The sequence below is a fragment of the Symphalangus syndactylus genome, chromosome 10 (genome assembly GCF_028878055.3).
Source record: "Symphalangus syndactylus isolate Jambi chromosome 10, NHGRI_mSymSyn1-v2.1_pri, whole genome shotgun sequence".
Classification (NCBI taxonomy): Eukaryota; Metazoa; Chordata; class Mammalia; order Primates; family Hylobatidae; genus Symphalangus; species Symphalangus syndactylus.
Window position 1 is genome coordinate 71,654,998 of NC_072432.2, and position 144,179 is coordinate 71,799,176.

The 144,179-nt window shown below is 41.0% G+C and overlaps 1 protein-coding gene and 2 pseudogenes across 8 annotated transcripts; 2 read left to right on the plus strand and 1 right to left on the minus strand.

Moving 5' to 3' along the window:
• Window positions 1-42,797: 42,797 nt before the first annotated feature.
• On the plus strand, window positions 42,798-42,952 carry LOC129492461 (uncharacterized; annotated as a pseudogene).
• Window positions 42,953-44,050: 1,098 nt separating this feature from the next.
• Window positions 44,051-44,393, minus strand: LOC129492301 (metallothionein-2-like; annotated as a pseudogene).
• Window positions 44,394-80,468: 36,075 nt separating this feature from the next.
• YTHDC1 (YTH N6-methyladenosine RNA binding protein C1) lies at window positions 80,469-117,670 on the plus strand. Of its 8 annotated transcripts, none has more exons than XM_063611199.1 (18): window positions 80,469-80,882; window positions 92,532-92,633; window positions 93,012-93,340; window positions 93,462-93,885; window positions 94,371-94,463; window positions 97,326-97,415; window positions 97,869-97,922; window positions 98,541-98,635; window positions 100,438-100,546; window positions 100,629-100,746; window positions 106,516-106,600; window positions 107,808-107,974; window positions 110,512-110,594; window positions 111,852-111,888; window positions 111,961-112,024; window positions 112,133-112,195; window positions 114,538-114,672; window positions 116,675-117,670. In XM_063611199.1, the coding sequence occupies exons 1-18, from the start codon at window positions 80,855-80,857 to the stop codon at window positions 116,897-116,899; spliced, it is 2,301 nt and encodes a 766-aa protein (XP_063467269.1). In that variant the 5' UTR covers window positions 80,469-80,854; the 3' UTR covers window positions 116,900-117,670. The 8 variants fall into 8 exon arrangements, with proteins under 8 accessions (XP_063467269.1, XP_063467270.1, XP_063467271.1 ...); XM_063611200.1 differs by having other exon boundaries at window positions 111,985-112,024; XM_063611201.1 differs by lacking the exon at window positions 97,869-97,922.
• Window positions 117,671-144,179: the final 26,509 nt, after the last annotated feature.

Sequence of the window (144,179 nt, forward strand, 5' to 3'; positions counted from 1 at the left end):
TGGTGCTGAAAAGAATGTATATTCTGTTGATTTGGGGTGTAGAGTTCTGTAGATGTCTATTAGGTCCACTTGGTGCAGAGCTGAGTTCAATTCCTAGATATCCTTGTTAACTTTCTGTCTCGTTGATCTAATGTTGACAGTGGGGTGTTAAAGTCACACATTATTATTGTGTGGAAGTCTAAGTCTCTTTGTAGGTCACTAACGACTTGCTTTATGAATCTGGGTGCTCCTGTATTGGGTGCATATATATTTAGGATAGTTAGCTCTTCTTGTTGAATTGATCCCTTTACCATTATGTAATGGCCTTCTTTGTCACTTTTGATCTTTGTTGGTTTAAAGTCTGTTTTATCAGAGACTAGGATTGCAACCCCTGCTTTTTTGCAACCCCTGTTTTCTATTTGCTTGGTAGATCTTCCTGCATCCCTTTATTTTGAGCCTATGTGTGTCTCTGCATGTAAGACAGGTCTCCTAAATACAGCACACTGTTGGGTCTTGACTCTTTATCCATTTTGCCAGTCTATGACTTTTAATTGGAGCATTTAGCCCATTTACATTTAAGGTTAATATTGTTATGTGTGAATATGATCCTGTCATTATGATGTTAGCTAGTTATTTTGCTTGTTAGTTGATGCAGTTTCTTCCTAGCCTCAATGGTCTTTACAATTTGGCATGTTTTTGCAGTGGCTGATACCAGTTGTTCCTTTCCATGTTTAGTGCTTCCTTCAGGAGCTCTTTTAGGGCAGGCCTGGTGGTGACAAAATCTTTCAGCATTTGTTTGGCGCATGAGATTGCGCCATTGCACTTATGAAGCTTAGTTTGGCTGGATATGAAATTCTAGGCTGAAAATTCTTTTCTTTAAGAATGTTGAATATTGGTCCCCACTCTCTTCTAGCTTGTAGAGTTTCTGCCAAGGATCTGCTGTTAGTCTGATGGGCTTCCCTTTGTGGGTAACCCGATCTTTCTCCCTGGCTGCCCTTAACTTTTTTCCTTCATTTCAACTTTGGTGAATCTGACAATTATGTCTTGGAGTTGCTCTTCTCAAGGAGTATCTTTGTGGCATTCTCTGTATTTCCTGAATCTGAATGTTGGCCTGCCTTGCTAGGTTGGGGAAGCTCTCCTGGATAACATCCTGAAGAGTGTTTTCCAACTTGGTTCCATTCTCCCCGTCACTTTCAGGTACACCAATCAGATGTAGATTTGGTCTTTTCACATAGTCCCATATTTCTTGGAGGCTTTGTTCATTTCTTTTTACTCTTTTTTCTCTAAACTTCTGTTCTCACTGCATTTCATTCATTTGCTCTTCAATCACTGATACCCCTTCTTCCAGTTGATCGAATTGGCTACTGAAGCTTGTGCATGCGTCACGTAGTTCTCATGCCATGCTTTTCAGCTCCATCAGGTCCTTTAAGCACTTCTCTACACTCTTTATTCTAGTCATTTGTCTAATCTTTTTTCAAGGTTTTTAGCTTCTTTGCGATGGGTTCGAACATCCTCCTTTAGCTCAGAGAAGTTTGTTATTATCGATCATCTGAAGCCATCATCTCTCAACTCTTCAAAGTCATTCTCCATCCAGCTTTATTCCATTGCTGGTGAGGAGCTGCGTTCCTTTGGGGGAGAAGAGGTGCTCTGTTTTTTAGAATTTTCAGCTTTTCTGCTCTGGTTTCTCCCCATCTTTGTGGCTTTATCTTCCTTTGGTCTTTGATGACAGTGACCTACAGATGGGGTTTTGGTGTGGATGTCCTTTCTCTTTGTTAGTTTTCCTTCTAACAGTCAGGACCCTCAGCTGCAGGTCTGTTGGAATTTGCTGGAGGTCCATTCCAGACCGTTTCCTGGGTATCACCAGCAGAGGCTGCAGAACAGCAAATATTGCAGAACAGCAAATGTTGCTGCCTGATCCTTCCTCTGGAAGCTTTGTCTCAGAGGGATACCTGGCTGTATGAGGTGTCAGTCGGCCCATACTGGGAGGTGTCTCCCAGTTAGGCTACTTGGGGGTCAGGGACCCATTTGAGGAGGCAGTCTGTCCATTCTCAGATCTCAAACTCCGTTATGGGAGCAGCACTACTCTCTCCAAAGCTGTCAGACAGAGACGTTTAAGTCTGCAGAAGTTTCTGCTGCCTTTTGTTCAGCTATGCCCTGTCCCCAGAGGTAGAGTCTACAGAGGCAGGCAGGCCTCCTTGAGCTGTAGTGGGCTCCACCCAGTTCGGGCTTCCCCGACGCTTTGTTTACCTACTCAAGTCTCAGCAATGGCGGATGCCCCTCCCCCAGCCTCGCTGCCACCTTGCAGTTCAATCTCAGACTGTTGTGCTGGCAATGAGCAAGGCTCCGTGAGTGTGGGACCCTCGGAGCCAGGCGCAGGATATAAGCTCCTGGTGTGCTGTTTGCCAAGGCTGTTGGAAAAGCACAGTATTAGGGTGGGAGTGTCCCAATTTTCCAGGTACCATCTGTCATGGCTTCCCTTGGCTAGGAAAGGGAATTCCCCAACCCCTTGCGCTTCCTGGGTGAGGCGATGCCCCGCCCTGCTCCGTGGGCTGCACCCACTGTCTGACAAGCCCCAGTGAGATGAACCCGGTACCTCAGTTGGAAATGCAGAAATCACCCGTCTTCTGGGTACTGCAGACTGGAGCTCTTCCTATTTGGCCATCTTGGAACCTCCTCTATTAATGATTAATTAATGAATTATTAACTATTAATTATTATTTGTCCATGGTGACATTTCAGAAAATATTGAAAAGAAGTCTGAAGAAAATAGAGTTAGCCAATCTGCCAATATCCAAAAATATTTATTTTGTGCCCACAAATGTACATGTTTCAGTGCACATCCTCCTCCCTATGTGCATTTGTGCACCCTCTGCCCCCAACGTATTTCCCATAATGAAGGCAGAGTGACTTTTTGAAACTATAGACTAATCATGCCATTCCCCTCCTTAAAGTTATTTTAAAATTCCTTATTGACTTGATAAAAAGATTGAAGATCCTTATTATAACCTATAAGGCCAGGAAAGATCTGGTTCCTACCTACCTTTCCACACTTACTGCATACCACCTCCGCACTACCACATTGAATTTCCCACCTCTATGTATACCAACCTTTTTATTACTACAAAGGGAACTTTCTGTGTGTTCTCCATTATACTACATTGTCAGTTTTAATTATACATCTGTAAAAACTTTGCTGTCTTTATCAGTAGTAGGCATTTTGCCTAAAGTGTAATATATTTAAAGACTTAAAACAGTCAATCAAATGATAGAAGTTTTCACTTTTCATTATTTCGAGAGACTAAAGAAAAGGAACTAGGCCAGACTCGGTGGCTCACACTTGTAATCCCAGCACTCTGGGAGGCCGAGGCGGGTGGATCATGAGGTCAGGAGATCGAGACCACGGTGAAACCCCGTCTCTACTAAAAATACAAAAAAATTAGCCGGGCGTGGTGGCAGGCGCCTGTAGTCCCAGCTACTCGGAGAGGCTGAGTCAGGAGAATGGCGTGAACCCGTGAGGCGGAGCTTGCAGAGAGCCGAGATTGCGCCACTGCACTCCAGCCTGGGTGTCAGAGCGAGACTCCGTCTCAAAAAAAAAAAAAAAAAAAAAGAAAGAAAAGGAACTAAACAAAATGCCTACCTGGATGTAGGCAATAGCTATGAGAATAGGTACAATGATACAAACACTACTTATTAAAAACTCAAAAACATGCAAAAACAGAGTTAATATTTGATTTGCTATGGATATTTAAGAACTGAAGGACACTTATGATTGCACAAAATGTAAAAGCAAATCAACAGAGTTAAACACAGTTAAACCCACTATGCCAAGTACCTTCAGTTAAAAAATACATATTTCAATAAGTCCATTCTATTAATAACTTAAAAATAATATTTTTAGGCCGGGCGCGGTGGCTCACGCTTGTAATCCCAGCACTTTGGGAGGCCGAGGCGGGCGGATCACGAGGTCAGGAGATCGAGACCACGGTGAAACCCCGTCTCTACTAAAAATACAAAAAAAAAAAAAATTAGCCAGGCGTGGTGGCGGGCGCCTGTAGTCCCAGCTATTTGGAGAGGCTGAGGCAGGAGAATGGCATGAACCCGGGAGGCGGAGCTTGCAGTGAGCCGAGATTGCGCCACTGCACTCCAGCCTGGGCGACAGAATGAGACTCCGTCTCAAAAAAATAAATAAATAAATAAAATAATAATAATAATATTTTTAAAAGCAGGCTGGGTGTGGTGGCTCATGCCTGTAATCCCAGCACTTTGGGAGGCTGAGGCAGGTGGATCACGAGGTCAAGAGATTGAGACCATCCTGGCCAACATGGTGAAACCCTATCTCTGCTAAAAATACAAAAATTAGCTGGGTGTGGTGACAAATGCGTGTAATCCTGGATACTCGGGAGGCTGAGGTAAGATAATCACTTGAACCAGGGAGGCAGAGGTTGCAGTGAGCCGAGATTGCGCCATTGCACTCCAGCCTGGGTGACAAGAGTGAAACTCTGTCTCAAAAAAAAAAAAAAAATCTAAATGAAAGATTCACCCATCTCTGTTCCATAATCAAGACCAATCAAGTTAAAAGTCAATTGTTTTAATACGGTCTCTCAACTACACCCTCTAAGTTTACCTTTATTTTTTTCTCCATCATCATTTAATGAAGGGTTATATCTTCAAACTGTGTTAAAGATACCTGTGATATATGCATGCTTATCTTGACTGTATGATGTATATGTATATGTTTTGGATGAAAATGGACAGAGCAGGAAAAAATGAGGACTGAGGTAAGTTTGTAAGGAATACATGTAAATACGATGGGGAAATCTAGTTAATTTTTTGTTTGCTTTTTCAGATAATTTTATGTACAAGTATTTGACCATATGACTAAGTACAAAACATGCACATTAGTGAAGGAAAGATAGAAGACACTCTTCTAATTTTAAAATGGTGAGCATTTAATATAATCCCTCCTCTTACACTAAATTCATAAAAATTAAGGAAAATTTATTTTTTAAATAAATAAAAATATCTGTGGTGAAAACTACAGAAATAATAATTAGTCTTTGAAAAATATAAGCAGAAAGAAAGAGGTCACAGCCCATGATTCCCTCAGGAAAGTTCTAACCCAGGAGGTGAGACAAACAAAATAAATGCTCTATGCCTGGAAGGAATGAAACCCAGGAGCAGGAGGGGTACCCAAAAGCCACTGGCAGTATGATTAGTTGGAGCCCCACAAAGGGAGAACCCAGACAGGTCAGCCCGAGTATCTCTCTCCTTTGCCTCCTATAAGACAAATAGCAATATCTATCTCCACAAAGGAAAGATGAATACAGCTCTTATTGCAGAGAAATAGGGCAGTGTATTAGAGAGCTGGTGACACCAAAAGGAATGAGATGCTCTCATACCAAGACAGCAGTCACCAAGTTACCTCACCACTCGTAACACTCTTCAATAGATTTAGACAGAATGTAGGGAAAAAATATTTCAGGAGGTCATAGCCTAAAATTTTCCAGAACTTTATAAAGACATGAAGTTACAAAATGGGTCAGTGAAAGCCATGCGAAATTAAAAAGACAGGTACAAGATGGTGAAATCTTAGAATACTAAGTATAAAAAGGAAATTCCTGACACTACTAGAGAGAAAAGAAAGATTCCTTACAGGAAAATAAGAAGAAGATTAACAACAGAATTTTCATCAGCATGCTACTTGCAATTAAACACTTGAGCAAAATATTGAGTTGGAAAAAAAAAAATATATATATATATGGCATATATATATGTATATATTTGAACCTGTAATTCTAACCCTAGTCAAATTATCAACTAAACAAAGCCACTTTCAGAAATAACAATAACTGAGAATTTGATGGTCTTGTTTCCCAGTTCTATGAGTTTAGTTTAATATTAAATATTTAATTACACTTTAGCCATATTTCAGATACAATATATGGCTGATCTTATTCCTTGGTCTTCTGTCAATGGCCTACTATGTATGAATATATTCATTATTTTTTCTGTTACTGAAGAGATTCTTTCGAAGCTGCACTCGTTAATGCAGCTGCACAGGTTAATATGCTTATTTTAGACCTATGTCCTTTGCCTCTCCTCTACCCTACAAAGAATAATCTCCTAGATTTTAGATTTACTTGAAGCCTTATGTCTCTGGCCTAATGCCCATCTCAGAAACCCATCTTTCCAAACAACACTGCAAGTCTGACAGTCTGACTCTGACTGAGTCATGGCCTCTCCCAATCTGGCTCATTCAAATACTACTTAAACCTTGGTTAGAGCATATTAAAATTTTTAGTACCACACAAGATTATATATTCTTTTAGAATTTTAGGCTACAATGTGCCAATAAAAAAATCATAAAGAATAAAAGGGTCATCTTAGCCCACAATTTACTAGCTGTGTGACTTAGGGCATGTTTTACTAAACATGCCTAAACCTATTTTTATTACATAGGGAGAATACCTTTTTTCTCCAGGGTTATTGTGCAAAACAAATGACATAATACATATAAGAGGCCAAACAATGCTGTCAAATAAATATGAATGTTCTCTTCTTCCTCCTTCTTAATGACAGGGCAAGTTCTGCAGGTAGAAAAAAATGAATTCATTTAACCTTAAAAAATAATTTGAGAAGTAAAAATAAAAATTCATGTTTCCAGTGCATGAATAAAGAAAAGTTAAAACTGAGTTGACTGTATAAGGTGATATTTTAATTTACTCATGTTGCCATCTGTAAATGCCTGTTTAAAATCAAATTATCTAATATTTCTTAAGTATATAAAATATTTAGACCCTCTCAATGTAATCATATCATACAATTATACAATATATTTGTGTAACTAAAGTATATAACCAGAAAACTTATTTGTTAATTTATAATGGGAAGTATTGTCAATCTGGTAAAATAGACCATATTTTTCAGGTTGACCAGCAAACTTTTTCTTAATGGGAAAATTAAATTATCAGAATATTTCTTAGCACAAATTCAGCACCATAGACGTTAGTTCTGTAATTCCAAGGTACCTGATACATCTTCCTGCACAGTAGATATCTACATGCTAGGTTACTCAAAAACGAGGTAGCCTGATCTCTCACCTCTTCTTCAGCACAGTGTTCATTTCTTACAGCTGGTGTTAGATTTCAAGACTCTACTTCTGGCTGAATTGTTCTTCAAATTTGTTTTGCCTTCAAGCAGGGTTACTGTTTAATTTTATTGCTCTGAGAGTCACCTTTAAGATGACTTTGGATGTGGGCTTAGTTAACAGGTTAGCCCTCGGAAGCTGTTTTCTTTTTTTTTTTTTTTCCTAATAAACAATTTTTTTTTATTAATTTTTTTTGCATACAAAAACAATAAACATTTTCTAAAAATACATACAAACAAAAAGATGCGTATCAAACATATTAGGAAGGTTGCACATGGGAAGTCGGGGAATAGAAATGGGGTGGGAGTTAAAATAAATGAGAGAGGGACTTTATATGAATCAGTGATAATAACTCAATCCTCTATTTGACAAAGAAGAGGGAGAAGGAAGAGGAAGAAAAAGAAAGTGGGATAAAGGATCAGAAAGGGAGGAAAATAGAAAAAATTAGAGTATGACTCCAGGGTAGACCTGTTTTGTTGTCACTGAGTTGGTTGGTTGGTTTGTCTGTTGTATTCTTCATGTTTCGCCAAGTTGGCCAGACTGGTCTTGAACTCCTAGCCCGAAGTGATCAACCCGCCTCGCCCCCCAGAGTGCCGGGACCACAGGCGTGAGCCACCACGTCCAGCGCCCACATTGCTTCTGGCCTCCGTGGTAGACCTCCCAGACGGAGCGGCCAGGCAGAGGAGCCCCTCACTTCTACTCAGACACGGGGCGGCCGGGCAGAGGAGCTCCTCACTTCCCAGACGGGGCGGCCAGGCAGAGACGCTCCTCACTTCTTCCCAGACGATAGGTGGCCGGGCAGAGGCGCTCCTCACTTCCCAGACGGTGGGCGGCCGGGCAGAGGCGCTCCTCACTTCCCAGACGGGGCGGCCGGGCAGAGGCGCTCCTCACTTCCCAGATGGGGCAGCCGGGCAGAGGCTCTCCTCACTTTCCAGACGATGGGTGGCCGGGCAGAGGCGCTCCTCACCCCCAGACGATGGGTGGCCGGGCAGAGGCGCTCCTCACCTCCCAGACGATGGGTGGCCGGGCAGAGGCGCTCCTCACCTCCCAGACGATGGGTGGCCGGGCAGAGGCGCTCCTCACCTCCCAGACGATGGGTAGCCGGGCAGAGGCGCTCCTCACCTCCCAGACGGGGCGGCCGGGCAGAGGCGCTCCTCACTTCTTCCCGGACGGGGCGGCCGGGCAGAGGCGCTCCTCACTTCTTCCCGACGGGGCGGCCGGGCAGAGGCGCTCCTCACTTCTTCCCGGACCAGGCGGCCGGGCAGAGGCGCTCCTCACTTCTTCCCGGACGGGGCGGCCGGGCAGAGGCGCTCCTCACTTCTTCCCGGACGGGGCGGCCGGGCAGAGGCGCTCCTCACTTCTTCCCGGACGGGGCGGCCGGGCAGAGGCGCTCCTCACTTCCCAGACGGGGCGGCCGGGCAGAGGCGCTCCTCACTTCCCAGACGGGGCGGCTGGGCAGAGGCGCTCCTCACTTCCCAGACGGTGGGTGGCCGGGCAGAGGCGCTCCTCACTTCCCAGATGATGGGTGGCCGGGCAGAGGCGCTCCTCACTTCTTCCCGGATGGGGCGGCCGGGTAGAGGCGCTCCTCACTTCTTCCCGGACGGGGCGGCCGGGCAGAAGCGCTCCTCATTTCTTCCCGGACGGGGCAGCCGGGCAGAGGCACTCCTCACTTCCCAGACGGGGCGGCCGGGCAGAGGCGCTCCTCACTTCTTCCCAGACGGGGCGGCCGGGCAGAGGCGCTCCTCACTTCTTCCCGGACGGGGCGGCCGGGCAGAGGTGCTCCTCACTTCTTCCCGGACGTGGCGGCCGGGCAGAGGCGCTCCTCACCTCCCAGACGATGGGAGGCCGGGCAGAGGCGCTCCTCACTTCCCAGACGATGGGTGGCCGGGCAGAGGCGCTCCTCACTTCCCAGACGGTGGGTGGCCGGGCAGAGGCGCTCCTCACTTCCCAGACGGTGGGTGGCCGGGCAGAGGCGCTCCTCACTTCTCAGACGGGGTGGCCGGGCAGAGGTGCTCCTCACTTCCCAGACGATGGGTGGCCGGGCAGAGGTGCTCCTCACTTCTCAGACGGGGCGGCCGGGCAGAGGCGCTCCTCACTTCCCAGACGGTGGGTGGCCGGGCAGAGGCGCTCCTCACTTCCCAGACGGTGGGTGGCCGGGCAGAGGCGCTCCTCACTTCCCAGACAGGGCGGCCGGGCAGAGGCGCTCCCCACCTCCCAGATGGGGCGGCGGCCGGGCAGGGGCTGCAATCCCAGCACCCTGGTAGGCCAAGGCAGGCAGCTGGGGGGCAGAGGCTGCCGCGAGGCCAGACCACGCCACCGCACTCCAGCCCGGGCAACACCGAGCACTGGGTGAGCGAGACTCCGTCTGTAGTCCCAGTACCTCGGGAGGCTGAGGCGGGCAGAACACTCGGCGTCAGGAGCTGGCGACCAGCGTGGCCAAGATGGCGAACGCGTGCCTGCAGTGAAAGGAGAAAAGGCAGGGAGTGGTCGCGCGCGCCGGCAGTCCCAGGCAGTCCGCCGCGCGGGCAGCAGCAAGCGGAGTAGATTGTAGCCTGGGCCAGAGAGGGAAAGAGAGAAAGAAGAAAGAAAGAAAGGAAGGAAGGAAGGAAGGAAGGAAGGAAGGAAGGAAGGAAGGAAGGAAGGAAGGGAAGGAAAATTTTTGTATTTTTAGTAGAGATGGGGTTTTGGAAGGAAGGAAGGAAGGAAGGAAAATTTTTGTATTTTTAGTAGAGATGGGGTTTTGGCAAATTGGCCAAGTGATCCACCTGCCTCAGTTTCCCAAAGAGCTGGGATTACAGGCGTGAGCCACCGTGCCTGGCCTTTCTTTTTTTTTTTTTTTTGAGAGGGAGTTTCACTCTGTCGTCCAGGCTAGAGTGCAGTGGCACAATCTTGGCTCACTGCAACCTCCGCCTCCTGGGCTCAAGCGATTCTCCTGCCTCAGCCTCCCGAGTAGCTGGAATTACAGGCATGCTCCACCACACCTGGTTATTTTTGTATTTTTAGTTAGTAGAGATGGGGTTTTAGCATGTTGGCCAGGCTAGTCACGAACCCCTGACCTCAGGTGATCTGCCCACCTAGGCCTCCCAAAGTACCGGGACTACAGGCGTGAGCCACCATGCGCCTGACCACGTATAACTTTTGACTCCCCAAAAACCTAGCTACTAATAGCCTACTGTTGACCTGAAGCCTTACCAATAAATAATATAAACAGCCAATTAATACATATTGCATAATATGTATGATATTCTATATCCTTACAATAAAGTAAACTAGAGAAAAGAACATATATATATATATATATATATATATATATATATATTTTTTTTTTTTTTTTTTTTTTTTTGAGACGGAGTCTTGCTGTCACCCAGGCTGGAGTGCAGTGGTGTGATCTCGGCTCACTGCAACCTCCGCCTCCCAGGTTCAAGCAATTCTCCTGCCTCAGCCTCCCGAGTAGCTGGGACCACAGGTGCCCACCACCAAGCCCAGCTAATTTTTGTATTTTTAGTAGAGATGGGTTTCACCATGTTGGCCAGGCTGGTCTCGAACTCCTAACCTCGTGATCCATCCACCTCGGCCTCCCAACATGCTGGGATTACAGGCGTGAGCCACTGCACCTGGCCAAGAACATGTTATTAAGAAAATCATATGCCAGGCAAGGTGGCTCACGCCTGTAATCCCAGCTCTTTGGGAGGCCAAGGTGAGCGGATCACTCAAGGGCAGGAGTTCGAGACTGGCCAACATGACAAAACTCCGTCTCTACAAAAAATTCCAAAAAAATCAGCTGGGCATGGTGGCTGACGCCTGCAATCCCAACTACTTGGGAGGCCGAGGCAGCCAAATTGCTTGAGCCCAGGAGGCAGAGGTTACAGTGTGCCGAGATCGTGTGTGCCACTGCCCTCGAGCCTGGAAAAAAGAGTGAGACTCTGTCTCAAAAAAGAAAAAAGAAAATCATAAAGACTCTTTTTTTTTTTTTTTTTTTTTTTGAGACGGAGTCTCGCTCTCTCACCCAGGCTGGAGTGCAGTGGCGCGATCTCCGCTGTTTTCTTTTAATCAAATGGATTATCTAGTGCAGAATGAACTTTAAATTTTGAAGCAGGAGAAGTTTCCAATGAGAAGATAGCATGTGGTTTTCCTGCATTCTGATGTGGAAATTGAGTGGGCCCTTTTACGCTTGTACTCAAGTAGCTTTCCATTATTCTCAAAGACACTCCTGAATATAAGGGAATAGTCCCACTAGAGCCCTGACCTTAATGTAAATTTGATTTATTAGCCAGGCTGAACCTCCACAGAGTTAGAGATAGTTTATCTTAAATCTGAATTCAGCCTACTTGCTACTGAAATTACTATTTTGTTCTTGGAAGTTGTGTTGGTAATTTTTGTTTAACCATTTGCTTCCAGGAGGATAGGAGATGAGATTATGCCATATATACAGCAGCAACTTTTTTTTACCTCATCCTGAAGGCAAGATTGAATGCAAAGTGCATTGGATTTGACGCAGTGGCATGTGGACTGTAATGTAACATTTCTCTTCCACATAAAGTGTTATTTGAGACTAAATGGGCAAACCACAGTGATGGCTTTGAGTAGTCTGTGGAGCCCAACATCAATATTGGGGAGGATGTGGGTTTTTCTCCTGATATAAATGGGATTTTCATTCATATGCACTCTGTAAATGTGCATGTGCATGTGTGTGTGTATGTCTGTATGTCTGTCTGTGTCAGCTCATGCTACATGGAGGTCTGCCCGTTGCCATGCAGAGTATCTAAAAGATAGTTGGACTGTGAGTTCTAGGAGTAGTAAGTAGCTACTTCTGGTAGCAGTTGTTAGTCAATGGTCATAGATTAGAGTTTCATAGTTCTATGGAAGCCCACAGAAATATTTGGTTTGGCCACAGCACTTTCTTTAAAAAAAAAAAGAATCAGTTGCCAGTATTGAAAAATAAGAATATTTCACTTAAAAAATATAAATTGCAGAGTTGTTTTGCAAAATCATAACTGGAAAAACTAAGCCCTTGTTTCCATATATCAACAATCAGTTGGCTTTGAATAGCAGCTTATTCCTTTAAATGCAGTATGTGGTCGTCAGTTCACTCATACTGACTGTTATTTCTTTTCTTTTCTTTTTTTTTTTTGAGACGGAGTCTCGCTCTGTCGCCCAGGCTGGACTGCAGTGGCCTGATCTCGGCTCACTGCAGGCTCAACCTCCTGGGTTCACACCATTCTCCTACCTCAGCCTCCCAAGTGGCTGGGACTACAGGCGCCCGCCACCACGCCCAGCTAATTTTTTGTATTTTTAGTAAAGACGGGGTTTCACCGTGTTAGCCAGGATGGTCTCGATCTCCTGACCTCATGACCCACCCGCCTTGGCCTCCCAAAGTGCTGGGATTACAGGCGTGAGCACCGCGCCCGGCCACTGGCTGTTATTTCTTAACATTAAAGCCAAATGGCATGGCCACATTTCTTAAACTATACAGCCTTCACGCTTCCATTACCAGCCAGGCTTCTGTTGACATTTGAGTTTGCAAACCCTATGACTCCCAAGCCTGGCCAAGGTCCTGGCCAGGCCTCAACTGTATTATGAAAAATCACAAGAACAATTTCCCCTCCTGTGAGCTGGAGAGGCAATGCCAGTTGCAATTAGAAGCAGAGTATCAGTCTGATAAACATCAGCAGCAATAAAGATAGCAGCATCCTGTCAGTCAGCAGGATGGGAAGGCTGCAAGGAAGGACCCAGCTGCAGCAAGGCTCCTGAACAAAAGCCAAGCAGTACCCTAGGAAACGCTCCAAACGATGTGGTAGAAAAATACGTGCTAACATCTGGGAAGCAAATAGACAGAGTCTGTTTTCATACTTACATACATATAAAAATGAAGCATAATCTCATTATGTAGTGACAGGTGTGGGATATGATGCGGTTTCTCTTCAAATAATCTGATCAATCTTTTATTCTTTAATTCATAGTATCCCCCTGTTTTTCCATTTTTCTCCTTTTTTCCTTGGTTAAATGCCCAGGCACATCACAGTACCAGGCATTATCAGTACCACCTCGCACTCCTTTCCTTATTTAAAAAAAAAAAAAAAAAAAAAAAAAGACTAACTTTTTAGCTCATTGCAGACAACCCTTCCCCTTCCTCTCCACTTCCTTTTTTTTTTTAGACGGAGTCTTGCTCTGTCGCCCAGGCTGGAGTGCGGTGGTGCGATCTCGGCTCACTGCAGCCTCTACCTCCTAGGTTCAAGTGATTCTCGTGCCTCAGCCTCCCTAGTAGCTGGAATTACAGGCACCTGCCACCATGCCTGGCTAGCATTTTTGTATTTTTAGTAGAGATGGGGTTTCACCATGTTGTCCAGGCTGGTCTTGAACTCCTGACCTCAGGTGATCCACCCGCCTCAGCCTCCCAAGGTGCTGGGATTACAGGCGTGAGTCACCGTACCTGGTCAATGGTGTGTTTTTTAAAGATTATAAAGTATCCCTGATTGAAATGTGGGTTACACCTTTTCATAAAGAGCACATCTTTAACCTTACTTTCTTTTGTTGTCATCCATATGAATATTTTGAAACTCTATTAAATAGAATCATACAGAATGAAATTCTGTATATTACAGAATTGTCAGTATATAAGTTTATGCTATTGTATTTACATTTGAAAGGATCTGCTGCACCATAATTGGAAACTGGGAATTTTGACAGAAGTTGAAATACTGTGATTGGATATAAAATGGAAGTGGGGTGAGTATCTTTGGTGTGAAAGGAACTTCACTAACACAAGTGGCTGAGCCCCAGCTGCACATCATTATCTAAAGAGGTGTGGTGTTTCGGTTTTTCTAGAGTCATTTCTGAACCCAAGCTGTGCAATGTCATGGAGACTACAAAGACTGCCATAGAACTAGGGAAGGATATCAAGGTTTCCATGTTGGGTTATTTTGAAAAAGCCCATATATTTATGTGACTGATTTTTAATTCATTTTATAATTATGAAACATGCCTATAAACAATGTCTACTGATTATAAATTTTGCATGCTCAGCCAGGCACGGTGACTCATGCCTGTAATCTCAGCACTTTGGGAGGCCGAGGTGGGTGGATCATCTGAGGTCAGGATCACCTGAAGTCACGTACCCGAGCCGGTCTTGGTGGCATGTGCCTATAATCCCAGCTACTCAGAAGGCTGAGGCAGGAGGATCTGGGCTCACTGCAACCTCCACCTTGCTTGAGCTCAGAGGGTGGCAGTTACAGTAAGCCCAGATTGCGCCACTGCACTCCAGCCTGAGGGACAGAGAGAGAGTCCATCTCAAAAAAAAAAAAAAAAAGGATGTCCCACATAATATGTTGTATATGAAAGAAAAGCAAGTAGCCGGGCGCGGTGGCTCACGCTTGTAATCCCAGCACTTTGGGAGGCTGAGGCGGGCGGATCACGAGGTCAGGAGATCGAGACCACAGTGAAACCCCGTCTCTACTAAAAATACAAAAAAAAGTAGCCGGGCGTGGTGGCGGGCGCCTGTAGTCCCAGCTGGGAGGCTGAGGCAGGAGAATGGCGTGAACCTGGGAGGCGGAGCTTGCAGTGAGCCGAGATCGCGCCACTGCACTAGAGCCTGGGAGACAGAGCGAGACTCCATCTCAAAAAAAAAAAAAAAAAAAAAAAAAAAAAAAGACAAGCAAGTGAAGTGAATGAGGAGAAACGAGAGCCTTTATAGGTAGATACCGAGATGTCAATTAGCTGCAGAGTAGGGCATGCACATGTTCAACTTTACAATATACTGCCAAACTGCAGCAACGTACGAGAGCTCCTGTGTCCCCCACGGTTCTCTCTCTCATTATATCTCAAGTGCCTAGCACAATGCTTTATACGTGGTAGAGCATAATGATATCTAACAGATGAATGAATGAACGACAGTCAAGGTTTATTTACCATTGGGACTATCCAAAATACAAGCCTAGCATCAACTCCTGCTAGAGGCATATAGGGGCTGACCCAGGATTACGCAAGGGTCTGCTCAGAGAAGCAAAGCAGAGCACACCACAAGGGAGGAATAGTGACAAGGAAACGATCAAACTCCAGGTGAGAAAAGTGTGGCAGGATGGGTGGGATATGGCAGCAAGGCAATCTGAGCATAGGAAATATGCAGAGATCCAGGCCGTGAATTCTCAGCTAGTGGGAATCCTAACTATGAAGGGAAGACCCCAGGTTCTGAAGGCAGGTAACAGCAAGGCAGAGACCTAGTGTTAGAGAACAATTGGCTTTTATGAAAGGAAAGAGACTTGGAGGTGTAGAGTATTTTAAGGAGGACTGGGGCACTGAGTGGTAACTAAAGAAAATCCCAGAGTTAACATCAGAGTGGATCTGTCAGACTTCATCTGTGCCTTTAAATTTCAGTCCTAGACCCCCAATCGCTAATGAATGTTGTGAACCCCAAAAATCTAAGACAGGTCTCAGTTAATTTAGTAAGTTTATTTTGCCAGTGTTGAGGACGTGCTCCTGTGACAGTCTCAGGAGGTCCTGATGACATGTGCCCAAGGTGGTCAGAGCACAGTTTGGTTTTATACATTTCAGGGAGACATGAGACATCAATCAACATAGGTAAGATGAACATTGTTTTGCTCTGGAAAGGCAGGACAACTGGAAGCCTGGAGGGGACTTCCAGGTCATAGGTAGATAAGAGACAAATGGTTGCATTCTTTTGAGTTTCTAATTAGCCTCTCCAAAGGAGACAATCTGATTTGCATTTATCTCAGGCCGGCGGGCGCGGTGGCTCAAGCCTGTAATCCCAGCACTTTGGGAGGCCGAGGCGGGCGGATCACGAGGTCAGGAGATCGAGACCATCCTGATTTGCATTTATCTCAATGAGCAAGGGGTGACTTTGAATAGAATGGGAGGCAAGTTTGCCCCAATCAGTTCCCAGCTTGACTTTTCCCTTTAGTTTAGTAATCTGGGGTGGGGGGCGTAGCGTGGGCAGGATATTTTTCTTTCACATTTCCCCCCTTTTCTTTTTTAAAATCTTTGGAGAAAACATGTTAAAAGAAAACGAGTTTCTGATCTCAGATTTCCTCTAATTTCTCATGGCTACGATGGGTTATTCCTAGGCAGATAGGTCCTGAGTTATTACGAAAGCTCATTTTTTAGAAGGTTGTGAAGCTTCATATCCTTTAAAGATAAAATAGGGGGAGGAAGGGAGAAAAACAACAATGAACAAAAGAACAATCCTGGAAAATTGATGTCGACCACGTTACTCTGAAATCCTTACATTGGAGGCAGGTAGGAAAGTGGCTTATGTATGTAAACAGGTTGCTGTTATTTTCTTCTGAAGTTTGAGTTGTCTAGCTTCAGTGCACAGGGCTTTACGAAAGCACAGATTAGTTTTCAGTGACTCCAATTAGGAAAAATAGGAGAAAAAAGAAGAAAAAAATGAGAACATTATTTTGAAGACTTGTAGCCAAGAAAAATTAGAATTTGGTCCAAACTGTAGAAAATAATAAAAATTGAAAAACATTAGGCAAGACCTAGAATCTAACAACAGGTATAGTATAGGTTTTGAAACACAGTTATTCTCTCTCCAGTTTTTAATTTTTACTAAAGACAAATCATGATAGGATTGGTTTGCTTTATGATACTTGGCCAGATTATTTGTATACAGTTCAGCAAGAATAATTATTTTTTACATAGGCTTTTAAATTGGCTTTGATAAAAGTTTGTTCCATAGAAGGAATCTCAGATAAGACTTTTTTAAAGCTGAGCCCAGCCATAGATTTGTACCATCAAATACCTATGAGCTGGGGGAATTCCTGTCCTCTTGAGGCACAAAATATTAACACTCCCCATCAACTCATTTTTAGCTCATATAATTTTTTTTTTCCTCCTCAGATTCTGTTTTTTGTGGCCTGATGCTAACAATGATTTCTTAAAGGTCTAAGGCAATGTTTTCTTCCAACATTATATTTTGTGTACCACAGAAGGTCTTTTCTTTTGTCTTTTGGTAACTGGCCTAACAGATTTTGTTTTATTGAAATAATTCCTATGTTATTGTTATTAACTCTGGTTTGCTTAGGAAAAAGTGAGATTAAAAAAATTTAATTAAGGTTATTATATCCTTATATCCTCCTGTATGTGCCTGTATGTGTTTTTTTTTTTTTTTGAGACAGTGTCTCACTGTGTTGCCCAGGCTGGAGTGCAGTGGTACAATCTCAGCTCACTGCAACCTGGGTTACAGTGATTCTTCTGCCTCAGTCTTCCTAGTAGCTAGGATTACGGGTGTGCCCCACCACACCTGGCTAATTTCTGTATTTTTAGTAGAAATGGGGTTTCACCATGTTGGCCAGGCTGGTCTCAAACTCCTGACCTCAAGTGATCCACCTGCCTCGGCCTCCCAAAGTGCTGGGATTAAAGGTGTGAACCACTGCGCCCGGTCCTGTATGTGCTTTTAAAGTCTTTGTGACATTGAGTTACAGGGCTTTGACTCCTGGGTCTAAAAAGAACATCACGTCCTGCTAAATCTATTATTTAATTTAATATAACTTTAGATTCTAAATTATGATGAGTTTGTCTACAAGTATTTATCCCATTACATTTACCTAATTATTTTAGTCATTTATCTAGATTATTTATAAAACTGCAGTTGTCATCATTTAAAGTTGTGGAACCGCCATTGCAAAATTATAACTAAGACAATGAAAAAGATTTGACCAAACTGACTCCTTCTTGCTTCCAACCACCAAGCTGTCCTTGTTCATTCCTGGGTTTAGGCTGAACTAACTTTGGGAAGAACTTAGTTTATAGTTTAGCTTTGAAAGAAAGATGATAACAGTCCTTTCCCAAAACAAACCTTACTGCCTGTGGACTAGACCGCCAAAAGCCACAAGATTAGAAGTCACAGTAATCTAGGCCGGGCACGGTGGCTCACGCCTGTAATCCCAGCACTTTGGGAGGCCGAGGCAGGCGGATCACGAGGTCAGGAGATCTGAGACCATCCTGGCCAACATGGTGAAACCCCGTCTCTACTAAAAATACAAAAATTAGCCGGGCGTGGTGGCGGGCGCCTGTGGTCCCAGCTACTCAGAAGGCTGAGGCAGGAGAATGGCTGGAACCCCGGGAGGTGGAAGTTGCAGTGAGCCGAGATCACACCACCGTACTCCAGCCTGGGTGACAGAGCCAGACTCCATCTAAAAAAAAAGAAAAAAAAAGAAGTCACAGTAATCTTAATAAATTGAAGATGTTGGCAGGGCTTGGTGGCTCGTGCTTATAATCCCAGCACTTTGGGAGGCTGAAGCGGGAAAATCACATGACCCCAGGAGTTCGAGTCCAGCCTGGCTAACGTGGTGAAACCCCGTCTATACAAAAATACAAAAATTATCTGGGAAAGGCGGCACATGCCTGTAATCCCAGCTACTTGGGAGGCTGAGGCATGAGAATCACTTGAACCCAAGAGGCAGAGAGGTTGCAGTGAGCCAAGATCATGCCATTGCACTACAGCCTGGGTGACAGAGTGAGACTGGGTCTCAAAAAAACAAAGTCAGGGCGTGGTGGTTCATACCTGTAATCCCAGCACTTCGGGAGGCCGAGGTGGGCAGATCAGGAGATAAGGATATTGAGATCACCCTGGCTAGCAAGGTGAAACCCTGTCTCTACTAAAAATACAAAAAATTAGCTGCGTGTGGTGGCGGGCGCCTGTGGTCCCAGCTACTCTGGACTGAGGCAGGAGAATCATTTGAACTTAGGAGGTGGAGGTTGCAGTGAGCCGAGATCGTGCCACTGCACTCCAGCCTCGGTGACAGAGGAAGACTCTGTCTCAAAAAAACACAAATAAATAAATAAATAAAATAAACTGATGTAGCTTATTACACCAGTATCAATCTCTTATTTATTTAAAGATTACACAAGCAAAGATCATTCTGTCTTGGGCTGGTTTTAGTTTTGTAACCCTTATGCCAAATTTTGACACCTTATAGCATTTGACAGGGATAAGTAAGAAATTGCTTGATTAATAAATACAAAACAAAAATGTATGCTGGTAATTCTTAAGGCATTTCTAATATTACTTTACCAATAATTTTAAAGCTAGCTTGTTTATTAAAGATTTTACTTAAGTTCCATAAACTTGAATAAGCATTTGACTAGTCTTTTTTCCCAATAAAGTATTTGATTCAAGCACTTTTATTTTCTCAAGCCAATTAATTAGAGCTCTTTTATCTATTTTGAGTAGTGAAACATTGTGTACATAACATAAATACATAGACATATTAGGCATGCTGATAAATTACATCTTATAGATTTATAAAAACTTTTTCTCCCTATCTTAGACTTTCAGATTTTTGATAATCTGTTTCACAACCCTAGGCATTTATCAGGTAAACACCCTTAAATTTGCAAATTAAAGGAAACCACTCAGGTGAAAAGCAAATAGCAAAATTTACATCACAAGCTACTCAGAGAAAAAGTCTGGTGGTGCTAGAGGGAGATTAAAGATACCAAATCAAACATAAAATTACAGAAATCTATCGTAAGATTGGATAAGGACCAGCTTTATTTAGATAGGAACTACCTATCTTTTAACTGGATCTCTGAGCTGTGGGCAGAGCCCACACTGATTCCTGGGTCTCCAAAATGGGAGAATTATAATAAGTTTAGACCACATGATACTTAAAGTTTTTTTAAGTGCACTTAAAAAAAATTTTAAGTAAAGACATTTCTAAGTGTCTAAAACACACTCTTCCTTAAAAACCCAAGAGCAAACTCTGTTGCAATAACTATGTTAGCCAAAAACAAAAACAAAAACCAGGTAACACAATACAAAAGTGTCAGGCCCCTGAGCCCAAGCTAAGCCATCATATCCCCTGTGACCTGCACATACACATCCAGATGGCTGGTTCCTGCCTTAACTGATGACATTCCACCACAAAAGAAGTGAAAATGGCCTGTTCCTGCCTTAACTGATGACATTATCTTTTGAAATTCCTTCTCCTCGCTCATCCTGGCTCAAAAGCTACCCCGCTGAGCACTTTGTGACCCCCCCACCCCCGCCCGCCAGAGAACACCCCCCTTTTTCCTTTACCTACCCAAATCCTATAAAATGGCCCCACCCCATCTCCCTTCAGGGACTCTTTTCGGACTCAGCCCACCTGCACTCAGGTGAAATAAACTGCCTTGTTGCTCACACAAAGCCTATTTGGTGGTCTCTTCACACGGACGTGCGTGAAAAAAAGTAAGCAGTTTAAGAGCTGAGAGGACCTTGTCTGTTTGCATTCTTGGGCTTCCATAAGGAAAAACAGGTTTCTCCTCCAAAGGGAGTCTGGTGCCTTCTCTGTTTTCTTTAAGGAACCGCAGGCTATTACGAACTATTTTAGGTTCCCCATGCAGCAGAGGGTGCAAGAGAAAGGAGAGAGAGCAGAAACCAATAAGTGAAGAAAGCAGAATTCAGTCAACTGAGAAGAAAAAAACTTTTGGTCAAAAAAAAGAGACAAAGTCCTAGGATAAAAGCAAAAACAAAACCATGAGGGTCTTTTAAATACAAACACACACATATGCACACATACACACACACATCTTGGATGTTAGCTTTTAATTAAGCTGACTTTTAGCCACTGAGCCCCTTTAAAAGATATGTTTTTAAATATCATTACATATTTCAGCTAGGACAAATGGCTGCTGTTACAGAAGTAATAGCCCAAATTGCTCTTTCAGTTTGCCCTGATCAGCAAAAAAGGCCACCTTGCTGTGTAGTTAAAGCCTATTACTAGTCAAAATCAAAGCTTTTCCTCTTTTTTTTCCTTTTGCTGGTATATTTCTCTGCTACTGCGTCACCGTCTTTGTTGTTGTTGTTTTTGTTGTTGTTGTCGTCGTCGTTGTTTTTCTGGGAATTTAGCCACTTCAGAGGCCTTGTTCCATAATTTGGAACTTCCTTTGGATTTGATCTAGTTGGATAGAGTTGATCAAACCCAATGGGAAAAAGACTGAAACAACAACAAAAACAGAAACAAAAAACAACAACAAAACAAAAGTTATGCAAAATGAACCATTGCACAACTTACATGATTACCAAGCACTCTAATGGTAAGGAGAAATTAAGACCAGGCAGTTGGAAATCTTAACTTTAACCAAGACAAACCCCACTTCATTTACTTGCCTAGGGATGGGTTTCAGGCTGAAGGCTGCTCTCTACCATCCTAGAAGTGGGGAGCAGCGGGGGGGATCTCATCTGGCTGGGTGCGGTGGCTCACACCTGTAACCCTAGCATTTTGGGAGGCCAGGGCAGGCAGATCACTTGAGGTTAGTAGTTCAAAACCAGCCTAACCAACATGTTGAAACACTGTCTCTACTAAAAATAAAAAATTAGCCGGGCATGGTGGTGAACGCCTATAGTCCCAGCTACTCAGGAGGCTGAGGTAGGAGAATCACTTGAACCCAGGAGGCAGAGATTGCAGTGAGCTGAGATCGTGCCACCGCACTCCAGCCTGGGTGACAGAGCAAGACTCTGTCTCAAAACAAACAAACAAACAACAACAAAAACTCATCTTCCCTGTTGGAAGTGAGCTCAAACTCCATAAAGGAGTTACCTGCCTTCCATCATTATGGAAGCAGGGAAAACTTGCCTTCCTTGTGTTGGAAGCAAGTAAAATTCAAAAAAAGGAGTTATGTACCAAAATAAACTGCAGATCTCAACCAAATTTTGGAAGATCAGGGATTCTCTGGAGAGGGTGCTTCCAGACCTCAGCAAATTATCCTATTGGTTTGAGCCATAAAGATAGCTCAAGCTGATACCAAACACCAATAGGAGATTTGTCAAAGGTCAGGGGCACCTCTACTTAGAATCCCTCCGTGGTTACCAAAACGTGAACCCCCAAATTATGAGACAGGTCTCAGTTAATTCAGAAAGCTTATTTTGCCATGTTTGAGGATGTGAGCCCATGACAGCCTCAGGAGGTTCTGATGACATGTCCCAAGGCAGTCAGGGCAGTTTGGTTTCATACGTTTCAGGGAGACATGAGACATCAATCAACATATATAAGATGAACATTGTTTCGGTCTCGAAAGGCAGGACAACTGGAAGCTTGGAGGGGGCTTCCAGGTCATAAGTAGATAAGAGACAAATGGATGCATTCTTCTGAGTTTGTGATCATCCTCTCCGAAGGAGGCAATCAGATATGTACTTATCTCAGTGAGAAGAGGGGTGACTGAATACAGTGGGAGGCAGGTTTCCCTAAGAGGTTCCCAACCCTAACTTTTCCCTTTAGCTTAGTGATTTTGGGGACCCAAGATATTTTCTCTTCACAATGTCAATGATTTTCTGGCTGTAGTTCAGGGAGTAAGTAACCCAAAGGGTATTTGAGACAGTTCCCAAACAATTGAGAAGTTTATTTTGCCAAGGTCAAAAACATACCCGTGACACAGCCTTAGGAGTCCTGAGAACATGTGCCGAAGGTGGTCAGCTACAGCTTGGTTTTATACATTCTAAGGAATCATAAAACATCAATCAGTACATGTAAGATGTACGTTGGTTTGGTCTGGAAAGGTGGGACAACTCGGTTGGGAGGGCTTGTGGGGAGTGGGATTTCAGGTCATAGGTGATTCACGTTGAAGAGTTTATCTAAAGGCGTGGAATCAGTAGAAGGGAGTGTCTGGGTTAAGAACAGGGTTGTGGAGACCAAGGCTTTTATTATGCAGATAAAGCCTCCAGGTGGGAGGCTTCAGAGAGAATATTTCTCATCAGACTTGAAAAGGTGCCAACTTCTTAGTTAATTCTCTCCTGGATCAGGAAAAAGACTTGGAAAAGGAAGGGAATTCTTTACAGAATATGGATTTTCCCCACAACAGACACCATTGCAGGGCCATTTCAAAATATGTCAAAGAAATAGATCTTGGGGTAAAATACTTCAGTTTTCTTCAGGGCCTGCTGTCTGCCATGCTGCTCTCTTATTGCTACAGTGTCTCCCTTTGTTGTCTTAAGGTCTCTGTTTTAATGTTAATGCTGGTCAGTAGTGACTGAATTCCAACAGGACGAGGGTATAATGAGGCATGTCTGACCACTCATTCCCATCATGGCTTGAACTAGTGTTTCAGGTTAACTTTGGAAAACCCTTGGCCAAGATGAGTGTTCCATTCAGTTCACTGAAGGCCTTAGAATTTTATTTTTCATTTACAAGCATTTATAGTGTCAGCCTGTAGAGTTCTTTCTGTTCACAACTCATTTTCCTTGACCACCTCCTCCCTACTGACAATTTGTATTTCATTCCTTTCTCTGTCTGGTGTTTCCTGCTCTATTAGTCAGTCATTTACCCCTGGTGCCCATAATTTAATACCAAATGGTGGCTTCCCAATTTCAGCTCAGTCCACTTACTGAATGATTCCAAGTTAATCTGTTAGGATTAACTATTATCCTCCTCACATACATACATATATATTTATATACACATATATATACATAATGTCTCACTCTGTTACCCAAGCTGGAGTGTAATGGCACAATCTTGGCTCACTGCAACTTCCACCTCCCAAATTCAAGTGATTCTCCTGCCTCAGCCTCCCAAGTAGCTGGGATTACAGGCACAAGCTACCACACCCAGCTAATTTTTGTATTTTTAGTAGAGACAGGGTTTCACCATGTTGGTCAGGATGGTCTTGAACTCCTGACCTCAGGTGATCTACCGGCCTCAGCCTCCCAAAGTGCTGAGATTTCAGGTGTGACCCACTGCACCCAGCCTTCCTCACGTACTTTATTGTCTATTGTCTATTTCTATACTATTGCTTATAGTACTCACTTCAGGAAAGACCTTATTCCAACACAATGATAGGAAGGGTAAAACCAATGATTAAGACAATAATTACTGCATCAAGTTTAAATTCTGAGATACAAAATATCTATAGTAGTAGTTTGACATTCACAATCCCAGCAATGCTTAGGACTATGTATTCCAAAGAAGTAGCCACATAGTGTAGAGAAGTCTGTACACAACATGGCACATTATGATGATGGAACGATGAAAATAATAAACATTGTCCTTACTCTTCCATTTTTGTCCAGTGTTTCCTGTTGTAAAGATACAGCGACACTGTTCCTTTGTGATGCCATTGTCTCCCTACACATGGAAGAGATACGGTTAAGTTTTATTCAGTAATTTATTCACTAATTTGATGGTCAAAAATTTCAAAGTATGGGCCAGGTGTGATGGCTCATGCCTGCAATCCCAGCACTTTAGGAGGCCGAGGTGGGCAGATCACCTGAAGTTGGGAGTTTGAGACCAGCCTGGCCTACACAGTGAAACCCCATCTCTACTAAAAATACAAAACTTAGCTGGGTGTGGTGGCATGTGCCTGTAAGCCCAGCTGTTCTGGAGGCTGAGGCATGAGAATTGCTTGAACCTCGGAGGCAGAGGTTGCAGTGAGCCTAGGTTGCCTGGGTGACAGAGCAAGACATTGTCTCTAAAAAAGAAAAAAAAATTTCAAAGTATGTGCAATGAAGAACCATATTTAGTAGACACGTAAATATTAATTAAGAAATAAATCTACTTATCTCTGAAAATACTGCTGATTGATCTGAGGGACTTGAATTTCAGCTATAATCAGATATATATTTTTTTATTTTTTTATTTATTATTATTATTATTATTTTTGAGACAGAGTCTCACTCTGTCGCCCAGGCTGGAGTGCAGTGGTGCAATCTCGGCTCACTGCAAGCTCCCCCTCCCGGGTTCACGCCATTCTCCTGCCTCAGCCTCTCCGAGTAGCTGGGACTACAGGCGCCCGCCACCACGCCCGGCTAATTTTTTTGTATTTTTAGTAGAGACGGGGTTTCACCGTGGTCTCGATCTCCTGACCTCGTGATCTGCCCGCCTCGGCCTCCCAAAGTGCTGGGATTATAAGCGTGAGCCACCGCGCCCGGCATAATCAGATATATATATTTAATTAATCCATTGTAGAATTTTAAACTGTAAGCTCTTTCATGAATTTCCCTAAATCAGTAGTTTCATGGAATATTGACAAATGAAATATTCTCTACCTTCACTCCATTTCTGGCACTCATAGGGAATTAATAAAATATTAGACACCAATACAATGTAACAAATCTCAAATAAGTGCATAGAATGTACAATTAAACTGAAGATTTCTGATGAGCTTTATTCTACAAAATCTGAGTGCCCACTACTATAGCAGTAGGTACTACTTCAAAATTCAGGCCACACAGCCTCTCTTAAGTCTGTAAAATGTGTAACTTGTATCCTGCCATAAAGTCAACAAGTATCTTTTTATCATGCTATGATCCCCATTCTTTTCACAGTGAAGATTCAACAAGATCATCTATTTAAAGGACAGCAAAGAATCTGACACATAGTAAGCTGCTGGTTCATTTATTTATTCATGCAATATATATTCCTAGAAGTATTTCCTAATGTGGGGCATAACTCTATGACTTTGTGCCTTAACACAATCTAACTGATGTACATATTCTAAAAACTCACATGCAAGTCTGTGTATATACAGATCCATCTATCCTTTCTATTCACAGACAGAGAATATTTTTTCTTATTAGTTAGGGCTAGAATGTTTTGTAAATGCATATCTTCATTCCTGGGCCATCTTGGAAATTACTTGACATGGGGAAAAGAAGAAAGATGAGGAGGAAAATGTAAGAAGGAAGGGGAAGAAGGCAAGAATAGAAAACATTAATCCAATGAAATTTTGAAATGATTATTTCCTGTTTTTACTTTTTATACAGGCTAGAGTTTGTTTGGTATTTTTTAACTAATTAATACACAATTCTCATTCTCTCTAATTTTCTTTTTTATCTTCTCGAATTTTTCCAATTACCATATATTATTTTAGTATGCAAAAAATATAGCAGGAAAGCTGAAATAAGAAGAAACAAGATAACTTTAAGACTATTAGTTACCACCACACTTCGCTTGTGCCCTTGCATGGACTTGGCATATGACCCTGGAAGGGTCATCTCCTGTAGCAAACTGCTGACCTTGGCAGGTGAAGGATGTTCTGTCACTTCAGGGAAAGGCATTATGAAGAAATAATAACAGGCAAAATTAAATGAGGACAGTGACAACCAATACATAGGTGGAGCTAGAAAACCAGCCCAAGAGAGTTTCAACCTTCTAAAAAAGGAACGGGATGACTGGGAATAATTAAAATCAATGGCAGGAGTCCTTTCCTCTCAAATTGACTGCAGCAAGAGCCAGGCAAGGGCTAAATAATTCTTGTTAAAAGGAAAGAAATAAGTAACCCAAGCATTACTCATATGAAAACTCTCACACACCTGTCCTCTTGCTATTTATTAATTTTATTCTTACTCAAATCTCAAAATAATTTGATATCTCCTTTTTGCCACTGGAAAGGGATGAGCATTAGTAATTTATACCTATAGACTTAAGCTCTGATGAAGGGCTATGTTTTTTAAAATAATAAAAACAATAATTTATGCCTTGCCTTTTTTCTGAGAAGTAGGATAGCAATATTTTAAATGGAATAATTGCCATATGGTCCTGAAACATTCACATGTATATATACAACCTCTCATTAGACATAACAAATACTGGATGATGTGTAGAAACTAATCTTGACCAAAAAACAACAACAAAAAAATCCCGACTTATGGCATATGCCTTTACAGAAAATTTACCTCGTGTGGTAAGTACGCAGCTAGAGATGGCCTTAGAAAAAATACTGTAGGTTGGCCAGGCATGGTGGCTCACGCCTGTAATCCCAGCACTTTGGGAGGCCGAGGCAGATGGATCATGAGGTCAAGAGATGAGACCATCCTGGCTAACATGCTGAAACCCCGTCTCTACTAAAAATACAAAAAAATTAGCTGGGCATGGTGGTACGTGCCTATAGTCACAGCTACTTGGGAGGCTGAGGCAGGAGAATCGCTTGAACCCAAGAGGTGGAAGTTGCAGTGAGCCAAGATCATGCCACTGCACTCCAGCCTGGTGACAGTGCAAGACTTTGTCGAAAGAAAGAAAGAAAGAAAGAAAGAAAGAAAGAAAGAAAGAAAGAAAGAAAGAAAGAAAGAAAGAAAGATGGAAGGAAGGAAGGAAGGAAGGAAGGAAGGAAGGAAGGAAGGAAGGAAGGAAGGAAGGAAAGAGAAAGAAAGAAAGAAAGAAAGAAAGAAAGAAAGAAAGAAAGAAAGAAAGAAAGAAAAAAAAGAAAGAAAGAAAGAAAGAAAGAAGGAAGGAAGGAAGGAAGGAAGAAGGAAAAGAAAGAAAGAAAGAAAGAAAGAAAGAAAGAAAGAAAGGAGAAAGAAAGAAAGAAGAAAGAAAGAAAGAAGAAAAGAAAGAAAGAAAGAAAGAAAGAAAGAAGAAAGAAAGAAAGAAAGAAAGAAAGAGAGGAAGGAAGGAAGGAAGGAAGGAGGGAGGGAGGGAAGGAAGGAAGGAAACTGTAGGTACATTTTTTTTTTTTTCACATGTACTGGTTTATTATAAAGGATATCTCAAAGGATCCAGAGGAAGAGAACCACAGGGGAAGGTATGAAGGAAGGGGCCTGCAGCTTCCGTGCTCTCCCTGGGTGCGCCACCCTCCAGGAAGTGCCACATGTTCGGCTATCCGAAGCTCACGGAACCCTGTCCTCTTGAGTTTTTGTGAAAGCTTCATGACATCAGCATTCCTTCCCTCAGGATATAGGAGGGAACCCTCTCCTGCGAGAGTCTTAAGACTCACAATTAGAAAAGTGGGGAAACACTAGAGTGAAAGGAAGGCAGGAGAAGGTCAGAGGCTTGCTCCTGAGGCCTAACGTACCCAACATTGTAACAAAAAAAGAAAATACTGTAACAAGGGATATAGGAGTTGTAAGCCAGGAGCTGTGGACTGAAACCAGTGTACATCATAGCAGCACAGGCCACTCCCTGGTTTTCCACCATGTTGCCTTTACTTCAAAAATATATATATTATGCACAATCACTAACAATTAATCCAATCCTTCATACTGTTTGAATGTCTTCCAGGATGAGGCCACTCAGGTTTGCAGGTTTCCTTTCGATCTTGTCAGGTCTCGGAAGCAGGCGTGGCTTCGGTAAATACGCAGCTTCACCCTTTAAGGCATCTGGGATAATTAAGCTAAGAGACAGTGTCATCTCTTGCTCTGAGACTCTTTTGAGTTGTTAATGTAATACTGAATTTTTCTCAATTAATAACTCATGTATTCATTTATTTACTCTCAGCTACCATTTCTCCTTCTCTCCATTAATACCCAAACCTTTTCACCTTTGGAAGAGAAATTAGAACCACCACAGTGCGGGTCTATGTTGCAGGCAGTAATACAAGTCCAGCAAGTAGCTCCTCCTCAGTCCACGCCCATCCAGACCGGGTAAGGTTACACAGGTGCAGAACTAGTGAGCTAGTTTTACCACCAGTCAATATAGCTGCATTCACTGACAGCCCCAATTTTTCTAGATAGCATGAAGACACAACCCACTCCCATCATGCCTTTGGGAATTTTGATATAAGGTTTCAAAACACAGTTACAGTTTTTTGCTTAGAAATCTTCCCTGCTGTTCCAGCAGTTATAATTGCAGTCCTGGTCCTAGGACCACTGCATCAGCCAGGGGAGAAAAAAAATAAATTTCTTTTAGGTGATTTGGGGAAGAAAGAAAACTTACGTTTGTTATACCAGTGTACTCCTCCCTTGGCAAGAATGGCATAGTCATACCAGCATCCTCCCAACTCCCTGTTCCCCAGATCAACCAGAAAAACAGAAAAAAAGTCCAGCAGAAACACTCTAGCGCTGCTCATGTTGCATGTGAGAAGACAGGAAGGCAAGTGAGCCGGCCCTTCGTGCTTTTATCTCCCCGTTTTACGCAATCAGTGTTTCAATTGCCTGCTCTACTTCCCTATCAAACTATTACTCTAGATGGATATCTCTTTGCCCAATGTTAGACTATTGTTATGGGCTGTGCAGCGTGTTCCTTGGTCTGAAAAAAATGACGGTTAGCCATCTATATCCATGTAATATCTTCTGTTCCGGTTTTTTATGGCACTCAGAGAATTTTCATCTTCTTCTGGGCAAGCAACATCCACTGCATAGCCAGTGTCTGTTCCTGTCAAGACCCATTTGTAGCCCTCCAGGCCTACCAGCATTTGTCACACTTGCCAGCTATGTTCAGGGCCTTCCCACCAGGGAATCTGTCCCAAAGCCATCAGCAGTCTCTGACTTTCTTATTGAGAAACACAACAGTTCTTTCTGGCATTTTGTGCCTGAGAAGGTGCAAAAGAAACATCTCTACATTCAGCCCATCTCTGCCCTGTTACAATACCCCCATATCCACGCAGTTCAACGGCCCAGGTGGCACTTCAAGGGAGTACGTGGGGATATCTCCTCGTCAGTTCCAGTCACTTTCTGAACCTGGAAGGGAGTTCTTCTGATGGGCGTTGACTCGTTCTTCTTTAATGCACCCCTCAAATCTCCATAGAACAGTGCTCCTATGTGCATCCGTTTAATAGGCCAAATTTCCATGGCCCTCTTGCCGGAGTGTATGGCCAGGCCATGGGTCAGACTGCCCAGGGGTCAGTAAACACCCAAACTCAGGGGCTTTTACCATTGGTCAATTCTTCCATCACTGTTAGAAAACCAGCGTGCAATTCAGCCCACCAAGCAGATCTGGTTTTACCTTGTTTTATCAAAGTAGCTGCCTTCCAAACATGATGGTGTCCATTTACCTTGGAATTACTGTCCACAAACCAAGTAGCTCTTTCTCATCAGTTGAGAGCCATTTATCAGGCACTGTAGAACCCAGCAGTTTCTCACACAGTTCCAGAGTCAGTCTTAGGAGAAAGGAAACTCCCTGCTCAAGACTATCCCCTCCTTGCATTTCTTAGGTGGCATGGTCCTCTATAAACCATGTCCGTTTTATTACGGAAGTCTCCTGGGCACAGCCAACCCTGTTAGAATGTTTCTCTGACATCGCTGGGACAACATGGGTATTTCAGGTGTTATGGGCAGCTTCACCTAACATTTCATAGCAAAGCAGTAAATTCCCCTCAAATGGAAATTCCATAGTCCCAAGTCCCAGTAGATGTTGCTGGGAGGTGCTCAGAGGCTTTTGCCACAAGCTCCAGGAAATACATCACAGAGGCTTATCAAGTGGAGAATTTATCCATAACAGCATTCTAGCTTCTACTCTGCACTGTGTGGACTTGGGCAATCTCACTGGTTCCCATTTAGCATGTCCAATTAATATTGCTTGAGGGCAGATATACATGCCTTCTGTTTTACAGTACCAGGGAGGAGAAGTATTTCTCAGTGAGATACTGTGTTCATTCCCACAAAAAAAAATCAGGTAAAAGAGTTGCAATCACTTCACATAAAGTGTTTTCAAATATACCAACCTTCATAGTCCTATCAACCCTTACATTTTTATGTTCTAGTTTCAGGATCTTCTCTTCTTTACCCCCAGGTCATTTTACCCTCTCTTGTGTAAAAAGCTTTGGGTCCCCAGCCAAGGATTGAGCCAAAGGACCCTGGCCCTTTTATTAATCTTTATCTTGATTAATCTGCCTGACTGTTGCCCCAGGCAATTTTAGATCTGATTTTTCATTGTAGTCTCTGCCTTCCAGCTTTTTAAATTTCTCCAAACTGGCAGAAATACAGCAGACTGGTTTGCGGTCTTTTAATGTTAGGGGACAAGATGGGGCCCCCTCTGGTCCATCCAACCTTCAATAGTGTTGTATTAAGACCTTTGCTTAACCCCATCAATTTCTATTTTATTTATTCTGTTTCTTTTTTTTTTTTTTTTTTGAGACGGAGTCTCGCTCTGTCGCCCAGGCTGGAGTGCAGTGGCGCAATCTCGGCTCACTGCAAGCTCTGCCTCCCGGGTTCACGCCATTCTCCTGCCTCAGCCTCTCCGAGTAGCTGGGACTACAGGCGCCTGCCACCACGTCCGGCTAATTTTTTGTATTTTTTAGTAGAGACGGGGTTTCACCGTGGTCTCGATCTCCTGACCTCGTGATCTGCCCGCCTCGGCCTCCCAAAGTGCTGGGATTACAAGCGTGAGCCACCGCGCCTGGCCTTATTTATTCTATTTATTAATAAGCATCTAAAGTTTTCCATTCTGCTGGGACGAGTCCCATGACTCTCCCCTTTCTTTTTCTTCTTAGTTTCACCCCATCAATGTTTTCTTCATTCACCTTATTTTTTAATAACCATTTTAAAATTTCTATCTTCCCGGGATGAGTCTTTGACTCTCTCTTTTGCCTTTCACTGTTCTCTGATTAATTAACCTAATGTTTTTATTAGCATCTGTGAGATCCATGAGGGGAAACTGAGACCACAAATTTGATAAGGCTTCTTGAACTATTGTTTGAGTCTGCAGGAGTAATGTCACATGGCGTGCCCATATAGAAGGGGCCCCCTTAAACAGAGTATTTACCATGACCTGAGTAATGGACATATTCACTGAGTGAATATTCATGTCCTCATAAAGCCAGTCACACATGGCTTGCATATGAATTGTATCAGCTGCCTTATGTAAGGTGTTCCACTTGGCATTTATAGGTGGAGTTCAACAGTCCACCTTCTCAAATAGATCTTATAATGGCTTTTATCCAATCTATCAGACTGGCTGTTCCTTGAGGAATAACCTACGTATCTGGATCATATATACCCATCTGTGATTGTTCAAACGGTCAGCTGTGGGTCCTATATCAACCCAAACATGCTCTTCACTCTGCAAGATTTAAAACCAAAGACACTGCCCCTACATTTGTATTCTTACAATCCATTTTAGCAATAGTTCCTCAAGAAGCTGATAACACCATTCTACAAAAATGAAACAATTCCTTCACACTATACTCTCTGGTTTTGTTACCAGCTGTGAATCCGACAGGTCTGCAGCAAACGATTCTTGCCTGCGAGGAGGAAAGAATACATTGGCATGGTTCCAAGGTTTGCATTTCTTCTCCCGCTTCTTCCCTTGGGATGGGCTGTCTGCATGCACCCTGGTCCGCCAGCACTTGGGGAGGGGCAGCATGCACACTGTGTTTACCGAAGTTGTACACACGCTCATTTGAGGCATTTTCCCTTACCAGTCAAGTGTTCCTAGAGGAAGATCATACACCAGCTAATCTCTGCCATTTTGCTTCTTAGTGGGCATGCTTGAGCCTGTTCGCCCAACTCCTGAAATCTTATCAGGAAGCTGCTGATCACCAGTTTCAGGTGTTGTCTATTTACTGGAAGACTGTTTTTCCCTGGCACTGGCTGTGACCAATTATTATTTTAGAGCAACAGTTTAACAACCAACTGACCATCACCTGATGGTTGCCTGGCATTTCCGGATGGGGCCTGGCTCCTGTCCTGCTCATGCCTACTTAACTACCTACTCTAATAGTTTAAACAGTTACTTGGTTTTGCCTTTCCTTCACATTGACTGTCTTCCACAGGTTTCAGAGGTACTTTCTACTGTCGCTGCATAATTTTCTCCTTTGTGAGTGACTTTGAGACTAGTGGCCTAAGCTCAGACATGTCCCCATCTGAACTTGGTCCAACTTAAGTCCTGACGCAGCACCCTATTTTACTTTCATTTTAGCAATTATAAGTAACAATAACCAAAGGACTGAATATTTTGCTTTTTTCTTATTAGTTTGCATTCCCTTTTGCATCCAGTGAACCAATTCCTGGGGAGTTCTATCCATCTCTAAATTCTACTGGTAACTTTCACCTGTAGAAACTGATCTCAACACAACTGCAACTTCATATCATGGGTGACCACGATGGTCACCCAGGAATCAAAGATTCCTCATCCCTCCACCCTTTTAGCCTTTCTCTTCCTAAACCACATGTTTCTGTGAGTTTCCCATTTCACTGACATCAATTGTGTAGGCGAACTCTCCCTGCGTTTTCTCTCTCCTCTGACAGCACAACAATCATCAACACAGAATAAGACTTCTATGACCAAATGCATGGAGTTTTTTCCTAACACACCAAGCAGCAGACACCAGCTGGATGTTCTTTAGTTCCATTCCAATCCTATCTACCCAGAGATAGAGTCAGATTCCACAAACTGAGGGCTCCGTCCCCAAGACTGCCAACTACACACAAACCAGTTGCAAGTCTGGGCCTCTGGAACTTCCGACCATTGGGCTTCAAGTTGCAGTTCCCATGACCCCTTTTTTGGGTTCAGTTAATTTGCTGGAACAGCCCACAGAACTCAGGGAAATGCTTACATCTACTGGTTTATTGTAAAAGATATAGCAGGCTGGGTGCAGTGGCTCATGCCTGTAATCCCAGCACTTTGGGAGGCCAAGGCAGGCAGATAGCTTGAAGTTGGGAGTTCGAGACCATCCTGGCCAACACTGCAAAAATGCTGTTTTTCTATTAAAAATACAATAATTGGCTAGGCATGGTGGTGTATGCCTGTAATCCCAGCTACTCGGGAGGCTGAGGCAGGAGAATTGCTTGAACCTGGGAGGAGGAGGCTGTAGTGAGGCAAGATCGCACCACTTCACTCCAGCCTGGGTGACAGAGCAAGACCCTGTCTCTAAAAAAAAAAGTAAATAAAAGATATTACAAAAGATACAGATGAAGAGATGCATAGGGTGAGACATAGGGGAAGGGGCACAGAGCTTCCATGCCATCTCTGAGCACACCAGCCTCCGGGAAACTGACATGTGTTCAGCTATCCAGAAGATCTGCTACATACATTTTGTTATTCCACCTGAAAACTTGTTTGAAACTAGTTTCATTTATATGCTACAACAGAGACTTGTAGACACAGAAGTAAGTCAAAGTAAATTATGGATGAGAAATATTTGCTGAAAGATAAATCATTTTTGTTAGGTTAGTCTGTGATCTTAAAGTTTTCTTCTCATGCTGCACAAGGACATATATTACAAGGTAAGAGAGAATATCTACTTTCTATAAAGCCTGTATACCCTCTTCCTGGAAGAGAGCACTAAGACATAAGGAGAGATCTTTCTATAAACTTCTTTAATATGGGACTTTATTAATTTAATGTATTTATTAATACATTTAATAAATGTATATGCTTCAACTAAAAGATGGCCAATAGCCAAAGTAAGGAAGAAATAATCGGTAAGGTTTATAATATGCTTTCATTTTTGCCTCTTATCTCAAAATTAATGAAAAGTTTTTCCTTGGCTAGAGTGCTCAGTTCAATAAGCATTTATGTTTTTACTATTTAAAAAAATGACCTCTGTAAGGCTTTATGCTAAAAGATGTCATAGAAAATGCAAAAACAAAAAATAAACAAATGTCTTTCCCCACGAATTAGCACTTGAAACTTTGAGCTTATGTAAATTTTAAAACAGAGTGACAGACTTTTCTGTATTGATATCCCTCATCTAAGAAAAAAAAATGCCTTAAACCTTTGCTTACTAGCAAATAAGGCATGATTCTACATTTAAGCAATACGTAGTTTTCAACAGAGAAAATAGAGCCTGCTTTATCCAGACTACCCTTGTAAGAGTTTAGAAATCAGATGCTGCTTGAGAACCTGGGGCAAACAAACAGAAGAATAGAATGGATGGTTCCTCAAGAAAAGTTGGTATTTTGCCAAGCTTGCTTTTTTAGAAGTGTTTTCACATTCCTACACTTCTTCAGTGCTTTTAAATGCTGCCTAATGGAGATATTCCATTTTTCCTATTTCTATAAACGTAATTTAAGGAAAAGGGTTCAGCAAATATGTTCCTCAGCCTTGGAGCTCATAGCCGGTCTTTAGTTTTCCATCTCAAGTATTGTGTTCCTCATCCTGCAAACCACATATATGTTTCTAGGTTTGGTAGTGTAAAAGATAGAAAGAGGATCTTTGAGGGCTATTTTAAAAACACTTTAATTATAGAATTACTGTTCTTCAAACTCTCCCTGTTTGTTGTTTTGTTTTTTTCTTGAGACAGTGTCTCACTCTGTGGCCCAGGCCGGAGTGCAGTGGCACAATCTCAGCTCACTGCAGCCTCCACCTTCTCGGTTCAAGCAACTCACCTGCCTCAGCCACCCTACTAGCTGGGATTACAGGCGTACAGCACCATGCCCATCTAATTTTTGTACTTTTTGTGGAGACAGGGTTTTGTTGTGTTGCCCAGGCTGGTCTCGAACTCCTGAGCTCAAGTGATCCACCCTCCTCTGCCTCACAAAATGCTGGGATTACAGATAGGAGCCACCACACCTGGCCAACTCCTTTCTTTCCTACATGAGGTCAAGGCCAAATGCTCTCCACTTGGAGGCCTTTTTTGATATCTTGCTAATTCTAGGAGGAGTTTTCTGCTTATTAAAATCCAAAGACATAAACCACATTGCAATTCAAAAGTAGAAAGATAGTAGGATCTGGCTGGGCATGGTGGCTCATGCCTGTAATCCCAGCACTTTGGGAGGCTGAGGAGGGTGGATCACCTGAGGCCAGGAGTTCGAGACCAGCCTGGCCAACATGGAGAAACCCCGTCTCTACTAAAAATACAGAAAATTGGCAGGCACCTGTAATCCCAGCTACTCAGGAGGCTGAGATGGGAGAATCGCTTGAACCTGGCAGGCAGAGGCTGCAGCGAGCCGAGATCATGCCATTGCATTCCAGTCTGGGCAACAAGAGCAAAACTCCATCGCAAAAAAACAAAGGAAAAAAGAGAAAGAAATACAGGATCAGTTGGAAAGACACCCTCCTGGCTTCAGATGCACATTGCAAGAGGCAGGGGTGGGGCATGAAGAAAACTCCTCACTCAAGTAAACAAAGCCCATGAGGTTCACTAGTCACCACAGGAACCTCTGTAGCCAAGATCTGTGATGACAGCTAAGTTTACAGGTATCACAATATCAGCTATCACCATGGAAAAAGGATTATTTCACTGTCACAGCTCATTAAGAGACAGGCTTGTTATGACATTTTAGCTTAGATTTTTATTTAAGATGTTTGGATTTTTTTAAATTATCGTTTAGATATTATCTGTATCTGAAAAAATTATCAAATACTAAATTAATAAACTAATATGCTGTTTGAGAAAAACAGATTTTCATATCATTTTAATTGCTGCTTTTATACTAAATAGAATTGATCTTGTTTTCCTTGAAACGGTGCATGCTAATGTAATTGTTACGATGATTATCAGTTTCAATTTTTGTCAGTACAAGTTACCTGTTCCAGTACTCTTCCTTTTAAAGATTTCTCAGTTGTATTATCTGTTAATTCTTATAAACTTTTTAATCATTTCATCAAGACTTCTCTTAGAACAAACATCTAATTTATTTGTTTTACCAAAATATATTCCAGATTATCTTAGGTTAAATATAAATATACAAACAAGCACCAGAAACAACTGGAAGAAACCATAATTGAATATTCATCTCATCTCTAGGTAGAGAAAGAATTTCTAAGCATGAAAAGCTAAAGAAGAAACAAAATGAAAAGACAGATAGATGTGACTGTTCTTGGCCTTTCCCTTTTTCCTACATTCGTTTTACTAGCTAGGTAATCCTGGATGAGATACTTGCCTTTTCTGTTCCTTTGTGTCCTCTTCTATACAGCTGAGAAATAAACTCAATCATGATGAGATTATGGAATATCAACTGCATGAACTATTAGGCAGACATTTAAAAACACATTAAAGAGGTATAGAAATAAAAAATCCTTTCTGTGATCTAAATAGATTTAGAAGTTTATTTTGCCAAGGTTAAGGACATGCCAGGAAGGAATGAACATGGAATAACAGAAGCAGTCTGTGGTCTGTGCCTTTCTCCAAGGATGAATTTGCAGGCTTCAATGTTTAAAGAGGAAAAGCTGGCTGGAGGGGAAAAAGGGAGAGTATGGTAATTCACAAGGTGCAGAGGAAAATGAACAAGTAGGGGAATTGTCAATTAAGTACTGATCTTGGGCTCAGTAAATCGGCACTTTACATAAAATAAGGTGAACATAGAGTAGCAGTCAGTGGAGATGTTTAACTTTTATCTGTAGCGATCTGCTTAGGAACAAAAGGAAAGGCATGACTCATCTTTCAGCTTGATTTTTTTCTTTTTTGGCATAGTGAATTAAGGTCCCAAGTTTTTCTTTTTCATTCACACTAAATCAATATTTCTATGGTCTTTCTCAATTCTAACGTTGTGTGTTGTTTCAAAATAACTGAGTTTATATATATATAGGAAATTCCTATCTTTTATTTTCATTTTGAGAAATATTTGATCGAAGTGAAATTAATAGAGAAAAAAATTTGTGGATGACTAGTTATAAGAACATAAGAAAGTAGCTACCAGATTATAATTATTGCTGCAGTTATTTTTTTTTTTTTTTTTTTTGAGACGGAGTCTCGCTCTGTCGCCCAGGCTGGAGTGCAGTGGCGCGATCTCGGCTCACTGCAAGCTCCGCCTCCCGGGTTCACGCCATTCTCCTGCCTCAGCCTCTCCAAGTAGCTGGGACTACAGGCGCCCGCCACCACGCCCGGCTAATTTTTTTTGTATTTTTAGTAGAGACAGGGTTTCACAGTGGTCTCGATCTCCTGACCTCGTGATCCGCCCGCCTCGGCCTCCCAAAGTGCTGGGATTACAAGCGTGAGCCACCGCGCCCGGCCTTATTGCTGCAGTTCTTAAAGGGAAAAATGCTTTAATGGTCTCTCCTAAGTTACTGCATTATGTTCTTTCTGAGGAAAAACTTCAAAGCACACAGTATACACCTAAGGCAACAACCCTCAAAAATCCCTTTGAGTTATGAAGTGCCAAGCCAACTGCATCATGTTGGTGGAATCTTAGAGTTTGGCCCCTTGGTGTCATTGTTGTAGGAGTTATTAAGAAATTATTTTAGGCAGATAAAGAGGAAAAGGAGTCCTTGGGAAGTTTTCATTTTTTTTTTTTTTTTTTTTGAGACGGAGTCTCGCTCTGTCGCCCAGGCTGGAGTGCAGTGGCGCAATCTCGGCTCACTGCAAGCTCCGCCTCCCAGGTTCACGCCATTCTCCTGCCTCAGCCTCTCCAAGTAGCTGGGACTACAGGCGCCCGCCACCACGCCCGGCTAATTTTTTTGTATTTTTAGTAGAGACGGGGTTTCACCGTGGTCTCGATCTCCTGACCTCGTGATCCGCCCGCCTCGGCCTCCCAAAGTGCTGGGATTACAAGCGTGAGCCACCGCGCCAGGCTTTTTTTTTTTTTTTTTTTTGAGATGGAGTCTCGCTCTGTCGCCCAGGCTGGAGTGCAGTGGCGCGATCTCGGCTCACTGCAAGCTCCGCCTCCCGGGTTCACGCCATTCTCCTGCCTCAGCCTCTCCGAGTAGCTGCGACTACAGGCGCCTGCCACCACGCCCGGCTAATTTTTTGTATTTTTAGTGGAGACGGGGTTTCACCGTGTTCTCGATCTCCTGACCTCGTGATCCGCCCGCCTCGGCCTCCCAAAGTGCTGGGATTACAAGCGTGAGCCACCGCGCCCGGCCAACAATGACGTTAATAAGTTCTGATAACCCACTACCATCCAACCAGCTGTGTTCATGTTCTTAACCACTGTGTGGTTAACTACTATGCTGTTTCATTGAATTGTGAACCTTTACATGCCTAGGTCCTTCTTAGGGACCAACTGTTCACTCCTTGAAGGTAGGAGTTCTAACTTACTCATCTTCGTGCCTTGAGTACAGTGCAGGAACTTAATAATTTTTGTTGAAATGAATTACAAATCCTTTAAAGACTAGGATCTCGGCCGGGCGCGGTGGCTCACGCTTGTAATCCCAGCACTTTGGGAGGCCGAGGCGGGCGGATCACGAGGTCAGGAGATCGAGAACACGGTGAAACCCTGTCTCTACTAAAAATACGAAAAATTAGCCGGGCGTGGTGGCGGGCGCCTGTAGTCCCAGCTACTCGGGAGGCTGAGGCAGGAGAATGGCGGGAACCCGGGAGGTGGAGCTTGCAGTGAGCCGAGATTGCGCCACTGCACTCCAGCCTGGGCGACAGCGAGACTTGGTCTCAAAAAAAAAAAAAAAAAAAAAAAAACTACTTAACTTTTCTTTGTTTCTGGGTTTTATTCTGTATGGAAGAAATAGTTATTCATTTCCACTTTTCCATCTATTTCTTCACTAATGATCCTATATAGGATACACTCTGCTTTCTAACAATTCCTTTTTATATAATCCCCTTTCTTTTCTGACATTCCAACAGATAAAATTCAGACTTACAAATATTATTTATTAATAATATATATTTATTTATTCTACCTAACATAATTTATTCTGCATCATATTTTTGAGTATGACAGTTACTGTATTTGCCATGCTAAGACTTGCTAGCTGCTATAAACAACCATCCCAAAATCAGTGACTTCACAAAACGAAGTCACAGTCCAAAGTTGGCGAGACAGCTCTCTTCAGCAATTCTTTTCCAAGTGTTGACCAGAGAAGTTCCACTATCTCAGGATCCTTTACTGAGAGACAGGGAGAGATTTGTTAAAGGATATAAAATTACAGCTAGATAGGAGGAATAACTTATAATAATCTATACTACTGTAGGATGACAGTAGTTAACAGTAATATATAGTTTCAAATAGCTAGAAGGAAGATATTGAACATTCCCAACACAGAGAAATGATAAACGTTTGAGCTGATAGGTATGCAACTCTCCCTGATCTGATTATTACACATTATATGTATGGAAACATCACTATGTGCATGAACATGTACAATAGTCATAAGACAGTAGAGTGAGTACATGAATGATTGTGAAGAACATTCAAAGAGCCAAGTTTGGAAGTGGCACCAATGAGTTTTGCTCACATTCTATTTCTCAGTCATATGATTGCAATCTAACTCCAAGAGAGGCTTTAAACTATAGCAGTTTCCATCTGCCCGAACAGTACAAATAAGACTGGTGAGCATCTAGGCGGTCTCTGCCACAGTCCTCCTTTCTGGCCATGCATCATCCCTTTTATTTATTGTCCCACACATGGAACATATTCACCCCATCACTGACCCAAAACTCTTAATCACTGACTGCATCAGCCCAAAATTTAGGCTCTTCAGTTGATATTCAGCCCTTTCCATCTGGATGTGATGCCCCGGCCTCCGGAGACCTATGAACTAAAAAGGCAAGTAAATACATATCTAATTACAATGGTGGAGCAGGGTTACAATTACCACAATAAACGCTTCCATTCAGAAGGGGAAAAAGAAACACAGCAATTGGTTTGGGGCAATTTTAAAATCCCATTGGGCAGACATTGCCTTGGTGACAGGAGAAATTCTTGATTGGGCACTGTTTATGTTTTCTGGAGATAGTTCTTTTATGCAATGTCCTCACCCTCTGGAAGGTATGCCCCTCTCTGTTATTCTCCTTGACCACATCTGCAGTGGGAACTGGGGCACATGCCCTTTTTGGCAGCTATATGAATGTAAAAGCCTACTGCCTACTGCCTGCCACCTGCTTGAAGGTTTAGGACATGCAGGCTGTGTTAAATTCTGATACCCTAAGTGTTTTTTTATTGCAATTTCATGACTCCATTGGCAAAATCATTTATTCAAAACTTTATATTCTTCTATCTGTTTGTTTCCAATCAAATCCACTTGCCAGTAACTATACCAATAGTTTATTCCTAGAAATGATTGTCTAGTCGGATCTGTGTTGCTTCTTTGCTACTGTGGTTCCTCTTTTTACTTAATGGCAGGTATTTTGAGTCTACTTGGAGCAAACAATGTGTAAGGCATACCCTAATCTGATCTTTGCTGTGAGTTCCTTTATCCAACTATTAGTATCAAGTTGTACTGGACTTCTTTCATTCAAAGCCTTTTGTAAATCCATTTCTTACTATTTAGGGTTTCAAAGTTAGGACTATTCAACTTGAAAAGCTCTGAATTTCTGTTCTCTCTCTACTTTCATTTCTGTTTATCAATTGGCCAATCTTCTTCTGGGAACATCTCTTTTTTTACTACACTTTGCCAAATGAGCCAACAGTCCCAACAAACTCTGCCAACATTTGATTTTGCAAACTCTTCCTCTAAAACGACAAGCCCAGTAGGTACATTTTCTGCCTTGTAAGAAGGTGATAAATTTACCAAAAATTTTACCGCCATATAACATAGATCTCTGGTATCTCTCTCCTCACTATCCAGCTAACAGCTGTCAATGTCACGTATTTTAGGTTTTTGTTATGACAGCACCTCAATTTTGTTACTAATTTCTGCATTAATTGGAGTAAAGATCATTAGCTACTATAAGAATAAACCCCACATTGTAAGGGCTTAATGCAACAAAAATTTGTCTCAGGTTTGTGATACGGATCAGGTTGCTCTCAGGGGGACTTTACACTAGGTGATGATGCTGAGAATTAAAAGAGGAGTTGTGAAATGTAAGCTTTCTGTGTACTTAGAAAATTAATCCATCTCTGCCACACTGTGATAGGGAAGAAAGAGCCACAGGCATAGAATCAGAGTGACTGTGTATGATTCCCGGCTCTTAGTTCTTACTAAATGTTAATCTTAGCCAAGTAAATTACTGTCTCTTAGTCTTTGCTTACTGATATATAAACAGTATTCGTAAAACCTATCTTTTTTGTTTGTTTGTTTTTTGTTTTTTGTTTTTTTTTTGAGACGGAGTCTTTCTCTGTCTCCCAGGCTGGAGTGCAGTGGCGCAATCTCGGCTCACTGCAAGCTCCGCCTCCCGGGTTCACGCCATTCTCCTGCCTCAGCCTCCCGAGTAGCTGGGATTACAGGCTCCCGCCACCACGCCCAGCTAATTTTTTGTATTTTTAGTAGAGACAGGGTTTCACCGTGTTAGCCAGGATGGTCTCGATCTCCTGACCTCGTGATCCGCCCGCCTCGGCCTCCCAAAGTGCTGGGATTACAGGCTCGAGCCACCGTGCCCGGCCTGTAAAACCTATCTTGATAGGGTTATAGAGCTATGAAATTCAGTTTCATATTTTATCAGTCAAGTATATTAATGCAAGTAACAGAAGCCAATTCTAATTTAAGCAGAATTTACTAAAAAGATTTTATGTATCTAAGAGAATTGTCAAGAAGAATAAAGAAACAAGTTTTGAAAAAGGGAAGATCAACAATGAGTGCTATGCACCAGCCAGACCCACAAGTAAAACCACAGAGCCAGGGTCATAAGGGGACTGCTCCCACCATGGCTGAACACTGGATGCCACCACATGTACAGCCGTCACCTCAGGCACCAGCCACCATATGCCACCACTAGTTTCATTTCCACTACTGCCCTGGAACAGGTTGTTGCTATCTATACTGCTGCCACTATCAGAGTAGATTCTCCACCGTTGCTACTCTTTTGCATCACCAGCTCCCAATGAAAGTTCAACTGGGTACAGCTGATCAGGTGAGCCTAAGTCATGTTACTGTGCTGTAGTTGAAAAGAAAGATGGGATATAGAGCACACGGCCTTTGGAGCTTCTCTTAAAGATACACATTGCAGAGAATTCCTCAAATATAGGAGGTGGGCAACAACAACAAAAGACCAAAGTTTACTTTAGGCACTTATTGACCTATGTCTGGCAATTTCTGGTTTCAAGGGATAGAAGTCAGTGAAATAGTTTCTGCCTCTAAAAAGCTGCATATGGAGGTAAGGTGCAGTGATGCACACGCCTAGTACCAGCTATTTAGGAGCCTGAGGCAAAAGGATCACTTGTGCCCAGGAGTTCAAGTCTAGCCTGGGCAGCATAGCAAGACTCTGTATCTAAAAAATAAATTAATTAAATTAAATTAATTAAATAAATAAAAATAAAGCTGTATATCAAAGCATTGTATAAACTAGAAAGATCTCAGAAATTTAAGACACTATGTCTTCTTGGCCTTTTGGCTAAGATCAAGTGTAGACATTAATAATATTGCTATTTTAATAAAATTTTTTTTTTGGTGGGGACGGAGTCTTGCTCTGTTGCCCAGGCTGGAGTGCAGTGGCGTGATCTCGGCTCACTGCAAGCTCCGCCTCCCGTGTTCACGCCATTCTCCTGCCTCAGCCTCCTGAGTAGCTGGGACTATAGGCGCCCGCCACCACGCCTGGCTAATTTTTTTTTTGTATTTTTAGTAGAGAAGGGATTTCACCTTATTAGCCAGGATGGTCTCGATCTCCTGACCTCGTGATCCGCCCACCTCAGCCTACCAAAGTGCTGGGATTACAGGCGTGAGCCACCGCTCCCGGCCGTCTTCCTCTTTTATTTTTTTTTTTTTAGCTTCCTCTTTTAAAGATATCTGTTTGCCTACCTTCTTTTCATAGTACATACATTCTTCACATTTTGTGATTTTGTTATTTTTTTCCTGTGAACATACAGTCCCTTATGGTCTTGGATAATATTCAGATGATTTAATAACAAGGACAGCATGAACACCAACTAATCCTAACAGAATGCTGAACATATTAGAACAGATAGATGCTCACTGTAACTACCTGATATAGGTTCAATGACTGTCGTCCTAACTTGAGACTATCAGCTAATCATACTAATTAAGTGTACTATTATACCCTGATTAGTATCCTCAGATTACAAAGTTATTGTACCAAAAATCTCCTCCTAAAGACCCAATTCTGATGTTGATTTGATCTAAACTGGTGGACAACATAACTTCTAAATCTTTTCCCTGCAATGATTAAAATATAATCCAACAGCTTCTTAAGGTTTAAAGATAAGATTTTTAAGATCACAAAAGGTTTAAGAAAGACTGTACTAATATCACTCTTTCATCCTGCAAAATTCTGTCACTATGTCTTAACTTTTCTCTCAGGTTTTTAGCACTGTTTGTCACTTCCTAAGTCCTTCTAGGTAAGGACTAAGATAAAATAATTCCAAGAAAAGACCTCATGCTAGGAATAGTCTGTTTACCATCCAGCAAGAGTATTCTTTTTATTTCCAAATTAGATAACCTGGTACAATCATGAATTATTTTACATAGTTTATTTACATTAAAATTTAATAAAACAGTTGTAAAGTTTATCTGGTACTTTAATACTGTTTTCTTTTTTTTTTTCCAAGTCAAAGCTATTTTATTATCATTTACATTATCTCATAGAAAAAGGAATGTAGCAAACGTCAGGGTCAGGGTTGTACATAAGAAATCCAGGTTTGCAGAGGTCGCGTTATTTACATCTGGGAGCAGGGCTGTCCCAGCGTCAGGCGCAGCAGCCGCACTTGTCCGACGCCCCTTTGCAGATGCAGCCCTGGGCACACTTGGCACAGCCCACAGGACAGCAGGAGCAGCAGCTTTTCTTGCAGGAGGTGCATTTACACTTTGCACTTGCAGGAGCCTGTGCAGGTGCAGGAGTCACCGGCGTCGCAGGAGCAGTTGGGATCCATGGCGAGCTGAAGAGGCTGCTGGAGTCGGAACAGGTTGCACGCGGGCTCGCTGGGACTTGGAGGAGGCATGGTCAATACTGCTGTCTTTTTAAACTTTTGTTCAACATTTCAGTATCAGAATATTTCTTCTTTGGCACTTGCTTTCAATTGGCCTATCTTGCCACTAGATGGAGAGCGATGCCTACCACTAGATGGTACGTAAATTTACCTTCCTGCATTCAACAGCCTTAAAAGACAGCTGTTTAAGTTTAATGTGTATATACAGGGTCTTGTCTTAATAGGGTGAAAAATCAATGTTCCAGTTTCAAAAGCGAACTTATAACATCTTTTTTCCTCTAGGTCATTGAAACAAGAATTCTCTCTCTCTCTCTCTGTCTTTCTCTTTCTCTCTTTAAATTTTTTTTACAGACGGGGTCTCCTTCTGTGTCACTCAGGCTATAGTGCAGTGGCATGATCATAGCACACTGTAGCCTTGAACTCCTCGGTTCCCACCTCAGCCTCCCCAGTAGCTGGGATTACAGACTTAAGCCATCATGCCTGACGAGCCTTCTTTAATGCTTGTGCTAAAACTCCATGTACCTATTTGGGAAGAAAAGGGAAGATGGTTAGCCCCATGAATGGTGATAATAATAATAATAAAGTTATCACCATTTCAGGATGGTGCTGTACATGCCACCTGCTGGAGAAAAAAGATCTGGGAGGTGTTACACTGACAGCCTGAGGGTTCCCAGGAATTCATTTAGCCTCATTAATTCGGAGAAGGGTAGTTACTCCACCAGCAAATTCCAGCAAGCGAAATGGCAGCTTTGGACATTTGGGCCTCTCTAGTTTCTTTGAGTTATACAGTGCTTCCTTACAGAATTTATTTCCTTCCATGGATCTTACTGTGAGTAGCCCGATATCTAAATCCTGGGCCCATGCACAAGTAACCCCCAGACCTCATAAAATTATACTGCTGTATATTCATACACTTACATTTCTTTTTTTTTTTTTTTTTTTGAGACGGAGTCTCACTCTGTCGCCCAGGCTGGAGTGCAGTGGTGCGATCTCGGCTCACTACAAGCTCCGCCTCCCGGGTTCACGCCATTCTCCTGCCTCAGCCTCTCCGGGTAGCTGGGACTACAGGCGCCCGCCAACACGCCCGGCTAATTTTTTTGTATTTTTAGTAGAGACGGGGTTTCACCGTGGTCTCGATCTCCTGACCTCGTGATCCACCCGCCTCGGCCTCCCAAAGTGCTGGGATTACAGGCGTGAGCCACCGCGCCCGGCCTACACTTACATTTCAAGTCTAGCATTTGCAGCTAAATTCATTTGGCTGCATCATAATCAAGTCACATAATCTTGCTTTCATTTTAAGTCTTTTTTTTTTTTTTTTTTTTGAGACGGAGTCTCGCTCTGTTGCCCAGGCTGGAGTGCAGTGGCGCGATCTCGGCTCACTGCAAGCTCCGCCTCCCGGGTTTATGCCATTCTCCTGCCTCAGCCTCCCAAGTAGCTGGGACTACAGGCGCCTGCCACCACGCCTGGCTAATTTTTTTTGTATTTTTAATAGAGACGGGTTTTCACCGTCTGTTAGCCAGGATGGTCTCGATCTCCTGACCTCATGATCCGCCCGCCTCGGCCTCCCAAAGTGCTGGGATTACAGGCGTGAGCCACCGCGCCCGGCCCATTTTAAGTCTTACAGTCTTCAACTAAGTTTAATTTTGAAAACAAGGCAGGGCGCGGTGGCTCCCGCCTGTAATCCCGGCACTTTGGGAGGCCCAGGCGGGTGGATCACTTGAGGTCAGTAGTTTGAGACCAGCTTGGCCAACATGGAGAAACCCTGTCTCTACTAAAAACATGAAAAATTAGCCAGACGCGGTGGCTCACGCCTGTAATCCCAGCACTCTGGGAGTCTGAGGCGGGCAGATCACTTGAGGTCAGGAGTTCGAGACTAGCCTGGCCGACATGGTGAAACCCTGTCTCTAATTTAAAGAAAATACAAAAATTAGCCAGGCGTGGTGATGCATGCCTGTAATCCCAGCTCCTTGGGAAGCCGAGGCAGGAGAATCGCTTCAACCAGGGAGGCGGAAGTTGCAGTAAGCTGAGATCACGCCACTGCGCTCCAGCCTGGGAGACAGAGCTAGACTCCATCTCAAAAAAAAAAAAAAAATTGAAAACTGTAAAAAGAACATTTTTTTACTATATACTTGAAAGATCAAAAAAGAAATGTCTATCTACCAACACAGAGCTACAGTAAGAGGTCACTGGACATAGTTATTTATTTCACTAGTAATAATTTTACATGGTTGAACAATCATGTTAAGTTTCTCACCATGCTAGATGCCAGATGATTCATAAATGCATTGCTGGGAAATACTGGGGAAACAGATCGTCTAAAGACTTAATTGTGGCCATGCGCGGGGGCTAACGCCTATAATCCCAACAATTGGGGAGGCCGAGGCCAGAGGATCACCTGAGATCGGGAGTTCGAGACCAGCCTGGCCAACAGGACAAAAACCCCGTCTCTACTAAAAATATAAAAATTAGCCGAGCGTGGTGGCGTATGCCTCAAATCCCAGCTACTCTGGAGGCTGACGCACGAGAATCTCTTGAACCCGGGAGGCGGAGGTTGCTGGTGAGCAGAGATTGGCCACTGCACTCCAGCCTGGGTGACAGAGTGAGACTCTATCTCAAAAAAAAAAAAAAAAAAAAAATCTAATCGTAATTCACATGTGGTGAGAATTAAAATCTTCAAACTCACTAGCCAAAGAAATTCAAAGTTTTTAAATAATGTCACTTTCCTTTTCTAAAGCATTGACAAATGTATTAATCATCGTTGACAATACGGAACAAGGATCGCTGGAAGGAGTATAAACTGGTATAACTTTTCAAGAGAGCAATTTTGCAATCATTGTCAAAAATTTGAAAAGTATTCATAGTGTTTAGGGAATTTATTTTATTTATTTATTATAAAGAAAATTACGTAACAACCAAAAAGTTTAAAACTCAAGGGATGGTTAAACAAATCCTAATACATAGTTCTATTTCCATTACAATCAACATCGAATAAGCTTTCCGTGCCTTAGAAGTTAGAAGGTAAAAACTACGTTTCCCAGACATCTTCGCGGGGAGGGCTGCGGGAGGGTTTGGGCTCCGCCAATCAGATGCGCCATGTGCTGAGGCGGGGCGGCTGCGGCCCTTTTGGATGCTGCCAACCCAGGCAGAGGCTGCTTTGTTCTGCCAACGGCAGCCTCGGGCTTCTATCGCTTCCACCTGACAGTGCTGCCTTTGGATCGCAGGACTACCCATGCCATGTCTGGAGAATGGAAGTTGTCCCTAAACGCTCACACAGCGCCTGCCCCTACAATTCCAAACAGTTTGTAAGTCACCTAATGGTTTGCAGCCAGTGATAAATTCCTTTCTGCCTATTTATTCTGGAAGAGCAGTCTGCAACTGAACCATATCAAATAGAGTATCGATATGGTAGAATATGGCACATCAATTTAAAAATCGCGTTGTAGGCCGGGCGCGGTGGCTCACGCTTGTAATCCCAGCACTTTGGGAGGCCGAGGCGGGCGGATCACGAGGTCAGGAGATGGAGACCACGGTGAAACCCCGTCTCTACTAAAAATACAAAAAAAAATTAGCCGGGCATGGTGGCGGGCGCCTGTAGTCCCAGCTACTCGGAGAGGCTGAGGCAGGAGAATGGCGTGAACCCGAGAGGCGGAGCTTGCAGTGAGCCGAGATCGCGCCACCGCACTCCAGCCTGGGTGACAGAGCGAGACTCCGTCTCAAAAAAAAAAAAATAAATAAATAAATAAAATAAAAATCGCGTTGTTAACTAACATTTAATGGCACAGGAGTAAATTCTGTAACTTTTTTATGGACACAGTTTATTTTTCACTGATTTATAACTAGATCACTACTCATGCCAAAAACTGTTTTCTTAAAGGGCCTGTGTAGTCTTTCAGAGCGAACAATTAAACACATGTGAGTAGTTTCGCTTCGTTGAAGGGAAAATTAAAAATGATTTTTAAACGCAATACCAAAAGGATTTCCGTCCTTGACTCGGCCGCGATTCTGTGGCTGTACTACCCAATTTATCTCAAAAGGTTTTATTTTTAGGTTTAATCCGTGTATCAACCAAAGTAGCCTGTCTTAGAAATTCAAGCAAATTTGGCTCAAACTTATTTTACAAAATAGTGGAATTCCTGCATTCCTCTGGTTTCAGTAGTGCAACCAATTCTTGGGAAAGAGAAGGAAGGTGAGAGGGTGGCTTAGATTTTTTTTCCTAACAATTGAGTGATTTTTTACTTGCTGTCCCCCTTATTCTTTTACAAAAGGGGAAGAGAACTCTGCCTCTTACCTGTCTGATGTGAATTAGACCACTTCCCTTAGCAGGTAGAAGCAGCACAGTCAATTTTGGTTTTAAATGATTTTTTTCTGCCTGCATTTCACAAGTCTACTGAGTCATTACGTTATCATTTGAAAACACTTTGTAATCAGAGAACACATCAACATGTTCTGCATATGTTTGGGATAAAGAATATGCAATGTAGAAAAAAGGTAGGGTTAGTCATTCGGAGGAAGGACTATAAAACATCTTCTAGGCCGGGCGCGGTGGCTCACGCCTGTAATCCCAACACTTTGGGAGGCCGAGGCGGGCGGATCACGAGGTCAGGAGATCGAGACCATCCTGGCTAACACAGTGAAACCTCGTCTCTACTAAAAATACAAAAAATTAGCCGGGCGTGTTGGCGGGTGCCTGTAGTCCCAGCTACTTGGGAGGCTGAGGCAGGAGAATGGCGTGAACCCGGGAGGCGGAGCTTGCAGTGAGCCGAGATCGCGCCACTGCACTCCAGCCTAGGGGACAGAGAAAGACTCCGTCTCAAAAAAAAATAATAAATAAATAAAAAATAAAACATTTTCTGAAAATGCCCTTTTTTGTATTTTTTCTCAACATTTTAGAATATAACTTTAGAAAGCAGCATGCTTTGGACAGACTAGAATTTAGAGCTCATTGTGTGACTTACCTTTGTTGTCCTATTAAATCTTCCCAGGATGCCTCTACACCCACTTCAGACCCCTGAGCTTCACGTGTCCAGGAGGCGATTTGATATGCAGACTAAAGTGAGATTTAAGATCACATAGCTCTTGGTTCAAGTTTGAATTCCTTTATGACTTTAGTTAACCTAAATGTCTTTTTTTTCTTTCTTATTATGTTGACACTTCAGAGAATAAATTTCATGTTTAAAGATGTCTTATAATGGCATCTTTTTTTTTTTTTTTTTTTTTTTTTGAGACGGAGTCTTGCTCTGTCACCCAGGCTGGAGTGCAGTGGCGCGATCTCGGCTCACTGCAAGCTCCGCCTCCCGGGTTCACGCCATTCTCCTGCCTCAGCCTCTCCGAGTAGCTGGGACTACAGGCGCCCGCCACCACGCCCGGCTAATTTTTTGTATTTTTGGTAGAGACGGGGTTTCACCGTGGTCTCGATCTCCTGACCTCGTGATCCGCCCGCCTCGGCCTCCCAAAGTGCTGGGATTACAAGCGTAAGCCACCGCGCCCGGCCTATAATGGCATCTTTTAAAATGAGATTATAGGCCAGGCGCAGTGGCTCATGCCTGTAATCCCAGCACTCTGGGAGGTCAAGGTGGGCTGATCACCTGAGTTCAGGAGTTCAAGGACAACCTGGCCAACATGGTGAAACCCCATCTCTACTAAAAGACATTTAAAAAATTAGCGTGGTGTGGTGGTGCACACCTGTAGTCCCAGGGAGGCTGAGGCAGGAGAGTCACTTGAACCTGGGAGGTGGAGGTTGCAGTGAGCCAAGATCATGCCACTGCACTCCAGCCTGGGCAACAGAGCGAGACTCCATCTCAAAAAAATGTATAAATAAATAAATAGGGATTATAATAGCAATTTACTTATAGGGCTGTTATAGATTAAATGAGCTAATGCATGCATTTAAATTTTAGCATGGAAGAGTATAAGGCCCTAAGTGTATGTAAATAGTGAAGAAATTGACCCAAACTGAACTTTTTATCTCTCCTCCAATACTGAGTATCTGTGATTATAATGAGGACATCTTTTAGATCAGCAGTCCCCAGCCTTTTTGGCACCGGGGACCAGTTTAATGGGAGACAATTTTTCCATGGACAAGAGAGAGGAATGGTTTCCGGATGAAACTATTCCACCTCAGATCATCAGGCATTAGTTAGATTCTCATCAGGAGCTCAGAACATAGCTCCTTCACATGCACAGTTTGCAATGGGGTTCACGATCCTATGAGAATCTAATGCCACCACTAATCCAACAGGAGGTGGTGCTCAGGTGGTAAGGCTCACTTGCTTGCCTGCTGGTCACCTCCTGCTATGCAACTCCGTTCCTAAAGACCATGGACCAGAATCTGTCATGGGGGTTGGGGACCCCTGTTTCAGATGCTTTTTTTTTTTTTTTTGAGACAGAGTCTCACTGTCTTCCAGGCTGGAATGCAGTGGTGTGATCTTAGCTCACTGCAACCTCCACCTCCCGGGTTCAAGGAGTTCCCTGCCTCAGCCTCCCTAGTAGCTGGGATTATAGGCTCCCACCACCATGCCTGGCTAATTTTTGTATTTTTAGTAGAGACAGGATTTCACTGTATTGTTCAGGCTGGTCTTGAACTCCGGACCTCGTGATCCACCCGCCTCGGCCTCCCAAAGTGCTGGGATTACAGACATGAGCCACCACGCCCGGCCTTAGATGCTTCTTGAGAACATTTGTTATTTACTTCTCTGAGCTGGGTATAATTTTGATTCTTTTAAATTAAGCCATGAGAAGAAAATGTCAGAATAGCAATAATATTACCTACTACTCAGGGATTTAATAATATATAGAAAATGTAAAATAAAATGGTTGTTACTAACAGCAATTTCTGCCTCAGAAGACATAATACAAGCAGTCAGAACACTTCTCTCTTTTGAAGCAATCATCTAGTCATGTTCCAAGACCTGACCACTTATTGTGGGCAAACCTTTGTGTCTTCTCTAAAAAACAGGACCACAGTAAAACTACTGCCAATAATGATAACAATGTTATTATATTATATTAATTTATATGTTATGTTATTATTATTGTAGCTACTTTTTTGTACTTACTGCTATATGCCAGATAACACCCATGCTTTACTTGCTAAATCTGCACAGTGACTCTCTGAGGTAGATATTTTGATTCCCATGTACTGTCACAGAGGAGGACACAGAGTACAAAGAGGTTAACTTGATTAATACAATCAACTGAATAGCTCCTAAGTGGCAGAGTCTGGATTCGAACAGAGAGCCCCGATTCTGGAGTTCTTAAAGAGATATAGATAAAATCTCGAAGAGTTCAGCTGCCCACCAACCTAATCTAATCACTAAGTGTTTTATTAATTTCATAGAGGTTAGTGGAGTCCCTTGAATTGCTTAACACTTGTTTGTTGTTGTCTTTTTTTGAGATGGAATCTCCATCTGTTACCCAGGCTGGAGTGCAGTGGTGTGATCTCGGCTCACTGCAAACTATGCCTCCTGGGTTCAAGCCATTCTCCTGCCTTAGCCTCCTGAGTAGCTGGGATTATAGGTGTCCGCCATTATGCCTGACTAATTTTTGTATTTTTAGTAGAGACAGGGTTTCACCTATTGGCCAGGCTGTTCTCGAACTCCTGACCTTGGATAATGCATTCTCCTTGGCTTCCCAAAGTGCTGGGATTACATGCGTGAGCCACTGCACCCGGCCATTGTTGTCTTTTTTTGTTTTTGTTTTTGTTTTTGAGACAGAGTTTCTCTCTTGTTGCCCAGGCTGGAGTGCAGTGGTGCCATCTTCGCTCACTGCAACCTCCACCTCCCGGGTTCAAGCGATTCTCCTGTCTCACCTGGGACTACAGGCATGCACCACCATGACTGGCTAATTTTGTATTTTTTAGTAAAGATGGGGTTTCTCCATGTTGGTCAGGCTGGTCTCAAACTCCCAACTTCAGGTGATCCGCCTGCCTCAGCCTCCCAAAGTGCTGGGATTGCAGGCGTGAGCCACCGCATTCAGCCCTGTTGTTGTCTCTTGAGGGAAGGTCTCACCTCTGTCACGCAGGCTGGAGTGCAGTGGCACGATCACAGCTCACTCCATCCTCCCACTTCAGCCTCCCAAATAGCTGGGACTACAGGCATGCAACACTGCACCTGGCTAATTTTTTAAATTTTTGTGGAGACAGAGTCATGCAGTGTTGCCTAGGCTGGTCACGAATTCCAGTCAATCCTCTTGCATCGTCCTTCCAAAGTGCTGGCATAATAGGCACGAGCCACAGCTCTCCCAGACCCTTGTGAAAATGGCAGATTGCCAGGCCCTACGAAGAGCCCCAAATCTGACATCTGGGATTAAGACTAGAAATCTGCACTTTTGACAAATTTTCCTTGTAATCATATACACTGTATAGGTTGAGAACTTCTGATCAAAAGGATGAATTTCAAACTCCCTATTTGTACATTAAAAACAATGCCTTGGGCAGTGCCTGCTTTGTAGTAGATCCCTATTTGTACATTAAAAACAATGCCTTGGGCAGTGCCTGCTTTGTAGTAGATGTTCAACAAATACATGTGGGAAAAAACCCCAGGAGCCAGGAAGAGAAGAAAGCGAGGATGACTAATCAGGCTACTTAATTTTTGGATAAAATTAAGTCTTAAGATGAAGGAAAGGAGGATAGACTAGATCCTCTACAGACATTTTGCACATATTAATTTCAAACTTCAGTCAGCTTTCTGCCTTATTTTTCTTTCTCCAAAAGGTTAGGAAGCCCTTGAAAAACAAATACAATGATTAACTAAGTGTACATTTAACCACTCAATTTCTAAATGCCTTTCATTCTTTTCTTCTTTTATTACAGGTTTCTCTGCTTGCACTGGCATGCAAACTGGTTGTGCTGGTCAAATGAGTCAGTTCAGAGGAAAGCATTAATTTAGATGAGAGTGTGTTTGTGTTGAAATCTTCCAGAGGCACACATAGTCACTGTTAGGTAACAGGAGAACCCTAATGGGGCTGGTTCCGGGTTCTTCTTCCTACCCAACACAGGCCCGCCAAAAAGGAGCCAACCAGAGGTCACGCCTTCCCACCTGGGCCTAGGCCCAGCCCCTCAGCCAACCAGCAACCCCCATGTAACGTCCCCGGGCATAAAAGATGGAGGCCACAGCGCTCTCTATCTTCCCTTCCGCTTCGGCTCTCCCTCGGACTCCTCCAATAAAGATCTCTTGACTGCAACCGGTGTGGCGTGGTGTTAGTCTGAGCCTTCGGAGCCACTCTTTCATTGGTGCCGTGACTCGGATTGGGACTCCCCGCCTTTGGTGGGACCCCAATCCCTCTCAGGCTCAGACAAGGCCCCGGTCAGTCTTCGCCCATTTTCCTGTTCGCCGAGCTCTTCGCCCACCACCGGCCTCGTCTCGGTAAGTTTTCCCCTCCTGGGCCTACCTCTCAGGCAAATCGCCAGACCATAGCCGCTCCCGTGACGGACACATTTTGCCCCACGCCCCTACAGCAGTGGTAGGCCCCTATCATTCACTTCCGCCTCAGCCTGCAGGGAATGGAGTTTTCTCCCTCTCCTCCTCGCATCTCCGGCCTGGGTCCCTTCCCTTTCTCGCTCCGAAAATCCTGGTACCAGGTGGCCCACGGTCCTTGGCCATAGTCGGCCCCTCAGTCCTTCCGCTTTGGTGACGACCAAACCAGAAGCTGAGTCACGTCGCAGTGTTCGGCTATTAGGGGACGCCCTACTTAGCCCTCACTGCATATCCTCTCGTAGCCCCACCATAGGAGGCTCCGCATCCCTGCCGGCCGACTCTCCCCTACAGTGCCTCTTAAATAATCTGTCAGCCCTAGGCCTCGCAATCGACCTCAAACCAAAACGCCTACATACCCCTTAAATAACCAAAATAAATGGCCCACTTATAGGCCTCTGCACATTGTGAGCGAACAGGAAAATGGGAAGAGATCCCCTATGTCCACAGACCCCTGTGTAAACCTCAATATCTTATCGCTGCCCTCAAACTGCTAACCTCTCCCTCCGATCCGGACTCCATATCCCCACCCTCAGCCCCACCCTCCGGCCTCCGCCCCGCCAGCGGTGGCCCCGCCCCTTGCCACTTCCCCCGACCTCTCTCTTCCTTCCCCTTCCTCCACAACCTCTCCAGCTCCCTCCCTTCCGCTGCTCAGCCCTCCCACCACTCGTTCCAGATCACACCTTTCCGTCCTCACCCCTCTTAGGGAAGTTGCAGGGGCAGAAGGCATTGTTTGTGTCCATGTTCCCTTCTCTATGGCTAACTTATAAACACTTAGGCTCTTACACTCCTAACTCCGCCTCTTATATCCAAATTTCTCTAACACCCTCCTTCTCAAGAAGCGCAGGCAGGTCTAGGAACAAGCCTGCACTTATGCAGACCAAGTTCACCAGACTACCCCAGCCCTACCCATAGCGGTGCAGGCTGTCCCCGAGCAAGACCCTAACTGGGATTACAACTCCCCAAATGGCGTCGCTGCTCGAGACCACTTCACCACCTGCCTAGCAACTGGCCTCTGCAGGGCAGCCCAAAAGGCAGTCAACTTTGAAAAACTTTGTGAAATCGTACAAGAGAAACATGAAAACCCCTCCGCCTTTCTCGACCGCCTTACACAGGCCCTTCAACAATACACTAACATAGATCCAGAAGCCCCCGATGGCAGGCAGCTTCTCATGTCCCATTTTTTCACGCAAAGCTTCCCAGACATTAGAGCCAAATTAAAGAAGCTAGACAGAGGCCCCTTCACCCCACAGACTGAGATTTTGGCCACCGCGTTCAAGGTGTACCATAACCGTGATGAACAGGCAAGGAGGCAAAAGTGTCAAATGCTGGCTCAAGCTCTCCGAGCCCCTACTCAGCCAGCTATAAACACTGGCGACCGTAAGCCACTATTTGCCCACCATCAGCCCCCTGGGCCCTGCTTCAAGTGCGGCAAAGAAGGGCATTGGGTTCGTGAGTGCCCTAATCCCAGGCCTCCACACATGCCATGTCCAAAATGCCACTAGCTCGGTCACTGGGCCTTCGACTGCCCCAACTCCCAGAGGGGTGTTGGGCCAGACCCCAGCCCTGCCCCCGATCTCTTAGGACTGGCCATTGACGATTGACGGGGCCCTGGGACTCTTCCCCCGACGCACACTATCACCGCACAGGAGCCCAGGGTGCCTCTCACGATAGATGGGCGCCTCGTAACTTTCCTTCTCAACACTGGAGCTACCTTCTCGGTTTTGCAGGAATTTTGGGGTGCTGTCTCCACCTCTGGCCCTCCCAAAGTCGGGGTAGGAGGCCAGACCATATGTCCAACGACTACCCCACCTTTATCATGTTCTTTCTCAGGCCACCTCTTTTCCCATAAGTTATTCACCACACCCGAGTTAAACTTTGGACATCCCCTGAGGAACCTGCAGGATCATCAGCTCAGGAATCCCGAGACACCTGTGAACAATTGGAGGACTTGCACCTCCTATTTCGGAAAGAAACATCCCAGACTAAAAAGGCTCCTACCACTGATCCTGAGGAACGACCGCTTCCTCCTTTAAAAAGATAAGTGAAAGAACTCAGACTAGATAAAAATGATCTCATTTTCCAGAGCACCCTCTTTACCTTCCTGTTTGCTCTTTGCCTATGTGTCCCTCCTACTTCCTTGGATACCTCATACAACCACCTCTCCCCTTTCACTAGCTCCTAATTACCTCTACAAGACTCTCAACTTAACTCACACTCTGTTAAACCAGTCCAATCCTTCCCTGGCAAATGACTGTTGGCTGTGTATCTCTCTATCAACCTCTGGCTATATTGCCATTCCCATTCCCGCAAAAAACTGGGTCTTCACCAACTTGACCTACCACCCTCGTTATGAAGGAAAAGACCCTTTCCAACTTCTAAACATGCAATCATTAGCCGACTTCCCCATATCTGATAGGACCAAAGATACCATAACAGGACGTGCAACCCAACTTTTACGTTCTTACATTTCCAACCTCACCTATTACACAAGCAATGAAAAGCCCATACACGGCCCTGTAACCACAAATACTATTTTAACTTTCCAAGCCCCTTTATGCATCCAACGCAACCTGTCATCTGGCCTGCCTCTAGGGCACCTACCACTGCATCAGTGTAATTACACCCTACAACTTCAAGCCCCAGTTGATCATAGTAACTTTCGAGTCACCCAAACTGCTCCATTCAAACAGCTTGTCCGCTTCTCTGGGCCCCCCAAAATCATCACCTCCTCCCTGCTCAACAAACAGTCCGGGTTCTGTAATGGCAGACACACTCCCTGCATGACCATTCACCCCTGGACTCCCTGCAGCAGCGCCCCCACTACTAGTGAGTGCCTTCTCATCCCCTCTTTCAATCACTCTCTCGAATGGCTCCTAGTAGATTCAAAACGTTTTTTTCTCCAATGGGAAAATAAAACACAGGGAGCCACTCAGTTTGCTCCTAACACCCCTTTCCAGCCAGTCACTGGAGCTACCTTAGCAAGTACTCTAGGAGTATGGGAGAATGAAAACAACAAACTCACACACCTTTTTAACATACATAATGAGTTCTGCCTACCCAGCCAAGGCATATTCTTCTTATGTGGAATGTCAACCTATATCTGCCTCCCCACTAACTGGACAGGCACCTGCACCTTAGTCTTTCTAAGTCCCAACATTAATATTGCCCCAGGAAATCAGACCTTATCAGTACCCCTCAAAGCTCAAGTCCGTCAGCGGAGAGCCATACAACTAATACCCCTACTTATAGGGTTAGGAATGGCCACTGCTACAGGAACCGGAATAGCTGGTTTATCAACTTCATTATCCTACTACCACACACTCTCAAAGGATTTCTCAGACAGTTTACAAGAAATAACAGAATCTATTTTTACTTTACAATCCCAAATAGACTCTTTAGCAGCAGTGACTCTCCAAAACCGCCGAGGCCTAGACCTCCTCACTGCTGAGAAAGGAGGACTCTGCACCTTCTTAGGGGAAGAGTGTTGTTTTTACACTAACCAGTCAGGGATAGTACGAGATGCTGCCCGGCGTTTACAGGAAAAAGCTTCTGAGATCAGACAACGCATCTCAAATTCTTATACCCACCTCTGGAGTTGGGCAACATGGCTTCTTCCCTTTCTAGGTCCTGTGGCAGCCATCTTGCTGTTACTCGCCTTTGGGCCCTGCATTTGTAACCTTCTTGTCAGATTCATGCAGCAGCAGATTTCCTCCATTTCTAACCAAACTTAACCAGCTTCTCATTAGACAGTACCAGCTTTTAGCCACCGAAAAGGATTAGCCACCAAAAGGATGTCACAGACTTCAGCAGCCAAGCCATGCAGACCCCAGACAACCCGCTTCATACAGCTTCTCCAGACCCTCCGCCACGACTCCTGGCTCATCCCTAACCCCTCCCTACCCTTCGGTTGGCTCTCAGCCCTAGATGACTTATACCTTCAAGGAACCTTCATGGATTTCAAGGCCGAAGAAGTCTTCATATACAGCGCCCTACTACTTAGCCTCCTGCTCCTGCTGTGCCCCTGCAGTCCTCCCATACCCCTCCCCCATGACGCCCCCGTTCAGCAGGAAGTAGCCAGATGAATGGCAACGCCCATCTCCCCACTTCTTAAGAAACAAAAAAGGGAGGAATGTCAGGTAACAGGAGCACCCTAATGGTGCTGGTTCCAGGTTCTTCTTCCTCCCCAACACAGGCCCGCCAAAAAGGAGCCAACCAGAGGTCACGCCTTCCCGCCTGGGCCTAGGCCCAGCCCCTCAGCCAACCAGCAACCCCCACGTAACGTCCCTGGGCATAAAAGATGGAGGCCGCAGAGCTCTCTGTCTTCCCTTCCGCTTCGGCTCTCCCTCGGACTCCTCCAATAAAGATCTCTTGACTGCAACCGGTGTGGCGTGGTCTTAGTCTGAGCCTACAGAGCCACTCTTTCAGTCACATGTGCACAAAAAATGTGGCTGCACATCTGTGTTCTAGTTAGTCCAAACAATTTGTTAAATATTCCTGGAAATTTGTCCTGGAAGCTGCTTTAGAAAGTTTGGCACAATTAAGTCCAAACTTACCCAAGTGAGAAGTTCCCTTTTGATTTTTCAACCACTTCTTTCCCCTTATCCCCACCACTGGTTAAAAAGAAAAAAAGAAAAAACAGTGATATATACTTCTACCACATTCTACTATTTAGAATAATAGAAAATTAGAGCTAAAGCTACTAAGAGCCATGCTTAAAATTTTTATGGCATTTAATGCTTGTAAAAGTACTTTCATTTCACATGCACAGCTCATTTCATCTTCACAATAACTCTGCGGTTGATATTTTATAGATGAAGAAATGGAAGCCATGTGACGTGCCCAAAGTCAAGGAAAGTTCAAGTTCCATTTCGTTTTCCTTTTTTTTTTTTTCTAATTCTTTTTAGACAGGGTCTCATTCTATTGCCTAGGCTGAAGTGCAATGATATGATCCTGGCTCATATCAGCCTCCACCTCCTGGAATCAGGGAATCCTCCCACTTCAGTCTCCCAAATAGCTGGGACTACAGGCGTGTGCCACCATGCCCAGACAATTTTGCGGGGTTTTTTTTGTAGAGATGGGGTGCAGGGGTCTGTCCTGCAGACACTGACCCAACGACGGATGAATAACGTGCACTGACACAGATATTCTGCTTTGCCAGTCTGGCTGAGCATGCAGGGCCACTTACAGACACCAAGAAGAGTGCTGTAAATAGTTGGAACCTCCGGCCTAGACCAGCCAGCAAGACTCACATTCATTCAGTAAAGATTAGTTGATAAAGGCTTGAGTCAACACCACTGGAGGGTAATTGACATTGCGGGCTTCCCGATTAGAAAGCAATTAAGCACCCTAAGATTAGTCTTAGGACCACATGAGTAAACAAGCTAGTTAGATAAACTCCCCCACATTCCTTTGTATCTACTTTAACCTATTTAACTAAAGGTTAAGGGACTAGGCTGCCTTCAGCTAGATCTATTACTGAAGTTATGCAAACTCTCAGGCCTTCCAAGAGGGTTTGTGGCTATTATAACTAAAATTTTTCCCACCAACCTGACTGAACCCCCACGATGGGGTTTCCCCATTTTGCCCAGGCTGGTCTCAGAACACCTGGGCTCAAGTGATCCACCCCACTGAGCCTCCCAAAGTGCTGGGATTACAGGCATGAGCCACTGCACCTGGCCATGAGTCCAGTTGCTTACTGGATAAAGGAGAAAATATAGGAAGAGAATAATTTATATAGAGTTGATTGAATGCTGGTCACTGGTAGAATCCAGAGCTGTTGATATCTTCTGTTTATTCTTTTTTTTCTTCTCTTTACTAAATACTTCTTTGATAATTTTGATGTGACAGGCATTCTGCTGGGGCTCCACAGTAGCTTAAAATGTATCTATAATTATAATTGTTGTAATGGAGACAAGTACAAATGCAGTGGGAATGTAACTAATAAATGCAGGTTAGTCACTCAGTGCTTGCAGAGCCCTATTAACAAAAGCGAGGTCTGGTATAAAAAAAGTGATTTATTTTCCGAGCTAGCTTAGGGGAAGAAGCACAGGAGTCTTGACTTTAAATGTGTTACTTTGTTTCTGGAGTAAAAGCAGGCACTTTTCTTTTTCCATTTTTTTTTTCATTTTCTTTTTTCTTTTTCTTTTTTTCTTTTTTATTTTAAGTTCTGGGATACATGCACAGAACATGCAGGTTTGTTACATAGGTATATGTGTGCCATGGTGGTTTGCTGCACCTATGGACCCGTCCTCTAAGTTCCTTCCCCTCGTCCCCAATCTCCCAGCAGGCCGTGGTGTGTGTTGTTCCCATCCCTCTGTCCATGTGTTTTCATTGTTCAACTCCTACTTACGAGTGAGAACCTAAAGCAGGCACTTTTAAAAGGCAGGAGAGGAAGTGAGCAAGGTGAGGGATCTGCATGTTAGCTTGGTGCCTTACCTACCAGGAGGTCAAGCTGGTGACTTCTGGCATCTTTGTGGGAAGGACTATGATAAAAACTCTCTAGCTGGGAGAGAGTAGTGGACATGTTTTTCAATTGTTATCTCTTGAGGTAACCCTCTGGTGGGTGAGAGTTCCATAGCAGGCATGCTTTTGTCTATAAATCGACTGTTAACTCTCAAAGAGAGTTCCATCTTAGAGCACATAGATGAACTTACCCTGTAGGGAGTGTCTGGTGAAGGGATGGTAAAATGCTATATTGTCATTACTAAAAGACTAAGTAGAAAGTGGAGAACAGGGGTGTATCAGTCGATTTTCACACTGCTACAAAGAACTACCTGAGACTGGGTAACTTATTTAAAAAAAAGGTTTAACTGATTCACAGTTCTGCATGGCTGGGGAAGACTGAGGAAACTTACAATCATGGTGGAAGGTGAAACAGAAGCAAGCACCTTCTTCACAAGGTAGCAGGAGAGAGAAAGAGCATGAAGGGGGAACTGCCACACACTTTTAAACCATCAGATCTGGTGAGAACTCAGTCACTATCATGAGAACAGCATGGGGGAAACTGCCCCTATGATCCAATCACCTCCCACCAGGTCCCTCCCTTGACATGCGGGGATTACAGTTCAAGATGAAAGTTGGGGTGGGATGCAAAGCCAAACCATATCATTCCACCCCAGCCCCGCCCAAAGCTCATTTCCTTCTCACATTTCAAAACACAATCGTGCCTTTCCAACAGTACCTCAAAGCCTTAACTCGTTCTAGCATTAACCCAAAAGTCCAAGTCCAAAATCTCAACTGAGACAAGGCAAGTCCGTTCTGCTTCTGAGCCTGTAAAATCAAAAGCAAGTTAATAACGTCCAAGATATGATGGAGTTACAGGTATTGGGTAAATGGTCCCATTTCAAATGGGGAAAATTGGCCAAAACAAAGGGGCTACAGGCTGCATTGCAAATCAGAAACTCAATAGGGCAGTCATTAAATGTTAGAGCTCCAAAATAATCTCTTTTGACTCCATGTCTCATACCCAGGGCATGCTGATGCAACGGGTGGGCTCCCAAGACCTTAGGCAGCTCTGCCCTTGTGGCTGTGGGCAGGGTACAGCCACCGCAGCTGCTTTCATTGGTTGGCATTAATGGCTGACATTGAGTGCCTGCAGTTTTCCTAGGTGCACAGTGCAAGCTGTCAGTGGATCTTCCTTTGGGAATCTGGAGGACAGTAGTCCTCTTCTCACAACTGCATGAGGCGGTGCCCCAGTGGAGACTCTGTGTGGGGGCTCCACCCCACATTTCTCCTCTGCATTGCCCTAGTATGGGCTCTGCATGAGGGTTCTGCCCCTGCAGCTGACTTCTCCCTGGACATCCAGGCGTTTCCATACATCCTCTGAAATCTAGGTGGAGGTTCCCAAAGCTCAACTCTTGTCTTCTGCACACCTGCAGGCTTAACACCATGTGAAAGCCAGCAAGGCTTGGGGATTGCACCCTCTGAAGCGATGGACTAAGCTGTACCTTTTCCTCCATTGGCCATGGCTGGCACTGGAGCAGCTGGGACACAGGGCACCATGTCCCAAAGCTGTACAAAACAGGGGGGCCCTGGGCCTGGCCCACGAAACCATTTTTTCCTTCTTGGCCTCTGAGTCCATGATGGGAGGGCCTGCTGTGAAGAACTTTGAAACACCCTGGAGAGATTTTCCCCATTGTCTTGGCTATTAACATTTGGCTTCTCTTTACTTTTGCAGATTTCTGCAGCTGACTTGAATTTCTCCCCAAAAAGCAGGTTTTCCTTTTCCACCACATGGTCAGGCTGCAACTTTTCCAAACTTTTACACTCTGCTTCTCTTTTAAACCTAAGTTCCAATTTCAGATCATCTCTTTGTGAATGCATATGACTGTAGGCTTTTAGAAAAAGCCAGATCCCACTTTGAATGCTTTGCTTCTTAGAAATTTATAGGCTGAGCACGGTGGCTCATGCCTGTAATCCCAGCACTTTGGGAGGCTGAGGCAGGCAGATAACGAGGTCAGGAGATTGAGAACATCCTGACCAACATGGTGAAACCCCGTATCTACTAAAAAAATACCAAAAAGTAGCTGGGCATGGTGGTGGGTGCCTGTAGTATCAGCTACTTGGGAGGCTGAGGCAGGAGAATGGTCTGAACCTGGGAGGCGGAGCTTGCAGTGAGCCGAGATCACGCCACTGCACTCCAGCCTGGGTGACAGAGCGAGACTCTGTCTCAAAAAAAAAAAAAAAAGGAAATTTATTCTTCCAGATGTCCTAAATCATCTCTCTCAAGTTCAAAGTTCCACAGATCTCAGGGCAGGGGCAAAATGCTGCCAGTCTCTGCAGTAAAGCATATCAAGAGTGACTTTGACTCCAGTTCCCAATAAGTTCCTTATCTCCATCTGAGACCATCTCAGCCTGAATTTCATTGTCCATATCAATATCAGCATTTTGGTCAAAATCACTCGACAAGACTCTAAGAAGTTCCAAACTTGTTCCCGCATCTTTCTGTCTTCTTCTGAGCACGCCAAACTGTTCCAGCCTCTGCCCATTATCCAGTTCCAAAGTCACTTCTGCATTTTCAAGTATCTTTATAGCAGTGCCTCAAACTCCAGTACCAATTCTCTGTATTAGTCCATTGTTAAACTGCTATAAAGAACTACCTGAGACTGGCTCATTTATTTAAAAAAGGTTTAATTGCCTCACAGTTCCACATGGCTGAGGAGGCCTCAGGAAACTTATAATCATGGTAAAGGGCGAAGGAGAGGCAAGCACCTTCTTCAAAAGGTGACAGGAGAGAATGAAGGGGGAACTGCCACACACCTTTAAAGTGTCAGATCTTTTGAGAACTCACTATCATGAGAACACCATGAGGGAAACTGCCCCCATGATCCTATCGCCCCCCGACCAGGTCCCTCCCTTAACACATGGGGAAGGATTACAATGTCAGGTGAGATTTGGGTGGGGACACAGAGCCAAACCATATCAAGGGGGAAAGGAAAAAGAGAAGAGAAAATAATAATAGTTATTCATTCCCTTTTTCTTTTCTTTTTTTTTTTTTTTTTTTTGAGACGGAGTCTCGCTCTGTCGCCCAGGCTGGAGTGCAGTGGCGCAATCTCGGCTCACTGCAAGCTCCGCCTCCCGGGTTCCCGCCATTCTCCTGCCTCAGCCTCTCCGAGTAGCTGGGACAACAGGCGCCCGCCACCACGCCCGGCTAATTTTTTGTATTTTTAGTAGAGACGGGGTTTCACCGTGGTCTCGATCTCCTGACCTCATGATCCGCCCGCCTCGGCCTCCCAAAGTGCTGGGATTACAAGCGTAAGCCACCGCGCCTGGCCCTCATTCCCTTTTTCTTAAGAAAAATGGGGATACTCGGTTACAGGAACACAATTCTGTTAGAGAGAGGTTGTCAAGGAAAAATTTCTTGGTGAGATACAGAATTAGCTGAAACCTAATATTTGAAACATGTTTTTCAGGCAGTGAGTACCCAGAGAACGGTCTAGAAAGGAGCATATGACTAATTCATGGATTTATTCCCGTTGTATGTCTCTGTAGTATTGTATACTATTCTTGTTGTAACACTTGCCACTAAGAGATGTAAATTAGTCATTGCCTGTACCTTAGCTCCCTTTCCCCGTCACCCTCACTTCCCCACTGTACTGCAAGTGCTGGAGATGTGAGGTGAGGAGAAGGCTAATTCCCAGATCCCTAGCACGAGTAAGTTACTGGACAGTGTGGGTAGTGGTGGATCAAGGGGGTACTGTTGAGCTTTTTAAAATTGAGCTAATCATGAGGCATCTAAGAAAAGATGTCGAGGAAACAACTGACATCAGGTGAGAAGTCTGGCTGAAGTAATCATTCTTGTCTAGGTGATGATTAAGTCACAGGAGTTGTGGAGCTTGCCAAAGGAAAGCTCTTCACTTTCAGCTACCTCAAAACAATCTTGTTTACAATGACAGGCAGTTAAATCCAAGCACACATTACAGTAGAATCTACAGAGAAAGGTAGCTGTATTTAGACTGTGGTTTTCTCAAAAAGGAGAGTTGAAATATTTATCCTAATGTTCATTATCTACAAATAGAGTTAGGGCAAAATTCTCTATTTTAATCTATGAGCTATACAGCAATTGAACATTTTTCACCCTGTATTTTACTACGCTTATTATTATGCATATTTTAGTATTTCATTTTTCCTTCTTTTTCATCTTTTTGTTTGCAAATAACAAAAAGCAATTCGAGTTATATTAGAGGAAAAGGAAAATTACTGTGAGAGTAAATTTTTTTTTTTTTTTTTGAGACGGAGTCTCGCTCTGTCACCCAGGCTGGAGTGCAGTGGCGCGATCTCGGCCCACTGCAAGCTCTGCCTCCCGGGTTCACGCCATGTGAGAGTAAATTTTTCTGTCCAAATCTAAGGGTAGAATGCAACCAGGTCTCAAGAACTGCCGCTGCAATCTAGAACGCTTTAAGACAAACGAGATGTGTTTCCCCATTTCTGGTTTCCCTTTGCATATTTTTATACTTCTATACTGGAAGATAAATCTTATTTGCTACTCAGTCCACATAATGGTCAAAAAGTGACTGCCTGTAACTTCAAATATTCATGAGTTATAGTTTCAGCCACACAAACAGGATGATTTCATCTGATTCCCTTTCTACTTCTGGGAGAAGTGACATTGAACCTATTCCCATCCCTATTTACTCTCATCAGCTGTGGCCAGGATGTATTATAACATCATACATATATGGCTATGAGTGCTGTGCATCTGAGGGGCAGTTCAGCATAGTGGTGTGCTGAAGCTTGCTTGTAATGGCTTCTAAGAGCCAGTTGTTAAATTTTTAAAATTTTTGTAGATTCGTTGTTAAACATAGGCATTATTAAAAAATAAATTATACAAAGTTAATAATATTAAGTATAGTTAAGTAAATTATATTAAATACAAAAGTAATAAATATTCAAAATTTACCACTTCCTGATTCTTTCAATTATAACAATATTATTTGTTCTTGAGGTTATTTACCTTTACAATTATTGCATCTGTATGGTGAAAATACTGTAAGATTTTGTTACTTCTCATTTCTTCCTGTGTTCAGTGATGTGATGTCACATTTATAGTTTAAAATTGGTCATGGTAGGAGTAATTACACCACATAAATTGACAAACATTACAAATAAGTTTTGTTTTGTTTTGTTTTTCTGGAGAGCTGGTTGTTAAACATTTACCAGTTCACTACTGGTAAAAGGAGTCATTGTCAGAAAATACGTTTTACCCCACTACAATAGCTACTGCTTCTACTATACTAGAAGATAACTTCCTTCAAAGTAACAATAACACATTTGCTTGTAAAGTAATTGTTTCTTCCACAGTATTTGGCATTCTAATTAAGTTATAAGAAAGCTGATACATGGCTTGGCTACCATGATTAGAATTTAATTATTCATGGCACTTCTAAAAAGCCCTGCTATCAGAGTGTTTATGTCCCCTGCCTCCAAAATCCGTTTGTTGAAATTCTAACCCCCAAGGTGTTGGTATTAAGAGGTTGGGCCTTTGGATGGTGCTTGGATCGTGACAGGAGAGCCCTCATAAATGGGATTAGTGCCCTCATAAAAGAGGCCCCAATGAGCTTGTTTCCCTTCCAAAACATGAAGACACAATCTATAATACTTTGTTACAGCAGCCCCCCAGAAATAAAACATACCCACATACAAATGTTGTTTTGTTTCTTTTTCCTGTTTCAAACAGTATCTTACTCTGTTATCCAGGCTGGAATGCAGTGGCACAATCCTAGCTCACTGCAACCTCAAACTCCTGGGCTCAACCACACCCAAGCAACTTTTTGTAGAGACAGGGCCTCATGTTTACATTCTACAAGCATTTTTTTTTCCCAGAGATAGGATCTGACTCTGTCTTCCAGGCTGACATGCAGTGGCAGTGTCATACCTCACTGCAGCGTTGAGCAACCTGGCTCAAGCAATCCTCCCACCTCAGCCTCCCAAGTAACTGGAACTACAGGCATGACCCAACCACACAATCACACTCAGCTAAGTTTTTATATTTTTGCCGAGACAGGGCCTCACTATGCTCCCCAGGCTGGACTCTGACTCACGTGAGCGCAGGGATGACTCTGAGTTCTGTCTCTTGTTCACAAGGAATTTCCTTGTGGGAAAACTGCGAGGGAAGTATGTAGCTTTTTCATCTTTGTAGCTATCTTATTTGGGAATAGAATGGGAGGCAGGTCCTGTGCCCCTTGCAGTTCCCAGCTTGACTTCCCTTTGGCTTAGTGATTTTTGGGTCCCGAGATTTATTTTCCTTTCACAAAAGTAAAGTGAGTTTTCTCAGGTTGATAATGATGATCAATTGCTGAAGTACTTGGCACTAACATGCATACACACAACAGGTTAGTGATAAGTACTTCACATATGACTCGATGAAGAAAAAACTATTGGATTAGCTATCCTAGTTAAGGAAAACAAAATGAGCTTCAAAGAAGTAGATAATTTGCTCTGGGTGGCAGAGTGAGGATTCAAGCCACATCCCTAATGCTGGAGCCAGGGCTCTTCACCTCTACGTTATGCCTCTCCACATCCACGTAGCTTCTAAGCAGTAAATGTTTGCTAAAATGCTGATCTTATTTATGCCCAAGCCCATACTCCTAAGCAATGAGAAAATGTATGACAGATTATATTTTCAAGTGTGTTTTGACCCAGTCCAATATTTTCGGATCTGAATTGATTCTTCGGAGTTTCTTTTCTTCTTAGCAACAGGTCCTGAGGACTGCAGTTTACTTGCCTCTTCTCTTTGGAGTAGTCATCCTGGAAATCACCTCTTAGAAGTCTTAGAATCACTGTTCCACCAGCTCTAACCTTCTTTTCTCATCCTGAAGTTATGCTAAACACATTATTTATTAAACGGTGGTGGTGGTGGCGATCAGCTTTTTTTTTCCTTTGGTGCCTGTTTTGGTAATCTCTGTGGTATAAGGAGACAAATGTCACACACACAAGAAATTGCAAAAGTTGTAGAAATCTAAACGTTCTTTCTTCTAGTTTGCAGTTTTTGACCTTCTTTCTTAGGTTGTATCTTGAGACCGCACTAGATCCTTTATCAGCAAAGTGGTATCACAAAAACTTTGTCCAAGAAGAGGGTCAGAGGGAAATGGGGTGGAAATGTGCTTCTGAATGTCTACAGAGACATTAAGTGAAAGTACACAGGACTTGCACCCCACTTCCTGTTTGGAATTTTGGAAGCAGAGTGCCTAGAGCCAAAGTGAAGGCCACAGTAGAGTAAAAAGGTTAAGTAGCGTGTTTAAGCAGGGGGAGCCTCAGAGATTGCCTCTTGGTTTCCCAAGATGTGAAGAGAGAACTAGAAATGCGCTCTGGAGGTGTGTGCAGGTTAGCCGCGGACCGAGTGAGTTTTTCTCCAAGGAGCCACCACTGCAAAGGCCAGTGCTAGGGTCAAATGGAGTCTGCACATGAGTGAGTCTTGAAAAAGCCACAGTACCAGCAAGAGCTGAAGTGCAGAATCTGGTCAGCCTGGGGAGATGGTGGCTTGTGATCCTCATAAGAAACTGTCATACACTGGCTGGGCCAAAAGAACAGAGCCTGAGTTACAGCGGTCTCATACGCTTCAAAACAGAAACTGAAGCCTAACTACCAAGAGAAATAAGATGCACTCTTATTATGCCTTCAAGTTCCAGGAGAGAAGGAGGATATTTGGGTCAGCCACTCTTCTTAGCCTGGGTAATGTTCTCTGATTGTCTGCTTTGTATGAATCAGGATCCTATCAGAAAACAGCATGAGTGCCAATTAGGGGGAGTTTAATAAAGGGACTCTTTACAAAAGTGTGGGCAGAGTGTTAAGAAACTACACAAGATAGTGCCTTACTACCTGAATTAGTCAGCTTGGGCTTCCATAACAAAATACCACAGACTGGATGGCTTAAACAACAGAAATTAATTTTCTTACAGTTTTAGAGACCGGACAGTCCAAGATCAAGGTTCATTCTAGCAGGGTACAATATCCGGTGAGGGCTCCCTTCCTGGCTTACAGACAGCTGCTTTGTCCTCACGTGGCCTTTCCTTGGTGCCTGAATGAGAAGAGAAAGCAAGCTCTCTGGTGTCTCTTTTAATAAGTACATTAACCCAACTGGATCAGGACCACACCCTTATGAACTCATTTAAGTTTAATAACCTCCTTAAGGTCTTATTTTCGAATATAGTCATATTGGGGAATAGGGCTTCAACATATGAATTTGGGGGCGGACAGAGTTCATTCCATAGCACTTCCCCGGGGCCTGGATGGAGTAGTGGAGGGCAGAGTTACCAGAGCCCAGATAGAATAGATGTATAGATAGGGTTGAAAAGGAATTGAGGTCATGGATAGAGAGACAGAGCTACCCTATGTTAACCCCACCTAGAGGGAGCCATGAAAATAAATAGTTCAAAACCCTTACTTTCTTCCTATCTTCAAATGCCTGAACTCAACCAAAACTAAGAGAAGATAAACAATTACTGTGTAGTCCCTATGGATGAGATTCTTAAGGAACAGAGCAAGGTGGAAAATTGATCAGGGTGGCCAGAGATATCCAGTACACCCTGTATCAAGATGCCACCAAGAAGCCGGCGAGATGGCTCACAACTGTAATCCCACCACTTTGGGAGGCCGAGGTAGGTGGATCACTTGAGGCCAGGAGTTTGAGACCAGCCTGGCCAACATAGTGAAACCCCATTTCTACTAAAACAACAAAAAATTAGCCAGGCATGGTGCTGCACATCTGTAATCTCAGCTACTTGGGAGGATGAGGCAGAAGAATGCTTGAACCCAGGAGGAGGAGGTTGCAGTGAGCCGATATCACGCCACTGCACTCCAGCCTAGACAACAGAGGGAGACCCTGTCTCAACAACAACAAAAAGACTAAATGTTTACTCAGAAGAAACTTAGTCCCTAATAAAGTAAACAAGTCAGGCGCTGTGGCCCATGCCTGTAATCCCAGCACTTTGGGAGGCTGAGGTGGGCAGATCACTTGAGGTCACGAGTTCGAGCCCAGCCTGGCCAACATGGCAAAAACCCATCTTTACTAAAAATACAAAAATTAGCCAGGCGTGGTGGTGCTTGCGTATAGTCCTAGCTACTTGGGAGGCTGAGGAAGGAGAATTGCTTGAACCCAGGAAACAGAGGTTGCGGTGACCCAAGATCGCACCACTGCACTCCCACCTGGGCCACATAGGGGAGACTCTGTCTCAAAAAAAAAAAAAAAGATAACAATAATCCCTTATACGACAGTGATAAGAATTAAGTGAGGTAAAATATAGGCAGCACACAGAGCAAATTGGGCACAGTCAGTACTCAGAAAATGTCAGCTACCGATATTACTCAAAAGTAAGCAGAACAACTTCAGAATTCCAGAATTCTATAAATATCTCAGGAATAATTAACTATGTTTTCCAAAAAAGGGCTTTGTAAAATGCTATCTTTTTTTGGAAGTACTTATATTTTGATAGTCTATTTCCTGTTATGAGACTCAATAAACCAATATAATTGCTATTAAAGGATTCAAGACTGCATTCTGTGGTACATGTAAAAGCTAAATGAAAATTTAACATTGACATCCTAGTGTGGAAGAAAAGGTTTAGGGACCTGGTCTTAAATCTGAAGATTAATACATTTCCAAATTTAAGAATACCCAGTAATATTTAAATATTCCTTTTATTTTTCAATTAAAAATATAACTGCTGTTATTGTAATTAAATCACAAGCTGTTTCAGAATTTTTTTTTTTTTTTTTTTGAGATGGAGTCTCACTCTGTCGCCCAGGCTGGAGTGCAGTGGCGCAATCTCGGCTCACTGCAAGCTCCGCCTCCCGGGTTCACGCCATTCTCCTGCCTCAGCCTCTCCGAGTAGCTGGGACTACAGGTGCCCGCCACCACACCCGGCTAATTTTTTGTATTTTTAGTAGAGACGGGGTTTCACCATGGTCTCGATCTCCTGACCTCGTGATCTGCCCGCCTCGGCCTCCCAAAGTGCTGGGATTACAAGCGTGAGCCACCGCGCCTGGCCCCAGAATGTTAAATAAGATAATATATGTGAAAAAGAAGTTATAAGTAAATGTATTGGTAAAACGTTAGTTATTTTAAAACTACAGCATATGCTAAATTGCACAGGCAGGAACCTGGCACAACACAGACGACTCTGCTGCATTACACTGTTAAAGAAAACCACAGTTGAATAGTAGCTAGAACAGAAAAAACAAATTTTATTTAGTAACTATTGCAATGTAGGAAAATAAACCTCAGTATGGAATTGGGCTCAATTCTGAATACAGCATGAACAAGGGGAGATTCACAGCAAATGAACAGGGTTGGGGGTCAGTGGATTGAAAATTACTAAGAGGAAACATTAGGGGTGTCTTTGTCCATTTTGTGCTGCTGTAACAGAATACCTGAGACTGGGTAATTTATTTATTTATTTATTTATTTATTTATTTATTTATTTTAATTTTTTTTGCATACAAAAACAATAAACATTTTCTAAAAATACATACAAACAAAAAGATGCGTATCAAACATATTAGGAAGGTTGCACATGGGAAGTTGGGGAATAGAAATGGGGGGTGGGAGTTAAAATAAATGAGAGAGGGACTTTATATGGATCAGTGATAATAACTCAATCCTCTATTTGACAAAGAAGAGGGAGAAGGAAGAGGAAGAAAAAGAAAGTGGGATAAAGGATCAGAAAGGGAGGAAAATAGAAAAAATTAGAGTATGACTCCAGGGTAGACCTGTTTTGTTGTCACTGAGTTGGTTGGTTGGTTTGTCTGTTGTATTCTTCATGTTTCGCCAAGTTGGCCAGACTGGTCTTGAACTCCTAGCCCGAAGTGATCAACCCGCCTCGCCCCCCAGAGTGCCGGGACCACAGGCGTGAGCCACCACGTCCAGCCCCCACATTGCTTCTGGCCTCCGTGGTAGACCTCCCAGACGGAGCGGCCAGGCAGAGGAGCTCCTCACTTCTACCCAGACACGGGGCGGCCGGGCAGAGGAGCTCCTCACTTCCCAGACGGGGCGGCCAGGCAGAGACGCTCCTCACTTCTTCCCAGACGATAGGTGGCCGGGCAGACGCGCTCCTCACTTCCCAGACGATGGGTGGCCGGGCAGAGGCGCTCCTCACTTCCCAGACGATGGGTGGCCGGGCAGAGGCGCTCCTCACTTCCCAGATGGGGCAGCCGGGCAGAGGCTCTCCTCACTTTCCAGACGATGGGTGGCCAGGCAGAGGCGCTCCTCACCTCCCAGACAATGGGTGGCTGGGCAGAGGTGCTCCTCACCTCCCAGACGATGGGTGGCCGGGCAGAGGCGCTCCTCACCTCCCAGACGGGGCGGCCGGGCAGAGGCGCTCCTCACTTCTTCCCGGACGGGGCGGCCGGGCAGAGGCGCTCCTCACTTCTTCCCGGACGGGGCGGCCGGGCAGAGGCGCTCCTCACTTCTTCCCGGACGGGGCGGCCGGGCAGAGGCGCTCCTCACTTCTTCCCGGACGGGGCGGCCGGGCAGAGGCGCTCCTCACTTCTTCCCGGACGGGGCGGCCGGGCAGAGGCGCTCCTCACTTCTTCCCGGACGGGGCGGCCGGGCAGAGGCGCTCCTCACTTCTTCCCGGACGGGGCGGCCGGGCAGAGGCGCTCCTCACTTCTTCCCGGACGGGGCGGCCGGGCAGAGGCGCTCCTCACTTCTTCCCGGACGGGGCGGCCGGGCAGAGGCGCTCCTCACTTCCCAGACGATGGGTGGCCGGGCAGAGGCACTCCTCACTTCCCAGACGGGGTGGCCGGGCAGAGGCACTCCTCACTTCCCAGACGGGGCGGCCGGGCAGAGGCGCTCCTCACTTCCCAGACGGTGGGTGGCCGGGCAGAGGCGCTCCTCACCTCACTTCCCAGACGATGGGTGGCCGGGCAGAGGCGCTCCTCACCTCCCAGATGGGGCGGCCGGGCAGAGGCGCTCCTCACTTCTTCCCGGATGGGGTGGCCGGGCAGAGGCGCTCCTCACTTCTTCCCGGACGGGGCGCCCGGGCAGAGGCGCTCCTCGTTTCTTCCCGGACGGGGCGGCCGGGCAGAGGCGCTCCTCACTTCCCGGACGGGGCGGCCGGGCAGAGGCGCTCCTCACTTCCCAGACGGGGCGGCCGGGCAGAGGCGCTCCTCACTTCTTCCCGGACGGGGCGGCCGGGCAGAGGCGCTCCTCACTTCTTCCCGGACGGGGCGGCCGGGCAGAGGCGCTCCTCACTTCTTCCCGGGCGGGGCGGCCGGGCAGAGGCGCTCCTCACTTCTTCCCGGACGGGGCGGCCGGGCAGAGGCGCTCCTCACTTCTTCCCGGACGGGGCGGCCGGGCAGAGGCGCTCCTCACTTTCTCCCGGACGGGGCGGCCGGGCAGAGGCGCTCCTCACTTTCTCCCGGATGGGGCGGCCGGGCAGAGGCGCTCCTCACCTCCCAGACGATGGGAGGCCGGGCAGAGGCGCTCCTCACTTCCCAGACGGGGTGGCCGGGCAGAGGCGCTCCTCACTTCCCAGACGATGGGTGGCTGGGCAGAGGCGCTCCTCACTTCCCAGACGGGGCGGCCGGGCAGAGGTGCTCCTCACTTCCCAGACGGTGGGTGGCCGGGCAGAGGCGCTCCTCACTTCCCAGACGATGGGTGGCCGGGCAGAGGCGCTCCTCACTTCTTCCCGGACGGGGCGCCCGGGCAGAGGCGCTCCTCATTTCTTCCCGGACGGGGCAGCTGGGCAGAGGCGCTCCTCACTTCCCAGACGGGGCGGCCAGGCAGAGGCGCTACTCACTTCTTCCCGGACGGGGCGGCCGGGCAGAGGCGCTCCTCACTTCTTCCCAGATGAGGCGGCCGGGCAGAGGCGCTCCTCACTTCTTCCCGGACGGGGCGGCCGGGCAGAGGCGCTCCTCACTTTCTCCCGGACGGGGCGGCCGGGCAGAGGCGCTCCTCACCTCCCAGACGATGGGAGGCCAGGCAGAGGCGCTCCTCACCTCCCAGACGATGGGTGGCCGGGCAGAGGCGCTCCTCACTTCCCAGACGGGGTGGCCGGGCAGAGGCGCTCCTCACTTCCCAGACGATGGGTGGCCGGGCAGAGGCGCTCCTCACTTCCCAGACGGTGGGTGGCCGGGCAGAGGCGCTCCTATTTATTTATTTTTATTTATTTTGTTTGAGACGGAGTCTTGCTCTGTATGCCCAGTCTGGAGTGCAATGGCGCAATCTCAGCTCACTGAAATCTCCGCCTCCCGGGTTCAAGCGATTCTCCTGTCTCAGCCTCCCGAGTAGCTGGGATCACAGGCGCACACCACCACGCCTGGCTAATTTTGTATTTTTAGTAGAGACGGGGTTTCTCCATGTTGATAAGGCTGGTCTCGAACTCCTGATCTCAAGTGATCCACCCACCGTGGCCTCCCAAAGTGCTGGGATTACAGGCGTGAGCCACCATGCCCAGCCCAAGAGACTGGGGTAATTTATAATGAACAGAAATTTATTGGTTCATAGTTCAGAAAGCTGAGAAGTTCAATGTCCAGGTGCTGGCATTTGGTAAGAACCTTCTTGCAGCATCATTCCATGGTGGAAGGCAAAAAGGCCAACAGAGGGTTGAAGTCTCCTTTTTATAGTATCAATCCCACTTAGGAGGGTGGAGCCTTTATTGCCTAATCACCTCTTCAGGGTCTCACTTCTTAATGCTGCTACAATGGCAATTAAATTTCAACATGATTTTGGAGGGGACAAACATCCAAATCACAGCAAGGGGTAGGAGATTCTTGCTAAACTGATTTGATAGTATTCTTTCTAAAGGCAGGTTAGGGTGATCAGATATCATCTGGGGGAAGGTAGAGAATAATGAATTTGATCAGATATTGAAGGTGACCAGATACCAAGGGCAAGGGACTCTTACTAAAGTGACTTAGCAGGAATCTAGCTAAAACTGGACAAATAAAGACATGGAAGCCTAAGGTCAAGGTCTAGTTGACAAAACGTATCAGAGGAGCCTAAGTTTGGTCAAGGAGAGAGTCTTTGTATTCATCTATGTAACGACCATGACAATCAAAATATAGAGCATTTCCACCTCCCTAGAAGGTTTCTCATGCTCCTTTGCCATTAAACTTCCCCAACATTCTTGCACCTGGGAACCACAAATGTGATTTATTTCTTCATGACTAGTGTAGTCTCAATCAGATGTGTCCAGCATCTTTCACTCAGCATATATGTGAGATTCATCCACGTTGTCAAGTGTAGTTTCTGTTTTATTGCTGAGCAGTATTTTGACTGAGAGATAAATATGACACAATTTGTTTTTGTTAGGAGGAGAAATATTGGGTCCTATGATAAGTGCTTGTTTAGATTTATACTAAATAATTACTACTGTTTTCCAAAGTGGTTGTACTATTTTATATTCCTACTAGCAAAGCGTAAATGCTCTAATTGCTTCAGATCCTTGCCAACATTTGCTATTTTCATTTTTTATTATGTATGTATTTATTTATTGACACAGGGTCTTACTCCGTCACCCAGGATGGAGTGCAGTGGTGTAATGAGGGCTCTGTATTTTTTTATTTATTGACACAGGGTCTTACTCCGCCACCCAGGATGGAGTGCAGTGGTGTAATCACGGCTCTGTATGTATTTATTTATTGACACAGTGTCTTACTCCGTCACCTAGGATGGCGTGCAGTGGTGTAATCAGGGCTCACTGCAGCCCTCTCCTCCCCAGGCTCAGGAGTTCTTCCCACTTCAGCCTCCCAAATAGCTGGGACTACAGGCGTGTGCCACCATGCCCTGCTAATTTTTAAAATGTTTTGTAGAGATGTCTCATTATGGTGCCCAGGCTGGTCTCAAACTCCAAGCCCAAACAGTCTTCCTGCCTCAGCCTCCCAAAGTGCTAGGATTACAGGTGTGAGCCATGCCTGTGCAACACTTGCTATTTCCAATCTTATTAATTTTAGCCATTCCAGTGGGATTGAAGTGATATTTCAGGATGACAATGATGTGATAATTGCCTGTTCAACACATCTTCTATGATGAAGTCTTTTGTCTATTTTTTCAAATTGAGATATTTGTCGTTTTATTGAGTAGCAAGTCCTCTCTCTCTCTGTATATATCCTATGAGTCTTTTGTTGGATAAATGTTTTGTAACCATTTTCTCCTAGTCTGTGATGTGCCTTAGTCACTTATTTATTTAGCATCTTTTAAAGACTATAACATTTTAATTTTTTGAGCTGCAATCGCATTAATTTTTAAAAATGTTAGGACTCGTGATTATTCTATATGAGAAATCTTTTCCTACTCCAAGGTGGTAAAAATTTTCTCCCATGTTTTCTTCTAGAAGTTTTAAAACAACTTTTATATTTAGACCTATCATCCATTTTGAATTAATTTTTGTGTATTATGTAAGGTAGGGGTCAGGGTCATTTATTTCCACATTTATATCTAATTGCCTGAACACTATTTGTCGAAAAGACTATCCTTCTACACATTTCAATTACGTTGGTACCTTTGTCAAATTCAATTGACCATAATATTTGTGACTCTACTTTTGGACACTGTGTTCTGATCTGTTGATGTATTTGTCTTACTTTACATAAATACCACACTGCCTTGATACCATAAGTTTGTAGTAAGTCCTGAAATCAGGTAATTCTAGTCCTCTAAAATTGTTGTTGTTTTCCAAAATTGTTTTGGATATCCTATATCCATTACATTTCCCTGTAAATTTCAATTAACAAGAAACTCAACATTGTGAATTTCTGTTAAAAAGCACTGAGGTTTTGATTGGGATTGTTCGAATCTATAGATAAAATTAGGTAGAACTGACAACAATATTAGCCAATGCTCTTGACACTTTTTATTGCTAAATTCCACTCATCTCAATTCACAATTCGTTATCAGTACAAAAGGAACTGCCTTCAGAAGCATTATATTTCTTTTTACTACATATTGAAATAATTTTTTGGTAATTATTGAGGTTTTTTTGAAAAAATTTTATTGTAGTAAGAACCTTGAACATGAAATCTACCCTCAACAAAATGTTAAGTGCAGAATACAGTATCATTAACAGTAGGCACAGTATTGTACAGCGGCTCTCTGTAACTTATTTGTCTTGCAGAAATAAAACTTTACACCTGTTGAACAGCAACTCCCCATTTCCCTGTACCCCCAGTCCCTGGCAACAACCATCTTACTGTTTCCATGAGTGTGAATATTTTAGATACTTCATAGAAGTGGAATCATGCAGTACAGTATTTGTCCTTCTCCGACTGATTTATTCCACTTAGCACAACATCCTCCAGGGTCATTCATGTTGTTACATACGGCAAGATTTCCTTTTTTTTTTTTAATTTTTTTTTTATTTGAGACACAGTCTCTCCTCTGCGGCCTAGGTTGGAGTGCAGTGGTGCGATTTCGGGTCACTACAACCTCTGCCTCCCAGGCTCAACCGATTCTCCTGTCAGCATCCTGAGTAGCTGGGATTACAGGTGCGAGCTACCACGCCAGGCTAACTTTTGTATTTTTAGTAGAGATGGGGTTTCGCCATGTATGCCAAGCTGATCTCGAACTCCTGGCCTCTAGTGATCGGCTTGCCTTGGCCTCCCAAAGTGCTGAGATTACAGGCATGAGCCACTGTGCCTGGCCGATTTTCTTCTTTTTTAAGACTGAATAGTATTCAATTGAATGTATAAACCATATGTTTTTTAACCCATTCATCTTTCAACGGATGTGTAAGTTGTTTCAAAAGATACCAAGTTTTGGCACGGATATGGAGAAATTGGAATACTTATACACCATAGCAGGAATGTAAAATGGTGCAGCGACTATATAAAAAACAAAAAGAGTATGGAAGTTCCTCAAATATAGAACTACCATATGATCCAGCAATTCTATTTCTGTGTATATATCCAAAACAATTGAAATCAGGATCTCAGAAGAGATTCTATACTCCCATGTTCATTGTTATATTTTTACAATAATATTGCGATGATCCCAGAGGTCTGAAGTGGATTTTTGGCTATAAGTTTTTAGTTCAGCATCTTTACCCAGAAAGTTATTTCCACCCATAGCTAGGCCAAAAGTCTGAGTCACTCAATACTACATTTTCTGATTAAGTTTACCAACAATAATTGTTAGAACAATCCATCTTTCCTGAACTACAGAAACAATAAAAATAACAATAGCTCCAGCTTATTGATCACTTAACTGCCTCTAAAAAAATCATTTGAAACATTATAGCAATCCTTTGGAAATTATTTCTAAATTCCCATTTATGAAGACACTAAAGATTAGAAGTTAATTTCTCTAAGGTCTCATGCTATTGAGAGACAGAGCTAGAGACAGGTCATTATGACTGCAAAGCTCACTCTCTTAATCACTACACAATAGCTTCAGACCAATGTTCAACATATCTAGAGTTCATTCTTTATAACCTCAACAACTTTTCCTATTTGCTAACATGACTGAATTAAAAACCGCATTTTTTTACAGCTGTGCTCTTAGTTTAACATAAACTTACTTCATTTTATTTTTTGAGACAGGGTCTTGCTCTGTTGCCCAGGCTGGAGTGCAGAGGCGTAATCATGTCTCACTGCAGCCTTGACCTCACCAGCTCAAGCAATCCTCCCACTTCGGCCCCCAGAGAAGTTGGGACTACAGGTGTGTGCCACCATGCCCAGCTATTTTTCATTTTATTTTCTGTAGAGATGTGGTTTCGCCAGGTTGCCCAAGCTGGTCTTAAAACTCCTGAGCCCAAGTGATCCACCTGCTTGGCCTCCCAAAGGGCTGGAATTACAGGCATGTGCCACTGCAGCTGGCCCCATAAACTTATTTTAATAACAAAGATGAAAATACGGAATTCTACTTACATTAAAAATCACTCCTTAGTTCTAATAGGACAAATTGTAGAATCAGGGAAAATGGCATTTTGATATCTTTTAAATTACTTGGCTGTTTTCTTATGCTCTTCTTTACAAAAAATTATTAAAGGAAATTCAAATATGCAAAAAAGTAGGGAAGAGAGTATAATATTTACTAATGTATGTGTAAATCAAAAGGTATCTGAGGCAGGTCTCAATCGATTTAGAAAGTTTATTTTGCCAAGGTTAAGAAAGAGCCCATGACAGCCTCAAGCTGTCCTGACAACATGTGCCCAAGGTGGTCATGCGCAGCTTCATTTTATACATTTTAGGGATACATGAGCCATCAATCACCAGCTTGACTTCTTCCTTTGGCTTCGTGATTTTGGGGAGATTTCCCTTTCACATATGTATCGCCCAGCTTCAACAATTGTGAACTCAGGGCTAGACTTGTTTAATCTATTCTCCCACCCACTTCCCTACACCTGCCACCAGTTTGATAAATCCCAGATACCATATAATTTCATTGGCAAATATTTATTATTATTATTATTATTTTGAGACAGAGTCTAGCTCTGTTGTCCTGGCTGGGGTGAAAGTGGCACAATCTCAGCTCACTGCAACCTCCGCCTTCCGGGTTCAAGCAGTTCTTCTGCCTTAGCCTCCCAAGTAGCTGGGACTACAGGCGCACGCCATCACGCCTGACTAATTTTTGTATTTTTAGTAGAGACGGGGTTTCACCATATTGGTCAGGCTGGTCTCAAACTCCTGACCTCAGGTGATCTGCCCGCCTCGGCCTCCCAAAGTACTGGGATTACAGGTGTGAGCCACCACACCTGGCCTGCAAATATTTTCATATGAATCATGAAATTATAAGAAATTCTTTAAAAAACATAACTTATTAAAACTAAAAATACAAATAGCAATTCCTCAGGATCATCAGATATTATTTAATGTGTGTGTGTGTGTGTGTGTGTGTGTGTGTGTGTGTGTGTTGTGGCGTGTGCGTGTTTGTATATTCAAATTAGTGTTCAATTAAGGTCCTAGAAACGGGGCCAGTCCTGGTGGCTCCACACCTGTAATCCCGCACTTTGGGAGGCCGAGGTGGGAGGATTGCTGAAGCCCAGGAGTTAGACACCAGCCTGGGCAAGATGGCTAATACCATCTCCACAACAAATGCAAAAAATTTGTCGGATGTGGTGGAGCATGCCTGTAGTTCCAGCTACCTGGGAGGCTAAGGTGGGAGGATCACTTGAGCCCAAGGTTGCAGTGAGCCATGATCACACCACTGCACTCCAGCCTGCCTGACAGTGAGACCACATCAAAAAAAAAGAGGTACCGCATTCTAGACTTCTTGTCTTTCTCTGAATATGCAGTCAGTTTGCCAGTTTGTCTTCATATCACGAAGTTACTTAGTTACCTTTTTTCAGATTTTTCTTTCCCTTACAACTCAGTTCAAGGAAGCAAAATTAGATTTTGTTTCCGTTGGACAATGAACCTTAAGCAAGTTTCTCTTGCAGATTTTACCACGCTATGTAGTTATGTATCTATTGGTCATTTATTCTGTAGTTTCGATTCCTCGATGGTCTGCTTAAATCAATTTTGTGCCCCATGGCCTTGATACATGTTTAAATTAGTTATTAATTACAAAGACATATTATGATACAATTCTTTCCCCAATTAAAAACAAAACTAGGCCGGGCGTGGTAGCTCATCACGCCTGTAATCCCAGCACTTCATCCTGGCCAACATGGTGAAACTCCGTCTCTACTAAAAATAAAAAAATTAGCTGGGCGTGGTGGCGGGCGCCTGTAGTCCCAGCTACTCAGGAGGCAGAGCCAGGAGAATCGCTTGAACCCGGGAGGCAGAGGTTGCAGTGAGCCGAGATCGCGCCACTGCACTCCAGCCTAGCGACAGAGCGAGACTCCGTCTCAAAACAAACAAACAAAAACTAGTAGGCTTTTGTGACTACAAACGAGCTGGTTGCACGCTGCACTGCCTTTGGGTAAGAGTGGAACTCCAACTAAGAAAGTACATCTGGTAAACATAAGGGATTCACCCAGACTTGTCCTAAGTAAGACTCCGATTACCCGAACTGAATCAGGAGTCCTTCAGAGCGACTCTAGCTAAGAAGGCCTGTCAGGCCCTCCATTAAGAGTTTCAGGTGGGAAAATTGCGCCATCCGGGTATAGGCAGTACAGCGGGAACTCCATGAACAACCTGGGTAACCTAATCTCTGAATAAGACTCCTCCCAGGTACCAGTGGGCTGAGGGCGGCGGGCCGACGCGCTGACGTCACGTCACGTTCCTTTGCACGTCCCGCCTCCCCGCCCCTCTCCGCACTGTGACGTTCCCAGAGAGGAACGAAGCGTAAACAGCGCAGGGCATTTCGGGAGCGGGATTGTTTCGCGCAGGAAGCAGGCTCCATTTTAGCGCCGCCCGCCGTCGCCATCTGTTTCCCTTCCCTCCCCCATACCCTCGCCCGAGTCTGAGCCCTAACGAGAAGGCTGGGCCTAGGCCGCTGGAGGCTGGAGTGAAAGGAAGGGAGAAAGGGAAAAAGCGGGAAGAGTCGAGAAGGCTGAGTGTTAAGAGGCCAAGTGCGACGCGCGTATCCGGGCGGACGGACTGACGGACGGGCCGGTGCTTCTGCCGCGGCTGCGGCGCCCGCGCGAGTCGCGTCTAAGCGGCGGCGGCGGTGGCAGCGGCGGAAACCGAAGGGGAGCAATGGCGGCCGACAGTCGGGAGGAGAAAGGTTAGTGCGGAGAAAGGTGACTGGCGGAGGCGAGGCTGGGGCTCGGGGGTGGGGTGATGGAGCACTGGTCGTCGTCGCGGGTCGGGGGTGGGGGTTGGGGAGGTTAGCTTGCCTCGCGAGGAGCCGGTCGCCCCCACCGAGACACTTGGACTCATTGGCGGAGACCAGGCCTGCCCTTTCGTCCTCGGTCTCCATATGGCCTAGCACTTCATCTCAGTAGGGTTCTTCTTTGATCGGATTTCACGCTTGACTTTCCGTTTAGCTGTCTGGGGCTGAGAGGGGGCCTTTCTGAGTTGCACGCTCCTAGGTTTATTTCCTGGTAGGATCTTGCGGATGTAATGCGTATTTTCAGGACAACCATTTCTGTTAGGCTAAAATTGAAAACCCCTAATGCCGCGATCAACACTGGTAGTGTGGTAAGTGAGCATGTTTAGGAAGTGGCACTGGCAGATTATTAATCTTGAGAAATATCTGCAAATAACTTCTGGCTGTTCCTGTTAAATAGGCAAAGTGAATTACCCGTTTTGTTCCTCGAATACTTATTTTGGAAAAACATAGTACTTGGAAAAACGAATACTTAGTTTGGAAAGATAACTGTGTGACTTAGGCTGGTAAAGAAATCCTGGGTGCTATTATGCTAGAAAAACATGTGTAGCTCCCAGAGGGTACAGTCAGAAACAAATGGATGCAAGTTATAGAGAGTTGAAGGGATAGATTTCAGTGAAATGTGGAGAGAACAGATGTTGCTGTAATGGAAAGATAGTAATACTAAGTTCCCAAGCCCTAGAGATATTAATGTAGGTCCTAGATCAGTATTTGTCTGGAGAGTGGTCTAGATTAAGTGCTGCTTTAAGATCTTTTTCAACCCTGAGATTAGCATAATAGTCTTGGAAAGATTATAGTTAAAAATATGACACGGTCGCTGCTCTGTGTCTCACACATCTCTTCTGTGTGCCTAATTGATTTGGGGGGTTTTTGTGGGGGTTTGTTAAGTGGGCTCTAGAGTCAAGTTACATTAGGCGTGTGATCCTTTTTTCTTAATTTTTCTGGTTTCTGCATCAGGAGAGTCTTCATGTTTCAGTGAACTGCCCTAGGTTAGGGACAGGCTTGGAAAGTGGAATGGGTGGGAATATGTTTAAGATACTGCCCTTAATCCTAAAGTAGTTCTTTGATTAGGTTATAGCAGTTTAACGTTCCATCCTTAAACTAAATGCTAAAAAATCTCTCTGGGCTTTTTTTTTTTTTTTTTTTTTGAGAAATCCAGAAGTAATGGGAACATACGATTGCATGGTGTTAGTTGAGTAAAGGCAACTGCTTTTAATTAGTTAACTCAGTTATTAAAATACATGATCTTAATTAGTAAGTGTTCGGCAAACATCTGATTGTCTGTAATTTATGAACTGTGGATATGGGAGTCTGTAGTGGTTGTGGTGGGCGAAATGAACCAAACACAAAAATGAGTAAAATTCAGTACTTCTCAAGAATTCGTTGTCTAAGATGAAAATATTTACAAGTCATTAATAGAGTAGACGCAGTAATGCATATTGAAGAAGAAAAGTAGATGATTTTAAAAGTTTTGCTTTAGAAATGATTTAGTGATGATAATGCAATCCAAATACATAAACTGTGTAGCTATTATTGGGAAGTAGTGATGTCACCTGTTGTCTATACATAGGATACATTTCCCCACTTTTGAAAAGGTTCTTTGCTTCAAATTTGCTTAGTTTTTTAATTTAATTTTCATAACAACTTTATTTAAAAACTTGATATAAGTGACTTATCTTTATAGTTTAGAACAAAGATTGTTTCTGGACTACATGTAGAACCAGCACTTACCTACTGGAATTGTTTATTTCGTTTTGGGAGAGTTCTAGATAACCTACAGGTTGTATCATTTACTTGATGATGATCATCACACACTTAGCTTTATAGTTAGAATCAATACTTAGCTCTTCCTCTCTTAAGTAAAAGTGGGACTCTTAAGTGCTTTATTGTCTTACGTGAAACAGGAAATTACAAGGATAAACCCTCTAAAGATCTCAGTCAAGTCACAAACGTTAAGTTCTTTCTCAAATGATGCCATAAATGGTTTAAGATCTTGATAGCAAATGAGTCTGTAAGTTGCAGAAATTGGCAATTATATTAATCACAGAACAGTAAAGACTCTTGTTCATAGAGTTCTTGAATTACGGGGTTTTGCACTTATCTGGGTAATAAAGACATGAATTTCTATAATCTATAATAATGCTTCAATAATACTCCTACCTAGAAGCTGAAGCCCGTGTAACTGGACAGATTGCTAGCTCCCTGTGATTCCTGTGGTGACAATTTGCCCAAGAAACTGGGTTTGAAAGGTGTTAATGTCGGTGTTAGTTAATATTAAATGCCATTTTTCTATATAAGGAGGAAATATGCATCTTTTCTATTATTGCAAACACCTTGTATAAATTGTCTTAATCTTTTACAAAGTTCTCTACAAAGAAGTTACAAAAGTTTATCCAAAATGTGTATGAGTAATGCGTAATGAGTTACTGCGTTAAAAATAACGTGTTTTCTACATTACCAGACTAGAAGCTCCCTGAGAGCCGCGAGTTCACTGGGTTCTTTGTATACAGTAATTGTGTTTCAGTACCTTGAATATTTACCAGGTTGGACTTCATTGACTGACTGGTTATATGACATGTTCAGTATGATAACCAAAGCTAAGAGTGTCTCAGTTTAAGTTATACAACCGTTCTCCCCTGAACCCCCAACCTCTGCTAGCTGTATTTCTGGTAAATACGTTCTAAGACCCACAGCGGATACCTGAAACAACGGATATTACTAAATCCTATATATACTATGTTTTTTTCTCTATATACCTATGATGAAGTTTAATTTATAAGTTAGGGACCGTAAGAGAACCACAACAATAATAAAGTAGAACAGTCATTACAATATGCCATCATCACTACTCTTGTGCTTTGGGGCTATTATTAAGTAAAATAAGGGTTACTTTGAACACTGACACTGCCATATGTGGACAGTTGATCTACTACCCGAAACAGTTACTAAATGACTAATGGCAGGTAACATACGCAATGCAAATATTTGTTGACCAAAGGGATGATTCACTTCCGAGGCAGGACAGAGTGGGACGGTGCGTAATTTCATCACACTAGTTAGCGCACAATTTAAAACTTATGAATTGTTTATTTCTGGAATTCTCCATTTTTATATCTTTGGATAGTGATTGACTCAGTTGACTGGGGGGTAACAAACCCTCAAAAGCAAAACCTTGGATAAGTGAGGGACTACTGTATATATACACCCTGTTGTTGTTTTCAGACGGCCTCTGTCGCCTAGGTTGGAGTGCAGTAGAGCAGTTACGGCTCACTGCAGCCTCAACCTCCCAGGGCTCAAGTGATCCTCCCATCTCAGCCTCCCTAGTAGCTGGGACTACAAGTGTGTGCCACCATGCCCAGCTGATTTTTTATTTTTAGTAGAGACGAGGTCTTCCTACGTTGCCCAGGATTGTCTTGAACTCCTGGGCTTAAGCAGTCTGCCCATCCTAGCCTCCCAAAGTGCTGGAATTACAGGTGTGAGCCACCGTGTCCAGCCGTTATACACACGGTTACGTGCAGGCGTGTATATACACACACACAGTCATGTGCACACACACGCACACAGTCACGTGCACACACACAGTCGTGTCATTTAACAATGAAGATGGGCATTGTTAGGCAGTTCCGTTGTGTTATCATAGTGTGTTTACACAAACTTAGGTGGTATAACCTACTACATATCTAGGCTGTATGGTATAGCCTATTGTCCCTAGGCAACATATCTGTTGGGCGTGCTACTGTAGGCAGTAGTAACACAATGGGAAGTGTTTGTGTATCTGAACGTCAAAATGATGACTGTGCCACAACATTTGTATATACTATGGCACTCACTATAGTAATTTCTTAGGATAAAATTGCCTTTCTTGGTTCACTTTAGTTTGGGCTCTGTAAAGCATAGAGTACGTAATTGATACTCCAATATATTTATTTTACCTATAGTATAAGTAAGATAGAAAATTTTAAATGCCATCTTTGCATTTAAATTGTATGTTTTTTATAAGACAGCGATTTTGGATGAGAAATCCAAGTTTTTAAACTTCATTTGGAGGAATGACAATTTTGAATGACAAAAACTGAGAAACTGGTCTAAATGTACAATGTACATTACAAGACAATAGAAGGGGGAGGTTCTAGTAATCTTGCTCCATTGCCAGATCCCACTAAAACTATATTAAATGAATTAAAATATAATTTATGTTGGTACCTTGTGTTAGAAAGCAAAATGGGTAGTATATTTAACTTTCCTTAAATACTAAATCTTAGTCTGATGCTGGAACCTCACATGTTAATAAATAGCACTGTCTTCTGACCCAGAAGCTTCTGCAGTAAATAATGACTGTCCCAGATAAAGGTTAATTTTCTACCCTGATATCCCTAGAGTTAAAGTTTGTGACATTCCTGGCCAAGAATGTAAAGATTATGGTAAATTTTAAGTTCCCATGTTTACCTAAAACAAAAATCCCCCAGCCAAGCAACAAACAGCTAGCTTTGTTATTTCTAACATCTTGTCAGTTTTTGAACAGGCCTTAAAAATAATGGTGATTTTTTTTTTTTGGTTGGCGGGGAGACAGGGTCTTACTCTGTTGCCCAGGCTGAAGGGCAGTAGTGCTATCAGGGCTCACTGCAGCTGCGAGCTCCCAGACGCTGGTGATTCTCCCACTTCAGCTTCCTCAGTAGCTGAGACTACAGGTGCGGTGCACACCACTAATTTTTGTATTTTTTGTAGAGATGGGGTTTCATCATGTTGCCCAAGCAGATTTCAAGCTCCTGAGCTCAACCCATACGCCTGCCTTTGCCTCCCAAAATGCTGGGATTACAAGTGTGAACCATCATGCCCGACCTGTTACTCTTTTTATATCCTTGTTTACTTCCTATATCCTGGGAATCTGTACCTTTACCTCAAAACTCATTTTGCTATTAGTTTGTGATTATAATATTAATACAAAACATTCACACATGATTATACTTTCACAGAGGAATCTAGCAGCCAGCTGTGGAATCTAGCAGCCAGCTGTTTCATTTTTATTTGAGACAGCACTTAAAAGTCATGCAATTCCAAATAAAAATCTGGGTTTCAGAGTCCTCTTGAAAATGTGGAAGATCTGACAACACAGCACTTGCAGCTGTCAAGGAAGTTAATCTTCTGGAGTTGAGTAGGATTGTCCCCTTTAGCTTTCCTCCTCTTTCCCAAAGTATTATATACTGTATACTAAAACTAGTTTGATGTTCCTGTGCCTTAGTGTATTAAGCTGAGCCTTGGGTGTTTTTGAAGTTTAAGATCAGTGTTACGCAGGGGTTGCAGATATGTGTGCATGCCAGAATCTGGCAGATAAAGTACTTGCTTAATACGTTAGGTAATAGTATCATGGGTTTTTTGTTTTGTTTTGTTTTTTTAAAGAGCCAGCATGCTCTTTGTTCAGGTAGTAATACTGATTCACCAGATACAAACTGATTAACCAGATACAAACCCAGATTGTCTCATGCAAAACTTTGACATATGTGACCTTCTCTGTGTCTTAACAGAAGACTAGACTGCTCCAGTTGGTGGTTTTCAGGTGAGAATCTGGGCCCCTAATAATCAAGTAGTATTTTTTTAAGTGGGCTTTCATATTAAATCCTTAGAATTTTTTAAAACAGCATTCAAGAGCTGAGTTCATCCTATAGACTGCTAGTGTAAAACTTTTAGATGGATTTGAATTTTAGCGTTAAATGTAAATACTGTTTAATGTAGGATTGTTTCATTAAGCTTATTTCTTGCACTGGCACATTATGAAAAAATCCATCTTTTTGTGACATCTTAATTTTGGAGCAAAATTTTATAGATTTTATCCTGAGGTCAGGAGTTTGAGACCAGCCTGGCCAACATGGCAAAACCACTTCTCTACTAAAAATATAAAAATTTAGCTCCGTGTGGTGGCGGGTGCCTGTAATCCCAGCTACTTGGGAGGCTGAGGCAGGGAGAATTGCTTGAACCTGGGAGGCAGAGGTTGCAGTGAGTTGCGATCATGTCACTGCACTCCAGCCTCGGCAACTGAGTGAGACTGTCTCAAAAAAATTTTTTTTAAAGATTTAGAGTGATTTTTTTAAGGCCGGGCACAGTGGCTCATGCCTGTAATCCCAGCACTTTGGGAGGTCAAGGCAGGTGGATCACCTGAGGTCAGGAGTTCGAGACCAGCCTGGACAACATGGTGAAACTCTGTCTCTACTAAAAATAACAAATTAGCTGGGCATGCTGTGGTGGGTGCCTGTAATCCTAGCTACTCGGGAGGCTGAGGCAGGAGAATCACTTGAACCTGGGAGGTGGAGGTTGCAGTGATCCCAGATTGCGCCACTGCACTCCAGCGTGGGTGACAAAAAAAAAAGTGATTTTTAATGTCTATAATTGTCTATATAGACATCTAAAAAAGGTTTTCAAGGTGAAGTGCTTTATGTCATAGAAATTAGGATTTTTGTAGTGCATGAATTGTATGTTTATAGGCCTTTTCTTAACCTGGCATTTCTAATCTTTGTTTACTGTTATTATTCTTGGGTTGGGATACTACTGTCAAACTCTTGTGAAGTAATTGAAAGTATACATATCTCTATATAGAATATCAATAATGTTAAATTTCAGAACAAAGGAAATGGTTAAAAACATTTGTTCAGGTAGGTTAAAGAAAGTCAACCTAGAACTAGTGGATATTACTTTATATCTTAAAGAGATAATTATTTCTTCTCAAAAAGGATATGCCAGTGATGATTATAGTCTTTTAACAGCAGTAGCTTGTGAGAGTATTAAAATATTTCTTCTTTTATAATTCATCCTACATTAAAAAAATGAATTAAAATGTATGCAAAGTGTACTTTTTCAAGTCAGTGAAGAATATGGCCAGAAGAATCAGTTTACATTAGCTTTATAACTTAATACTATAAGCTTTAACATTGACCTATTTAAATGAATTTTTTGTTATTAAAAATACACCTCACATATATAATTAAAATATTTACCCTTAAACAAAACTACAGTAATTTTGGAAACATCTATCATGTATTATGTGTGACACTTCTGTCAACAGTGATTGGAGTATGTGTCCCGTCTCTCTGAACCTAGGTAAGCTTTTGTGATGAACAAATACTGTGATAGTGTTGTTGGATTTCTACCTGTCCTTTCTCTGTTGGGATGCGAGAGTCCTAAACTACCATGTAAAAGATCTGCCTTCTCGGTGGTTGCCATAGTAATGAGTAATCACACAGAGAGAAATGTTGGAGAAGCTCCAGCTTTGAATCTCCCAGCCTAGACATCAGCCAGACTTGTCAATGAACAAGTCTTCAGATGATTTCAGCCCCAGCCCCAGCCCCATTTGACTGCAGCCACATGGGAGACCTGGGTTGAGCCCTGGAACCATGAGCCATAATGAAAAATGTTACTGTTTTAAGTCAAGTTTTAGGGTGATCATCTTATACAGCAGTAGATAATTAGAACATGTATGTATATACCATACCTGTTTTTTGAAGAAGGAATTTTGTTTTGTGTTCTGGACCAGATTTTATACGTATATCATGTAGTCCAGTCATCAGCAAGAGGGTTGGGGCAGGCAGGTTTCATTAAAGTACGATAGTTATAGGGAAGGAGAGTCTTACAGGTTGAAAAAGTCATAGAAGATTCAAATGTCCTCCTTTTCCTTTCCCCAAAACTGACCTTTTTTAAGTGCCTTTTATCACAGGTGAAGAATCTTGAACTCAGAAAGACTGGGAATTTCCTGATACCTACATGCAAGTTATAGAATCTTGAACTCAGAAAGACTGGGAATTTCCTGATACCTACATGCAAGTTATAACCTGCATTTTCTTTTTTTTTTTTTTTTGAGACGGAGTCTCACTCTGTCGCCCAGGATGGAGTGCAGTGGCGCGATCTCGGCTCACTGCAAGCTCCGCCTCCCGGGTTCACGCCATTCTCCTGCCTCAACCTCTCCGAGTAGCTGGGACTACAGGCGCCCGCGACCACGCCCGGCTAATTTTTTGTATTTTTAGTGGAGACAGGGTTTCACCGTGGTCTCGATCTCCTGACCTCGTGATCCGCCCGCCTCGGCCTCCCAAAGTGCTGGGATTACAAGCGTGAGCCACCGCGCCCGGCCTATAACCTGTGTTTTCTTAACCTCCAAGACTTTTCCCCTTGTATATATATTCCAGTGTATATATAAGGAGTTTCAATGATGGAGGAAAGTACTTAAAATCTGGTCATTTGTATTATATCAGGGGTTGGCAAAACTCTTTGTAAAGGGCCAGATAGGCTTTGTGGGCTGTAAGTGTTCTCTGACATATTCTTTGCTTTTTTGTTGTTGTTGTTGTTAATAAGCACCTTAAAAATGTAAAAAACCATTCTTGCAGGCCATTCTAAATAGGCAATGGGCCACATTTATCCTGTAGGTTTTAGTTTGCCAGTTTGTGGTAAAACCACACAGTTTATTGATGTTATGGACTGTAATACGGATAAAAGTGTGCACATCATTTAAGTGAGGATGTTATAGTTGATTTTGAATATTTCAGTAGATTTTAAATGTTGTAATGTTAGAGATATAGAGCTTTCCGGTGCACTAATTTGAAATTTATGTTCTAGTATATATGCCCTTTTAATATTTTGCATTTGTGTTCTTTATACTTTGGTTAAAGGTGCTTTTATTGTTCCCCATCTGATTTAACTGTAGATTTGTAAAGCCGGAACTTCATACTGATATCCGTTTGTTACTAGACAAGTGTATTTGGTCAACTCGAACATTTGAGCTTCTATTTCTTTATCTGCAAAGTAATGAATGACCCTATTTTATGTGATTTGTATATATGATATATTTTAAAAATGATAAAATTTTAAAAGTGACAGTATTTTTAAAAAGTAGTAAGCATTGGTTAATATTTGTTGTCTTGAAAAAGGTTGTAGGTGCTTTCTAAAACTACAACCAATGTCTGAGTTTGAATTCATTAAAACTTTAAAACAGTAATAGCCCTTTTTATAGGAGAACCAGGCTTTAAGTGTCTTTGAAACTTAAATTTATTTAAATTAACATTCTGCAAAATTATTTCATTCTGTATTAAATTTAGCATGTCTAAAGTATATAATATAAATGTTCAGGGTTCGGGGATGATATTTCTAAATAAGATCTAGTGATTTTATGAAAAGATTTGTATAGCGTTATATTTGCCTATTTCATTGTGATAGCCTTACATTTTTTCTTTTTGTCTTCTACAAATGTATTTGATTCTGTGAAGACCTGTTGGATCTACTTTTTTACTGATTAGTGATCTTTGACCCCGTACTTATTAAACATCTGTAAAATGTGGATTTACTTCTATCAAACTATTTTTTTTATTTACAATTTAGAGTCCAAAAATGGTGTTTGCTACCATTCAGATCTTGAAGGAATTTTTTCTTAGCAAAAACATGAATGTAGATGATGAGAGAAGCTTTTTTGTTTGACATATCTTGATTTTTAAAAAGATTTTTTAAAAGTAAACAAAAATAAAAACCCATGTAGCCTGTTTTCATTTTAGAAAAATGATAGAAAGTACATATTAGCATTGGTACCACCCAAAATGATCAATTTTGCTATTCCAGACATAGTAATTTTCAGATATCTTTAGACTATGTCTGTCTCCAAAGGTAAGGGAAAATGTTATCTTTTCCATTTCCTGTATAACCTTCGTATCGTTTGTATTAACTATTCTCTTCAGTCACTGATTTCCCACTTTGGGGAAAATTTGAATCCCATTTAACCTGTGTATAGCACCCAGGTTGATTAATAGACCTTTCTGTAATTCAAATGGGCTTTGTTTTTTTCCTGAAGCCACAAATGTAATTGTTCTATCTCATCGGTTTTCATGGCTTCATACTTCCTCTTTGGCACACCTTAAATTTGGAAAGATGTTTTTGGTATTGGAATAGTTAATGTTTAAACATTTACTATTAGCGTTAGTACATTATTTTAAAATTTAAAATGGTATTTGTGTGTATTTCTAAGGTTTGTCTTGTTGGACAAGGTGGAAGTGGAGACAGAACTGAGTTTTATGCTTTCATGATCATTGAGTATGTCAATATAGTTCCCTTCTCTGAACAAGTTTTATGCTTTCACAGTCCACACCAGCAGGCTCTAAACATTTTCTTTATTATATAGCACATTGATAATTTTTTCATTTAACTTGCAGTTTGACATAATTTCAGATAAGCATAATAGCTACAAGTGCAGTGTGAAGAATTTTTTTTTACTCTCCAACAACATTCTGCAAATGTTAGCATTTTGTCACATTTGTCTCATTCTGTGTGTGTGTGTACGTGCATGTGTGCACACTTTTTTCCTGAACCATTTGTAAGTTGTAGACATAATACATCTTTGTCCCTAAATACTTAAATATGTGTTATAAGGACTTTGACTTAACCATAGTGCAGTCAAAATTAGAAAAATAACGTTGATACTTATCTGATTTAAAAACTTTATTCAGATTTCACCAGTTTTTCCAATTATGTCCAATATTGTGGGCTGTGTTCAGCTATCATGCCTCTCTAGTCTGCTTTGATATGAAATAGTTCGTACTCTTTGTTTCATGACAGTGACATATTTGGATGCCCTGTAATTTGGGTTTGTCTGATTTTTTTTCCTCATGTAGGTTCAGCTTTTCCATTTTGCATAGAACATTACAAAAGCATTGTTCTGTTCTCAGAGCATTGTTACAGGAGGTCCATGATGTTGATTTGTCTCATTACTAGTGATGTTAACTTTGATTATCTGGTTAATTTGGCCTGTGCAACATTTCTCCGCTTAAAGTTGTTTTCGCTTTGTAATTGTGGAGAGTGCACATTTTTGGTAGATGTGTATTTATAAGTTGCACATATGTATTTCTATACTAATTTATTGTACACATTTTAAAGCCCTCAGAAATATTAGAAATTAAAGAATGAGGTAAAAATAGAGACATTCTTGCATTTTCTTTTTATGCTTCAGTATCTCTTTTCATGCCTTCTGAGATGTATACTCCTGGCTTTGTAGACCAGATAGCCCAGACTTCTGTTTGTGTGTGTATGTGTGTGTGCGTGTGTGTGTGTGTGTGTGTATTTTGAGACACTCACTGTTATCGCCCAGGCTGGAATGCAGTGGCACGGTCTTGGCTTACTGCAACCTCTGCCTCCCGGGTTCAAGTGATTCTTGTGCCTCAGCCTTCTGAGTAGCTGGGGTTAAAGGCATGTGCCACCATGCCCTGCTAATTTTTGTATTTTTAGCAGAGCAGGGTTTTGCCATATTGGCCAGGCTGGTCTCGAACTCCTGGCATCACGTGATTGTCCTGCCTCCGCCTCCCAAAGTGCTGGGATTGCAGGCATGAGCCACCACAACTGGCCAGTTCTTTACCCTGTATTGTTTTATAGAAATTAATCTTGTGTCTTGATTCTGAAATAAAAGTAAAGCTTTTTATGTAAAAGTAAAAGCTCCTAGGCGCTTGTGGCCTCACACTTAGTAAGTACTCAAAAATACATGTTTAATGATAGTGATTTTTCCCTATTAATTTTTAATTTTGTTTGCAGATGGAGAACTTAATGTTCTGGATGATATTTTGACTGAAGTACCAGAACAAGATGATGAACTGTATAATCCAGAGAGTGAACAAGATAAAAATGAGAAAAAGGGTATGTAAGAGTTCTATTATTTTTGTTGAAATAACTATAAATAGAGGAGATTCAATTTCTTAGAAAATTGACTGTGCTTTTTTGTACTTGTTCCTTGAGGCGGTTAACACTAAATGTACATAACAAACTGGTATCCATATGAATGGGAATAATCTGTTTTTTTCTAATATATGAAACTTCTCAGATATATGGATTTATTCCCATAGTTGAAAGCTATGTTTTCTTTTAGATTAATTCTGGAGAAGAAATCTTGCAGAAGACTTTTAAAGAAATGAGGCCTTTTCCCCCCTTCCTGATGTATATATTATTGTCAATCTTTGGTGAAATAAATGGAATACTACAAATACTTCTTTTTTTTTTTTACATTGTATTTTAAAGGATCAAAAAGAAAAAGTGATCGAATGGAACCTACTGATACCAAACGACAAAAGCCTTCTGTCCATTCAAGACAACTGGTTTCTAAGCCACTGAGCTCATCTGTTAGCAATAACAAAAGAATAGTTAGTACAAAAGGAAAGTCAGTCACAGAGTATAAAAATGAGGAATATCAAAGATCTGAAAGAAACAAGCGTCTAGATGCTGATCGGAAAATTCGTCTATCAAGTAGTGCCTCCAGAGAACCTTATAAGAATCAACCTGAAAAAACCTGTGTCCGGAAAAGGGATCCTGAAAGGAGGGCCAAATCTCCTACGCCAGATGGTTCTGAGGTAGTAAATATTATTGCAGATATAAAACAGAAAGACATTCTTTTTGAGGCTTTAGAACTGTTTATTCACCCTGACCTTGTCTTTTATATGACTGCTGATTCCCTTTTTCTTTAAACATCAGAGAATTGGGCTTGAAGTGGATAGACGTGCAAGCAGATCCAGCCAGTCTTCTAAGGAAGAAGTGAACTCTGAAGAGTATGGCTCTGACCATGAGACTGGCAGCAGTGGTTCTTCTGATGAGCAAGGCAACAACACTGAGAATGAGGAGGAAGGAGTGGAAGATGTGGAGGAAGATGAAGAAGTAGAAGAAGATGCAGAAGAAGATGAAGAGGTAGATGAAGATGGAGAGGAGGAGGAGGAAGAGGAGGAGGAGGAGGAAGAAGAGGAGGAGGAGGAGGAAGAAGAAGAATATGAACAGGATGAGAGAGACCAGAAAGAGGAGGGAAATGATTATGACACTCGAAGTGAGGCCAGTGACTCTGGTTCTGAATCTGTTTCCTTCACAGATGGGTCTGTCAGATCTGGTTCAGGCACAGATGGATCAGGTACTACTTTTTCTATGTAGAAGTTTGTCTTAAAAAAAACTTGATAGGTTTCAGTCTTGAAAATGTTTAAATTATAAAATTGTTGAGGAGATGGGGGATATTGATAGGATTGTCTTGTGATCCTTTATATGCTTTTGAATGTTATAAATACATTTGAATAATCTTGGATAAGATTTGCATATTTTAGTAAAGGCATTTCCAGCTATAGATTGGTTGTGTTGTAAATGAACACAAGTCCATTTGATTCTATATAAGGAAATGTATTTCAGATTTCTGTAAATTCTTAGATTTTCGTACCAGTCAGCAGTTTATTTAAACACTGATGTACTTGAAGTATATTCATATGAAACCTGTCCACTAGGTATTACAGTATTTCCTTGGTAAAATACCCCTAGATATCCATCATATGGCTTCAGAATCAAAACAGATTATTTCTTTTTTATCTCTGGGAGCACAGACTTTTCTTCTAATTTTGTGTCTGTCAGTTGACTGGCTGAGACAGGGTCGACAAGAGGGCTGGGGTGTGAGGTATAAGATGGAGACGAAGACTATAAATAAAATTCTTGTGGAAAAATCAGGTAAGAGCCATCTTGAGTCGTTTCTTCAATGCTATATATATCCTACCTCTCTGTACCTATGAGACAAAAATGTATGACTATTAGGTAGTTGGAGGCACCAGGCTTAGGGGAACCTTTCTTGGGGGAGGGTACAGCAGGAGAGGTCAGGGTACTTACAGATCACTGTATGATGATTATAATCTCATGACTGTTTTATGTAAAGATGCTACCAAATTGCTACATAAGCAAAATGTACTAAACATAAAATTCCTATTTTTTTGAAATACATTTACAGTTATTATAGAATTTGATCATTTATAATAGTACATTGTTTTATATATATAGTATAGAAAAGTACTTAAGTTGCCAATCGCTAGAAGATAACAGGCCATCTGCTCTACCTATACTATATACAGATAGTATATATCTATACTATATATATCTATACTATATACAGTGTAGGTAGAGCAGATGGCCAGTTATTTTCTAGTGATTGGCAACTGAAGTGCTTTCAACCTTTTGTTCACTAGAATTCTAGGTTTGGGAGTTAAGATAGGCTTTTCAAGGGAGGTAGAGTTAAACGGAATAGATGAGTAGTTGGATTTGTTGTAAAAACGTGTGAAATCTTTATGCTTCCATCATGCCTTTTGCAAACTGATAGGATATATTTTTTATAATTTAAGATAAGAAATATTTCATTAGCAGTATGTGTTGTTCATTTATTGTGGAGAATGTGTGAAAGCACTCCCATGGGTAGGGAACGTTTTGTTGTAGGAATCTTCTTTTTGGTATCTCTGTTATTTCTTAGACTTTAATGTTTGTATTGCTTACATTAAACAAAGGGAACTTACTTAAATGGTAACTGTAGTTTTATAATAAATCTTGATATCAAAACTCTGTTACTAGACTAGGTTTATTCTAAGAGATACCTGAAAGTTTTATTTTCCTTATTAAAGGAAAATCCCTTATGTGGAACATGCTTTAGGTACTATATTAATATGCAGGAAATTTTTTTTTATACAATAGTCTGTGAAAGTAATGGGGTGGTTTTGGAACTTCTTGATTAGGAGATGTCAGTTTTCAAATAAAAGTGATCACAGTTTAGTTTCTGTGTCATGAATTTTCTAGATTCCAGTTCATTTTACCTTATTCTCAGAATTTTTGGTAACTTTATAAAAGCAACAGGCTTATTATTGATAACGGTTTATTTATTAGATGATTTTCATTGTTCTTTTGACCTAAGAATAATAGTTGGGAGAGAGGGCCATAAACTTAAGAGCATTGGGAGTTAGTCGTACAACAATGATGAAAACTCCTTGGAGATTTCTCATGCTAATGCTAGCTTTAGCATTATATAAAAACAATTGAGTAGGATCTTCTGCTTCACATTATCTCAGATCTTTTTAGTAATTTTTTAATTATTGTTTTTGTCTTTATATAAAGAGGGTCTTGCTGTGTTGCCCAGGCTGGTCTTGAACTCCTGAGGTCAAGTGATCCGCCTGCCTCGACCTCCCAAAGTGCTGGGATTATAGGCACGAGCAACTGCGCCAGGCCCTTTTTAGTACTTTGGACCATAAAATAATTCTTTTTTAACAGCAACAAGAGATAAGTTACACTCAGTCTGATCCATTCATAATGCTTAGACTCCTGAAAGAAACATTCATGGAGGAAAAATTAGAAGAAACATGTCAGAACTTTTGAAAGAAATAATGAAAAAAGCCCCCAAAACTAGTTAAACCTGTAATCACCTTTCAAAAATAGTCATAAAATGTCCTTTCTACTTGCTCAAGCCAGAGGACCTGCCCTTGAGTCTAGGTTCTGCCATCCAGGAACTGTGGGACCCTAGTCTAGTTGCCTGACTGCCTGTCTAATCCAAGGTTTCTTCATCTGTAATGAGAATATCTTGTGAACTTGTTATGAGAATTAAAGGAGATAAGTAAAGCTTTTTAAATAGCTGTCATTGTATAGTAGGTTATTGTATACATGATCACTGATTATTCTTTTTCAGCTTTCTATTGTTTATATAAAAATAAGTTTATGCAGTTTTTTCTTCATATTCCCTTTGCTGAAAAGTAAAAGGAGCTTATCATGGTAAAGTTAAGATAAAAATAAACAGGAGAGCTGAATTCCATTTCATGTCCTCATGTATATGCTTACACAGTTCCGAATTAAGCTTGGGACTGGTTCTTACATGACAGGTAATCCAAACCTTTTCTATTTACTGAAGATTTTCAGCTCTCTTACAGAAATATACAGGCTACCATTAAAACTGTAGGGATAAATTTTAAATTGAATTTGAAAATAATAACAGTAATCCGGGGAGGAAATGGCTAAGGAGAATGAAATAGAAGACAGAAAAACAAGCAATGGCAGCCAGAAGGGAATCACTAATTATGGTATATATATTTTTCCAGTTGTAAAGCTTTGGTTCAGGGGTTCATCAGATCTCTTTAGATAGAATCAGAATTGTAATTGTGATGAAGAATGGTAGTGGAGTTTAAAAAAATAAGGACTTAAGACAGTGTTACCTGGTGTGTAGAAAGGACACAGTTTTGAAAGAAATTGTTTTACTTTGCAAATTTCCCCCCCTTGGAAAACTGTATTCAAGTTTTATTACCTATATATGGCAATTAAGGCCCTGACTTTGTAGTTATTTCGTGTGTTTTTATTCGATTGAAACTGATGAGAGAAACAAGATGCCTGTACTTTTTAAACAGTATTTTTAAAATAAAACATTACTCTGAGGAAATTGAGGGATCAGGAGAGAGGAGCACAGACTAATATAAGGGCTATGCAAAAACTAGACGTAATGATACATTCTTGTTTGATTACTTCTCTTCGTTTCTATATTGTGATTTAAAAAAAAACTCTTGTTCTTTTTAGATGAGAAAAAGAAGGAAAGGAAGAGAGCTAGAGGCATATCTCCAATTGTTTTTGATAGAAGTGGAAGCTCTGCATCAGAGTCATATGCAGGTATTCTCATTTTGTGATCATATCTGACTTGATTCTAATGTAATCTGCTTTAGAAAGCGTGTGGAGGCTGTAGTTTAGTGTGAACTTGTTGATGTCCATTAGTACTGATTTTTGGCATGTTCAATGTAATACTAGAGAAAACTAAGCTTTTTCTTATTATTTTAATCCTGTTACTGCTTAAGTGGAATTTTCATTTTTTTTTTCTTGGAAGATGATGATTCAGTGACTAGTTTTCTGAGTGGGAAACTGTTCAAATATACATACTTTAAAAAAAAATCCAAACAACCCGAAAAGCAAAACACTCGTACACATTGAGAAGTATTTTTTGTGTGTGTGGGTGCGCCAGGAAGAATAATTTGTCTTGAATGAGAATTTTATGTGACAAGACTGTAGAAATTTTGTCTTATCTCTATTAAAGCTCAATCTGAACAAATGTACTTTGGCTAAATACAGGTTCAGAAAAGAAGCATGAGAAATTATCATCTTCCGTTCGTGCTGTCCGAAAAGGTATCATTTAAATTTGAAATTGTTTTCATTGCATGCTGCTTAGTCGTTGTTTTGCCTTATTTGTTCTCCATTAATAGCTGCTCTTAATGTAGTAATGTTCCGATATATTACACGAAGCAAAGGAATATCTTACATAGAAAGCTCTGTGTCTCTGCTTCTTACTGTGTATCTTTTAGAATAATACCAAACATTTCAGGATATTTTAGTTTTTAGACAAAATGGGATGGGTGTGTGTGTGTGTGTGTGTGTGTGTGTGTATATGTGTGTATGTGTTATATATAGATGTGTGTATATATATGTATGTATATAATAGTCTGTTATTCTTGAATCTGAGTAAGAAAATCTATAAAACTTGGTAACCATTTTCATACCTAAATATGGATTTGATATATCGGAACATCACTAGGTTAGGTTTACTTTCTTGCAATATGCCGGTTGTTTTTTCTTAGCTTTGCTTTATTACATGTGGCTTAGCCTTCCAGGTTGAATGGGTGATTGTTGCGTTTTAAAAGTTTAGCTGGGTTGTGGAGGGCTAACTTCAGTTAGTACAGTTTTGACCCCTTTGTGTGATAATGGCCTGTGGTTAATCGATTTGGTTTTCTTTTTTTTTTTTTTCAGATCAAACCAGTAAACTCAAATATGTGCTTCAAGATGCAAGATTTTTCCTCATAAAGAGTAACAACCATGAGAATGTGTCTCTTGCCAAAGCTAAGGTATTAGCATTGGTTCTGTTGAAACTATCCTAATATTAAAATTCTTAAATGGGAAAATAGACTTGTATTATATCAAGTAGCATAGGTATTATGATTTTCATTACGGCTTTAAAGATCTACATTCCAGTTGCCACTTAGGATCTGGTTGTAGTCAGTCATCCTACTTGTAATTTGAGTTTTCTTTTTTTTTTTTTTTTAAGATGATTTTAGGGGTCAGAATATTAAATGTTGAAGGCTATATAGTTTTAACTTTTTGCTGTAAAAGATCCTGTTTCTGTTGATTTTTGTTTCTGTACTTCAGTGGCTCATTTATTGTGCTAACACTTCTAAAAGTACCTGTAGTTAACCAATTTTTGTTTTATGTTGATGCTTGATTTACACTTTGAGGTTCTTTTGAAATCATTCTTTTATGGAGAGTTTTATTTTTTAGAATTAAGATCATTGGGATTTTGAAGAAAAAGGAAGAATTAGCTTAAAGACCCACTCCAGACTTTGCAAAAAAGACATGCATAGTTGCTGTAGGATGTTGTAAGATAATAATTTTCTTTTTATGTTTGGCTACAAAAATACATTTTTGTGTTACACTAGCTGTTACAATGTTTTGCTATTCTTGGTTTAAACTGAGTAACTGTACAGTTGCAACTGATTTTCAGAAACTTAAAACTAAAGTTAGACATTTCTCTAACAATATTTCTGTCAATATTCTATGTTTCTAACTTAAGGACTACCCCTAAAACTTTACAAACAGAAGGAAACAGTACACCAAATAGCCTTATTCTGTTCTCTAGCTTAAGTGGATTTAGGCAGAAGTACACTTGGCCCTCGGTATCCACAGGGTTCCTCATCTTTCGATTTAACTAACTGGATTGAAATATTAGGAGAAAAAAGAATGAGAAATAATAGAAAATACAAACTTAAACACAGTATAACAACTATTCACATAGCATTTACATTGTATTAGGTATAAGTATTCTAGAGGTGATTTAAAGTATATAGGAGTATATGCATAGGTTATATGCAAATACTATGCCATTTTATATAAGGGACTTGAGCATCCTCAGATTTTGGTATCTGCGTGGGTCCTGGAACCAGTCCCCAGTGGAGACTGAGGAACAACTGTAAGCACTTAGTTTGAATGAGATGTCATTTGTATGAGCGGATTAGTGTGAGCTGAATGATAGCATCTGCCTTATTATTCCATTTCTTTTTATCTTTTATGAATGAAGAATTGGTTAAAATGCTTTAGAAATTAACAAGTATCTTCCAGCTGTAGCTGTAGATAAAACATAGGCCTCTTCAAACTATTGATACATAAAAATTTGAACTTAAAAACTGCTTTAAAAAACGAACTTAAACAGAAAAAGGCTAAATTCTTGACTAATACAGTAATGTTAAATTAATTTGATTAGGCACAGTTTTTCAAGAAGACAAACTTCTAAGTTGCGATTCACCTTCAAACAGGATGTATTTACCACAGTAAATGGTTGTAATATTAAAATAATTGTGGGTGATTGGTTTTACTATATAGAATTCTAGTCCCTTAGATTTGATCCTCATCTCCATCTGTTTACTAGTTGCTTTAATGATTTTGTAAAATTGGTAATTGTCTCCATTTTTTCCCTTAGGTTTTTATAAATTATTACTACATTATTCTGACAGCTGATAGATAAAACCTTTCTTCGTTATAGCTTACTTAAATTGAAAGCACACCAAAATATGTAGTTTTTTTTTTGCAAACATAACTGGAAACATAAAACAGTTGTAGTTAATTTCACTTTGTGGTCCTTATGTTATTTATATAGGGTGTATGGTCCACGCTACCTGTAAATGAGAAGAAATTAAATCTTGCATTTAGATCTGCAAGGAGTGTTATCTTAATATTTTCTGTCAGAGAGAGTGGAAAATTTCAAGGTAAGAATAAAAATAATTTGGACATATAAAAACATTAATTATATTAGCATCTACATATTATATTATGATATGATTCTCTTAGGGTTTGCAAGACTTTCTTCAGAATCACATCACGGAGGATCTCCTATACACTGGGTGCTTCCAGCAGGAATGAGTGCTAAAATGCTGGGAGGTGTCTTTAAAATTGACTGGATTTGCAGGTAAATTACACACTTCAGTATAGATAACTGAAGTTTTGAATACGCCACCAGTTTAGAATAATGTGTTAAAGTAAAAACGTCATCATATACTTATCTTACCTTGTTCAGTGTAACTACCTTTATCTAATGTGGAACGCAACAAAGGCGTATTAAGTCTAAAGTTTTATGTATTTGATTTGTTTTGTATATTGGTAATATAGCAGTAAATGAATTGGACAATTGCTTGAAATGTTGTCTGGCATATCTGTATAATTTTAGTGATGTAACATGTCACTTACGTTATTGAGGAATGGGAAATAAGTACTCTGACTTGGCTAACAATTTCGGAGGTAACTAGTTTAGTCGTGGACAGTATTTTTTAAGGAGGTTAGCAAATGATTTTTAGTTGCCATTGTGATCTTTTGAAACTGAGTTAAGATTTAACTATATTTATTAGAAAAATAATCAGGCTTATTTTGAACACTGAGTTGTCACTATTTTTAGGTTCTTACTGCCTACTGAAGTATTGTACACAAGAAGCTCATTAAGTGATCTTTACGTGGCATACACAAATATATTACCTATAAAATTAATTTTAGTTAAAAAGTGTCTGAAAGGAGATGGTTACTTTGTGAGTTTTAAGTTGTTTTTGGGTATTAGAGCCTGGTGACCCCGAAGGAGTTGGATGAAAAAGAAGAAAAATGCTATGCATATGAAGGAAAGCAGCCTAAGCCAAGAAGAGCATGGAAACAAACTATGGGGTTGCGGGGTGGGGGGGCAGTGGGAGGGCATATGGATGTGTGAGTGGGATAGGGAGCTACCTTTTTTTATGAAGGAGATGGTTAGGAAAAGAGAAGAACAGAGGGCAAAGATGGATAAGAGTGAATGAATGTGAGTCAGCCTAAATGTTTATTGTAGGATAGTGAGGAGCTGTGAAGATAGGGGGAGTGATATATTACAAATAGCATACAGTCACTTACTGCGTAGTGACATATCCATCAAGAAAGAATCTTGTCCCATAAGACTGTGGGACTCGTAAGAGGTACCTATAATACCATATTTTACTATACCTTTTCTATGTTTAGATACACAAGTATTTTTCACAGTTGCCTACACTGTTCAATACAGTAACATGCTGTGCAGATTTGCAGGCTAGGAGAAATAGGTCATACCATATATCCTAGGTATGTAGTAGGCTATACCATTTAGGTTTGTGTAAGTACATTCTGTGATGTTCACACAATGAAATCACCTGATGAGTGTATCCCTGTCATTAAGTGACACATAACTATTAGATTGATAATAGCGTAGCAAAAAGCTATGTGCAGAAAAAATACTCATCCCATTATTACTTTCTGTGGGGAAGAGTTGGAAATCACCTAAATTCTTTGAAATAGAAAATTAAACAAATTATAGTTTGTTTCAAATATATGGGGAAGTAATTGTGCACATATCAACATGGGAAGGTATAACAAATGAAAAAATACATAATTATCGTATTGGAATGCAGTGTTAAGTGGTGAGACTTAGTGCTATCTGCCACCTCCTCTCTGTTGCCCCCAGGGGTTTTAAAATGTAAATTTCTAGTTTTTTTGAAATCAAAATTATAATTAAGTTATAATTAAAGTTGAAAACCTGACGACAATTTATAGGAAAGGGAGTGATTATTTTTATTTTGTGTGTGTATGTGACTGCTCTGTAAAGGCCAGAGGAAACATTGTAATGTAACATTTGCAGGTGTTGCTTTCTTGGGAACAGGAGAGAAAATAATTGCCCATTTTTATGTGGTTTGCAGCAGATTTTGTTTCAAATGTTATTTGTTCTGTTAACCTTCATTTTTACATTACTGATAAGGAAATTTATTTCTTAATTTTAAGATGAATTTAATTTTTCATGGATTATTCATTCTTCATATTCCTCTTCATTGACTTATTGACTATTCTACTAATTTGTTTGAAATGTATCAAGCAACCAAAGAGGTAGACAGACTCAATTTGTCTATCCTGCTAATGTGAGGTGTAAAATTGTGGGCAGTAAAGTGCTTTTATTATTTTAAAGTAAATTTATGGTTTACCTAGAAATAGTATTTTTACATAATAAAATTATAGTTTTAATTTTTTAATACTCAAGTTCTATTCAAGAGTAATTTTACAATACTTTACAGTTCTGGAGGGCATGTGATATTTCTAACATTGATATTTCCATAGATAAGTCACTTGAACTCTCTGAGTTTAATTTGTCTATATATAGTGAGAATTACATTTGAGTCTCAGAAAATTTAAATTTAATAAATACAAATGCTCAGGACTTTGCTATCAATAACAGTAATGGCTGTTAATATTTTTTTCTTTTTCAGATATAATAATTGTTAGATTTCTATTTAAGGACCCTTTGGATATAATAATAACTAGGCTTAAGCTTTTTTAGGTGTGATCCCTGGATCACTTATATCAGTAGCATCTGACTGTTAAAATGCAGAATCTTGAGACCCACCTCAAACCTGTTAAATTTTTCATGGTTCAGGTAGTTGGTAGGCATATGGAAGATTGGGACCACGTAAGTGTCATGTTTTAGCTCATAAAGAGAGGGAGGCATAAAAAGTGACTTATTAAGGTTGCCACCTGTAATTAGCTCAAAATAAGGCATAATCTATGAAATATTATTCATCCAGAGTTACATTTACGGACTAGATGTTATATTCCTTTCATGTCCATTCCAAATAACCCATTTCTGTTTTCATTTAGAGTCTCTCCATTTTTCTTTTCTTTTCTTTTTTTTTTGGAGACGGAGTTTCGCTCTTGTTGCCCAGGCTGGAGTGCAATGGCGCGATCTCGGCTCACCACAACCTCCGCCTCCTGGGTTCAAGCGATTCTCCTGCCTCAGCCTCCCTAGTAGCTGGGATTACAGGCATGTGCCACCACCCCCGGCTAATTTTGTATTTTTAGTAGAGACGGGATTTCTCCATATTGGTTAGGCTGGTCTTGAACTCCTGACCTCAGGTGATCCGCCCGCCTCAGCCTCCCAAAGTGCTGGGATTACAGGCATGAGCCACCGTGCCCGGCCTCCATTTTTCTTTTTAACTTTAATCAACAAACCACTGTCCAGTATATGAGAGCCTCTGCATGGCTGGGCGCAGTGGTTCATGCCTGTAATCCCAGTACTTTGGGAGGCTGAGGTGGGTGGATCACTTGAGGTCAGGAGTTCGAGACTAGCGTGGCCAACATGGTGAAACCCTGTCTCTACTAAAAATGCAAAAATTAGCCAGATGTGGTGGCGCATGCCTGTAGTCCCAGCTACTTGGGAGGCTGAGGCATGAGAATCCCTTGAACTCAGGAGGCGGAGGTTGCAGCAAGCCGAGATCATGCAGCTGCACTCCAGCCGGGGCAACAGAGTGAGACCGTGTCTCAAAACAAAACAAAAAACTGCACAATTTTACATTATTTTATTAAATTTGCCCTATTTGCAGAACCACTTAGGTCAGAGAGTCCCTTACATGTTCCCAAAGAACTCACAGTAAAGATAAGTTGTATCTGTATGCTTCATAGCATAGGTTGCTTGTTCTATGATTGTGATCTGAGAAGAAAGGATAAAATAAGGATGATACATGGATCACAGACCCTGCAATTTCTCTTAATTTATTCTGAGCCCTGTTTTGCCTCAGGCTTCACAGTTTTCTGTGATGTTCTGGCTGAGATTAACTGTGTTGAAACAGTGAACAGATGTCTCTTGAATCTAGTTGGAACCAGTGCCACCAAAGAATCTCAACCCCAAATGATACATCTAGCTTGGCCTATGCTTTTACTTCTACTTGGATCATGGGTATTTATTTAATTGCTGATATTTAAATAACACTGATAATCCCATTAATTTATAACCTTTTTATATTTTGGTGGCTGTAGGTTTTCATTTATTCCTTTCCTATAATTGTTTTAAACTGGCAATTAGAAGAAAAATTTAAATTATTGAACAGAGCACAAAGAAAACTAGATCTCTGCCTCTGGATATTCAAGCTTTGGTGTGGACTTGTTCTAGTCTTTCTACTTCTGGCAGCCTGAAAAGGGGAAAAAAAACATTCAGTATTTTTGACTCACTCTTGATGGGTGAAGTAAGGTGTATATTAGAAAAAGAAACCAAGCTTTTAAGTGATACTTAGTGGATATTTTCATTACTCACTGGCCACTCTTCCATGTGTGTATGTATATATATATATACATATCACCACCATCACAGAATATACCACCTAGTTAATTTAACTCTAAAATACTTCTATTTCCCTGGAAAATGTTAGAGTTTTTCCTGAGGTTTAAAACAAGTTATATAAAATCTGAGCATTCAGGCCAGGTATGGTGGCTCACACGTGTAATCCTAGCATTTTGGGAGGCTGAGGTGGGAGGATTGCTTGAGCCCATTTATTCACAACCAGCCAAGGCAAAATAGTGAGATCCAATCTCTAAAAAATTAAATTTAGAAAAAGGTCTGAGCAGTCAATATTCACTTTCAGGAAAATTCATGTAAGTTTATGTGGCATGTTCACTGGACAAAGTTACTTATGTTTTCTCTTTTCCATTATGCCTGTGTTTTAGCCCTTCTCTTTGTTTCACATGTATTCCTGCCTTAGTTCTCTACATAGGCTTTACCTGGGTTTTCTTTCAAGGTTAACTCATTTACCACTTCTTTCATGAAGCATTTTGTGATTATTTTTCTTTCTTTCAGAATAGATACAACCACTCCTATTAAAAACAAAAAGAAATCTTCTGTATAGTGCATGTAGTACCCATTGTCTTTGAAAATTCTGTGTGCTTATTTTTCTTTGATGGCTATGGAAGAAAGGTTAGGGATGCAAACTCTTATCTTTCTAGTCTTTGTATGTCCTTTGGCTGAACAGTTTTATTTGTATTGTAAGTACAGTGAATAGTTCTTTAAAGTATTTATTTATTTTGGCATTATTTGTTTTATGCACAGGCAGATAAAACCTTATCAAATACTGTTAATTTACAATTACTTCTTGGCAGCTAACAACTGTTGATTATGTGTCATCTTTGTATTCATGTGACACTGTGCTAGGTTGACAAAGAACTATAAAAATACAGGATATCTTTTTAAGTTTGGTGAGACCATTTTGTCCTATGGCTCAGAGATCTTAAAACCAGGTTTTTAGTATTTAAATTATATAGATACTGCCCTTGAGTTTCAGTAAAGGGCATAATTAATATAAATATATGCATTTATAAATTATCTATTGCACAACTCAAGCCATTCTATGCGTAGTGAAGAATATTGCCATATTGAAAGAGGAAGTACACTTGAACAGGGAAAGCAGCCTCCAACTGCAAATAAGGGACACTTCTATTTTCATTTGGTTTTAACAGCTGGGTTAAGGTCCCGCTTCTTTTTGGTCAGTTTTTTGAGTTCATAGAAGAAAGGGATATGCTAAATATTTTATGTGTCATTTCATTTGCAAACTGCGTAAAACAACTATAAAGTAGATGGTGATATTCTTGTTTATCAAAGGAATAGATTCAGGCTCAGAGAAGAGAGCAAGCTGGTTCTAAGCCCCAAGTTATCTTGGTTCTCAAGCCCTTGCTCTTAAGCTCTTTTTAGAAAACTGGAGAATATGGAAAAAGTCTCTGAAGAGGCTTTCTGTAGGGAATTAACTCAACCACTGTAAGTGATTTTTAAAATTTTAGTCACATTTAGGTCACAATTAATACAGGAATTCACTACTAAAAGTAGTATAAGGTCCTTAAAGGATTCTGCAGAAGAATGTAATTGATATTACTTTGTATTTAGGCGAGAATTACCCTTCACTAAGTCGGCTCATCTCACCAATCCTTGGAATGAACATAAACCAGTAAAGATCGGACGTGATGGACAGGTTTGTGGCTTTAATTGATTCTTTAAAAAAACGCATTTAATCAACCCTTTTAGAGATCTTTATTGATGTATTTGTTTTTACCATTTCTGATGAAAGAGACCATGTGAGAATTTGAAAAAATAGTCTTATCTGAAGTTTATAGTAACTGTGATTGAGACTAATAATACATCCATTAATGTTGAAATATAGGCAGCTTTATATGGTGCTTTCATTTGATATAATTGAAGGAAATGTTTCTAAAGAGAATTTGCCAGATTTAAATTTTTTTTGACTGTATTATCACTGTTTAACAGATTCTTCAGTTTCTGTAATACATTTTAGAATTGCCATTTAGTATATGTGCTGAAGTTTTCTGAGCAGAAAGCAGCTTTCTGAAAAGATTAAATATATGTACTCAGGTTTTCAAGTCTACAAATGGAATTGAAAATGTAGAGTAATTGAAAATTAACCAAAACGTTTGACCTTGTAATTCTCACATGTAATTCTGAACTAGAAGTTTTGTTTTATTTTTTAATTTTAATTTTTTTGGAGACCAGGTTATGAGAGTGGCTAATTTTTGTATTTTTGGTCAAGACGGGGTTTCACCGTTTTGCAAGGCTGGTCTCAAACACCTGGCCTCAAGCGATCCGCCTACCTGGGGCTCCCAAAGTGCTGGAATTACAGGCAGGAGCCACTGTGCCTGCCCATGCAAAAGTAATATGACATTTTATTGCTCATGAGTAAAAATGTTTTCACTTTTTCAATTACAAATAACTGAAAATGATTTAAAGAGCCCATAGATTGGTCTGCCTTTGCGGTAAATCTAATGTATTTCAATACACTTAGTAGATTATAATTATCAAAGTTGTTGGTACACACACTAACAGGTATTTTTTCTCCATTGTATTAAATGACTTTGTCCTGATATTTTTGTATTTTGCACAAAGAAATAGTCCCTTTTCAGAGGGTGGTTGTCACAGAATTTTAAGCAACTGCATTTGTGTATTTAACTTCGGAGATTCTATACTTTTAGTTTTTACCCTTTATATAAATACATAAAACACTTTTGAAATGTTTTATAAATCTGGAAGTCTTATTGGAATCCCATATGATCATCAGCCTTGGGAAGAAAGCTTCCAAGTCAGTTTTTGTTCTGGTACATCAGGAAAATGCAAGTCTGTTGAAAGGGTCTGTTTGTGTTTTATAAATTGCTACTTTCCTATTCTAGGAAATTGAACTTGAATGTGGAACCCAGCTTTGTCTTCTGTTTCCCCCCGATGAAAGTATTGACTTGTATCAGGTCATTCATAAAATGCGTCACAAGAGAAGAATGCATTCTCAGCCCAGATCACGAGGACGTCCATCCCGTCGAGAACCAGTCCGGGATGTGGGAAGGTTAGAAACGTTCTTTGGACTGATAATAGGCACATGTATCAGAATAACATGATGGAGGAATGTGATTCGTCAAAAGCTTGTCCTGCGGTAAAGAAGAAAGAGAAAATCCTCAAATCAAGCTGCATGGACTAGTTTGTGGCTTCATTGAGGATTTCACATGGTCACCTTGGTCTCAGTCATTTTTCAAGAGGAAAATGGGGATCTTTCCTTGTGCAGAAAAAAGTATAACCAGTGATAACCAGTTTAGATTAGATAATACTCTGATAATACAATGTATACACTTGAAATGAGGTAGGCATTTGTTGCTAAGAACGGGCTAGAAAGGAGGAAGAGGAGGAAGTCTTTATTTGCAAAAATTGTTAATACTTTTTAAAAAGCCTTTTCTTTCAGGTATGTCTCTGGATAAGCCTTATCAGATATGGGACTTTTATAAAGGATCACTAATATTTTTTCAGAAGATGACGCCTCATTTAGAGGATAAAATATTTAAGTTATTTTGATATTCAAGAGGAGCATTATTGGGACTGTTTCAGATTTTATCACCGTGATGTGTTAACCCTATTGCCAAATATTCTCTAACATATACCCAGTGAATTCACACATCTTGCTGAGCTTCTGAAAACAATAGGTTCTTTCCAAAGGGGATCAAGTGGCCCTGGGAGACCCGGCAACAAACCAAAAAGAAGGGCTGTTGCTGTGTCTGTTTACAACTTTTCCAGATGCTGGCAGTACCTGTGGACTTAAAGTGTTTTTTAGAGGATCGCCATGGTTATTGATCACTACTTTATGAACTAAACAGCATTTTCCAGAAAAAGGGGGTTTAACTTGTTACAGAATTGGAGAAGTCTTTGCAAAGGACTGATTTAGCCCTTCTACCCAACACCTTCCCCTGTGTAGATTTGCATACAGCTAAATCTAAAATATTCTGCTAAAGACTATTGGATGTATGGTTGATGGGATGAAAGCTTTGGTTAAATTTCCTTTTGGTGGAGACATCCTGTGGTAGGTACAGATAATCCAACAAGAGTCCCCATTTCTTTGAGCTTAAAAAGGACACTGTGGAGTAGGTAGGAGGAAGCCTGGCAGGGCCCCTTACTTTTGGCCTAAAAGGACTGAGCGCCAAGATGTCTTTTGAAGTTTTAAGCTAAGAGGTTTCCAGTGCAATACAGTACATACAAGTGAAGTTTTTACCTCAGTTTTGCAATGGACTGCAAACTATACTTATTACACCACTACACCTTCTCTCAAGCCTGCCAGGGCCTCCATGTATGTATGTGGCTTACAGCTTAAAGTCAGTAGTTGGACTACTGTATGAACTGTTACTATCATGTTTTATACCGGTCGTAAATGCACTCCCCAAACTACAGGAAAGCGGTATGTTTATTTTTTAAACCAGCTTTTAATTTTCTTAGTGTTATTTACTGTAGATGCAACTGTTTTTATTCTGTTGGGGGGCTTGGGATTATTGCACTTAACTTTGCAGTTTGAGTGAACTGTGTTGAAAAAGTTAATGAAAGCAGTTGGTACTCAGACAAATAGCTGAAAACTAGTGAATGCTAGGTTGTTATCAAGTTTTTATTTGACATTAAGGGTAAAATGATATATTTACTTTCTAAATATTTTGGACTTTTTTTGTTTAACTCTTTATTAGCTGCTAAGTAAATTGAAGTGTATTTAATGATGTGTTAACCCTATTTATGGAAGACAGTAAAGAACAGCCCTCTGTAGTCAGTAAAATTTCACCTTCTAAAGAATATATTTTGAATTAGTTTTATGAACTCTGTTAAAATTCTGACCCATTACTTGCCAATTTATAAAAGCCTATTTTATTTCAAGGCATTGTCTCTGGAAAAAAAATTCCCTTAATTCTTAAATGTCATTAAATGTAGAAAGAAAAACTAAATGTTATTAAGGATTATTAAGAAATTAGTTTTTTAGCTATTAAGATTTTAAAAACTTTCCTGTAAAGTTGCTTTTAATAAGTATCAAATTTTCTGTATGATCATGTAAAATTCACAATTTTGTGCAAAGCAGAGGAAAAATAAATTTTTAATTTTGTTTAGACTTAACCTAAAATGACATTTATAAGTTTTAAATATACAGATTTTAGAGTTACATATTGTACAATGATGATAGGTTTTTCTAATTTTTATTTTTCATCTGAATGGAGACTTTATTTGGGAAAGTGTTTTAATTGTTAAAACTGGTATTTAGTTTGAGAATGACTTTGTTTACTTTTGTTTAGACTACTAAAATGTGACTTACATGTTTTGATTGGACTAGTCTGCAATTTTCTCATCATAGCATGAGATGGCAGAGAATATCTACTTCCAGCAGTACATTTAAGGTTTGGTTTATAGGAATTAATTTGAGAATCAAAATGTAGGAATTTAAAAATAATTTGCTCACTAAAAAATTAAGATGTTAAAGTAAATAATGGGTTATTCTTTGTACTTATCTCTGTCAGAAACTCTTGCTTTACTCTTTGTTCTCCCAGCAGTTTTTGGTTTAATTTCTAATGTGTCTAATTTGTGTAGGCGTCGACCAGAAGATTATGATATTCATAACAGCAGAAAGAAACCAAGGATTGACTATCCCCCTGAGTTTCACCAGAGACCAGGTTAATATTTTATAATCCTGCAGATATTTGATTTCAAATTATTGGAAAAAAAAAATTAAAAACAACCCTCACAATCCTGCAGTTTTAAAAGTGAAAAAAATTCAGGACCTGACTACTTAAATCTTGAGAAATTTTAGTAGTTCTCATTAGTGTAATTCTTCCCTTAACTTTGTTAAGGTTGTCTAGTCTATTCCAGTGTAACTCATCATACTCTATGAATTACCTGAAATTGCGAATTTTGCAAAAATGGAAACTTACCTGCACATGTGTTTAAGATTAAATATAGTCATGAAAAGCAATAACCTTATATTCTATCAGGCTTTTTGATCCCTATGGTAGTTAGTGTTTCATGTGATATATATACATACAATGCTATTTTTTTTTTTTAAATAAAAATCTTTATGTCTTTGGAAAGGAATGGGAAATATTTGATATGTGATCTAAATGTAGCTTTTCAATTAATCTATCCCTTACTGGAATTTAAGAGAGCAAACTGTATTCAAGAAGGGATATCATGTATTTAGAACACAGTCAGTGATACACTTGTGAAACTTAGGCAGTTAGGAGATTGATGTTAGTGATCATTATAACACTATTATGTAACAAGTGGCTTGATTAGCCTCATTCTTCCAAAATAGGTTGTCCTGTTGTAGAAAGTGAAAATAGTTTTTCCCCAGTAACATGACCACTCAAATGTTTTTACGTTTTAATTTGTTGGGTCCTTAATAAAAGAAGCAGGGGAAAGAGTATTTTTCTAATCACCATCGATTTTTCATTTTCAGTGTATACATCTTCATTTTTGCAACTTTTGCAATTTTTTTCCCTCCCCATTAAGTTTACATTTTAAAAAAGCTTATCGGTGGTTTACTTGGTAAGACCTACATATACCCAAGGTGGAAAGTAAACATTTGTTTTAAGGAAGTCCTGTCATAGTGTGCTCAAGGTAGTTCCTCTGCCCTTACCTTCCCTATGATGCAGAATGAAGAAATTTTCTGATTAGCAAGATTTGGACTGTGAACATAGAAGATACATATCTGAAAGCTTCTCTAGCAGTTTACAATTCTATGATATCATTAGTTATTTCTTAGATTATCATGTAATCTGAGAAGAAAATTTGAACATGGGATAATACAGTAGTAGCATCACTTAAAGTACATATTTCGTGGAAAGAATTGAAACGAGTGGTAAGGAAGGTTTAATTATGCCGTAATAGAAAAATATAAATTTGATTTACTAAAATGCTTGATGTTTGAACAGGGTATTTAAAGGATCCACGATACCAGGAAGTGGACAGGTAAGTCGGGTTCACTCTTGCCTAGTTTTGCATTACATTCTTGGAACTAGTTTATGAATTACCTGAATTTAGTTTCACAAATCTTATTCCCAACAGACGATTTTCAGGAGTTCGCCGAGATGTGTTTTTAAATGGGGTAAGCATTTCATTTTATCTATTTAATGTGGATAAAATTAGGCTCTGATTTATTTTGCAGTTCTGTGATAATTTTTAATTATATTGACATTATCATCTTTTATTTTAGTCCTACAATGATTATGTGAGGGAATTTCATAACATGGGACCACCACCACCTTGGCAAGGAATGGTTTGTATTATTCTATTTTCATAAGTTACATAACTTAATTTGCAGTTCTAGTATTTCAGGTGCTTACTCAGAATATGATTGTTACAGTTAACTCATGAAAGAGACAAACTGGCCAGGCGCCATGGCTCACACCTGCAATTCCAGCACTTTGGGAGGCTGAGGCAGGTAGATCACCTGAGGTCAAGAGTTCGAGACCAGCCTGGTCAACACAGTGAAACCTTGTCTCTACTAAAAATACAAAAAAACATTAGCTGGGCCTGGTGGCACGTGCCTGTAGTCCCAGCTACTCGGGGAGGCTGAGGCAGGAGAATTGCTTCAACCCAGGAGGCAAAGGTTGCAGTGAGCCAAGATTGCGCCACTGCACTGCAGCCTGGGCAACAGAGGGAGACTCCATCTCAAAAAGACTTAAAATACAGATTTTCTGTCTTTCAAACTAAAGACTAAAAGCTCATTTGTGTTAATAGTCCAGGCTTGAGAACTGTAATAGTGTGTTATGGTAGTGATTAGTAGTGCAAAGTCCGCTTGGGTTCGATATATTTCTTTTTCTTCCCAACTCTGTGACCTTGGGTTAATTGCTTAATACAGCTCTTCCTTTTCCTCATCTGTAAAATCCCATGGGCATTCATTGATTCTTTGTCTTATCAAATAATAGTACTTACTCTGTGCAAGGTACTGTGCTTGTTCTGATTATGTCGTGGTAAATGAAATTGACATCATGACTGTCCTGGTATAGCTTAAAATTTAATGTAGTAGATTGACAAGAAGATAAATTTACAAAGTACACGTGAAGTTTAGCATAGTGCCTGATCTAATACTCAACTAAATTTTCTGTGTAAAATAAGATTAATTAGACCCTGATTATTCCTGCTTTTTAATTATTTCCTTTAAGAAAACTGAATTGTCTTAGAGTATATTTTAAGATATTGAAGATAGCTGAAGCATTAATTTTCAAGAAATAAAAACCTGGAAGTTGAAGTAGCTTCTACTGTTTTCTTACATTTTAATTTACCTCTTTATTTTAAATGCTATATGTTATATGGCCTTTTCATCTGACTTTTGTTTCACTTAAAGGTATACAGTTTTATACTATTATATGCAGATGATTATGAGACTTTTTCCCTTTAGATTCTAGGAAATTTTAAAAATTTAAGTAATATATGATCTTGATAGTAACTATGAAAGTAATCTTTACCCTTTATTCATTTTTTTTTTTTTTATTTGAGACAGAGTCTCGCTCTGTCGCCCAGGCTGGAGTGCAGTGGTGCGATCTCGGCTCACTGCAGGCTCCGCCTCCCGGGTTCACACCATTCTCCTGCCTCAGCCTCTCCGAGTAGCTGGGACTACAGGCGCCCGCCACCACGCCCGGCTAATTTTTTTGTATTTTTTGTAGAGATGGGGTTTCACTGTGGTCTCGATCTCCTGACCTCGTGATCCGCCCGCCTCGGCCTCTCAAAGTGCTGGGATTACAAGCGTGAGCCACTGCGCCCGGCCCCTTTATTCATTTTTTAATGGCATTTAAAAGTTAATTTGCTCCTGGACTTTTTTTTTTGTTTTTTGTTTTTTTTTTTTTTTTTTGAGAGACGGTCTCATTTGGTCTCCCAGGCTGGAATGCAGTGGTGTGTTCATAGCTCTCTGCAGTCTTGAACTCCTGGGCACAAGTGGTCCTGCTGCCTCAGCTTCCTGAGTAGGTGGGACTACAGGCGCATGCCACTGTGTCCGGCTAATTTTTTTTATAGAGACAGGATCTCACTCTGTTACCCAAGCTGGTCTCCAACTCCTGGCTTAAGGGATTCTTTTCCCTCAACCTCCCAAAGCATTGGGATATGGGCGTGAGCCACCACACCAGGCCCGTTGATGTTTTTAAGAACAGATACACACAAAGTGGTTAACCAGTTTACCAATTGTAGAACTAGGATGCCTGATGCCGTATGCCTGCTTCACCACTTTAACAGTAGTGTGACTATAAGCAGGTTACTTAACTCCTTGTTGCCTCGTTTTCCCTTTTGTAAACTGGGAACAATAGTACCTATCTAATAAGGTTGCTGTGAGAATTAAATGAGACTAGTAAAGTGCTTAGAACAATGCCTGGCTCACAGTAAGCACCACTATTTCCATTAGTATTTATGTGATAGGAGTAGAAAAGCATAAACATGTGAAATCTTAGAAGATGTGGCATTTTCAACAAACAAAAAGGATATTTGGAAACACCTTAATGCCATCAAAGTAAATGTCTAATACAGATTCACTTGTTTGGGATTGGTGTTTTGGATGAAGGGTTCTAAGAATGGCTTGTTTACAAGGGTGTTGGTTGATTCTTAATGGAAATGGTTTTCCTTTTTTAGCCCCCTTACCCAGGAATGGAACAACCTCCACACCATCCTTACTATCAGCACCATGCTCCACCTCCTCAAGCTCATCCCCCTTACTCAGGACATCATCCAGTACCACATGAAGCAAGATACAGAGATAAACGAGTAGTAAGTGCACAAGGAGGCAAAGGTGTGAGGGAACTACTTAGAATTCTGTAGTTCACTTAAATATGGGGAGACCAGAGTATGATAAATGACGGACCATTGCATATTCTTACTGCAGACTGTTTTGGAGTAATTCTCAGTTTGTTTTTATTAAAAATGCCTGATTATGCCCCTTTGGATTATATAGATAGAATATACTTCTTTTACTGATCAAATCACAAACTGCTTAAGGCAAACGCCTACAAATAGAACTCCTTTTAGGTAGTACCTAGGCTATGTTCTTTCCATATTGAGATCTTAGTTATGCTATGTAATTAACATGTTAATAGGTACTTCTGAACTTTTTGTGTATTCTTATTCAATTTTTGTAGGATAGATGGTGTATATTAAGTTAGCTGATAAGCTGTAATCTCATTTAGTCATTTGTTTTTATTCCTACCAAATGTTAAAGCTAGTAACTGATAAATTGTTTTACCTCTGGTTATTGTGATGTTAGCAAAGAATAACCAGATGTTATGATATGTAGCAGATATGTCCTTTATTCATTGATTGTTAATTATTTGATAAGATGGATGTGGAAGCTTTTTTTGATGGCTTCAAAACAGGACCAATGAAAAAAAGACTAGTTTTAATTTGAGTTTTCTGGGTTTTTAACTAGTGGGGCTGAGTTTATTAAATGCTTTCCCCCTCCCCCGCAATAGTACTTTTATTTTAAAAAGCAGAATTGTCTTCTGGCAGGTGTTGGAAGCATAGTTCATATGCATATAAGTTTGATAGCCTTAGAAAGGTAGTTTTGTTGTTAAACTAAGTAGGATATGCAAGTTAGAATTTTTTTCCACTCCCTACTTAGGATGATGAGTTTGTATAGGGCCAAATAAACATCTTTTTATTTTCCCGCTTAAGATGAAGAGTGGGCATATTTGTGAGAATCAGAGCAGCTTTCTAGCCTATCTTTGAGACATTTTTATGTGTTGTCAGTAATTTCCTTATCCTCATAAAGATAGTAATTTTCTCTAAGTCAAATCTTACCATGACCTTTAACATTCTGTAAAATAATTTGAGAGTACTAGTTAACTAATTCACAAACTTTAAATTAGTAGTTTATTTTCAGTTAAGCACACAAGAAAGAAACATACAGTCTATCTATAATGAAATCTTAGTTGACTAGATGGGTTGTGGTGTCTTAAAAATTCCCATAACTGATCACATGGCTTTTAAAATAGGAAGTCTGAGATATTTTGGTTTCCCTCAACTGTATTTATCCTTTTTAACAAGTTCTATTTTATGGATCTTTATGTAGTGATTTTTTGGTTAGTATATATATTCTCTGCTTATATAACCACATATATAAAAGGTAATGTGGGACTGTGTTTTCAAATCTTTTTTCAGCTAAGTTTTGAGAAAAGACCAAAATCAGTAAGGTAAACTGAGAACTAAGAGTAGAAAGTTTAAACTAGAGCAGGGGCCAAGTTTAGGAGGAGCCACAACTTTTCTTGCACGTCACTTAGTTGTAACAATTTAGTTTGAAAGAAAATCTGGAACATAATACTCTCAGTTTGTAAAATTGAAGTTGGTAGAATTGGAGGAAAAATGTAGAGCTAGCCTGTGCCAGAAAAACATTGATGACATTTATCATAATTGGCAGTATATGTGGATAATAGTTGAAGGTCATCACTAGTTAATATCTTTGGCCTAAATCTTATTGAAGGGGTCACATGGAAAAGTCATTAAAGTTAAGTGGGAAACTGCATAAAGAGACTTGAATCATCTGTTGTAGATGTCTAATGAGACATCATCCCTTTCTAAACCATGTCAGCATGTTACCTTCTGTGAATTAATTTATTGTTGCATTTCTTTGGATTGTTCTCTCCGCCAATTATAATATAGAGACTTTTTTCTTTGTTTACGTTTTAAAATTGTTTATATAAATTTTTTTTTCAAATCAGGGATCCACTTACACTATTTGCATTTTTGACATACCTAACACATTTCTTCCCTTTTCTAGCATGATTATGATATGAGGGTGGATGATTTTCTTCGTCGCACACAAGCTGTTGTCAGTGGTCGGAGAAGTAGACCCCGTGAAAGAGATCGGGAACGAGAGCGAGACCGCCCTAGAGATAACAGACGAGACAGAGAGCGAGATAGAGGACGTGATAGAGAAAGAGAAAGAGAGCGATTATGTGATCGAGACAGAGACCGAGGGGAGAGAGGTCGATATAGAAGATAATGGGCTTTTGGAAGCACTGATTGTTTAAAGATACAAAAAATCTTGTATTTTTTTGTGTGTGTGTTTACAAGTAGTAAATTTATTTTCAGCTGTCTATAAAGTTCATTGTGTAGAAGGATTTATTATGACCCCCTTTGTTCCAAGCATGCAGTATCATAAGAACTGGAAAAACTCAAATCCGCCAAAAATCCACAGCTGACAGTTGAATTGACACTTTTATTGGGGCAGAATGGAACAGTCCAAGAATGTAGATATTGATTGTTTCTCCATAAATGTCCTTGTAGTGTGTTCATCCTAGAGTTATTTTTTTGTTTGTTTTTTTCCTTTTTGGATCTTGATTGATAACTGCCATGCTATTTTGCTTTGATGTGTTTATACATGTAGTTGCACACGGTTCAGTAAAAATAATGCTGCTATCGAGTATGCGAACATCGAAGTATGATGGTCTGACTGTATGCGGTGTTGTAGCAGCCTCTTGTTTTTTTCCCCATTGCCTCTTTTTTAAAAAACTTGTAAAGTCACTTTTTATTTTTCCTCAGTCTTCAATGATGAGAGCAATATTAAGAAGACATTGCTATCTAATTTTTAATCTTTTTAAATGAAAAATTCCTATGTTCAGTAGCGTGGTTGATGCTATTGTTTAGCCTTCCCCTCCAAATTGTATACATTGGCTTGGAATGTTCAACTTGCGTGCGTGGCAGCGGAAGACGATTCCCATATTCTACATTGCTACTGTTTTGTATAAAATAAATTGGTAAAGATTGACGGTCATCTTTTGTATTTTTTTCTTATCCAATTGCAGGTTTGTTTTATTATGCAATAATGGACATAAAAGAATGCTTTTTGTTCAGAAATTGTAGGAACCCCATTTGCTTTTTTTTGAGGCAGATTTTAGCAGAAGTGATTCACCTAGGCCTGTTGTATTAAAAGCTTGCTTCTGTTTCTAACATAACATACACAGAGTTATGTTAATAATTTGGTTAAGTATACACCTGATAACAATTTTGAGTCTACTCTGATCACAGAATCGTTTATTTAGGTTTTCTATTTGTTGTTTTAGTCTTCTGTAAGTGAACGACTTTGTACATGCTTTCTACTTCATAAGTGGACTTTTAACTCTCTTGTATCAGTTCTATATTTTAAGTTAACTGTCCAGCTCTCCCAGTGGTAACCAGCTGTAACATAGAAATAGAGCCACTCAAGAAAACGGTTTATGAAATAATTTTAATTTTCTTGAGTTAACACCTGGCGTTTTGGCCTTTATATAAACATTAGGAATATTTGAATGTTTTACTGATTTTTTTATAGTATCAAACTTAAAGTTGTACTGTGTACCAGATCACTCAGTGCAGTTTTACATTTAATCTATATTGGCCTGAAAAGAAGAACACAGGCACTTTACTCTTAAAGGATATAATAAACTATAGTTGTACTGCATTCATATTCATACCAGCATGTAGTATCTTCCCCTGCATTCACAGTAGTTTTATTTACAATGACAAAACTAAAGCCTAAGGATTTGTTTTAAATCTGCATTGTGGTAGAGAGGAAAAAATACTTTTAAGGAAACCTGGGTTCTAGTTTTGTCATTGTCTTTAAACCGGTTAGTGATATATGGTAAGTCACTTCATTTTCATTGTTTGTATTCATCAGTAAGCTAGACAAGATGATAGCTACAGATTTTTAAGAATTTCTGTAACCATTACACAAAACTGGTAGGTAATATTAAAGGTATTTTCCTGAAATAATAGTAATAAATACTGAGCACTTTGTATGCAATAGAGACTGTGCTTTTATATACAGACTCATTTAAATGGGCTCAGAGAGGCTAGTAAACTTGCCCAAGATTAGAAAGGTAGTAATTGATGGGCCAAGATTTTCCCCATGTTTTTATTTGGTGTTTCTAAACCACCTCATCACTTTTGAAAAAATAGTATATAAGTTAATAAATGTCTTGGAGATGGAGTCTCTGTTGCCCAGGCTGGAGGGCAGTGGCAAGATCTCGGCTCACTGCAACCTCCGCCTCCCAGGTTCAAGCAGTTCTTCTGCCTCAGCCTCCCAAATGGCTGGGACTACAGGTGCTCACCACCACACCCGGCTAATTTTTGTAGTTTTAGTAGAGATGGGGTTCCACCATGTTGGCCAGGCTGGTCTCAAACTCGACCTCAAGTGACCCACCCGCCTCCGTCCTCCTAGAGTGTTGGGATTACAGGCGTGAGCCACTGCACCTGGCCTGAAATTTTTAAACGTTAACATTTCCTTCAGGCTTAAGCAGAGGATTTTTCTGAAGTGCCATCCAATTAGGTGTTAAGTTATGCTTTGTATGTTGAGCTTAGTACTGAGTCAATCTATTTTAAAAAGCCAACGTTAAGTTTTTACCAAGTATCTGGCACTATTCTATACAATTGCGTTGGCTCACATAATCATCACTGTTTTCTCCTTTCCTAATTTTTAAAATAAACTTACAGGAACATTGTATAAAAAATGCAAGATTTTTTCTGTACAGAAGTCAGTATATAAAAATCAATTTTTTATCTAATATTCATACACATTTATGACAGCTTTTGTCACTGTGAGACATGGTTTCTTTCATGTACTGTACAGTGCTGTGATTCTAAAAATCTACCTTAGTATGATGTGTTCAGATGAAAAACAAAATTCAGTCATTCAGAGTTTAGAAATTCAGTCAAGGGTTTTATTGGCTGGAGCAGTAGTTCAAAGGAGTGAGAATTCAAGCACATAATTTTTGGCTTTGATTTCTTCCATAATGGCTTTTTTTCAAGCATGGTGTAAGTTTTCAGAAAATCGCCATTATCTCCAAGCTTCCATTGTCCATGTAGTTTTCAGTGGCAGGAGAGAGACTATTTTCCTCCCAGTGTCCATGTCAGTTCTCCAAAAGGACTGAAAAGCCATGTTGGTTTTGGAGCCAGGCGTAATCCAATCTGTATTTCCAAGGAAATGTGGTTCTTTGACTCCCAGCATGGGAAGCAAGAGAGGCAGATGTTATGGTCACCTCTGAGGATTACATCAGGAAGGATAGTTTCCAAAAGACAAGGACAGAGGAAATTTAGCAGATGTCCATTAAATCAGGATCTCATACAAGTTGTAACACCTGAATGTTTGACTTTTCAGAGTATTTTGTCATCACAGGTGTGGCATCTTGCCCTTGGATATATCTACATTCTGCTGTAGAATGCCGTGGTCTTTCTGAGGGTCACATATATCCTGTCTTGTCATAAAGTTAAACATTAAGAGTCTTCAGGCATGTCAGGGATATGGAATTGAAGAAGGAACTGTTGCCAGCACGTAATTGACCAAGCTAGAGTTCCCTGACCCAACGTAAGGGTGACTGTGACACACATGGATAATTTTATCCTGATGTTTTAAGATTTTGTTAATTTGGGTAGGAAACATTCCAAATGCAGTTTGGAACACATATTAAAATTGAGGCACATAGGAAAGAACTGGCTCAAGTTTAGTCCCCAAGTTCCTTATAGTAGGAATAGGAATCCTTAGGGTATAAGCAATCCATGCATAGTATTCTGTTATCTATCATATGGATCATTTAATCTTTTAATTTTGGGGGGTAGGGATTCTCGTTTCTAAATCTTACACTTTTTCTTTCCCTTTCAGTTTCTTCTGTGTCTTAATTATAGATTATTGACTATTGTCTTAAGTACTAATAAATATATTAAATGTATGTTAAATACTACTATGTCTTAAACACAGACTATTGACTATTAAATATTTTCACTTGTAACCTTCATACTAGAGATTTGAAAGATAGTCAAAAATAATAGCTCTGAAAAGCTAAGGAATATACAATATTAAAAAAAGTATGGCTGGGTGCGGTGGCTCACGCATGTAATCCCAACACTTTGGGAGGCCAAGGTGGGTGGATCACCTGAGGTCAGACATTCAAGACCATCCTGGCCAACATAGTGACACCCCTCCTCTACTAAAAATACAAAAATTAGTGGGGCATGGTGGCGCATGCCTGTAATCCCAGCTACTCATGAGGCTGAGGCAGGAGAATCGCTTGAACCCGGGAGGCAGATGTTGCAGTGAGCCAAGATTGTGCCATTGCCTTCCAGCCTAGGTGACAAAGCAAGAGTCCGTCTCAAAAAAAAAAAAAAAAATATGGCAACAAAAATATAAATTGTTGGGAAGAGGGTAAAAATCTAGAATAATTCTACATGATCTGTGTTGTTACCAGCTTAAAATAGTGTATTACAACTGTAACGTTTTATGTAAGCCCATGGTAACCACAAAGCAAAAAATTACAATAGATAACAATGATAAAGGACAAAGCTTCTTAGCACTACAGAAAATTACTATATCACGAAGGTAAACAACAAGAGAGGAAGAAATGAACAAAGAATCTACAAAACAACTAGAAAACAATTTTAAAATGGCAAAATAAGTCTTTACCTATCAATAATAACCTTGATTTTAAATGAATTAAATTATCCAATAAAGAGTGGTTGAATGGATTAAAAAACAATGTAACTATGGGCTGCCTAAAAGAGACCCACTTCAGCTTCCAGAACACACAAAGTTGAAAGTATAAGAATGGGAAAATATTCCATACAAATAGTAACCAAAGGAGAGCAGGGATGGCATAATATACATTAGATAAAAGAAACTTCAAGGTAAAAACTGTTACAAAGACAAAGGTGGTCATTAATGATAAAGCGGCCAATTCATCAAGATGACATAAGAATTATATATGCACCCAACAACAAAGCACCTAAATATGTATAGAAAGTATTGGCTGGGTGCAATGGCTCACACCTGTAATCCCAACACTTCGGGAGGCTGAGGTGGGCAGATCACCTGAGGTGAGGAGTTTGAGACCAGCCTGACCAACATGGCAAAACCCCATCTTTACTAAAAACACAAAAATTAGCTGGGTGTGGTGGTGGGCACTTGTAACTCCAACTACTCGGGAGGTTGAGACAGGAGAACCTCTTAAACCCGGGAGGCAGAGGTTGCAGTGAACTGAGATCACACCATTGCACTCCAGCCTGGGCAACAGAGCGAGACTCCATCTCAAAAAAAAAATCAATGTATGTGAAGGAAAAAAAAAATAGATAGCAATACAATAATATTTGGTGATCTTAGTACCCCGCCTTAAACACTGAATAGCTCAACTAAACAGAAAACTAAGCAAATACTGGATTTGACCAAATGGACCTAACAGACAGAACTTTCCATCAAAGAGCAGCAGAATATATATTTCTTTTCTAGTGCACATACCATATTATGCCTCAAAAAGCTAGAAAAAGAACTAAAGCCAAAGTTAGCAAAAGGAGGAAAATAATACAAATCAGTAAAATAGAGAACAAAAACACAGAAAAAATAAAAGCAAAATCATCTTTGAAAAAATAAGATCAGCAAAATACTAGCTACACTATGACAAAAAGAGGGAAGACCCAAATAAAATCAAACATGAAAATGGAGACATTACACCAGATGCCTCACAAGTAAAGTATTATAACGGCCTATTATAAATATATGCAACAAATTGGATAATCTAGAAAAAAATAGATAAATTCCTAGAAAAATATAACCTACCAAGATTGAGTCAGGAAGAAGTAGAAAACGAACCAATCCAAAAAATCAGTTGAAGAAGTCATTAAAAACCTTCCAACCAAGAGTAGTGCAGGACCAGAAGGTTTCATGGCCAAATTGTACCAAACGTTCATAAAAGAATCTATCAATACTTCTTAAACTTGGTCAAAAAATAGAAATAGAGGAGATACTTCCAAACATTTTATGGCATCAGAATCAGCTTCATATCCAAGGCAGACAAAGACACTGTAAGAAAAGATACCTATAGGGCAATATTTCTAATGAACATTGATACAATAATCTTTAATAAAATATTAGCAAACAACACATCAAAAAGAACGTACATCATGACAAGTGAGATTTAACCCCGGCATGCAAGACTGGTTTATCATATACAAATCAATGTGACATGTGAATTATCAGAGTGTTAAAAACCACATATTCCTTTCAAATGATGCAGGAAAAGAAGTTAACAAAGTTCTGCATCTTTCCCAATAAAGACTTTCAGGTATAGAAGTAAAGTTTCTCAAAATACTAAAAGTCATTTATAAAAAACACACAGATAATATCAGTGGGGAACGACTGAAAGTTTTTCCAGTAAGATCTGGAGGATTCTCACTCTAATCACTTCTATTCAACATTGTACTTGAAAGATTAGCAAGAGCAATTAAACAAGTAAAAGAAATAAAAGGCGTCATCTAAATCAGAGGTAAAACTCCCTATTTGCAGATGATATGATCCTATATGTTGAAAACCCTTAAAGATGCTTAAAAAACACTGTTGGAGTAAATCAGAAAAGTTGTAGGATACCAAATCAACATAGAAACAAAAGTAACATTTCTGTAGACAAATAATCACCTAACTAAAAAAGAAATCAAGAAAACAATCCCATTTATAATACACACAAAAACAAAAGAACACATTTAACCAAGAGGGTAAAAGATTTGTACAAGGAAAACTATGAAATACAGATCAAAGAAATTGAAGACACAAATAAATGGAATGATAACCTCTTATTTATTGATGGGATTAATATTTTTTAAATGTCCATACTACACAGTGCAATACATGGATTCAACACTATCTGTACCGAAAGTTTAATGGCATTTTTTACAGAAATAGAAACAAAAATTCTAAAATTTGTATGGAACCACACATACACACAGACACACACACACAAACTGAACAGCGAAAGAAATACTGAGAAAGATAAAGTTGGGGGCATCATACTTCCTGATTTAAAGTTATGTTACAAAGGTATAATAAACAGAATTATACTGGTAAAAAACAGAAACATGGACTAATTGAAGAGAATAGAGAGCAAAGAAATAAATGCAAACATATATGCTCAACTAAATTTTGACCAGGGCACCAAGTGGACGCAACGGGGAAAGTATAGTCTCCAATAAATGGTGCTGGGAAAACTGTATTTCCACCTGCAAAAGAATGAAAATCAACTCATCTCACACTATGCATGTGAGATACACAACAAAAATCAACTCAAAATGAATAAAACACCTAAATGTAAGACCTGAAGCCATAAAACTCCTAGAAGAAAACATAAGGGAAAATCTCTTCAACATTGGCCTTGGCAGTGATTTTTTGGATATCATACTCACAGTTCAGATTACAAAAGCAAAATATATAAGTGGGATTACATCAAATTTAAATGCTTCTTCACAGCAAAGGAAACAATCAACAAAATAAAAACGCAGCCTACAGACTGGGAAAAATATTTGCAAATTACATATCTGATAACGGGTTAATACCCCAAATTCATAAAGAACTCTTACAACTCAATACCAAAAAAACATGAATAACCCTATTAAAAAATGGGCGAAGGATCTGACCAGAAATTAAAGAAAACAAAAATAGCCAATAGGCATATTAAAAATTGCTCAACACTAATCATCAGAGAAATACAAATGAAACCACTATGAGATATCATCTCACATCCGTAAGAATAGCTGTTATCAAAAAGACAAGAGACAAAAAATGCTGGTGAGAGTGTGGAGAAAATAGTGAACCGTAGTTCGCTATTGGTAAGAGTGCAGAATGGTGCAATCATTATGAAAAACCGTATGGCAGTTCCTAAAGAAATTAAAAATGGAACTACCGTATGACCCCGGAACCTCTCTTACGGGTATAAAATAAAAAATGAAAACCACCACTTTGTAAAGATAGCTGCACTCCCATGTTCACTGCAACAGTATTCACAATAGCAAAGATATGGAAACAACTTGTGTCCATTGACTGACGAGTGGATTAAAAAATGTGTGTGTGTGTGTGTGTGTGTGTGTGTGTGTGTGTGCGCGCGCGCGCGCGCAGTATTATTCAGCCTTAAAAAGACGGAAATGTTAACATTTGGCACCACACAGATGGACAGAGAGGACTTCATGCTGAGATAAATAAGCCAGAGATAGAAACAAAAATATCACATGATTTCCCTTACACGTGGAATATATATTTTTAAAAAGATCTCAGATACACAGAGAACAAAACAGTTGTTACAGGATGGGGAAGACTTTCATTTAATGGTAAGATCAGTGAAAACTTAACATACCATGTAAGGTACAAAAGCAACAGGAAAATAGTAAACTAGGTGTCGAGTGAAAGGCATCACTTTCCTCCAGATGTTGAGTACTCTCAGACAATCTCTTAGGGAATGATGCATATGGAGTTATGACTTTGCAAACTGCCTGGGTTTCAAACATTCCAAGGAAACCAATTTGGTTGCAGAACCTCCCTAACCTGGAAAAGCCAACTGAGAAAGCTCTGGTCCAAAGATGTAGGAAGAGAGATAAAGGGAGACAGGCAACATTAGAAACATATTTCAAATTATAATTTGAACATTTCTTTGTTATCAGTTTGAGTGAGGAAAGTGAGTGGGCTTTTCATTCTAAAAGTATGCAACAGTCAAATATGGGTCTTATGTATGGAGGATAAATCAAGGCCATCCAGCTCTTTCAGCTTGCTTGCCGATAATATTTAATTCCTTTAGGTAAATACCTGGTGTTCCTTCAGAAAGTGTCTGGGAAGATTATTGATACAAACACTTGTAATGCTAAAGAAGCCTATCATAGTAAGGTACAGGATACAGTGCTATGTGCCGCGTACATGGAAGAAAATATTGATGCCTGCCAGGTAATTCTGGCCATTATTTACATTGACCAATAGTATATAAATAACTGCTCTTACTTTATGAAAATCATCAATATGGAGACAATTCTATACTTCAATTAATTTGCAATTTTCCAATCCTGTCAAAGTTCCTCTCAGCTTTGGTACTAAAGTAATTCTTCCCTACATGCAGCATATGTTTTTAAGTGTCTAACAAACATTTATGCTGGACTTATTCTGAGTCAAACACTGTTCTAAGTCCTCTACAAATATTGATTCATTTAATCATCATTACACTCTTATGATGTAGGTAATACCAGTATTCTCATTTTGTAGATGAGGAAATAGAGGCAGACGAAATTTTAGTAATTTGCACATCATAGCTGGCATACAAACCTAGGCTGTCTGGCACCACAGTCCAGATTTTTAGCTACATTTCAATAATCAGTCTCAGAATTTTTTCAATTACTTTTAGCCCATTCGAAATTCCTCTCACTTTCTTACCCCCTCATGGTTAGAGTTCTGGTACTTTTCTCAGATATGAAGTCCTATATTCCAAGTATATTCATATGTCTCCAAAGCTTTGTCATGGAATTAAAGCTTGTAACTTATTAAATCACACCTTTGGTGCAGTAGCTCATGCCTGAAATCCTAGCACTTTGGGAAGCCAAGGCAGGAGGACTGTTTGATATCAGGAGTTCAAGACCAGCCTAGGCATCACAGTGAGACCTCATTTCTAGCTCAGTGTGGTGGCATGCCCGTATTCCTAGCTACTCAGAAGGCTAGGTGGGAAAATCGCTTGAGCCCAGGAGTTTCAGGCTGCAGCGAGCTGTGATTATGCCACTGCACTCCAGGCTGGGCGCCAGAGTGAGACCCTGTCTCTAAAATATAAATAAATTTTAAAAATAAATCACACCTTTCAGTTTCAGGTAAACTCCAGAGTCCTAGACAAGCTATTCTGGTCAGTCACAGTTGAGGTTAATGGTGACACAGGGATTTACACCATAGGTAAAATGCTAATGACTTACAAACTTTATCTGGGCTTATCATTTAGTGTAAAGTATCCAAAAGGAAATTCTCACAATGATAAATGTTCTTTTTTTAATTCAGGGTGACTCTGGAGGACCACTAGTTCATCCTAATTCTCGAAATATTTGGTACTTTGTTGGAGTAGTGGGCTGGCAAAGGAATGAATGTGGTGCAATCAATAGTCCAGGGGTCTACACACGAGTGACCACCTACCGCAACTGGATTGCCTGTAAGACTGGTGTCTAACAGAAAATCATCTCCTAGCAACTATTGTAGTTACTCCTAAGCCTTATTTAACGTGCATTTTAAATTAGTGTGTACAATGGCTGTTTTGAAAGAACTGCCGTCCTGAGGGAATATTTGCGGACTTCTAAGCCAACTCAACAAGACAAAACAAGACATCTCAGGTTTGGTGCAGAAAAGCCTAAGCAAAGACAGTGTTCACATCAAAAACAGACTATTATGAATTATTTTTCTGTTTCATTAACTCACATCATGGCTATCTCATCACAGCATAAACTCATGGTTTTTGTCATTCAGACTTTCTAGAATTGTGAAAGTGTGTCCTTGTCCATGGCAAATTAGTCACTGTGAGTGACTGGAATCAATACTTCATGCGGATTGGGTTGGAATCCGCTATACCTGCCTTCATGTCATAGCTTTTGCGGAAGGGGTGTGGTTGTGACCTAAACCTAGTCTGAATGTAGGCACTGCATTACACTCTTTTATTTGTATGGGGTCTTGATCAATTCTTGCAATCCTTGTGAAAGAATTTCACCATCAGCAAAACCAGGCAAAACAGCACATTTTAGACTTACGGAGACCAGGCAGAGTAGTAGTTCTTTACTGTTGTTACAAGTTTCTGTGGAAATTCCTTATTTGTCACATATTTTGAAAAAATCTCTATGCACCCTGAAAATGTGTAATGTATTTTAATTAAAACAAATTTAAAAGCAAACTGTTCAATGACCGTTTTCTTTTTGGTTTTTGTTTGCTTTTTTGAGAATTCGTGGGTGGGTTTTCCTCTCTTTCTCTTTTTAACCTCTTTTTGTGTAAAAAGAAGGGTTGCTTCTACTTGGACCATAGCTTGGGGGAGGGCACGGGGTGCTTAAAAAGTATCTTGAGGGCAGGGCCCGGTGGCTCACGTCTGTAATCACAGCACTTTGGGAGGCCGAGGTGGGCGCATCACTTGAGGTCAGGAGTTCGGGACCAGCCTGGCTGACATGGTGAAACCCCGTCTCTACTAAAAATACAAAACTTAGCCAGGGGTGGCGGCTCGCGACAGTGATCTCATCTATTTGGGAGGCTGAGGCAGGAGAATCACTTGAACCAGGGAGGCGGAGGTTGCAGTGAGCCGAGATCACCACTGCACTCCAGGCATGGAGACTCAAAAAGAAAAAGAAAGAAAAAAAAAAAAAAAAAGTGGCCGGGCGCGGTGGCTCACGCTTGTAATCCCAGCACTTTGGGAGGCCGAGGCGGGCGGATCACGAGGTCAGGAGATCGAGACCACGGTGAAACCGCGTCTCTACTAAAAATACAAAAAATTAGCCGGGCGTGGTGGTGGGCGCCTGTAATCCCAGCTACTAGGAGAGGCTGAGGCAGGAGAATGGAGTGAACCCGGGAGGCGGAGCTTGCAGTGAGCCGAGATCGCGCCACTGCACTCCAGCCTGGGTGACAGCGAGACTCCGTCTCAAAAAAAAAAAAAAAAGTATCTTGAGGCTGAAGGGAGCAGCTCGGGTGGACGCTGCCCCAGGTCTGACAGAGGGATGTGGCGGGCGGGCCTCTTGAAGGCCCCTGGGGGCCGCACTGCCCGGCGCGGGTTGGGCCCCTGCAGCCTGCTGAGTCTGGTCGGGATGAGTTGCCGTTGGCGGTTCCCCGGGAAGGCTAGGAAGTGGTTCCCCGGGAAGCCTAGGAAGTGGTTCCCCGGGAAGCCTAGGAAGTGGTTCCCCGGGAAGCCTAGGAAGTGGTTCCCCGGGAAGCCTAGGAAGTGGTTCCCCGGGAAGCCTAGGAAGTGGTTCTCCGGGAAGCTGAGAGTCTGCGCGCTTTGCGCCCAGGGCTTGCAGGCCCAGTAGGGCCTGGTTCACGCGCGTCTCCAGGGCCAACGCGGCCCGCAGGGCGCCCACACTGCTGCCCTGTTCATCCCAGGGCGGCTTCTGGATGGCATCGCGGAGGGCTCCGCGCTGGTTTTGCGTCTTCCACAGACTCTGCGCCCCCGTCGCTGCTTCTCGGAAGGAGCGGCCCGTGCCCTCCAGGGCCGCGTCGTCGCGGTGGAAATGGAGGAGAGACAGCCAGGTAAGGGAAGCCCGAGCTGCCGTGCACCAGGCTGCTGACGGCGGCTTCCGCTTCGGTGTAGCAATTCCGGCTGACGTGGGAACTCACGGTTCTCTGGAAAGTTGCTAACCAGACGCGCACACGGAAGAAAGGCTGAATCGGTCTTGGGCTGGGGGATGACGGGAAGGCCCAGAAGATGGTTCTGGAAGCTGCGGCGGGGGTAGGGGTCAGAGGCTGGAGGCGGGAAAGAAGGGAGTTCAGGAAGGAGGTCAGCACGGTATGCCTGCAGGTGGGTTTTTGTGTGACACAAATGTTAATTTCCGGCCGTAGTCCCAGTCCCACAGTCCCTAGAAGCGAGCCTAGGGCCCTGTTTTATGAACCACACAGTCTCCAGGCGTTAAGTGACTACAGTCTGTAATATTCACTTTTAAAAAGTTAAAATTTTTATTGGTATTTACTGAAAATTTGATTTAGTGTCTTGACAAGTCCTTATACAGTATTTAAATTTTACTTGAGCTTCAATGACCTAGATTAGATATATGAGAAAATCTTTTACTTGCTGAATTTTCTTCCAGAAAGTGTGGATTTTGCACTATCTACTGATAGCCATTTTGCATTTACCAAAGATCTAAAATAAGTATATATGTAATAATAGTTGTCCTAAGATTTTATTAAATCACTTTTAAATGGCATTTTTAGTTCCTTTATATCATAAATAAACTCAGTTTCCTAAAACATTGAAATACCAAAGGCCTTTTAAACTAGTCTTAGCATATTAAATTTCAGTTATTAATGATCTTGATATTTAATACCTTTGGTGGTAATTAACATTACATATTGTATTCATTATCATCATCATAAATGAAACAGTAATGCTTAACATTTACTGAGTTGTTACTATGTGTCAGGCACAATTCCAATGACTTTGTATGTATTATCCCAATTGATCCTTCCGTCTATTCCATGAAGAATACTATTATTATTTTAACTTTATAGATGAATAAACAGATACCAAGAGGTTAACAACCTTGTCCAAGAATGCAGAACAACACCCACTTTACACAATCCTGCCTCTTAGTCATAGAAGTCCAGGATAAGGAAGTGATTTTAACCAGAGATGTTGACGATTCACATTTTTGTGGGAGTTTTTGTTTGTTGGTGTTGTGTGTTTGTGTGTTTGCTTGCTTGCTTTTTCTGAAAAGAGTGAAAACTCCTTATAGCTTTGGGTAATAAGAAGTCCATGCTGGGAAATGACATCAGCATTACTTTCACAAAGGCATTTATATTTGTAGGGTATTTTTTATTTCTCACTTGAGCCTATATAAAAATGCCCTCTGAATCATGGTGTGGCAAATTTGGCTGTCATTCAGGTGGAGCCTGGATGTCGATTCATCTAGAAGGGGCAGAGGAGATTAAAGGATCTAGTCTTGGGGTGGGGGTAGGAGTAGAGATTATGGAAAGTGATACTAGTGACTGCTAAGATTCTAATTTTGTAATTTTATGTTTTTTAAGCCTTCAGATGCAGCTTGAATACTAGTATAATTGTTCTGTGTGATTCCATGCCAGAACTCTATCTGGGAGTTGGAATCTTTTTTGCTCCCATCTGTTTCTGAGAGGCAGAGTTTATTAATGTGGAATAGAAAACTTCATTTTTTTTTGTTAAAAAATCATTTTTTTTACAAATAAATATTTGTATACCTTAAAGTGAAAATAGCTTGATGGTACCTAACTGATAAATTTTTAAGCTACAACTTAAACTGAATTCTGTATGTTACTGAATTAAAGTTTGTTAATGACAAAACTTTGCAATGAGAAGTAGCAATGCAGATGCAGCTGTTTTAGGTATTAAAAATTTTATGAATTATTTATTAAAATCAAATACTGCCGATTAGTATTATGTCTACCATACGGTATTCAAAACAAATGGATAATTCCATGGATATTTTAAAATATTTTTAAACATACCATAAACAAAATGTTACAAATTAAAGTGTGCTGTACTTAATTATATAAACTTGTAAATAATTTTTTTGTTGTTGTTAAAAAAAACTACTACCACGTTGGTTGTTTTCTTCATAAAATAAATTAAGAAAAGTAGAGATAGGGTCTCACTATGTTGCCCAGGCTGGTCTCAAACTGCTGGCCTCAAGTGATCCTCCTGCTTTGGCTTCCCCAAGTGCCAGGATTACAGGCAGGAGCCACTGTGCCGGGCCAATAAAATACAGTTTTTAACTATGTTTCCTGATAGTTTAGATGTTATCATTAAGAGTAGTGCAAAATTTGACACAGCTAGTTTTAATTAGAAATATTTATCTTAAATATTTTATACAAATTAATTAAATGTGCATAACAAAATGCATGCAGTTCATTCATAGTACAAAAGAGGTTTCAATGAAAGTGTTTTAAAAGGGTATGACAATGTAGATTGTGTATTACACATATAAGGTTTCTATACTTTAAAATCCTGAGATTAAGAAAAGAAAAACAATGATTACTTTAAAAGATTATTCTAGGTATTTATGTAGTTTGTATCAGAAGAAATGAAACCTCAGAGAGCTCAGTGTTTTCCAAGTCCAAAAACTTAATGTCCCGTCAATAATCCTAATTTTTTTAAGTTCTGGGAAGGATGCTTCTTTTAGAGCACTGCAGAGTGAAAAACTGGATTATCACTGGCTTGGTGATTTTTTGTTATGTAGCTGACCTAAACTGTTTTATATTTGCTCCTCATCTCTCCTTTATTCTTAAATATTAATTAGGCCTTTTACAGTGTCTTTGGGGTGATACAGGTTCTGTAACTCTGATTTTTCTATAAAACCAGCATCTAGATCAAGTTCCCTTTCTACTGAACCCTTTTTGGAGTTTGGTCTTTTCAGTTTTCAGCTGCTTACGTTTCTTCCTTCATTCATTTCTTTCTTCATTCATTCTCAGCCACAAGACATTCTACATGCCTCTTTGGATCCGATAAACTGCTGAATTTGTTTTTTTGCTTTTTATTATTCTGTAACATCCTTGGAAGCATTGCTTCAATAATGTAGAGTTTTTGGCTCTCTCATTTTCTCAGAGTGTTGAGTCCTGTCAAAAACAAAAACAAAACCAACAAAAATGTAAAATCTGATTTTGTGGCATGTGTTCCTCTTAGGAAAGGTTACTCTTCTGGGAAAGAAAGGGGCTTGGGCCCTCAACGTCCTCTGAAGAGAGTGCGTATGAAGGCTAAAGGTGGGTCCTTCCATTCTTACCCATGTTCTGCTGGGTTTTAATTTCATTTTATTTTCCTTTCTCCAACACTCCTGTATGGGTAGTAGCTGTTTCATGAGTCTGTGTACTTACTGTTATAAATGAGCCTGCTCAGATTGTTAGCCTCCCTGTTTCAAAAGAATAGTTTACTTTTGTAGTCATAGAACCCTCTTAGCATTTTCCTACAACTAAAAATCTGTATGTTAGTTTCTATTCTATTGATGGAACAGGTTGATAGGACTATCCCATCACTCTTATAGTTTCTGGGGTGGGTAGCAGCCTCGAAGCAAAGGACTGCAGTGCTGTAGCATAGAAAGAGAGAATGTAGGGGAGTTCAGCCAAGCTGTTATGAGGAACCCTCTTCTGCACCTGGGAATCTGGAATAGTAAGAGCTTTGGTACTTTCTCTGGAAGCAACGTTTTTTGTTTTTGTTCTTGTTGATTGAACCATATCAACAAACTTTTTACGTGTTGTTATATTGAAATCCATTAGTATATCTTGCATTTTGAAAGGATCTTTTATTCCTGCATGATTCTGTGACATAATTTGTATGCTTTTTGAAAATGTTGGTTAACTGAGTGATATGATTTGGCTCTGTGTCCCCACCCAAATCTCATCTTGAATCGTAATTGCCATGTGTCAGAGGAGGGGCCTGGTGGGAAGCGATTGGATCATGGAGGTTGTTTCCCCCATGCTGTTCTTGTGATAGTGAGTGAGTTCTAATGAGAGCTGACGGTTTAAAAGTGTGTGGCTTCCTTTGCTGTCTCTCTCCTGACACCATGTAAGATGTGTCTGGCTTCCCCTTTGCCTTCCACCATGAATGTTGTTTCCTGAGGCCTCCCCAACCATGTGGAACTGTGAGTCAATTAAATCTCCTTTCTTTATAAATCGCCAGGTCTCAAGTATGTCTTTATAGCAGTGTGAGAACAGACAACTACACTGAGTTAAGTAAATATTCCAAATGTTGACACTTTTCATTGTACTATATCACAAAGTCATGTTCATTAATATCACTGATCACATTATAAACATCTTTTAAGTATTATGGGGATGTCAGGTTCACAGTAGCACAAATAAGTTTACCAAAATTCTAATTTTCTTAATAAATCTCATATTTCATAATTAGCGACAAATAGTCATTTTCCAAAAATATCTGCCACATGTAGATTCTAAATATATTAAATACTGATTCTGATTCTAATAGGTATTCAGTCACTCTTAGCAAATAAAATGTTGTTCCATGGCAAAAATGATGCATTCACCTTGCAAATAATAAAATTACTTCAGTGCTTTTACTCAAGATTGCCATTCAATTCAATTATGCAGCAACCATGCTTATGTCTACTTCTCATTTTGTCATTCATAACAAAGACATGTATGTACTCAATTTCAAAAGGTAATGCAATTTATAATCTTTAATGTTTCATCCAGGGCATTCTTAAATCAAGTTGGATTTTTTTTTACTGCAAATGTATGGCAGTGAAAAATACAATGATGCAATGACTCCTGGTACAGTTTGGTGCCTTTACCTTGATTTGCTAAGAGTCCCAGCCTTTTTTGCCACTAATCTATTTTCACTGTTAGTTTGATTTCACAGACTTCCTGAAAAAGTCTCAGAGACCCTTAGGGGTCTGCAGAAAACACTTTGAAAACTGCTGATCTATTCTAATTATTCTAATAATTATTCTAAAAAAAGTTTATATAACCAATACCTACAAAATAATTTCATCAATCCATAAATATCCAAGAACTGTTCATTTATATACTTACAGTGCTACAGAAGCATACGGGACAGACAACTAACCCAGAATGAGGGGTGGGGGCAATCAAAAGTTTATCAAGTAAACGCCCCGAGATGAGTCCTGTGGGATGAGTAAGAAGAAGCTCAAGAAAAACTTCTTGGTGAAGGGATGGAGGTGCTTGGGAAGGGCACCCAAAGCAGAGAAAACAACATTGTCAAACACTGTGACTGAATATACTATCATGTATTAGTCAGGATAGGCTAGATTTTACTGTGATTCCATACACTTAAATCTCCATAGCTTAGCACACCAAAATTTACTTCTCACTCATAGGCTATTGACAGTAGGATGACTCTCCCAGGCTGCTGGATTAGCAATCCAGGCTGCTTTCATCTTGTGGCTGTGCCGTGTGAACATTTGCCTTCACAAGCCTAATCACAGAGCAAGAGAATGCTGCTAATAGACCCACTAACAGAATGAAAATATATCCACTAATGCTCCTAGATCATTTGCCAAAACTTGTTAAATGGCGCCTTTTAACTTTAAGGAAGCTGAGAAACGTGAGACAGAACATGAATATTTGGAGACACAGAAGTTTCTCTGGCCTAATTTGTTGAAAAAGACCACTGGCACTAATTTCTACTGTAGCAAAGAACAAATAGTTTTCACAGAGTAAATAGTAGAGGGTTCTGGGAATAAACTAGAATGATGACTAGTAGGCAACAGTGCAGTTCCAGATCAAAGAGGAGTAGAAGTAGAGCCCGGAAGGTTCTGACAAGCAAGAGATGCTTTCTGGTATAATGATCAAAAGATCTGTGCTAGTATTGGAGAAGTTTTATCTTTAACTGGGTAGAAAAGGGAAAAGGAAACAGGTACAATGTTGAGATGAGAATTCTTTAAAATTGTACAGATTTGTAAGTCATCACGCAAAGAAAAAGTTATGTACAACTGCTCTGTAGTTTGTCACAGATTTGTAAGTCATCATGCAAAGAAAAAGTTATGTACAACTGCTCTGTAGTTTGTCTCTGCTATATAAAACACGAGTAGAAAAAAGACTAGGAAAAATATAGGACACCAGAGTGTTTTTTCTTTAAACAGAGTTTATTTTAGTGATATTATGAATAATTTCTAGAGTCTGTCTTAGATTTTCCATAATGAGCATGGTTACTTTATAACCAAAAGGAAAAAAAATTCATTAACCTTTGTTTAAAGAAATTTCAATTTAAATGATATATTTTCAATAAATCATTAGTCATTAAATATTGATGAGATACTTATGAATATGGTGAACATATTTTCCCAGCCTAAATTGGGACATTTAGCTTGATATAAATGAATTGAAAATTTTGCATCGAACAGGCTTGGAAAATCATATGGTTGCATAGTCATAAATAACTGAAATCCTATAATTATGTTTCTTTAAGCTCAAATGGGACATAATTGTCTATGATAGATTTATCATTTATTTTTGCTTTCCATAAATGTGTTAATGAAATTTGTTAAGCTAGTTTTTATAAACAGAATTGCATTTTAAATTACCAGAATAACTTGGTATTTAAATACATCCACTATTTTGAGTTATTTTTCTATGTAAAATATATATGCACATATATACTTGCTTAAAGGATAAAAAGCCTTTAATTACTGTCTCTGACATCTGAACTTCAGTTTTTTTCTTTTCTGCAAGAACACACCTATGTTCTATCACTTTTCCCAGCAGAGGGCACTAAAACCCAAGTATCAGGCTTCTCATATTTCCCCTAAATGTCATTGTTAACTTGAGAAGGCTCATAAATGAGCAAAGTATAATCCCAGCAGGAGACAGAAGAATAGACAAAGTGAAAACCCGCCGCCCCATCCCTATGTCTGGCAAATAAAAAATATAAACCGTGATTCCATTAAAAAAAAAAAACTCATTCTTGCAAAGGACAGTAACAAGTTCCATGATAAATAAAGATGTATTTAAGTAATAGATTCTGCTCTAAAAACCACATAACCTAGTGGAAAGTACCAGTACACAGCAAATGCAATGCAGGATAATTATAATAACTTCCAGGTTTAGAACACTACACTCTGTTTTATACCTCCAGCTGCCTACTTGACCACTCCAAATAATGCAAGGCCACCAAAACTTAATATGTCCACCCCATTTTATCATTTGACTTACATATGTGCTCCTCTTTATATGTTCACCCATTTATTTAATGGCATTACTGTTCTTGAAAATTTATTATCACCTTTAATTTCTCCTTTTCTATCATCTTTCCCCATCAGTCCTAAGTCCTGATGGTTTCCTAACTAGTCTTGCAAGTCTTTGGTGATTTACTAATACATGAAGCATAACTTTTTATCCTTTCTTTTTTTTCTTTGTTGAGACAGAGTCTCACTCTGTTGCACAGGCTGGAGTGCAATGGTGTGATCTTGGCTCACTGCAACCTCTGCCTCCTGGGTTCAAGCAATTCTCCTGCCTCAGCCTGGGAGTAGCTGGGAGTATAGGCGTGTGCCAACATGCCCAGCTAAGAAGCATAACTTTTAAAATTTTATTTTCAAGCCCTTCGTAATCTAAATGGTACCTAAATTCCCAGTCCTGCCTATGGGTTCCTCCCTTTAGCAACACAACATGCCAATTAAATCTCTAATTTCCTTCAGAGCCCAGCTCAAATTTCATGTAAAAAAGACTTGGCAAAAATTATTCTCTCCTCTGCCATTCTCTGATAACATATCATTTGTATTTTTGTTAGAACACTGTATTAGTCGTTTTCTTTTTTTAAATTTTATTATTATTATACTTTAAGTTTTAGGGTACATGTGCACAGGGTACATGTGCACAATGTGCAAGTTTGTTACATATGTATACATGTGCCATGTTGGTGTGCTGCACCCATTAAATCATCATTTAGCATTAGGTATATCTCCTAATGCTGTCCCTCCCCCCTCCCCCCACCCCACAACAGTCCCCAGAGTGTGATGTTCCCCTTCCTGTGTCCATGTGTTCTCATTGTTCACTTCCCACCTATAAGTGAGAACATGCAGTGTTTGGTTTTTTTGTCCTTGTGATAGTTTACTGAGAATGATGGTTTCCAGTTTCATCCATGTCCCTACAAAGGACATGAACTCATCATTTTTTATGGCTGCATAGTATTCCATGGTGTATATGTGCCACATTTTCTTAATCCAGTCTATCGTTGTTGGACATTTGGGTTGGTTCCAAGTCTTTGCTATTGAGAACACCATATTAGTCGTTTTCACACTGTTGATAAAGACATACCTGATTCTGGGCAATTTACAAAACAAAGAGGTTTAATTGGACTTAAAGTTCCATGTGGCTGGGGAGGTCTCACAATCATGGTGGAGAGCAAGGAGGAGCCAGTCACATCTTACATGGATGGCAGCCGGCAAAGAGAGCTTGTGCAGAGAAACTTCCCTTTTTAAAACCATCAGCTCTTGTGAGACTTATTTGCCATCATGAGAACAGCATGGGAAAGACCTGCCCGCATGATTCAGTTACCTCTTACTGGGTCCCTCCTACAACACGTGGAAATTCAAGATGAGATTTGGGCAGGGACACAGTCAAACCATATCATTCCATGCTGGCCCCTCACAAATCTCATGTCTTCACATTTTAAAACCAATCATGCCTTCCCAACAGTCCCCCGAAATCTTAACTCATTTCAGCATTAACTCACACATCCATAGTCCAAAGTCTCATCTGAGACAAAGCAAGTGCCTTCCACCTGTGAGCCTGGAAAATCAAAAGCAGGTTAGTTACTTCCTAGAAACAAAGGGGGTACAGGCATTGGGTAAATACAGCCATTCCAAATGGGAGAAATTGGCCAAAACAAAGTGGCTATAGGCCCCATGCAAATCCAAAATCCAATGGGGCAATCAAATCTTAAAGCTCAAAAATGATCTCCTTTGACTCCATGTCTCTCATCCAGGTCATGCTGATGTAAGAGGTGGGTTCCCATGGCCTTGAGCAGCTCCATCTCTGTGGCTTTGTGGGGTACAGCCTCCCTCCCAGCTGCTTTCATGGGCTGGTGTTGAGTGTCTGCAACTTTTCCAGGCACACGGTGCAAGCTGTCAGTGGATCTAACATTCTGGGGTCAGGAGGATGGTGGCCCTCTTCTCACAGCTCCACTAGGTGGTCCCCCAGTAGGGAGTCTGTGTGGGAGTTCAGACCCCTCATTTCTCTTCTGCACTGCCCTAGCAAAGGTTCTCCATGAGAGCCTTGCCCCTGCAGCAAACTTCTGCCTGGACATCCAGGCATTTCCATACATCCTCTGAAATCTAGGCCTAGGTTCCTAAACTCCAATCCTTGACTTCTGTGCACTTGCAGGCTCAACACCACATGGAAGCTGCCAAGGCTTGAGGCTTGCACCCTCTGAAGCCACAGCTGAGCTCTACATTGGCCCCTTTCAGTCATGGCTAGAGTGGCTGGGGTGCAGGGCACCAAGTCCCTAGGTTGCACACAGCATGGGGACCTTGGGCCTGGCCCACAAAACCACTTTTTTCTCCTAGGCCTCTGGGCCTGTAATGGGAGGGGCTGCCGAGAAGACCTCTGACATGCCCTAGAGACATTTTCCCCATTGTCTTGAAGATTAACATTCAGCTCCTCATTACTTACGCAAATTTTTTCAGCTGGCTTGAATTTCTCCTCAGAAGGTGGGATTTTCTTTTCTGTCACACTGTCAGCCTGAAAATTTTCTGAACTTTTATGCTCTGCCTCCCTTATAAAACTGAATTTCTTTAACAGCACCCAAGTCACCTCTTTAATGCTTTGCTGCTTAGAAATTTCTTCCACTAGATACCCTAAATCATCATCTCTCTCCAGTTCAGTTTCTTTTTTTTTTTTTTTTTTGAGATGGAGTTTCACTCTTGTTGCCCAGGCTGGAGTGCAATGGTGCAATCTCAGCTCACTGCAACCTCTACCTCCTGGGTTCAAGCAATTCTCCTTCCTCAGCCTCCCTAGCAGCTGGGATTACAGGCACCCACCACAATGCCTGGCTAATATTTTTTATTTTTAGTGGAGATGGGGTTTCACCATGTTGGCCAGGCTGTTCTCAAACTCCTGACCTCAGATGATCCACCCACCTCAGCCTCCCAAAGTTTCACAAATCTCTAGGGCAGGGGCAAGATGCCACTAGTCTCTTTGCCAAAACATAACAAGGGTCACTGTTGGTCCAGTTCCCAACAAGTTCCTCACCTCCATCTGAGACCACTTCAGCCTGGATTTCTTTGTCCATATCATCAGCATTTTGGTCACAGCCACTGAACAAATCTCTAGGGAGTTCCAAATTTTTCCACATTTTCCTGTCTTCTTCTGAGCCCTCCAAACTGTTCCAACCTCTGCCTGTTACCCAGTTCCAAAGTCGCTTCCACATTTTCGGGTATCTTTTCAGCAACACCCCACTCTACTGGTACCGATTTACTGTATTAGTCTATTTTCATGCTGCTGATAAAGACGTATCCTACACTGGGCAGTTTACAGAAAGAAGAGGCTTAATTGGACTTAAAAGTTCCACGTGGCTGGGGAAGCCTCACAATCATGGCAGAAGGCAAAGAGGAGCAAGTCATGTCTTACATGGATGGCAGCAGGCAAAGAGAGCTTGTGCAGGGAAACTCCCCTTTTTAAAACCATCAGATCTCATGAGACTTATTTGCTATCATGAGAACAGCATGGGAAAGACCTGCCCCCGTGATTCAGTTACCTCCTACCCTGTCCCTCCCACAACACATGGAAATTCCAGATGAGATTTGGGTGGGGACACAGCCAAACCATATCAAACTCTAATCAGAGTCTGTTTAAAATAATGTGCCTATGTCTCTTTTCTCTGTGCCATCTTTATAAAACAGCAGTTTTATAGTTCAGTAGACAAACAGCCTACTGAACACAGCAGAAGCTTAATATGCTGAATCAAGTGGCACACTGATAGTACCATGATTCAGTTACCTCCTACTGGGGCCCTCCCACAACACATGGAAATTCCAGAGAAGATTTGAATCAGGACACTCAAACCATATCAAACACTAGTCAGAGTCTCTTTAAAATAATGTGTCTATGTCTCTCTTCTCTATGTCATTTTTTATAAAATTATGAGACAAGCAGCCTACTCAACACAGTAGAAGCTTAATATGCTGAATCAAGTGGCACACTGATAGTACAAGTGGGGGATCTTCATACTTGCATGCTTGTTCATTTGTGCTATGCACTGCTTACATCCACTTCCTCATGAGAACTGCACTGGAAGAGCTCAGGTTTATATTTTAAAAATTTTTATACAAACTTTAAGGTTTTGTCCAGAAAAAATATTGTCTTTTAATAATATTTTCCAGGTTAAGGTTTGTTAAGGAACAATAAAATACATGAATGAGTGAAATCCTTCTTAGTAAATGCCAATGAAAAGCACTTTTCAAAAATGTTATTGTTTAAATACTTTTTCTGGATTCCAAAAATAAGATTTTCAGATTATCTCTTGTATAAAAGTAAATTTGAAGGAATAAAAAAAACCCATACCTCTAAAAGTAGCTTTTCTTCTTGGTTCTGTCATATTTTCTTTGACTAAATATTAGCTCTGGACTAATAAAATACTTTCTTGGTACATCTTACCTGAAGGGCTCCTAAGGGTTTTATACCACAGAGGAAAATCCTAACTGAAATACTGACATGGGGATTAATTACAAAGAGACATTAGTGCTTGTATGTAATATAGTCTGGTAAACAATTCAAAAATACTACCAGGTCATAAAAATTCTACTTAATTTTTTTTGCAAGTATATTATGTTTATGAACACCTCCAGGCTGCTTATAACTCACCCGCCTCTTCTTTTTATGGAACCTTGCTGCAAAAGCATAGATATCTGAATCATAAATTTCTACATTTGAAGTCACTAAATCCAACTTCTCACCCAGTTGAGAGAATCAGTCTTTCTTTGCTTGAGCACCACTGAAAACAGGGATCTCCTCACTTTTGAGACTGTTCATTTGATTTTGGTTAATACAAATTATTAAAATGAACCAGCATTTGTATAGCTCTTATTTGTGTAATTTTTAGTGAAATTTCCTAATGTGGTTTTCTCTTTATCAGCAATTCTGATGATAAACATTCTAGGGTGAGATCATACCAAGATAGAATAGTTGTCCTAGAATGGTCTAGGAAGGCACACTAGAATAATAATTTAAAATGTGAGCATCACAAACATAGAAAGACAAGTATCACTTGTTTTCTCACTCATATGTGGGAACTGAAAAAGTAGATCTCATGAAGATAGAGTAAATTGGTGTTTACCAGGGTCTGGGAAGGGTAAAGGGAAGGGGAGAGATGAAGAGAGGTTGATTTGTAGGTACAGATAATACACTTTGATAAAAGAATTTTTTTTAAATCAATTTTCCATCAAAGAGTAAAGAAAAAGTGTAGGCATTCCCTGACATTGCCAAGCTATATGAACTTAAACAAAAGTTTCTTAAACTCCCCAAGTTTCCATTTCCTTGTCTGCAAAGTAGGAATCACAGTAGTTACTACCTACATTTGTACATAAATACAATAAATATAAAGCATTTTGCATAGTGCCTAGCAAATAGTAAATTTTTAAAAAAGTAGTGATCTCTTATTACAGAAGAGAGAATTTTATGGGAAGAGATAATTTGAATTGGTAGATAGTTGAGAAAAGGCTGGCATTTTAGGTGAGGGGATTAATGGTCAAAGGGCTGAGCATGGCACAATTGGGAGCACTAGGAAATAGATGCCCATTAAAGAGAATAGGGATAGGTTGGGCACATGGGATGGATCTAAAGCAGTAGTTCCCTAGGGGCAGTAGTGGATTGCGGAGTTATCACAAGAAATCCTCAAATCCATTAGTACACCAACCCATGCCTTAAACTAAATGTATATTACATACCACTTCCAAATATGAATAGATGTTGCAATTCTTAAAATAAAAATTCATTTAAAAGAGCCAGTGAATGAATAGATATTTTGATTTTTTTTTCTTTGAGATAGAGTCTCACACTGTCTCCCAGGCTGGAGTTCAGTGGCACAATCTCAGCTGACTGCAAGCTCTGCTTCCCAGGCTCAACGGATCCTCTCACCTCAGTCTCCCAAGTAGTTGGGACCACAGGTGTGCACCACCATGCCTGGCTAATTTTTTTTTTTTTTTGTAGACATGAGGCCTCCCTATGTTGAGCAGGCTGGTCTCAAACTCCTGGGCTCAAGGGATCTGCCTGCCTCAGCCTCCCAAAGTGCTGGGATTACAGACGTGCACCACCACGCCCTGTGATATTTTTATTTTTATCAATTTTTATCTTCTTCAGGTCTCTACTTGAATCTTATACCTTCAGAGAGGTTTTCTCTGGCTTTACTGTCTAATGTAGTCTTTTTCACTCTCCAGTCCCTTATTCTGTTTCAGTTTCCTTCACAGCACCAAACGCAACCTGGCATTGTATTATATATCTACTTGTTTACTACCTATCTCTTCTCTTTGAATATAAATGACCATGAAGGCAAGGACTTTGTTATATCACCATCGTCACTCCAGCATCTAGAACACTGCCTACGCATGGTGCACCTTCAGTAAATATTTGCTAAATAAATAAACAGATTCACAAAATAGTAGTTTCAAATGCATACTACAAGGCAAACTAATTATGTTATATGCAGCCCTTTTCATCTTCTCAGTAAATAATTCAAATTAAAGTAGCATCAGAAGACTCTTTTCTGCTTCTTTATAGTCATCATTGAGTCTTTTGCCTGAAATAATAACTTCTTATTAATAAATGAGTTGCCATAGAAATTGGCCCAATTACAGTGAGATACCTAAGAGGGAAATGAAAGTCTTTTTTCTAAAAGGCTGCAACTTAAACATGTTAAAGAACATTGCTTTTGAGATACAAGTACAAGACATAAATATTCATTTCATTGCTCAAATGATAAGGCATTAGTCAAAGCTTCCCGTAACCCCAATCAAGTTAAAGCTCTAACGTGTTATTTTAAATTAGATAGTGCGTGTTGCCACTTGGATGCCTACTCATCCACTACCAACACATGTTGAACTCATACAACCTCAACCTCCACAAAAGAACACGTCATGAGATTACTTAATGTGTAATCGAAACAAAATCTGTTTCATATGTTAATGAGGTCGACAAAAGATATATTTAACATTTGATAAGACATTAGTGTGATCTAAAGTATTCACTATACAGTGTTCTGTCTGGACCTCTCTATTTTTACTGTCAATGTTACATTATCATGTTTACTGGGTTCCTTGCCCTTTATTCTGACATCTGCAGAACCAAATCGGTTAGATTGCCGCTGATTGTAGGGCAAATGTTCATAGCCCCCAAATTAGATAGAGTTGTTTTCACTTCATTCTCTTCCCTTGAGAGAGTAGAAATAGTGGTCCTGTTGTGTTCTTTTCTTTCCCCAAATCTGGCTGCAATTCTTTAAACACAATACATTAGCACGTTTGCTCTGGATATTTGGTGAAGAATGCATACTATGCATCAATATAAATCCCAATAGTGTGCAAGCAAACAATTACCTATAGGATAACCTGTTTATATATTCTGCTATTGCTACATCAGAATTAGTTCTGACATGTCTGTCTCTAAAAATTCCTAAGCATCACCTCTTGCAATCAAGATATTTTCAGTGCTAGAGATTTGAATAGTTGCATGTGTAACTCCCTTCCACCCACCATGCCATCTGTTACCTACAAAGTATAGAAGTTGGAGTCAGGAAATTTGGCACAGTTCTCCAAGTGGGGCAACCTCCTCTACCTTCTTGGAGCCTAGTAAATAAGGTTCTCTCTTCTGTTCCTCTTTCGTCTCTCAATCAAATAACTATAAATAAACCCCTAAATGGTTTTATTAACTATTGAATAATGGTAGTGATCATAGGATGGCAAACTGTTTTTAGTCTGGATTTTTTTAGAACATAGAGCCCAAGGCAATTCTAGGGAAGAAGGACTGAGGGAAAGGGATCAATAGAGAAAGAAGGGGTGAGGATGGAAAGCAGATGTAAGGGGTATGTTACCAATTGGGCTAGAGTTTTATATCAAGCTAGTGGGATATCTTTGGAGAGTCTATATGAGCCACTGTGTTTCTGAATGATTTGTCCAGGGAGAGGAAGGGAGAAGAATTCACCTTCTTGTGTCTGCCATTGGAAAAAATTCCTCCCATGACACATCGACTGTGACACAGTTTTAGGTTGTACCACCTGGCCCTCTAGCAGCTATGAGGAGGCTAGATCACAAAACAGCAGTGACAACATCCACAGTGGCAGCCACACTGCGTGAAGTAAGCTAGTGAGTGG

Bases quoted from the DNA above. Each gene is read 5' to 3' on its own strand.
- YTHDC1 (XM_063611199.1), top strand. From the start codon at position 80,855: ATGGCGGCCGACAGTCGGGAGGAGAAAG. The intron at 111,889-111,960 runs GTAAGTCGGGTT...ACCTGAATTTAG, and splicing joins CGATACCAGGAAGTGGACAG to TTTCACAAATCTTATTCCCA. The intron at 112,196-114,537 runs GTTTGTATTATT...TTCCTTTTTTAG, and splicing joins CACCACCTTGGCAAGGAATG to CCCCCTTACCCAGGAATGGA.